The 138,382-nt window shown below is 39.7% G+C and overlaps 14 protein-coding genes and 1 pseudogene across 22 annotated transcripts; 3 read left to right on the forward strand and 12 right to left on the reverse strand.

Annotated features, from left to right (window-relative positions):
• Positions 1 to 7,889: 7,889 nt before the first annotated feature.
• Positions 7,890 to 10,247, reverse strand: LOC120718876 (cytosolic sulfotransferase 3-like). The gene is made up of 7 exons (XM_040007602.1): positions 10,109 to 10,247; positions 9,647 to 9,786; positions 9,253 to 9,381; positions 9,045 to 9,171; positions 8,857 to 8,954; positions 8,426 to 8,600; positions 7,890 to 8,306 (listed from the first exon to the last, which is right to left on the reverse strand). Exons 1-7 carry the CDS (start codon positions 10,245 to 10,247, stop codon positions 8,194 to 8,196), a joined length of 921 nt encoding a protein of 306 aa, XP_039863536.1. The 3' UTR covers positions 7,890 to 8,193.
• A 9,108-nt stretch (positions 10,248 to 19,355) lies between these two features.
• LOC120719054 (cytosolic sulfotransferase 3-like) lies at positions 19,356 to 26,698 on the reverse strand. Its single transcript, XM_040007924.1, has 7 exons — positions 26,422 to 26,698; positions 22,154 to 22,282; positions 21,579 to 21,679; positions 21,375 to 21,501; positions 21,189 to 21,286; positions 20,113 to 20,287; positions 19,356 to 20,012 (listed from the first exon to the last, which is right to left on the reverse strand). The coding sequence occupies exons 1-7, from the start codon at positions 26,558 to 26,560 to the stop codon at positions 19,900 to 19,902; spliced, it is 882 nt and encodes a 293-aa protein (XP_039863858.1). The 5' UTR covers positions 26,561 to 26,698; the 3' UTR covers positions 19,356 to 19,899.
• Positions 26,699 to 27,789: 1,091 nt separating this feature from the next.
• LOC120719291 (cytosolic sulfotransferase 1-like) lies at positions 27,790 to 29,201 on the reverse strand. Its single transcript, XM_040008395.1, has 3 exons — positions 29,018 to 29,201; positions 28,587 to 28,761; positions 27,790 to 28,467 (listed from the first exon to the last, which is right to left on the reverse strand). Exons 1-3 carry the CDS (start codon positions 29,165 to 29,167, stop codon positions 28,355 to 28,357), a joined length of 438 nt encoding a protein of 145 aa, XP_039864329.1. The 5' UTR covers positions 29,168 to 29,201; the 3' UTR covers positions 27,790 to 28,354.
• A 10,800-nt stretch (positions 29,202 to 40,001) lies between these two features.
• LOC120719287 lies at positions 40,002 to 46,932 on the reverse strand (annotated as a pseudogene).
• Positions 46,933 to 48,242: 1,310 nt separating this feature from the next.
• Positions 48,243 to 49,392, reverse strand: LOC120719290 (cytosolic sulfotransferase 1-like). The gene is made up of 3 exons (XM_040008394.1): positions 49,209 to 49,392; positions 48,778 to 48,952; positions 48,243 to 48,658 (listed from the first exon to the last, which is right to left on the reverse strand). The coding sequence occupies exons 1-3, from the start codon at positions 49,356 to 49,358 to the stop codon at positions 48,546 to 48,548; spliced, it is 438 nt and encodes a 145-aa protein (XP_039864328.1). The 5' UTR covers positions 49,359 to 49,392; the 3' UTR covers positions 48,243 to 48,545.
• Positions 49,393 to 59,701: 10,309 nt separating this feature from the next.
• On the reverse strand, positions 59,702 to 67,101 carry LOC120719286 (cytosolic sulfotransferase 3-like). The gene is made up of 7 exons (XM_040008388.1): positions 66,768 to 67,101; positions 62,499 to 62,627; positions 61,923 to 62,023; positions 61,719 to 61,845; positions 61,533 to 61,630; positions 60,459 to 60,633; positions 59,702 to 60,358 (listed from the first exon to the last, which is right to left on the reverse strand). The coding sequence occupies exons 1-7, from the start codon at positions 66,904 to 66,906 to the stop codon at positions 60,246 to 60,248; spliced, it is 882 nt and encodes a 293-aa protein (XP_039864322.1). The 5' UTR covers positions 66,907 to 67,101; the 3' UTR covers positions 59,702 to 60,245.
• A 1,036-nt stretch (positions 67,102 to 68,137) lies between these two features.
• Positions 68,138 to 72,162, reverse strand: LOC120719285 (cytosolic sulfotransferase 3-like). The gene is made up of 7 exons (XM_040008387.1): positions 71,293 to 72,162; positions 70,814 to 70,942; positions 69,762 to 69,862; positions 69,554 to 69,680; positions 69,366 to 69,463; positions 68,935 to 69,109; positions 68,138 to 68,815 (listed from the first exon to the last, which is right to left on the reverse strand). Exons 1-7 carry the CDS (start codon positions 71,429 to 71,431, stop codon positions 68,703 to 68,705), a joined length of 882 nt encoding a protein of 293 aa, XP_039864321.1. The 5' UTR covers positions 71,432 to 72,162; the 3' UTR covers positions 68,138 to 68,702.
• A 1,028-nt stretch (positions 72,163 to 73,190) lies between these two features.
• LOC120719288 (cytosolic sulfotransferase 3-like) lies at positions 73,191 to 76,911 on the reverse strand. Of its 3 annotated transcripts, XM_040008391.1 has the most exons (8): positions 76,779 to 76,911; positions 76,219 to 76,425; positions 75,993 to 76,121; positions 74,260 to 74,360; positions 73,967 to 74,093; positions 73,786 to 73,883; positions 73,514 to 73,688; positions 73,191 to 73,439 (listed from the first exon to the last, which is right to left on the reverse strand). In XM_040008391.1, exons 2-8 carry the CDS (start codon positions 76,307 to 76,309, stop codon positions 73,327 to 73,329), a joined length of 834 nt encoding a protein of 277 aa, XP_039864325.1. In that variant the 5' UTR covers positions 76,310 to 76,425; positions 76,779 to 76,911; the 3' UTR covers positions 73,191 to 73,326. The 3 variants fall into 3 exon arrangements, with proteins under 3 accessions (XP_039864325.1, XP_039864326.1, XP_039864324.1); XM_040008392.1 differs by lacking the exon at positions 74,260 to 74,360 and having other exon boundaries at positions 76,219 to 76,357; positions 76,779 to 76,910; XM_040008390.1 differs by lacking the exon at positions 76,779 to 76,911 and having other exon boundaries at positions 76,219 to 76,675.
• A 4,575-nt stretch (positions 76,912 to 81,486) lies between these two features.
• On the reverse strand, positions 81,487 to 84,416 carry LOC120719284 (cytosolic sulfotransferase 3-like). Its single transcript, XM_040008386.1, has 8 exons — positions 83,513 to 84,416; positions 82,949 to 83,087; positions 82,723 to 82,851; positions 82,528 to 82,628; positions 82,235 to 82,361; positions 82,054 to 82,151; positions 81,782 to 81,956; positions 81,487 to 81,710 (listed from the first exon to the last, which is right to left on the reverse strand). The coding sequence occupies exons 1-8, from the start codon at positions 83,603 to 83,605 to the stop codon at positions 81,598 to 81,600; spliced, it is 975 nt and encodes a 324-aa protein (XP_039864320.1). The 5' UTR covers positions 83,606 to 84,416; the 3' UTR covers positions 81,487 to 81,597.
• A 118-nt stretch (positions 84,417 to 84,534) lies between these two features.
• Positions 84,535 to 85,795, reverse strand: LOC120719293 (cytosolic sulfotransferase 3-like). Its single transcript, XM_040008396.1, has 3 exons — positions 85,252 to 85,795; positions 85,043 to 85,150; positions 84,535 to 84,962 (listed from the first exon to the last, which is right to left on the reverse strand). Exons 1-3 carry the CDS (start codon positions 85,340 to 85,342, stop codon positions 84,871 to 84,873), a joined length of 291 nt encoding a protein of 96 aa, XP_039864330.1. The 5' UTR covers positions 85,343 to 85,795; the 3' UTR covers positions 84,535 to 84,870.
• Positions 85,796 to 87,769: 1,974 nt separating this feature from the next.
• LOC120719282 (cytosolic sulfotransferase 3-like) lies at positions 87,770 to 91,256 on the reverse strand. Of its 3 annotated transcripts, none has more exons than XM_040008384.1 (9): positions 91,125 to 91,246; positions 90,622 to 90,768; positions 90,170 to 90,308; positions 89,943 to 90,071; positions 89,668 to 89,768; positions 89,366 to 89,492; positions 89,193 to 89,290; positions 88,279 to 88,453; positions 87,770 to 88,201 (listed from the first exon to the last, which is right to left on the reverse strand). In XM_040008384.1, the coding sequence occupies exons 3-9, from the start codon at positions 90,258 to 90,260 to the stop codon at positions 88,089 to 88,091; spliced, it is 834 nt and encodes a 277-aa protein (XP_039864318.1). In that variant the 5' UTR covers positions 90,261 to 90,308; positions 90,622 to 90,768; positions 91,125 to 91,246; the 3' UTR covers positions 87,770 to 88,088. The 3 variants fall into 3 exon arrangements, with proteins under 3 accessions (XP_039864318.1, XP_039864319.1, XP_039864317.1); XM_040008385.1 differs by having other exon boundaries at positions 90,622 to 90,722; positions 91,125 to 91,239; XM_040008383.1 differs by lacking the exon at positions 90,622 to 90,768 and having other exon boundaries at positions 91,125 to 91,256.
• Positions 91,257 to 93,366: 2,110 nt separating this feature from the next.
• On the forward strand, positions 93,367 to 105,302 carry wdr46 (WD repeat domain 46). 2 transcript variants are annotated; one of them, XM_040008382.1, is made up of 14 exons: positions 93,367 to 93,507; positions 93,763 to 93,939; positions 94,375 to 94,452; positions 94,542 to 94,654; positions 94,759 to 94,846; positions 95,312 to 95,373; positions 96,040 to 96,144; positions 96,233 to 96,383; positions 97,842 to 98,077; positions 99,472 to 99,625; positions 103,844 to 103,991; positions 104,226 to 104,416; positions 104,560 to 104,673; positions 104,777 to 105,302. In XM_040008382.1, exons 1-14 carry the CDS (start codon positions 93,451 to 93,453, stop codon positions 104,894 to 104,896), a joined length of 1,794 nt encoding a protein of 597 aa, XP_039864316.1. In that variant the 5' UTR covers positions 93,367 to 93,450; the 3' UTR covers positions 104,897 to 105,302. The 2 variants fall into 2 exon arrangements, with proteins under 2 accessions (XP_039864316.1, XP_039864315.1); XM_040008381.1 differs by having other exon boundaries at positions 93,376 to 93,507; positions 94,372 to 94,452.
• A 1,409-nt stretch (positions 105,303 to 106,711) lies between these two features.
• Positions 106,712 to 107,827, reverse strand: b3galt4 (UDP-Gal:betaGlcNAc beta 1,3-galactosyltransferase, polypeptide 4). Its single transcript, XM_040007603.1, has one exon. It carries the CDS (start codon positions 107,825 to 107,827, stop codon positions 106,712 to 106,714), a length of 1,116 nt encoding a protein of 371 aa, XP_039863537.1.
• Positions 107,828 to 117,875: 10,048 nt separating this feature from the next.
• On the forward strand, positions 117,876 to 128,845 carry nr2c2 (nuclear receptor subfamily 2, group C, member 2). 4 transcript variants are annotated; one of them, XM_040008378.1, is made up of 15 exons: positions 117,878 to 118,060; positions 121,301 to 121,385; positions 121,631 to 121,723; positions 121,873 to 122,073; positions 122,163 to 122,268; positions 122,403 to 122,582; positions 123,009 to 123,210; positions 123,318 to 123,408; positions 123,584 to 123,729; positions 124,500 to 124,677; positions 125,177 to 125,298; positions 125,380 to 125,519; positions 125,985 to 126,122; positions 126,221 to 126,326; positions 128,273 to 128,845. In XM_040008378.1, exons 2-15 carry the CDS (start codon positions 121,326 to 121,328, stop codon positions 128,445 to 128,447), a joined length of 1,938 nt encoding a protein of 645 aa, XP_039864312.1. In that variant the 5' UTR covers positions 117,878 to 118,060; positions 121,301 to 121,325; the 3' UTR covers positions 128,448 to 128,845. The 4 variants fall into 4 exon arrangements, 3 of the variants coding, with proteins under 3 accessions (XP_039864314.1, XP_039864312.1, XP_039864313.1); XM_040008379.1 differs by having other exon boundaries at positions 117,879 to 118,060; positions 123,054 to 123,210; XR_005692644.1 differs by lacking the exon at positions 128,273 to 128,845 and having other exon boundaries at positions 117,876 to 118,060; positions 125,380 to 125,550; positions 126,221 to 126,299.
• Positions 128,846 to 133,715: 4,870 nt separating this feature from the next.
• mrps25 (mitochondrial ribosomal protein S25) lies at positions 133,716 to 138,289 on the forward strand. Its single transcript, XM_040008393.1, has 4 exons — positions 133,716 to 133,944; positions 136,055 to 136,161; positions 136,257 to 136,344; positions 137,880 to 138,289. The coding sequence occupies exons 1-4, from the start codon at positions 133,811 to 133,813 to the stop codon at positions 138,067 to 138,069; spliced, it is 519 nt and encodes a 172-aa protein (XP_039864327.1). The 5' UTR covers positions 133,716 to 133,810; the 3' UTR covers positions 138,070 to 138,289.
• Positions 138,290 to 138,382: the final 93 nt, after the last annotated feature.

A 138,382-nucleotide genomic window follows, 5' to 3' on the forward strand; every position in this document is an offset into this window, starting at 1 on the left:
CTGTCTTCCAACATCTGATCAACGATGTCTTGCGGGACATGCTGGGCCGGTGGGTGTTTGCCTATCTGGATGACATCTTGGTCTACTCCCGCACCGAAGTGGACCATATTCGCCATGTGCGGGCCGTGCTGAGCAGGCTGCTCGAGTACCGGCTGTTCTGCAAACTGGAAAAGTGTGCCTTCCATCAGCGGTCCACCACCTCCCTGGGCTTCACCATCTCCTCCAATGGCCTGACCATGGACCCGCAAAAGGTCCAAGCCGTGACCCAGTGGCCTCAGCCCTCCAGCCTTAAGCAGCTACAGAGCTTCCTGGGCTTTGCCAATTTCTATCGGCGCTTTATCCGCAATTTCAGCACCATTGTCGCCCCACTGACATCCCTCACCAAACCAGCTAACCTGCCCAAGCCCTTCTGCCTCCCCCCTGGTGCGAAACAGGCATTCCGAGACCTCATCCGCCGGTTTGCTACGGCTCCCGTCCTGCTCCACCCTGATCCTGCCGGAGATTTTGTGGTGGAGGTGGATGCCTCCGATGTTGGCGCTGGCGCCGTCCTCTCTCAACACGGCCCGGATGGGAAACTTCACCCGTGCTGCTATTTCTCGAGGAAATTCTCTGACACGCAGGGACGGTACGGTGTCGGCGACCGGGAACTCCTGGCCATCAAGTGGGCCTTGGAAGAGTGGCGGCATTGGCTCCTGGGAGCGAAAGAACCGTTTCTGATCTGGACTGATCACCAGAACCTGATCCATATTCGTTCTGCCAAGCAGCTCAACCCAAGGCAGGCCCGTTGGGCCTTATTCTTCGAACCTTACAACTTCCACCTTGCCTACCGCCCTGGCTCCAAGAACACCAAGGCAGACGCTCTCTCCAGGCAGTTCGCCCAGGACGGCCTCACGTCAGACCCTGGACCTATCCTACCGTCTCGTTGTTTCGCTGCCCCCCTTCGGTGGCCCTTGGAGGACTCTATCTGGGATGCCCTGACCGCCGAACCGCCTCCGCCTGACACCCCGGCTGGGAGGCTCTATGTACCATCCCGGTGCTGTCAGGAGGCCTTGCTCTGGGCTCACTCCTCCCCGCTCTCTGGTCACCCAGGGCCCGACAGGACCCTCCAGCTCCTCCGTCGTGCCTTCTGGTGGCCCTCCATGACCCGGGACGTCCGTGACTTCGTTTCCGCCTGCGACACCTGTGCTCGGGCCAAGTCCTCCACTCAGCCGCCCGCTGGCGACCTTCGCCCTCTCCCTGTGCCGAGACGTCCCTGGTCCCATGTCGGTCTTGACTTTGTTACCGGCCTCCCATCTGTGGACGGTCTTGACACCATCCTCACCTTTGTGGACCGGTTTTCTAAGGCGGTGCACCTGGTCGCCCTGGCCGGCCTCCCCTCCGCCAAACGGACGGCCGAGCTCCTCCTGGACCATGTCGTCCGGCTTCACGGATTCCCCAAGGACATAGTCTCCGATCGGGGGCCCCAGTTCACCGCCAGGTTCTGGAAAGCCTTTTGCCGCCTGATAGGAGCATCTCCCAGCCTCTCGTCCGGTTATCACCCTTAGACCAATGGGCAGGTTGAACGGACCAATCAACAGTTGGGGCGCTTCTTGCGGTGCTTCGTCTCCGCCCAACCGTCGCTTTGGCCTCGTTACCTGGTGTGGGCTGAGTTGTCTCATAACCTTCACGTCTCTTCCGCCACCGGTCTCTCACCCTTTGAGGTCTGTCATGGTTTTCATCCTCCTATCTTCAGCCATCAGGAAGCGGGGGTCGATGTGCCTGCTGCTGAACGGATGGTCCGCCGCTGTCGTCAGGCCTGGATCAAGGCGCGGGCTGCCATTACCCGGGCCAACGCTCTGTACACCCGGCAGCATCGTCGCCGCCACCGCCCGGGTCACCCCTTCCAGCCGGGGGACCGTGTCTGGCTCTCCACAAGGCACCTGTGGCTGCACGGTGAGTCCAAAAAGCTCACTCCCCGGGTTCGTCGGCCCGTACGAAGTCACTGCCCGGCTCAACCCCGTGGCTTACCGTCTCCGGCTTCCACCCGCCATGAAGGTCCATCCGGTTTTCCACGTCTCGCAGCTTAAGCGGCGCGTCGCTTCCTCGCTGGCGCCCCCCTCCCAGGCCCCGCCCCCGCCCAGGATCGTCGATGGGGGTCCTGTCTACACTGTCCGACGGATCTTGGACTCCCGTCCCCGGGGCCGGGGGGTCCAGTATTTGGTGGACTGGGCTGGCTACGGCCCTGATGAGCGCTCCTGGGTGCCGTCCCGCTTCATCTTGGATCCTTCCCTCATCTCGGATTTCCGTCGCCGCCGTCCTGGCCCGTCAGGTGCCGGTCCTCGGGGGGGGGGGGTCCTGTCAACCGGTGATCAGCTGTGATCAGCTGATCACGGGGCCGGGGTTAAAAGAGAGATGCCACCCACCTGTTCGCCGCTCAGACATCATTCTCTTCGTGTCAGGAGCTCCGAAACCCTGCCGACGTCAGTCTCCGCCTGATTCAGCAACCGTGAGTGTTTTTCCCTTCGATCCTTTTTCTCTTCCCAGCTCCGCTCGCTCTCTGTCTGTAACGACAGTTCCGAAGCCACGCTTCGTGCACCGATCGTTACTAGAATAACTGCGTGTCTGCTCCAAACCCACCGCTAGCCGTAGCCGCGCTTGGGTCTAGTCAGCACGCTACACAGGCACGCCGAGCTACTGTGCGTAGCTCGCCCCGCCGTGACACTTGTGTTTGAATCCTGCAGCTTATCACACATTTGATTTCCATGTGTGACAACTGCAAGTGTCCAGAGTGAGGACAGACTGAGGGACCCACTGCTGCACATCATCTGTGAGGCCTTGCACCCCTGATGATCCACCAGGACAAACTCAGCAGTGTGTGAGGAAGAGGAGGAGGAAGAGCCAGCAGCAGCTGACAAATGGAGAGAATAGACAGACTGTTCCCTGTTTGTGAAGGACTGCTAGAAAAGTTTAAAATAACTAATTGTCTGTCCTGAATCAGTCTTATTAGGTGATGTTAAAATAATTTTATAATTCCAGTGTTTTCAGTGTGGGAGTAAGTACTCAGGGCCTTCAAGTTACACACTATGAAAGGCAGTAACAAGTTTAATATTCAGAAACCTAAAGTATGTACCCGTAGCAGAATGGACCTAAAAATAAATGTTTGTTTCAGTTCTATGAAGCTTTGAGTATTTTGGATTAGTAGTACTGCTGTGTTTGTTGCATCATATTGCTGTAATTGTTTATATGCTTTATATATGCTGAGGTAAGTTGATCTATAGTGTTACATCATATTCTATAAGGATGTTATGTGTTTGTATACTTTCTGCCCAGTTTGACCCATTTAGCAGAAGTCAGCCTGTTTAAGGCTCTGATATCTATTCTGTATGACTTAAAGCAGTTATGACATGGTCTGATTTTCTCACTCAATAAAGGAATATTTAATATATCAGTCTACTCTTCATTTTATCAGAAACAGTTATCACAGCTCGTACATTTTCTTTTTATACTTATATGTAAACATTGAGCCAAATTTAGTAATGCCAACATACTGAAAGAATAATATTTCTCTTATATATGATACATCTATATATACACTGTCAAAGATACTTGTCTTTGAGTGAAGAATTAAGGTGATAGGAAATATAAATAACTGCAACTTGAATCTTTATTGACGCTCATTGAATGACACAGAGTTCAAGCTCACTGCTGTAATAACTAATAATGATTAATATAATAACTGTAATATTGGCCATATTATATTTACATTACCAAAGTAAGATGACTGTAGTCTCATGAACAACATGAGCTAATTGTTATTTACTAGCTAATCTTAAAATGACTGTTCAGTACAGAAATAAGGCCCAGCAATCATGTTTTTACAGTCCCGTGGTCTCAGCCTCAGATACTTATCAAATCACACAGCGCTCATGTAAAAACAAATAAAATATTTTCGCCTTCATTCGTGAAAAACAATGCTGTATGAAACTTTTCCAGCGGATAGTATCATGGTTGCTAGGCAACCTGGGCAGCGCGACGGAGGCTAGACCGTCCCATTTCACAAGCCTACAAAAAAAAAAAAAATTTCACAAGCCTACAAGCCCCGCAGTTCCGGCCTTAGCGGTCTTTGAGTATGCGGGCCTTGTGGACCGTTAAGGCTGCGTACTTTAAGGCTGCTGTTTAGATAGTTGGTTTAGGAATGACATTGTTTTAGTCAACCAATTATTTGATTCAAATGGTACGCTTTTCTCCTACGAAGAATTTTGTTTACATTTCAATTTAGCTATAAATCGTCATGATTATACCAAAGTATTTGGCTCAATACCATCAGGGGTTTGTATGCTGTTTAAGAATCAACCTAATATCACTTCATTCCCAGTGTTGGGTAAGTTACTTTAAAATAGTAACTTAGTTACATTACTAGTTACTTCTCTCAAAAGTAACTCAGTTACTTCAAGTTACTCGTTACTTTCAAAGTAACTAGTTACTAGGGAAAGTAACTTTGGTTTTACTCAGAATTCTCTTGTTAATGTGTTGCTTCCATAACTTTGCCAGTCTTCTAGCTTGCTTACTTGCCACAAGTGCACTGTGCCACCTACCAATAGAAAGGAAAAGATGATGTGCATATTTCCACGAGAGAAATCCCACGCCTGGACCGTCATTGACTGCTGCCATGATTCTAGCCTACGTCACAGCGTCATGTGCGCCTTTTACATCCAACACAAAAACTGCAGTCGTGGTGCTTTCGATTGTACTCAGAACTCGGAAATTCTGCCTTCTGAATAGGAAGATGTAGGTAACACCAGACTGCAGATGAGCTGCATACAGGGCTGGACTGGGAGAGAAAATTGGCCCGGGCATTTTGACTAGAGACTGGCCCACCATTATAGGAAAAATCATAAAGCCTTTGAATGAAAATAAACACTGTTGTGACAGTGATGTACACTGTTCTGATGGTATATATGCATCAATCTATCAATCGTTTGTTGTAAGATTCAGATAATTATTTTTTAAAAGCTAGACATTTTAAATGAGAATAAGAAAGAAAAGTATTTCTTTGTGCCCCCCTTTCCCTGTTAATGCCCTACCTGCCCCCTGGCAAAACTTTGCTAGACCCGCCCCTGCACAGTTACCAGCTGTCAGCTACCTAAAAAAAGGATCCTGGGGTTATTTGTCTCTCAGAAACAGTTCATAACTTCCCTTCAACTCATTCATGTTAACTAAAAGGTAAACCTGTTTCTCCATCACAGCTCTGATGATTCAGTAAGGACATCTCCTGGTTTCATCTTCATGTTTCCCTCTCACCAGATAACCAAACCATATCATGACCAGCAGCTTTTTTGCAGCTGTGGCCCCAGCAAACATCAGCTGATACTAGAAATTAATATTAAATAAATTCTAACAACAGCTGATCAAGCTTAAACGTGCTGCTGTTGTTTAGCGCGACATCCGCTGGTTTCCTCTTTCTGGCGCAAAGTGGGCGATAAACAAACAAGAGAGCCAATCAGCTGATCATTGATCAGTTTTCATGATTGAAGTAGAAACAGGAGAGGGAGGGGGGAGAATGAAAGAAGAAGAGGCAGCTGTGCAGCAAAGACACAGAATAACTCCAGCTTTGTGCCTTTTTCATTGTAGCTGAAGTCCGGGACAAACTGTTCCTTTTCACCTCAATAAGAAACGTGTAATATTTTCTCTGAATACCAGACGGGACGGTTGGCAACTCTAATAACTTATGAACAAAATAAAGTTCAACATCATTAACTTCATAGCACCCACCCAGCTGTAAAGAAACTCCGTCATGCTAGCTAGTAGCAGAACGGAAAAAGTCAGAATAACGAAAATAAACTCCACCTAAACTTGGTTTATATCTGACCCAGAGAGACTGCAGGTCATAACTTCTTACCTGAAGTTCAGTTCACACTTGGACCAGCGGCCGCCTCGTGTCTCTTTTCCTTCTGCGTCCCCTTTCCATCCTCCACCTGCTGGCCTCCACCACTTGCTAATGTTACTGAATCTGTGGAACCTCCGCGATAGCCGCCACACGAAGTAACGAGTAACGACCCTATCTAAATCCCAGTAACGACTAACGCGTTCCTGATTTTGGCATAATAACTAGTTACCGTGCTCGTTACCACAATAATAACGTAGTTACTGTAACGCGTTACTTAATAACGCGTTAGTCCCAACACTGTTCATTCCACAGGCCGTTGGCATCTCCCATACAAACTTTTGTTGGCAAGATTTGCTTTTCTAAGCAATCTAAAAACAACAATAAATCGATTAGAGCTTTATTTCAGAGTACCATAACCACGCTACCGTATGTCATTTTTTTCTGGAACCGGCTGTCAGATGGTATTATGTGGAACGAAGTTTGGAAACTCCCTAATCAGTTTTTAATTACCAACAAAATTAAAGATATTTCTTATAAATTAATACACAGAATTTATCCTTCTAAAGATTATCTTCAAACCAAATTCAAATTAGACATTGATACAAGCTGTAGCTTTTGTAAAACTTCCAAGGAATCTACTATACATCTTTTTTGGTTTTGTAACCTTGTACAAGATTTTTGGCAGAGTTTATGTGTTTTTATTTCAGAAAATATATTTAAAGGATTTGTACTGTTTTGGAAATATGTTTTGTTTGGTCTGCACAAAAACCAAAAACAATTCAACTTTGATAACAGATATATGATTAACTTGTTACTTTTAATGGCTAAATTTCATATTCACAAGTCCAAATGTTTAGGAAGACATCCCTCTTTTTATGTATTCTCCTTTGAACTTGTACAGTATCTTAACTCAATTAAGAACTCAACTAACCCAAAAGCTATAAAAACTATTGGTGTTTGTGAAAAAATCAAGATCTTTCAATCACTTTATTCTTTGGCTTGATCAGTTACTTTCCCCCTAGCATATTTATATTGTTGTTTCTGAATACTGTTCTTGTATTTGTTTATCTATGCATACAATTCTTTTGTAAGTACAATACCATTATTGTAGTACTGTTTAATTCCATTTTGTATTGTACTGATGTTTAAATAAAGGTTTGGAAAAACAAAACAAAACAAAAAAACTTTAAGGCTGCTGTAAGCCAATCACATGACCACTTCAAGATGACAAAGCAACAAGGTGATATATACCAGTTTTTTAATTGTGTTGATAGGCCACGTAAAACCAGAGTCATATACACCTTGTAACACCTTGTGGTTCATCACATGAACTGTCATTTTATTATAATTTGTATACTGGTTCTGACATTTTCCTTCCCCAAAAGGAAGGATACCCATTGGTCTATTTCTCTTTAAATTCCTGTTGACATTAAAAAGTATTCTTCAAATCTAAAAATGGATTTCATAAAAAAAAAGTATTACACTCTCAATCAAACCTTATTGCAAAAATATTTTTAATTACAAATAAAAAAAGATTATAAATCTTTTAGAAACTGCAATTTCAATGGATTCAATAATCTAAATACAAATATAGCTTTCTTTCTAAAATTTAAAATGAAGTTTCTACTAAATATTCTTCAGTGATAAAACCACTGTGTCCAGTTGAATTGAATCAATGTTTGAGGCTAAAGAAAGAGTTATTAGATGTTGAAATACTCCCTAAAGCTGAGGGAAAGTAAAAGTCTTTTCAATGTATATGCAAAACTGACCCCTTTCATGAGTATTAGTGCCCTAACGAATTTTTACATCATTCCCTGAACACCTAGACTTTTGTTTGTTGTTTGCCTTTTTAATTTCTCCTATTTGAGTTTAGTTGGATCTTGTAAGAATAAAACTAAGAATCGCCTTTAAACAGAAAGTGGTTTTAAAAAGGTGTGCTGATATGAGGATAATGGGTTAACTTTACAGCATACCACAAAGTTGCCATTATTTAACAAAGTTTAAAACATGTTACTGAGCAGAATGAAGGTGCAGAAAAGCCAAAAGTATAATATCCACATACGATAACACACGGTGTCAGACAAATCATACCTGACCATATTTTTTTTTAAAGAATGGAAGCTATCATATATAAGTTGGTACTGTTTCTGGAAATTGTTCTGTCGAATTTATCATTTCTGCAGGACAGCTCAGGGTTGTGAACTCTGCCACAGGTCTCTATCACCTACCTGAAATTTAGTTTGTTTAAATTTCATATCAAATTTGGCTTATTTCTTAACTCTTTAATCACATATCAGTGCAGAGTTCCATCACACCCAGCTGGGGCTCTAAATTTCACAACGAAACTTTAGATCAGGATTCTTCATTTTCTGCTTGTTGTCTTCATCAAACTGTTCATTCTGGGCCACAGTGAAGTGGTTCTTCCAGTCACCAACTTTTCCTGAAGAAACAGAGAAAATAATTCAGGTTATTTGATCAACCTATTCATAAATGCAGTACTTAGTTTTCAGAACAAACACAGAGGGGAACAAAACAACTTTTAGGTTTAGACATTTATACCTTTTCTCATGAAAGGAGATATAGTCTGGTTCATTGAATCGAAGGTGGAGTAGTTGGTCATTTTATTTTGTTTCATATTGTCAAAAGTCACGCTGGCTTTGACTCTTTCCTTCTCTTCAGGTGATGGAGACAAACTAAGGAAGGAACACAGTCGGTCTATTTCTCGTCCACAGTCCTGTGTGAAGTGTTATTTTATATTTCATTTATATGTTCTTCAAAGAAAATGATACAAAGGCAAAGAATTTGAAGTTAAAATAACAACTGCATAATGTTTCTTTTGGTAAAGACTGGAACACCAGACGAAGGCTAAGTATTTCCTAAAAGCTATTTAATCTTTCAGCAAGGGCAACGTGTTTATTAACAAAATCAAGACACTTTTTAATGTAATGAGCTTTGTTGTAAATGGCATACTTTAGCACAGCTCATGATACCTCAATCAAATCTTCATAGAACATGTAGTGAAAATTTGAATAAGTCTGCTTCTTCTCCCACCAGCCGTTCACATGGTCATACCACGATCCAAAAACCACTACAAACACACAACAAAACATAACAGAGTGTTGGAAATAAAATGAAAACATGGTCTCTTTTTTCTACAGTAAAACTAAACTGAACTCACTCTTCCCCTCCATGAAGTTCTGCAGGAAGGTGCTCCATTTCCCCGGTTCTGGCATACCACTGTCCATGCGTTCAAAATGGAAGTAGGACACTGCATTGTCCTTTGCATTGCGGGCCACGTAGACTACCTGCAGAACCAGACAACAACAAGTTCTAATCTGTTTCATAAATCCCATGTCTCTATGGTTACAGGTATATATGCATTTTACCCTGCAGCGCTGCTCCCAGAAGGACTTTGGTACAAACTGGACTGGTAGATGAGTTTTAATGAGACGAGGAGTGGTGGGAAGTTTGTCTGCCAAGTCTGTACCTGCAAGGTAAGAATGATTGGTTTGCCACTAATAAGTTGGACTTTTCTAGATGTCAGAGGTCAACATGGCTAAAAGGCCAACATTTTAAGGCACTTTTGAGTGAGTTTGCAAACAATTTTGAGTGTCTAATAACCAAATAGATTTGAAAAATAACCAAATCTAAATATCAAGCAAAAAAAATTTTATATCACTCTGTTTAGACAACAGTGAATGTGAAACACACTGAGTAAGGTTGCATTTTAGCAGCTGCTGTTTCAACATATGACACACAAAAAATTTCTGCAATCAGAACTGATCTGAGACCTTTGGGCATAGGGGGTTCGCATATCTCCAGGAAGGGTACTCTGTCATGAAGAGGAATGGAAGTCTGACGGTCTGGACCCATGTGCGCAAAACACAGAAGATCTAGGATGTAGGAGACCCATGTGGTTCCTGAGGTTGAAGCAGATAAAACCATGCTGTTCAGTGGGAAATATAGCAATACATGAAATTATTTATTAAAAAAAATACTATAGTAACTAGCTCCACACAACCCTTGTACATGCCCTTAAGCTTTATTTATATAGTGCCTTTCAGCACAAAATTTAGCTCAAAGGTTTTTTAAAGCCAATAAAACACACAGAGATAAAGAGAGTCTAAAATAATTTCCAAGGCTTTGATTTGAGTTTAAATCAGTTTACTTTCACATGTCTTCACTTTCTTATGTTCACCCAGGCTGGCACAATTCTGTCTACTAAGGTTAAATTAACCTTACCTGCTTTAGGGTAAGTAGCAATAAGAATATCATCTGGTCTTGCTTTGAAGTTCTGTATGTTGTCCCAGTTTTCTGTAAAGTCTGTGATCATGCCAACTCCATGGAAGTCAAACAGTTCTGGTCGAGGTCGCACCTCCATCTCTTGACTTTTTTTTTTATTAGAATAACTGCCTGAGTTTTTATTCCACACTTTAGAGTATCTTTCTCCCATATGATGTAATTTTTTTGTCTGCTTTACTGTTTTATTCTCTGCTCCTCCTTGACATCACAAATGAGTAACCTTCAGTAATTACACCCTCAGTCCACTTTGCTTCTGAAGGTTGTGTTACTGATTAATGATTAGTCAGTGTAACCAATATGTCCACTCACCAAGAAATAATTAAAAAAAAATACTGATAACAACAGATAACATTTTATTTAGGGTCTGATGGCAGTTTACCATCGGTGTCCAATACCTTAAAGTAGAGCTTCCCAAGGTGTGGGGCCCGCCCCCTGGGCGTGGTATGAAAAGGGAAAAAAAAAAAGATTGCTTGTACACTGCTAGCATAGCATGAAAGGTTTTTGACGGGGCTCCCACACTAACGCAAAGCAGGAGATGAAGCATCACTGAATATGTTTCCAAGCAAACTTCATTCTAAGCCAAAGACTAGAAAATATGGTGAAGCATGTCTTCCCTTTGGCTTCACCTGCACAAGTGCCAAGGTAGGTCTTATTAAAGAGTTGAAGTTAATTAATGCAGAATTGGTTTTCCCTGCATCGGGAGCACACGCTGGGCTCTCATATCAGTATCCATGACACACAACGTAATGTTCGATAATGTGTCATGCGCAAAAGCAGGGGGCAGGGCTAGCTGGGGGTAGGGCTAGCAGTAGTTAGTCCTACCTAGTTTTTGCCCCATGATCGGAAGGTCAGGGGTTCAAATCCACTGAACGGCTACCCTGAGGTACCCCTGAGCAAGGTACCGGCCCGACGCGCTGCATTGGTGGCTGCCCACTGCTTCACTGGGTGAATGGGTTAAATGCAGAGGAGTAATTTCCTTACGGGGGACTAACACATACACATAAAAGCATCAGCTCTAAGAGCCGATTAGAAGCGTCAACTCCCATTGAGCGAGAGCCGGCTCCTCACTTAATTTCCTTTCGCTGCTCAGCTCTCACACAGTGGCTCAGCTCCAGTCCCTATATATTGTGGCCAATCACATGGGAGGATATATAGGCTAATATAAAAAACAGAGAGGGTGAGAGACGCGACAGTCAAGTGGAGCGTGCGTCTGTCCTCTCAGTAAGTGAGTGAGACAGTAGACAGCGGTGCGGAGGACTATGCAAGTGCATCCCAAAAACACATAAATATGCCTGACACCCGTAAACGAAGCAGCATCTGGCTGCAGTTTAAAGACTTTTTTGTCTCGGTCTTGGTCTCATCACAACTTGGTCTTGGTATTGTCTTGTTCTTGGTTTAGGCGGTCTTGACTACAAGTCTAATAAGTGCAGTGTTGGGCAAGTTACTTTGAAAAAGTAATTAATTATAGTTACTAGTTCCTTCTTCAAAAAAGTAACCAAGTTAGTAACTGAGTTACAATATTCTAAAAGTAATTAATTACTTGAAAAGTAACTATTGCGTTACTTTAAAAAAAAACATTTAACCCTCTGGGGTCCAGGGTATAATTGGCCATTTTTAACTACTTTTGATTTTCCCTCTACATTTCACCTTTAAAAACTATTTACTTTGCCTTGTTTGGTATCATTCTTTTCAGCACAACCTCATGTGTCTGAATTTACAGTCATGTTTTCATTTTGACATACTGTATTAACACAATTAATCTAAAATCAGACAAAAAACATAAAATCAGAGTAGAAAAAGTTATATATTTTTTACTGTAACAACCACAAACATGTTTAATGAATCATATTTCATAACTTTAAATGCAAATATAAATGGTAAATATAAAATCCTATGCACAAGTTTTGCAAACAACAAAGTTATTTGCATCCATTTACCTTTTACCTTGATTTTTTAAATAACCATTTCAAACTATTTACAGAACAATCAGCTGTTCTGCATTCAGTAAGATGCCACACAAATTATTTGTGCCACTCCAAAAAAATAATTTCTGTCCACTATAAAGGAGAACATCACAGCCTGATATCTGCAGGTCTGACAGCAGCAGGTGTATCACTCCTTTTTCTATTTGGAGACAGCAGTCGCCTCATTGTTCTGACACACAACACAAAACTATCCACAACACTTTACACTAACTACACAAGACAACACATTAACTACACACTCCAAACACGCTAAACGTCATGTAACAAGTGTCACCTGGCAGTTTGTTGCTCTCTGCCAGGTGATTTGCTGAAGAGCTGTGAAAAGGTAGTGGGTGTGTGGGGTGAAGTCAGCGCTTTTCTGTGGAAAAAAACAGAGGCGATTAATTCACTCGGATGCGAGTGGGTATACTAAGTAAGAGCCTTTTGCCATTTTGTTTGGATTATTTGTTATTGTAGGTGCCCGTTTTTAATGTGTGTCGCTGGACTTTTTTAGTGTGACCACGAGTTTTAATAGAAGAATTGATCAAGCCCTAGATCGACTGCGCGCAGGGAAACTGATCAATATTGTAGGTATATTAAGTGTTTGTTTTAGCTTTGTGATTTTGAATGATTTCATAAAATTGATATTTTATTGGGTAATATTTTAATTGATAATGCGAGTTGCGTAAGGGCGGACTAACCTCCTTTTTTGTTTTTGTTTATTTGTTTGTGCCACTTCCCTTTATATCCCAGATCACAGGTCATGCATAGCGCTGCTTCCCAGCTGTGCTGAGACCCGAATTGTTTGCAGTGCGTGCCACAGGTAAATCGATTGCAGTGTCGCTAAACGGGGTGTGACGGTTTGCAGTGTTGTGTTAATTTTCGCACCATTTGTGTGGTAAGTCTCATGTGCAGCTGGGATATCAGTAGGATGTGTTGTAAGTCCTGTCTGGAAATAACTGGGAATTTGAGTGTCTAATTAATGCAATAAATAAATTATCAATTTATTTCTTTGCCCCGTTTACTCGAGTAAATGGGGCAAAGATCCCTTGTCCTCGGTTACAAGAAAAAACAAAAAACAAACAAACATGGGAAGTTTTAGAATTGACGGCGAGAGAGAGAGAGAGAGAGAAACAGCAGAAAAAGAAATGAAAGAGAGTCTCTCTCTCTCTCTCTCGCCGTCACTCCTAAAACTTCCCGTGTTTGTTTGTTTGTTTTTTGCTCATAAGCAGAGAGTACTTGCTAGCGCTGTCCTTAGACAGTAAACGTGACGAAACTATTGAGGAAAAAACGCCGTGTATATATTGTTTATCATGACTCTGGTTTTACGTGGCCTATCAACACAATTTATAAACTGGTATATGTCACCTTGTTGCTTTGTCTTTAAGTGGTCATGTGATTGGCTTACCACGACTACCTTATTCTTCCTCAGTCAAACAGCAGCACTCATGCGATTGTTTTGCCCCCTTAGCTCCAGGTGTTGTGCTAGAAAGTGATCGTGATTGCCATCCGCGGGAGCGCGCGCAGCTGCTTAAAGCTGTAGCGTCCACATTACTTCCGTGCAACTGATATAAGATGCGGTAAGCTGAACACAGCTTCAACCGTCTGTTTATTGAAAAATAGTAACGGACCGCATTTTCTTATTAGTAACTGTAACAGCGTTGTAACGATAGGAATAGTAATTAGTTAGATTACTCGTTACTGAAAAAAGTAACGCCGTTACTTGTAACGCCGTTATTCCCATCACTGACTAAATGTAAGTAAGTCGGGTGGCTAACCAACCGGACATAGTGGTGGTAGACAAACAGAAGAAGACAGACGTAGCAGTTCCCAATGACAGCAACCTCAGAAAGAAGGGACATGGGAAGCTCGAGAAATACCAAGAGCTCAGAGAAGAGGTTGAGAAAATGTGGAAGGTGAAGGTAGCAGTGGTCCCACAATTTTGAGAAGCTATTGGACATTGAGCGAGCACACCGTTTGGGTGACCACACCCCCAGGGAAGGAGACCATCCTCGGGTAACTATAGCGCGGATTCACCGCTTCCAAGTGAGAGAGAAGATACTACAGCTTGCTCAGCAACAGTCTCCCTTGAACTACAATGGCAAGGCGATTCACATCTTCCCTGACTTTCCGAAGGAGGTGGTGAAAAAGCATCAGGTCTTCCAGGACGTTCGTAAACGCCTAATGGATGCTGGAGCTCGGTGTAGTTTCTATTATCCAGCGCGTTTACGAGTAACGCATGGCTCCATGGTGAGACTAAGGATTTTTGGGAACTATAAAGGAAGACTGTAACTAATTTATTATTGCTGATATTTCATTTGGAACTCCTTGCATCGGGATGTATATGACTATTTCATTTTTCTGTCAACTATGTAGACATTGGGGGTATAATTATTTTTCTTTTTTTGTGGGGGGAGGCTGGAGAGCTCGTTACCTTGGACGATTTAGTTCATAATGGTCTTGCGGACCCTCTGTGAGTATTTGGGGTTTATTTTTTGTCTGGGAAAGTGGGATGGGGGGGGAAGAGGGTTATGTTTTTTGTCTTTTTGGCATCAGTGTTATACAACGGCAATTTATGTGTACAGTGCTATTTTTTTCAGGAGGGAATCCTAATCTATCATCGCTAAGCGGTGGCAATAGATTTGTGAGATGGAATGTGCGAGGACTTGGGCATGTGCACAAACGAGCTAATTTATTACCTAATCTCTCTGATACTCATGTAATTTTAGGAGGCAACTTGACAAACACTTGGACAGATCTACTCAAACCTCTCAGTTGTTTAATTCTTCAACTGTTCTGAATAATATGTTGAGTTTCATTAATCTAGTTGATGTTTGGAGACATCAAACCCTGTGTAACCCTAGAGATTATTCTTTTTTTTCACAAGTGCACAAATCGTACTCCAGAATAGATTACTTTTTACTTGATTCCAAATTGATTTCTAAAGTTATATGTTCAACTTATCACAACATCTTGATCTCAGATCATTCTCCAACCTCTTTAGTTCTGGAATTCTGTGTTATGAAACTGGCGTTTTCACCCGTCACTCCTGCCTGAGGCATCCTTCTGCCAATTTATGACAAGTAAATATCAGAATTCTTGGAAACTAATGATAAACAAGATGTTTCTGATTCAATTTTATGGGAAACATTTAAAGTGGTAATGCAAGGAGAAATTATGGAAAAGTATATATCATGGGTTGATATGATATATAGGCATCCCACTTCTTCCATTCTTACTAATCAAGATAAATCTGCACTTTTTTTTTTTTTTACATTGCAAGACATGACAAGGCTGCCCCCTTTGAGGCCTTTGCTCTTCGCAATTGTGTCATGACTGTGCAGGCAGGCTGGAATGGTGGACCCAAGAGTAGGACTCGCAGAGGCAAAAGTGAACTTAAACAACTCAGCTTTATTGCTGGACAGCAGGCAAAACAGAAAACTGGGAAAGTAACTAAACTAAACAGGCAGACAGAACAGACAGTGGGGAATGAGGGTAGTAGATGTTAACAACGCGACAGAGAACAAAGGAAACACAGGGCTTATATACACACGGCTAGGGCTGGGCCATATTATACCATTCACGGTAATACCGGTACAAAGCTAGGCAATGATAAGAAAATGATATATCGCGATAGAATATGGGTAAAACGCGCATGCGCAGTGCCGAAAAAGCACAGAGAATGCACAGTAACGGAGAATGAGAATGGGGAAAGTAGATTGTTGAGTGAAATGGATGAGCCAGAATTGGTTTGTAAAAATGGTGCAGCTTAACTGGTTTGGTGTTTGTCCGTCAGATACACAACAAAGCACTTTTTTTTGTAGAACATGCAAGCGGGCCGTCGTTTCTTTCATCTTTAATGAAATGATCAGCATTGCTGCTTTACCAGGTGTAACTATGAAGTTTAACATCCAGGCATCCATGAAAACAGAATTCACAGAGTTAGAAGTTAGCAGGAAGTTAGCGGAAGTTAGCTTGCTAGTTTCGTTAGTTACCTAAACATGATATAGCATGTTCTGACTGAGAGATTTCTGAAAAAAATTCAAACGTACAGCTCTGCTATCACTTCCAACATAAATGAAGACAGGAAACTACTAGGGGTGCAACGATACACAAAATTCACGGTTCGGTTCGGTTCGATACTTTGGTGTCACGGTTTGATATTGTTTCGATACCAATAAAATGTTCATGCATTTTTAATTTGTCATTTATTAAAATTATAAATATATATTTTAACTCAAAAGTACAGTTTTTAAATTTAACCCTAACCCTTGTGCGTGTTTTTTATTTTGACAGCGAATGCGCACCTGCGGACCACTTATGTGCAGCCCTGGTTATTTAGCTCGTCATATTGCAGCCACAGAAATTCTTTTGTCCATGAAACCATAAAGCTGCACTTTCTTTTTGCCTTATAGTCTGATTTGTCATAACTTCTCCGTTTTGTGGTAAGCTTTTCTTTGGCTGTCACTTCTTCACCCTGACCTGTCTTATTTGGCTCAGCAGAACTGAAATGCTTTTACACATGCACTCACATAAGCTCAGCGATTCTCTGCGCGATCAACCTCTCACATGTTTAAGCTTGCTGCGGGAGATTTCACTTGTCATGTTTGCATAGTAAGCTAACGATTAATAAGACGATGTCAGAGGAATTGGTGCACAAATTATCATCACTCACAGATCAGTGCTGTCGCTCTCTATACACAGTTCGCACGATTGCAAAGTGAAAGCAAAAGAACAAGCGCAAATTCAAACGCGACTTCAATATGTCACATATTGACAGTGGCTCACCGATGCCAATGACATAATTACCCAGCTACATTTCTGAAAGAATGCAAAAGCATTGACATATATTTTTCCTACAATAGCCCGACGGGCAGGGAAGAGATAGATTTTGGTAGCCCGACTGAAAAAATCGCTAGCTCCGGGACGTCGGGCTAGCGATATTGCAAGCCCTGTATCTGATTGAGGAATCACTCATCTTTGGAAAAGAGAGTTTATTACAGAGAAATGGCTCTTTCCAAAATAAAAGCTATACTATCCGCTTCTTCTGGGCTATATTCTCAGCAGCATAAGGAGAATCATGTGCTAACAGCTGTCTAAATGACTCGGCTAAAGTTGGTAGCATGCTTGCTTTTTTTTGTCTGCTTCCACTTGTCTTTGCACTAGGATGATGTCGGCGTAAATGTGCAGTCATATTCGTTGTGTTCCCACTAGTGCTTTCAGGTTAATCTCGTTGAAATGACCTTAACGCCACAACACGGCAAATCTCCGTTAACGAGCTACCGCCGATCGCTCCGTGCATGGGGCTAGATGGCCAACACGTTAACGAGCTAACTGCGCTAACACACTAGTTCACACCAATGTAATTGAGCATTGCATGGCACATCCAACATACTGTTTTACTTTAGTCCATGACTCGCTTACCTTCAGGGTCATACGTCACATGAAAACCAAAATAATTCCAAACGCCAGATCTGAATGAGGTTCAATTTGCCTGTTGCAAGGAGAGCTTAACTTCTGTCTCGCTAGCTTGCCCTGCGCTCTTCCTTCTGACTATGCTGTCTGTGTTGAGCGCTCAGTGGATCTGCGCTCGACAGTGCAGCCTAGGCGGAGTAGTCGAACACAGATTCACTGAGCGCTCAACACAGACAGCATCGTCAGAAGGAAAATTGATAAAATAAATTACAAATGTTGTATTGTTCGATACATATGCGTACCGAACCGAAAGCACTGTATCGAATGGTTCAATATCGATACGAATATCGTTGCACCCCTAGAAACTACACAGCAGTGACGTTTGTAGGGTTACTGAAGTTGGGCTAGCTGGTCGTTTGGCTCTCAGCGAAGGCGGTCACACTTTTTCTCCTCTCCTCCTTACCCTTATCGTCCCTGCTTAGCCTCTGTGTCCTTATCTTGTCTCGTGTGCATTACTTTCCCTGGAACAGTCTCTCACTGTCGTTCTCTAAAACCTAAAAGAGAATTATGGATTTGATCAACTGGTCTCTGAATGCTATTGACACCCTTTTCTCAACAAGAAGTCTGGGCTCGGGAGAGGACGCTGAAGATATCTACCTATTCGGAACCATGATAACAGAGTTCTTGCTGATCGGAGCTGGCTTGGCCCTGGTTTATCGGAGAAATAAGAGAGCGGAACCGGCTGTTCAAACCCCCCCAAGGCTGCCCGCTGGAATCGAAGCGATGGGATGAGGCGCGACCTCTCACAACGAATGCAGCATGGTTAACACCTTGGAGACGCTTACAGCTGCTGGGCAACCTGCTTGTGACAAATAAAGCTTTGATTGATTGATTGATTGATTGATATAATGATGTGCTACGTGATCGCTAGCTGTGTTAGCATAACATAAACAGTGAAGCTCGAGGATGAACGCTAACACTTTTCCACTTGATAAAAGTTAACGTGAAGGTTCCTGATGGTTAGAGACAAATGCAATCGCATGGCAGGATGCTGTAAACAGACCAAACTTCAGTCAGGAGAACAACTGAGATAATCCATGCACAATAGAAGGTTAGTCATTAATATACTGCAACAACATGGGAATAGAGCAGCTGTGATAGAATACAGCATTAAGCTGATACTGTGATACTGTGCAAAGGAGGTAACTCCTTGAATCTGATGAAACACCTAGTGACGCATAGCATTTTGTTAAAAGCCGAGAAATGCACTATATTTGATAGCTTGCTGCGAGACCTCACACCGTGCACATCTATTGCGGGTGTGGTGCCTGTTATCGGACGCGGAGTTAGCAACATCACCCAAGAACCCGAGGAGTAGAGTCCTGGCTCCTAGCCCTGCCAGTGTAGCAGAAATGATGATGGCAGCAGCCGCCTTCTCTGAGTGAGTGGCTTAATGTTGTTTGTGTGCAATTTACGTTGAGTACGCTAACCACGTTATTAGATTAATGCATGTAAGGTGAACTAGCAAACACCGTCGTAGTTACATGCGGCTGTCTATCTTGTTTGATGGCAGATACTCCCTTCACCCTGGCCAAAAAGGCTAAAATGACCAAAGAAAAAGTGGGAAACAGCTAAACATGAGAGGTTTTTTGGACAAAGTTTGTGTTTTTTCCATTGTTTAAGCACTGCTTCCAGCCAAGAGTGATACCATATATGCCCTATAGCTGCAGAAAAGGCTAACATTGTTATCTTTTCACAAAAAAACAGCTAAACATGAGAGGTTTTTGGACAAATTGTGTGTTCTCCATTCTTTAAGCACCAGTTCGAGCACCGTTTAAGCACCGGCACCGTTTCAAAAGTACCGGTTTGGTACTGGTATCGGATAAAACCTAAACGATACAGGGAAACTCTCCCTGAATTCTTATATCTATTTTTAAACTTGCCTATATTTTTGAATAAGCAATTTTTCAATTGATCGGCTCAGTAGTATTACCAAAATGTCTCTGTAAAGTCTTTGTGAATGAGAAAACAATCGTGATAGCTGGCCAGCAAAATAAAGAAAGTCTATAGCACTGAATGCGGACGTGTGTGAGTACTTCGGTCCAAATACTCGAGGTCCAGAGGAACAGCTGGCGTGAGTGTCACCAATGGGAATCATCATTGTAAGATCATCAAGATCATGTAAGATGGTGAAAGATGTACCCTTACGGTTTTATTTTTGTTTTGTCTTTTTTTCTTTAATGCTGAATTTTATCCATCAGGATGGATAAAATATGGATAAATGCCCTGCACTAATTGTTAGAAAATTATTAACATCATAATTTCAGATCCTTATCGCACCCAGTGGGGCCTCTAAATTTCAAAGCGAAACTTTAGATCAGGATTCTTCATCTTCTGTTTGTAGTCTTCATCAAACTTTTCATTTTGGGCCACAGTGAAGTGGTTCTTCCAGTCACCAACTTTTCCTGAAAAAGAAGAAAATTATGAGGATTTGATCAAACTCATGATAAATAGATCAGATAGTGTTAAAAAACAGAAAAAACCTTCAAATTCATACAGTCCCACCTTTTCTCATGAAAGGAGACATCTTGTGGTTCATAGTTTTGACAGTGGAGTAGTTGGTCATCTTGTTCTGTTTCATGCTGTCAAACGTCACACTGGCTCTGACTCTTTCCTTCTCTTCAACTGATGGAGACAAACCAAGGAAGGAACACAGTCGGTCTATTTCTTGTCCACAGTCCTGTTCACATTAAAAAGCTTCAGCATGAGCCTGAGGGGAGATATTTTCTTTTCTTGTTTTGTTTGTTTGGGGTTTTTTTTGAAAAGAGGCATTGCTATTTCGAACATCTTTATGTACTAATATTTCTGTAAGAGTTAATGGCAAATTTTGGGAAGCTTGTTTCTGTACACTTATTTTGCCAAGAACAAGATTGTGCAATGCATGAGATGTATTCTGTCATGACAAAAGATCTCATATCTGCTTCTACACTACACATAACATATTCACTATTAAAGAGTTTATTTTAGGCAGTGTACTATAGTTTAGTTGATTAAATGATAAATGAGTTCACCTTAGGTAATTGTTAGCACGCAAGCAGGAATGAGTTTATGAACCAAAAAGTATCCATATCAAACTTGTGCCCAGTACTGCCAGAAAATAAATTAGCTTCAGGTAATACAGAGGCACAGCAGGGGAAATTCACAAGATGGTCCTTAATTAACTGAATTAAACTGAAGTGGAAAATTGTTACTTTTTACTTCTACTCAAGTATACTTTTGAGGACAGTAATCTATTTTGTACTCCAATACAGTTATTTTTAAGCTACACTCACTAATAATTTTGTCAGTGTAATTGTGTTTATGTAAAATATAGCTCTACCCATTAATAATTGTAACTATAGCACATTACTGATGGCTTTTAATGTGTAAAAATATTATTGTAAAGAATATGCTACTTTTCATGTCATTATTGTGCGAAAAACAATAATAAACAAAGAAAGGATTAATTAATTTACATCAGGAGCTAGACCTGCAAGATGTTTTACCTAATTGCAGTTTCTATTATTTTGTTTCATACAGTGTATAGTTTTAGACAATAAAAAATTCTGATGAAAATTGCACATAAGCCCAAATCACCGCACCTCAATCAAACCTTCATAGAACATGTAATGAAGATTTGAATAAGTCTCCTTTTTCTCCCACCAGCTGTTCACGTGATCATACCACGACCCAAAAGTCCCTGGAGCCATAGAATATACAAAAGAATGGTTACACAGGAATTCAGATGATTTTTACCTTTCTTTACACCAAAACTACACTGAACTCACTCTTCCCCTCCATAAACTCCTGCAGATAGGCGCTCCAGTCTCCTGGTTCTGGCAGGGCACTGTTCATGCGTGAAAAGTGGAAATAAGACACTACATTGTCCTTTGCATTACGGGCCACATAGATTATCTGTAGAAAGATGACACTAAATTATAATCTGTGGGTTTCATGACTTACTCATTATTTTAGGTACAGATATGTATTACCCTGCAGCGCTGCTCCCAGAACGACTGTGGTACAAACTGGACCGGTAGATGTGTTTTAATGAGACGAGGAGTGGTGGGAAGTTTCTCTGCTTGTTCTGTACCTGAGTGATTAAAAGGATTAGTTTGTGTTCCTAAATTTTAAAGTTCAAGCTAAAGAGCTAAACTGCATAATCCAGTAATAATTCTCAATGTTTTACCAATATAATCTATGTAAAGAACATTGTTATAAAAAACAAAAACAATTTTTTTAAAATTAATCCCCATTAAACATTCAGAAGTACAGATTTCAAGACAGAAAAGTTACTTTTTTCAAGTCCGGTTAACACCTCAGATACCTTAAATGCAGTGAGTGTAATGACTTGTATATGCATTACACAAACTTTTAGTTGGAGTTTTTTTTTCATTCATTCAGACAAACAGGTCTTGTTTTATATTTCAAAGTGCAACAAAAGCAACTCTCTGAAGGTCCTAACGTTCAAGTACTCTAAATTGAGATATACATGTGTTTTGTGTTATTGTATGATATGGTAGATAACATTTGAGTGACCATAAATAGTGAACACATTATTTAACACCTGTGGGTAAACGAGGTTTGCAGATCTCCAGGAAGGGTACTCTATCATTAAGAGGGATGGATTTTTGACGGTCTGGACCCATGTGTCCAAAATATAGAAGATCGAGGATGTAAGACACCCATGTGGTCCCTAAGAGTGAAACAGATATATACTGTTCAGTGAATTATCAACCCAAGATAATATAAGCTCTATAATCACATTTACAATCAACACACTCAGTTAGCGTCATTTTAATTCCTTTTGAAGAGTTTTAAAAAATATAGCTAATATAACTTACGTCCATGCATGCACACATACAGTCCGCAAATTTGGGATATGTGAAGGCCGTTCCAGAAGATTAATGTTAGTCCTCTTTATCTATTCCAGTTTTGATGCGTGTTTGGGATCATTGTGCTACTGGAACACCGAAGAGGGTCCAAGTTTCAACTATCCAGCTGTTAATTTGAGGTCATATTGAAAAATTTAGAATTTTTTATTATTCCATCCACTTTGGGAAGCCTTCAGATTCAGTGTGAAGGTAGTAATTCTGCGGCAGGAGGTTCTTACTGGGTCAGACCCCTGTCAGCCCGTGGCAGTGCAAAATTCACTTCACAGTCAACAGTGACACTGGTGTTCCAGCAGTTCCTGAATATCCTCACCAATTTCATTCCATTTTATGACGACAATCTGGGTGTCATGGTTCGTGGCTCTGTGTCTGAGGAATGTTTGGGATGCCCCACTGGCCAAACCCTCTGGTCGGGCTGTCACCATCACACCTGCATCCCATTCCAGGTGATTACCAGGAGGACTATTTAACCCTGCACAGACAGCTGCTCCACGCCAGTCCTTTAATCACCCCTCAATAGTAACTTGGCTGCCTGCAAAGCTTTGTGTATGTTCAAGTATTGCATGAACTGTGTTAACTCTACCTCCATGTGCTCAGGTTACTGTCTGGCGTTTTGTGCCTGCGACCTGCCTGTCCTCCTGCCTGCTTGGATCTCAGAGTGTACCACCTGATCTCATCTCTGCCTCCTCGGTTTGACCTCCCACGGACACACTTCCCCTCCGAGTCCCATGGTCTGGCTCGGATCATAAGCCAAATTGCTCTACCCCTGCCTTGTTGTGTCTCTCCATTCCCCTGCACACTAGTAACTAGTGATGGCCAAATGAAGCTTTCTGAAGCATTGAAGCTTGTATTGAAAAACGGTTCATTACTCGAAGCTTTTCAACACAGTCCTCTCTGGTGACATCTGGTGGCCAAAAATATGAGGAGCAGCTTGAATCCACAAAATAAAACCAACTACTTCATTAAGATTGCTCACTCTACAGAGTGGAATTCTGTCTGATATTGGGCCGCCGTTGTGTTGCTTTGAACGTGTATTCTTTGGTGGTTAAAAAAATGTGGTTTATTTGTTTAATAAATAATTTTGACCAGTAAACTCTCCTTGTTTAAACATGCACCATGGTTTGGTCTTTCTTTGCTTGTGACTTCTTGATGTTGGTAAATACAATAATTGAAAAATACCACATTACATATAACATACATATAATAATGTACAACACATTATGGAGTAGGCTTCTGCTGTGAGGTCCTGCCTCCATAAATAATATTATATTAGGGAAATTTTCCAAGACATATTTTTGACCTGGGGGTAGAATTGATTGTGAACTGGAAAGGAAAAATGCTTATGAACTTGCAAATTAAAAACATGATGCATTTAAAGTAGCCCTTTTTCATTTTTATTTAAGAAGAGAATTTGTTCTAGTGTGCGATGGCCAAACCTGTTCCTTTTCGTGGAGATAATTTCTCCTGCCTTAAGGAAAATCCCTTCACATGGCACAGGGGAGGCTGGAGTGCAGTGAAACTGGTAGAGATGCAGTTATACATTCTACCTGGGCCCCACAAACTATCAGATAATGAGAATAAATAAATTCAATTGCTGCACATTTGGCAGACTAACATTTTCAGATTAATTAAACAATAAAATATATATTTTTACAACATTACATGTAAAGAATCAAGTGGAAGTTATTTAATGATATTTATATTATGGAAGCAGATTTTTGACATTTTACCTTTTTCCCGTTTTCAGATAAAATAAACATGCACAAACAAAAGCAAACAGCCAGAACACAAAGCTGGAAAACCCACCCGATTGACAAAAGTCAACTCAAAATTCTCCCACACAACAGAACCTCCTCTATTCCTCGCTGGCTCCAAATCTCTCAGTGGAATGATCAGTGGTTCGCTATCTGTCACCATCAAATTAAAACACTCCACAAATCCCGCGAATGATTCATTTCCTTATCCGGTCGTTAAGTGATGACGTGACGAATCCTACTTCCGGGCCTAAAGTAGTCTGCGTTTAATATGGCTTTTGTGTTGTTAACATGTTTAATGTTTTGTATTTTCTTCTATTTGATCTCAAACAGCTCCTAAAACAGTCAGTGATCACTGCTGACCTCCCTCGGCTTTTATTACCGCTAATCATTTATTTAAGCTCAGTTTTTAAAACCTTAGGATGTAACTACAGCCCAGCCCATGCAGCAGTATATGAATGACTAACCTATTGTGGATGGAAGATCTCAGTTGTTCTCCTGGCTGAAGTTTGGTCCTTTTACAGGATCCTGCCATGCGATTACATTTGTTCCTGACCACCGAGAACACTCACGTTAACTTTTATCGAGTTAGCTTGTTTATAATATGCTAACATAGCTGTGTCGCTAGCGGTCACATAGCGCATCATTATATACCAGCTAGCCAAACTTCAGTAACCCTACAAACGTCACTGCTGTTTAGTTTTCTGTCTTCATTTATGTTGGAAGTGATAACAGAGCTGTACGTTTTAATTTGTTTCCTAAACCCCGCAGTCAGGACATGCTATATTGTATTTAGATAGAAGCTAGCGAGCTAACTTCCTGCTAACTTCTAACTTCGTTAAATGTCATAAATTCCGCTTTCATGGATGCCTGGATGTTAAACTCAATTGTTACACCTGGTAGAGCAGAACGCTGATCATTTTATTAAAGATGAAAGACTTTAGACAGTTTTTCAACTCTCAGTAATGCCATAGTGATCGTTTGATATATGGACCTGCAGCGGAGTTTAGGCCCAGACACGGCTAGTGACGTCAGACTTAATGACCGGATAAACCATTGACTCATCAGACACCGAAGCAGTTAGGTTCTAAATGATGATTATCACGTGACTCTGGCCAAACGAATCAAGCTTCGACACAGTGCTTCTGAAGCAGTGTGTTGATTTTTTTGAAACACGCACCGGAGCTTCAGCTTCAAGCGGGCCATCACTACTAGTAACCTTTTCCCCTTTCCGTTGCAGCCTTCTACGGTCCTGATCACGGCTTCCCTGTGCTGTGATCCCAGTTTTCTTCAGTTCTGCAATTAGCCTCTCACCTCCCTTGGTTATTCTGGGTCACCTTTTGTTGAATAATAAAACTTGTACTTGCTCGTACTGAAGTGTATTGAGTTTATTTTTGGGCCCCACTTGTGTGTGTGAAAATTAGGTTCATGACACTGGGTCCTCTTCCAGACCCTGGCAAAGTGGTAACACAGACAAATAACTTGTACTTACATACAATTGTTTTAACTGATTATCTTGGATTCTGTGGTTATCTAAAATTGCTCCAATACACTTTCCCAACTTCTGTAAATTTGCTGTTCTCCTTCTTAGATCTTCACTGATTTTCTTGGACTTTCCCATAGTTCTGAAGTTTGGTAAATCCAATGAGTGTTGTCAAACAAATCCTTTTTTTATGCTGCAAAGAGAAGCTACCGGTTGCAGTTAATCATGATCAGTAACAAGAAGTTAATAGTCCTTGGCCTTGTCAATTTGAAAGATATCTTAGAACATTCAGCACGACTTAGTAAACGCTTTAAGTGAGTGTATGTATATATTTGAGCCTGTGTTTCTACTTTTTATCAAAGCAAATGGATTAGAGAAATTCCAATCAATTCAAGGTTGTGACTTAATTCTTGCTTTTTAAATAATTAAAGCTGTATGTTGTATAATCATTTTAACCTGGAAAAAGAGTATTTAAAAAAGTGTTTTAAGCCCCTAATTACCATGAAATTCAATCCCATGATTCATATATGTAAACTTCTGACCAAAGCTATGTCTATAGGTGTACATCTGCAAAGGTGATGATGATTGTTAATGTTACCAAGTGGGAGCATATACTTGGCCAAAGAACCTTGAGAAATATCATATTCACTAGCTTTCAATCTCTGCTGTGCACTAATGCATATAAAAATCTGTCTACCAAAGTTACCTGATTTAGGGTAAGTAGCAATAAGAATATCATCTGGTCTTGCTTTGAAGTTCTGTAGATTATCCCAGTTGTCAGTAAACTGATGGACCATGCAGACTCCGTGGAAGTCAAACATTTCTGGCCGAGGTAGGACCTCCATCTATTTCAATTAATAGCTTTTTTTTCTAAATAGCTTCCCGAGTTTTCTTTCTGTATTCTCATGTATCATCCGTCCTATTTCTGACTGCTTTATCACCTGATCATCTCTGCTACTCCTTCCGTGATTGTACTCCACAAATCAGTAACCTTCACTATTTCTAGCCACACCACACTTTGTGCACTTGCTTTCAGGGTTCTGGTTTTTCCTGTTCATCTCTGGATTCTGCCTCAACAAGTTTTCTTTTGTTTGTTTCTCTTCCTTGTTTTATATAAATGTTTAGATCAGGTATGATGCCATACAATTCTGCAAGCTTCATGTAGTTCAACTCATTGTTTATGCGTTGTTGTCTTGTTACTCCATATGCTATGTGAGTTTTCTCTGTGTTTCTGGCTTCCATCTCTGCTAGTTTTCTAGTATTTAAGTTCTTAGTTTCTAGTTTAGGTCTATTCTTTGTGAGTTTATTTTTTGAGTGTCTGCACAGCGCAATAAAGCTGCCTCTTTATCCTTCTGTGTCTGTGAGTCCTCATCCTGCCTGCTACAGCACTAAACACGACAGAAGTAATACCTGTTGAAAATAACAGTTAATATTTCATCATTAGATTTAATCCAATTAATCACTGAATGTTGACTTTTAATACAGAACATATGATTTTTTTTTGTCAGGAGCCAAAAAAATAAACAAAAAGAAAAACACTGTAGAAGTTTTGCACTGTGCATTTTCTCATTTAAGGAGAAACCTTGTGGTTCATCACACGAACTGTCATTTTGTTTTAATTTTTATACTGATTCTGACATTTTCCTTCCCCAAAAGGAAGAAACACCATTGGTCTATTTCTCTTTAAAAGTCCTGTTGATATTAAAAAGTTTCAGCATCACTCTTGTTGTGATTATGCAGATAAATGGTTATTAGAAATGCATTATTCTTCAAATCAAAAAATGGATTTCATAAAAAATTATTGAACTCTCAATCAAACCTTATTGCAAAAATATTTTAATTACAAATAAAAAAATGTATAAGTCTTGTGGAAACTGCAATTTCAACGGATTCAATAACATAAGTCGAAAGTTAGTTTTCTTTCTCAAATTTAAAATGAAGTTTCTACTAAATATTCTTCAGTGATAAAACAACTGTGTCCAGATGAATTGAATCAATGTTTGAGGCTAAAGAAAGAGTTATTAGATGTTGAAATAAAGCTGAGGGAAAGTAAAGGTCCTTCCAATATATATGTAAAACTGACCCCTTTCATGAGTATTAGTGCCCTAATGGATTTTTACATCATTCCCTGAACACCTAGACTTTTGTTTGTTGTTTGCCTTTTTAATTTCTCCTATTTGAGTTTAGTTGGATCTTGTAAGAATAAAGCTAAGAATCGCCTTTAAACAGAAAGTGGTTTTAAAAAGGTGTGCTGATATGAGGATAATGGGTTAACTTTACAGCATACCACAAAGTTGCCATTATTTAACAAAGTTTAAAACATGTTACTGAGCAGAATGAAGGTGCAGAAAAGCCAAAAGTATAATATCCATATACGATAACACACGGTGTCAGACAAATCATACCTGACCATCATTTTTTAAAGAATGGAAGCTATCATATATAAGTTGGTACTGTTTCTGGAAATTGTTCTGTCGAATTTATCAGTTCTGCAGGACAGCTCAGGGTTGTGAACTCTGCCACAGGTCTCTATCACCTACCTGAAATTTAGTTTGTTTAAATTTCATATCAAATTTGGCTTATTTCTTAACTCTTTAATCACATATCAGTGCAGAGTTCCATCACACCCAGCTGGGGCTCTAAATTTCATAACGAAACTTTAGATCAGGATTCTTCATTTTCTGCTTGTAGTCTTCATCAAACTGTTCATTCTGGGCCACAGTGAAGTGGTTCTTCCAGTCACCAACTTTTCCTGAAGAAACAGAGAAAATAATTCAGGTTATTTGATCAACCTATTCATAAATGCAGTACTTAGTTTTCAGAACAAACACAGAGGGGAACAAAACAACTTTTAGGTTTAGACATTTATACCTTTTCTCATGAAAGGAGATATAGTCTGGTTCATTGAATTGAAGGTGGAGTAGTTGGTCATTTTATTTTGTTTCATATTGTCAAAAGTCACGCTGGCTTTGACTCTTTCCTTCTCTTCAGGTGATGGAGACAAACTAAGGAAGGAACACAGTCGGTCTATTTCTCGTCCACAGTCCTGTGTGAAGTGTTATTTTATATTTCATTTATATGTTCTTCAAAGAAAATGATACAAAGGCAAAGAATTTGAAGTTAAAATAACAACTGCATAATGTTTATTTTGGTAAAGACTGGAACACCAGACGAAGGCTAAGTATTTCCTAAAAGCTATTTAATCTTTCAGCAAGGGCAACGTGTTTATTAACAAAATCAAGACACTTTTTAATGTAATGAGCTTTGTTGTAAATGGCATACTTTAGCACAGCTCATGATACCTCAATCAAATCTTCATAGAACATGTAGTGAAAATTTGAATAAGTCTGCTTCTTCTCCCACCAGCCGTTCACATGGTCATACCACGATCCAAAAACCACTACAAACACACAACAAAACATAACAGAGTGTTGGAAATAAAATGAAAACATGGTCTCTTTTTTCTACAGTAAAACTAAACTGAACTCACTCTTACCCTCCATGAAGTTCTGCAGGAAGGTGCTCCATTTCCCCGGTTCTGGCATACCACTGTCCATGCGTTCAAAATGGAAGTAGGACACTGCATTGTCCTTTGCATTGCGGGCCACGTAGACTACCTGCAGAACCAGACAACAACAAGTTCTAATCTGTTTCATAAATCCCATGTCTCTATGGTTACAGGTATATATGCATTTTACCCTGCAGCGCTGCTCCCAGAAGGACTTTGGTACAAACTGGACTGGTAGATGAGTTTTAATGAGACGAGGAGTGGTGGGAAGTTTGTCTGCCAAGTCTGTACCTGCAAGGTAAGAATGATTGGTTTGCCACTAATAAGTTGGACTTTTCTAGATGTCAGAGGTCAACATGGCTAAAAGGCCAACATTTTAAGGCACTTTTGAGTGAGTTTGCAAACAATTTTGAGTGTCTAATAACCAAATAGATTTGAAAAATAACCAAATCTAAATATCAAGCAAAAAAAAATTTATATCACTCTGTTTAGACAACAGTGAATGTGAAACACACTGAGTAAGGTTGCATTTTAGCAGCTGCTGTTTCAACATATGACACACAAAAAATTTCTGCAATCAGAACTGATCTGAGACCTTTGGGCATAGGGGGTTCGCATATCTCCAGGAAGGGTACTCTGTCATGAAGAGGAATGGAAGTCTGACGGTCTGGACCCATGTGCGCAAAACACAGAAGATCTAGGATGTAGGAGACCCATGTGGTTCCTGAGGTTGAAGCAGATAAAACCATGCTGTTCAGTGGGAAATATAGCAATACATGAAATTATTTATTAAAAAAAATACTATAGTAACTAGCTCCACACAACCCTTGTACATGCCCTTAAGCTTTATTTATATAGTGCCTTTCAGCACAAAATTTAGCTCAAAGGTTTTTTAAAGCCAATAAAACACACAGAGATAAAGAGAGTCTAAAATAATTTCCAAGGCTTTGATTTGAGTTTAAATCAGTTTACTTTCACATGTCTTCACTTTCTTATGTTCACCCAGGCTGGCACAATTCTGTCTACTAAGGTTAAATTAACCTTACCTGCTTTAGTGTAAGTAGCAATAAGAATATCATCCGGTCTTGCTTTGAAGTTCTGTATGTTGTCCCAGTTTTCTGTAAAGTCTGTGATCATGCCAACTCCATGGAAGTCAAACAGTTCTGGTCGAGGTCGCACCTCCATCTCTTGACTTTTTTTTTTATTAGAATAACTGCCTGAGTTTTTATTCCACACTTTAGAGTATCTTTCTCCCATATGATGTAATTTTTTTGTCTGCTTTACTGTTTTATTCTCTGCTCCTCCTTGACATCACAAATGAGTAACCTTCAGTAATTACACCCTCAGTCCACTTTGCTTCTGAAGGTTGTGTTACTGATTAATGATTAGTCAGTGTAACCAATATGTCCACTCACCAAGAAATAATTAAAAAAAAATACTGATAACAACAGATAACATTTTATTTAGGGTCTGATGGCAGTTTACCATCGGTGTCCAATACCTTAAAGTAGAGCTTCCCAAGGTGTGGGGCCCGCCCCCTGGGCGTGGTATGAAAAGGGAAAAAAAAAAAAAGATTGCTTGTACACTGCTAGCATAGCATGAAAGGTTTTTGACGGGGCTCCCACACTAACGCAAAGCAGGAGATGAAGCATCACTGAATATGTTTCCAAGCAAACTTCATTCTAAGCCAAAGACTAGAAAATATGGTGAAGCATGTCTTCCCTTTGGCTTCACCTGCACAAGTGCCAAGGTAGGTCTTATTAAAGAGTTGAAGTTAATTAATGCAGAATTGGTTTTCCCTGCATCGGGAGCACACGCTGGGGCTCTCATATCAGTATCCATGACACACAACGTAATGTTCGATAATGTGTCATGCGCAAAAGCAGGGGGCAGGGCTAGCTGGGGGTAGGGCTAGCAGTAGTTAGTTCTACCTAGTTTTTGCCCCATGATCGGAAGGTCAGGGGTTCAAATCCACTGAACGGCTACCCTGAGGTACCCCTGAGCAAGGTACCGGCCCGACGCGCTGCATTGGTGGCTGCCCACTGCTTCACTGGGTGAATGGGTTAAATGCAGAGGAGTAATTTTCTTACGGGGGACTAACACATACACATAAAAGCATCAGCTCTAAGAGCCGATTAGAAGCGTCAACTCCCATTGAGCGAGAGCCGGCTCCTCACTTAATTTCCTTTCGCTGCTCAGCTCTCACACAGTGGCTCAGCTCCAGTCCCTATATATTGTGGCCAATCACATGGGAGGATATATAGGCTAATATAAAAAACAGAGAGGGTGAGAGACGCGACAGTCAAGTGGAGCGTGCGTCTGTCCTCTCAGTAAGTGAGTGAGACAGTAGACAGCGGTGCGGAGGACTATGCAAGTGCATCCCAAAAACACATAAATATGCCTGACACCCGTAAACGAAGCAGCATCTGGCTGCAGTTTAAAGACTTTTTTGTCTCGGTCTTGGTCTCATCACAACTTGGTCTTGGTATTGTCTTGTTCTTGGTTTAGGCGGTCTTGACTACAAGTCTAATAAGTGCAGTGTTGGGCAAGTTACTTTGAAAAAGTAATTAATTATAGTTACTAGTTCCTTCTTCAAAAAAGTAACCAAGTTAGTAACTGAGTTACAATATTCTAAAAGTAATTAATTACTTGAAAAGTAACTATTGCGTTACTTTAAAAAAAAACATTTAACCCTCTGGGGTCCAGGGTATAATTGGCCATTTTTAACTACTTTTGATTTTCCCTCTACATTTCACCTTTAAAAACTATTTACTTTGCCTTGTTTGGTATCATTCTTTTCAGCACAACCTCATGTGTCTGAATTTACAGTCATGTTTTCATTTTGACATACTGTATTAACACAATTAATCTAAAATCAGACAAAAAACATAAAATCAGAGTAGAAAAAGTTATATATTTTTTACTGTAACAACCACAAACATGTTTAATGAATCATATTTCATAACTTTAAATGCAAATATAAATGGTAAATATAAAATCCTATGCACAAGTTTTGCAAACAACAAAGTTATTTGCATCCATTTACCTTTTACCTTGATTTTTTAAATAACCATTTCAAACTATTTACAGAACAATCAGCTGTTCTGCATTCAGTAAGATGCCACACAAATTATTTGTGCCACTCCAAAAAAATAATTTCTGTCCACTATAAAGGAGAACATCACAGCCTGATATCTGCAGGTCTGACAGCAGCAGGTGTATCACTCCTTTTTCTATTTGGAGACAGCAGTCGCCTCATTGTTCTGACACACAACACAAAACTATCCACAACACTTTACACTAACTACACAAGACAACACATTAACTACACACTCCAAACACGCTAAACGTCATGTAACAAGTGTCACCTGGCAGTTTGTTGCTCTCTGCCAGGTGATTTGCTGAAGAGCTGTGAAAAGGTAGTGGGTGTGTGGGGTGAAGTCAGCGCTTTTCTGTGGAAAAAAACAGAGGCGATTAATTCACTCGGATGCGAGTGGGTATACTAAGTAAGAGCCTTTTGCCATTTTGTTTGGATTATTTGTTATTGTAGGTGCCCGTTTTTAATGTGTGTCGCTGGACTTTTTTAGTGTGACCACGAGTTTTAATAGAAGAATTGATCAAGCCCTAGATCGACTGCGCGCAGGGAAACTGATCAATATTGTAGGTATATTAAGTGTTTGTTTTAGCTTTGTGATTTTGAATGATTTCATAAAATTGATATTTTATTGGGTAATATTTTAATTGATAATGCGAGTTGCGTAAGGGCGGACTAACCTCCTTTTTGTTTTTGTTTATTTGTTTGTGCCACTTCCCTTTATATCCCAGATCACAGGTCATGCATAGCGCTGCTTCCCAGCTGTGCTGAGACCCGAATTGTTTGCAGTGCGTGCCACAGGTAAATCGATTGCAGTGTCGCTAAACGGGGTGTGACGGTTTGCAGTGTTGTGTTAATTTTCGCACCATTTGTGTGGTAAGTCTCATGTGCAGCTGGGATATCAGTAGGATGTGTTGTAAGTCCTGTCTGGAAATAACTGGGAATTTGAGTGTCTAATTAATGCAATAAATAAATTATCAATTTATTTCTTTGCCCCGTTTACTCGAGTAAATGGGGCAAAGATCCCTTGTCCTCGGTTACAAGAAAAACAAAAACAAACAAACATGGGAAGTTTTAGAATTGACGGCGAGAGAGAGAGAGAGAGAAACAGCAGAAAAAGAAATGAAAGAGAGTCTCTCTCTCTCTCTCTCGCCGTCACTCCTAAAACTTCCCGTGTTTGTTTGTTTGTTTTTTGCTCATAAGCAGAGAGTACTTGCTAGCGCTGTCCTTAGACAGTAAACGTGACGAAACTATTGAGGAAAAAACGCCGTGTATATATTGTTTATCATGACTCTGGTTTTACGTGGCCTATCAACACAATTTATAAACTGGTATATGTCACCTTGTTGCTTTGTCTTTAAGTGGTCATGTGATTGGCTTACCACGACTACCTTATTCTTCCTCAGTCAAACAGCAGCACTCATGCGATTGTTTTGCCCCCTTAGCTCCAGGTGTTGTGCTAGAAAGTGATCGTGATTGCCATCCGCGGGAGCGCGCGCAGCTGCTTAAAGCTGTAGCGTCCACATTACTTCCGTGCAACTGATATAAGATGCGGTAAGCTGAACACAGCTTCAACCGTCTGTTTATTGAAAAATAGTAACGGACCGCATTTTCTTATTAGTAACTGTAACAGCGTTGTAACGATAGGAATAGTAATTAGTTAGATTACTCGTTACTGAAAAAAGTAACGCCGTTACTTGTAACGCCGTTATTCCCATCACTGACTAAATGTAAGTAAGTCGGGTGGCTAACCAACCGGACATAGTGGTGGTAGACAAACAGAAGAAGACAGACGTAGCAGTTCCCAATGACAGCAACCTCAGAAAGAAGGGACATGGGAAGCTCGAGAAATACCAAGAGCTCAGAGAAGAGGTTGAGAAAATGTGGAAGGTGAAGGTAGCAGTGGTCCCACAATTTTGAGAAGCTATTGGACATTGAGCGAGCACACCGTTTGGGTGACCACACCCCCAGGGAAGGAGACCATCCTCGGGTAACTATAGCGCGGATTCACCGCTTCCAAGTGAGAGAGAAGATACTACAGCTTGCTCAGCAACAGTCTCCCTTGAACTACAATGGCAAGGCGATTCACATCTTCCCTGACTTTCCGAAGGAGGTGGTGAAAAAGCATCAGGTCTTCCAGGACGTTCGTAAACGCCTAATGGATGCTGGAGCTCGGTGTAGTTTCTATTATCCAGCGCGTTTACGAGTAACGCATGGCTCCATGGTGAGACTAAGGATTTTTGGGAACTATAAAGGAAGACTGTAACTAATTTATTATTGCTGATATTTCATTTGGAACTCCTTGCATCGGGATGTATATGACTATTTCATTTTTCTGTCAACTATGTAGACATTGGGGGTATAATTATTTTTCTTTTTTTGTGGGGGGAGGCTGGAGAGCTCGTTACCTTGGACGATTTAGTTCATAATGGTCTTGCGGACCCTCTGTGAGTATTTGGGGTTTATTTTTTGTCTGGAAAGTGGGATGGGGGGGGAAGAGGGTTATGTTTTTTGTCTTTTGGCATCAGTGTTATACAACGGCAATTTATGTGTACAGTGCTATTTTTTTCAGGAGGGAATCCTAATCTATCATCGCTAAGCGGTGGCAATAGATTTGTGAGATGGAATGTGCGAGGACTTGGGCATGTGCACAAACGAGCTAATTTATTACCTAATCTCTCTGATACTCATGTAATTTTAGGAGGCAACTTGACAAACACTTGGACAGATCTACTCAAACCTCTCAGTTGTTTAATTCTTCAACTGTTCTGAATAATATGTTGAGTTTCATTAATCTAGTTGATGTTTGGAGACATCAAACCCTGTGTAACCCTAGAGATTATTCTTTTTTTCACAAGTGCACAAATCGTACTCCAGAATAGATTACTTTTTACTTGATTCCAAATTGATTTCTAAAGTTATATGTTCAACTTATCACAACATCTTGATCTCAGATCATTCTCCAACCTCTTTAGTTCTGGAATTCTGTGTTATGAAACTGGCGTTTTCACCCGTCACTCCTGCCTGAGGCATCCTTCTGCCAATTTATGACAAGTAAATATCAGAATTCTTGGAAACTAATGATAAACAAGATGTTTCTGATTCAATTTTATGGGAAACATTTAAAGTGGTAATGCAAGGAGAAATTATGGAAAAGTATATATCATGGGTTGATATGATATATAGGCATCCCACTTCTTCCATTCTTACTAATCAAGATAAATCTGCACTTTTTTTTTTTTTTACATTGCAAGACATGACAAGGCTGCCCCCTTTGAGGCCTTTGCTCTTCGCAATTGTGTCATGACTGTGCAGGCAGGCTGGAATGGTGGACCCAAGAGTAGGACTCGCAGAGGCAAAAGTGAACTTAAACAACTCAGCTTTATTGCTGGACAGCAGGCAAAACAGAAAACTGGGAAAGTAACTAAACTAAACAGGCAGACAGAACAGACAGTGGGGAATGAGGGTAGTAGATGTTAACAACGCGACAGAGAACAAAGGAAACACAGGGCTTATATACACACGGCTAGGGCTGGGCCATATTATACCATTCACGGTAATACCGGTACAAAGCTAGGCAATGATAAGAAAATGATATATCGCGATAGAATATGGGTAAAACGCGCATGCGCAGTGCCGAAAAAGCACAGAGAATGCACAGTAACGGAGAATGAGAATGGGGAAAGTAGATTGTTGAGTGAAATGGATGAGCCAGAATTGGTTTGTAAAAATGGTGCAGCTTAACTGGTTTGGTGTTTGTCCGTCAGATACACAACAAAGCACTTTTTTTTGTAGAACATGCAAGCGGGCCGTCGTTTCTTTCATCTTTAATGAAATGATCAGCATTGCTGCTTTACCAGGTGTAACTATGAAGTTTAACATCCAGGCATCCATGAAAACAGAATTCACAGAGTTAGAAGTTAGCAGGAAGTTAGCGGAAGTTAGCTTGCTAGTTTCGTTAGTTACCTAAACATGATATAGCATGTTCTGACTGAGAGATTTCTGAAAAAAATTCAAACGTACAGCTCTGCTATCACTTCCAACATAAATGAAGACAGGAAACTACTAGGGGTGCAACGATACACAAAATTCACGGTTCGGTTCGGTTCGATACTTTGGTGTCACGGTTTGATATTGTTTCGATACCAATAAAATGTTCATGCATTTTTAATTTGTCATTTATTAAAATTATAAATATATATTTTAACTCAAAAGTACAGTTTTTAAATTTAACCCTAACCCTTGTGCGTGTTTTTTATTTTGACAGCGAATGCGCACCTGCGGACCACTTATGTGCAGCCCTGGTTATTTAGCTCGTCATATTGCAGCCACAGAAATTCTTTTGTCCATGAAACCATAAAGCTGCACTTTCTTTTGCCTTATAGTCTGATTTGTCATAACTTCTCCGTTTTGTGGTAAGCTTTTCTTTGGCTGTCACTTCTTCACCCTGACCTGTCTTATTTGGCTCAGCAGAACTGAAATGCTTTTACACATGCACTCACATAAGCTCAGCGATTCTCTGCTCGATCAACCTCTCACATGTTTAAGCTTGCTGCGGGAGATTTCACTTGTCATGTTTGCATAGTAAGCTAACGATTAATAAGACGATGTCAGAGGAATTGGTGCACAAATTATCATCACTCACAGATCAGTGCTGTCGCTCTCTATACACAGTTCGCACGATTGCAAAGTGAAAGCAAAAGAACAAGCGCAAATTCAAACGCGACTTCAATATGTCACATATTGACAGTGGCTCACCGATGCCAATGACATAATTACCCAGCTACATTTCTGAAAGAATGCAAAAGCATTGACATATATTTTTCCTAACAATAGCCCGAACGGGGCAGGGAAGAGATAGATTTTGGTAGCCCGACTGAAAAAATCGCTAGCTCCGGGACGTCGGGCTAGCGATATTGCAAGCCCTGTATCTGATTGAGGAATCACTCATCTTTGGAAAAGAGAGTTTATTACAGAGAAATGGCTCTTTCCAAATAAAAGCTATACTATCCGCTTCTCTTGGGCTATATTCTCAGCAGCATAAGGAGAATCATGTGCTAACAGCTGTCTAAATGAATCGGCTAAAGTTGGTAGCATGCTTGCTTTTTTTTTGTCTGCTTCCACTTGTCTTTGCACTAGGATGATGTCGGCGTAAATGTGGCAGTCATATTCGTTGTGTTTCCCACTAGTGCTTTCAGGTTAATCTCGTTGAAATGACCTTAACGCCACAACACGGCAAATCTCCGTTAACCGAGCTAACCGCCGATCGCCTCCGTGCATGGGGCTAGATGGCCAACAACGTTTAAAGACGTAGCTAACTGCGCTAACACACGAGTTCACACCAATGTAATTGAGCATTGCATGGCACATCCAACATACTGTTTTAACTTTAGGTCCATGACTCGCTTACCTTCAGGGTCATAACGTCACATGAAAACCAAAATAATTCCAAACGCCAGATCTGAATGAGGTTCAATTGCCTGTTGCAAGGGAGAGCTTAACTTCTGTCTCGCTAGCTTGCCCTGCGCTCTCCTTCTGACTATGCTGTCGTGTTTGAGCGCTCAGTGGATCTGCGCTCGACAGTGCAGCCTAGGCGGAGTAGTCGAACACAGATTCACTGAGCGCTCAACACAGACAGCATCGTCAGAAGGAAAATTGATAAAATAAATTACAAATGTTGTATTGTTCGATACATATGCGTACCGAACCGAAAGCACTGTATCGAATGGTTCAATATCGATACGAATATCGTTGCACCCCTAGAAACTACACAGCAGTGACGTTTGTAGGGTTACTGAAGTTGGGCTAGCTGGTCGTTTGGCTCTCAGCGAAGGCGGTCACACTTTTTCTCCTCTCCTCCTTACCCTTATCGTCCCTGCTTAGCCTCTGTGTCCTTATCTTGTCTCGTGTGCATTACTTTCCCTGGAACAGTCTCTCACTGTCGTTCTCTAAAACCTAAAAGAGAATTATGGATTTGATCAACTGGTCTCTGAATGCTATTGACACCCTTTTCTCAACAAGAAGTCTGGGCTCGGGAGAGGACGCTGAAGATATCTACCTATTCGGAACCATGATAACAGAGTTCTTGCTGATCGGAGCTGGCTTGGCCCTGGTTTATCGGAGAAATAAGAGAGCGGAACCGGCTGTTCAAACCCCCCCAAGGCTGCCCGCTGGAATCGAAGCGATGGGATGAGGCGCGACCTCTCACAACGAATGCAGCATGGTTAACACCTTGGAGACGCTTACAGCTGCTGGGCAACCTGCTTGTGACAAATAAAGCTTTGATTGATTGATTGATTGATTGATATAATGATGTGCTACGTGATCGCTAGCTGTGTTAGCATAACATAAACAGTGAAGCTCGAGGATGAACGCTAACACTTTTCCACTTGATAAAAGTTAACGTGAAGGTTCCTGATGGTTAGAGACAAATGCAATCGCATGGCAGGATGCTGTAAACAGACCAAACTTCAGTCAGGAGAACAACTGAGATAATCCATGCACATAGAAGGTTAGTCATTAATATACTGCAACAACATGGGAATAGAGCAGCTGTGATAGAATACAGCATTAAGCTGATACTGTGATACTGTGCAAAGGAGGTAACTCCTTGAATCTGATGAAACACCTAGTGACGCATAGCATTTTGTTAAAAGCCGAGAAATGCACTATATTTGATAGCTTGCTGCGAGACCTCACACCGTGCACATCTATTGCGGGTGTGGTGCCTGTTATCGGACGCGGAGTTAGCAACATCACCCAAGAACCCGAGGAGTAGAGTCCTGGCTCCTAGCCCTGCCAGTGTAGCAGAAATGATGATGGCAGCAGCCGCCTTCTCTGAGTGAGTGGCTTAATGTTGTTTGTGTGCAATTTACGTTGAGTACGCTAACCACGTTATTAGATTAATGCATGTAAGGTGAACTAGCAAACACCGTCGTAGTTACATGCGGCTGTCTATCTTGTTTGATGGCAGATACTCCCTTCACCCTGGCCAAAAAGGCTAAAATGACCAAAGAAAAAGTGGGAAACAGCTAAACATGAGAGGTTTTTGGACAAGGTTTGTGTTTTTTCCATTGTTTAAGCACTGCTTCCAGCCAAGAGTGATACCATATATGCCCTATAGCTGCAGAAAAGGCTAACATTGTTATCTTTTCACAAAAAAACAGCTAAACATGAGAGGTTTTTGGACAAATTGTGTGTTCTCCATTCTTTAAGCACCAGTTCGAGCACCGTTTAAGCACCGGCACCGTTTCAAAAGTACCGGTTTGGTACTGGTATCGGATAAAACCTAAACGATACAGGGAAACTCTCCCTGAATTCTTATATCTATTTTTAAACTTGCCTATATTTTTGAATAAGCAATTTTTCAATTGATCGGCTCAGTAGTATTACCAAAATGTCTCTGTAAAGTCTTTGTGAATGAGAAAACAATCGTGATAGCTGGCCAGCAAAATAAAGAAAGTCTATAGCACTGAATGCGGACGTGTGTGAGTACTTCGGTCCAAATACTCGAGGTCCAGAGGAACAGCTGGCGTGAGTGTCACCAATGGGAATCAGTGTAAGATCATCAAGATCATGTAAGATGGTGAAAGATGTACCCTTACGGTTTTATTTTTGTTTTGTCTTTTTTTCTTTAAGCTGAATTTTATATCCATCAGGATGGATAATATGGATAAATGCCCTGCACTAATTGTTAGAAAATTATTAACATCATAATTTCAGATCCTTATCGCACCCAGTGGGGCCTCTAAATTTCAAAGCGAAACTTTAGATCAGGATTCTTCATCTTCTGTTTGTAGTCTTCATCAAACTTTTCATTTTGGGCCACAGTGAAGTGGTTCTTCCAGTCACCAACTTTTCCTGAAAAAGAAGAAAATTATGAGGATTTGATCAAACTCATGATAAATAGATCAGATAGTGTTAAAAAACAGAAAAAACCTTCAAATTCATACAGTCCCACCTTTTCTCATGAAAGGAGACATCTTGTGGTTCATAGTTTTGACAGTGGAGTAGTTGGTCATCTTGTTCTGTTTCATGCTGTCAAACGTCACACTGGCTCTGACTCTTTCCTTCTCTTCAACTGATGGAGACAAACCAAGGAAGGAACACAGTCGGTCTATTTCTTGTCCACAGTCCTGTTCACATTAAAAAGCTTCAGCATGAGCCTGAGGGGAGATATTTTCTTTTCTTGTTTGTTTGTTTGGGGTTTTTTTTGAAAAGAGGCATTGCTATTTCGAACATCTTTATGTACTAATATTTCTGTAAGAGTTAATGGCAAATTTTGGGAAGCTTGTTTCTGTACACTTATTTTGCCAAGAACAAGATTGTGCAATGCATGAGATGTATTCTGTCATGACAAAAGATCTCATATCTGCTTCTACACTACACATAACATATTCACTATTAAAGAGTTTATTTTAGGCAGTGTACTATAGTTTAGTTGATTAAATGATAAATGAGTTCACCTTAGGTAATTGTTAGCACGCAAGCAGGAATGAGTTTATGAACCAAAAAGTATCCATATCAAACTTGTGCCCAGTACTGCCAGAAAATAAATTAGCTTCAGGTAACAGAGGCACAGCAGGGGAAATTCACAAGATGGTCCTTAATTAACTGAATTAAACTGAAGTGGAAAATTGTTACTTTTTACTTCTACTCAAGTATACTTTTTGAGGACAGTAATCTATTTTTGTACTCCAATACAGTTATTTTTAAGCTACACTCACTAATAATTTTGTCAGTGTAATTGTGTTTATGTAAATATAGCTCTACCCATTAATAATTGTACTATAGCACATTACTGATGGCTTTTAATGTGTAAAAATATTGTAAAGAGCTACTTTTCATGTCATTATTGTGCGAAAAACAATAATAAACAAAGAAAGGATTAATTAATTTACATCAGGAGCTAGACCTGCAAGATGTTTTACCTAATTGCAGTTTCTATTATTTTGTTTCATACAGTGTATAGTTTTAGACAATAAAAAATTCTGATGAAAATTGCACATAAGCCCAAATCACCGCACCTCAATCAAACCTTCATAGAACATGTAATGAAGATTTGAATAAGTCTCCTTTTTCTCTCCCACCAGCGTTCACGTGATCATACCACGACCCAAAAGTCCCTGGAGCCATAGAATATACAAAAGAATGGTTACACAGGAATTCAGATGATTTTTACCTTTCTTTACACCAAAACTACACTGAACTCACTCTTCCCCTCCATAAACTCCTGCAGATAGGCGCTCCAGTCTCCTGGTTCTGGCAGGGCACTGTTCATGCGTGAAAAGTGGAAATAAGACACTACATTGTCCTTTGCATTACGGGCCACATAGATTATCTGTAGAAAGATGACACTAAATTATAATCTGTGGGTTTCATGACTTACTCATTATTTTAGGTACAGATGTATTACCCTGCAGCGCTGCTCCCAGAACGACTGTGGTACAAACTGGACCGGTAGATGTGTTTTAATGAGACGAGGAGTGGTGGGAAGTTTCTCTGCTTGTTCTGTACCTGAGTGATTAAAAGGATTAGTTTGTGTTCCTAAATTTTAAAGTTCAAGCTAAAGAGCTAAACTGCATAATCCAGTAATAATTCTCAATGTTTTACCAATAATAACTATGTAAAGAACATTGTTATAAAAAACAAAAAACAATTTTTTTAAAATTAATCCCCATTAAACATTCAGAAGTACAGATTTCAAGACAGAAAAGTTACTTTTTTCAAGTCCGGTTAACACCTCAGATACCTTAAATGCAGTGAGTGTAATGACTTGTATATGCATTACACAAACTTTTAGTTGGAGTTTTTTTTTCATTCATTCAGACAAACAGGTCTTGTTTTATTCAAAGTGCAACAAAAGCAACTCTCTGAAGGTCCTAACGTTCAGTACTCTAAATTGAGATATACATGTGTTTTGTGTTATTGTATGATATGGTAGATAACATTTGAGTGACCATAAATAGTGAACACATTATTTAACACCTGTGGGTAAACGAGGTTTGCAGATCTCCAGGAAGGGTACTCTATCATTAAGAGGGATGGATTTTTGACGGTCTGGACCCATGTGTCCAAAATATAGAAGATCGAGGATGTAAGACACCCATGTGGTCCCTAAGAGTGAAACAGATAGATACTGTTCAGTGAATTATCAACCCAAGATAATATAAGCTCTATAATCACATTTACAATCAACACACTCAGTTAGCGTCATTTTAATTCCTTTTGAAGAGTTTTAAAAAATATAGCTAATATAACTTACGTCCATGCATGCACACATACAGTCCGCAAATTTGGGATATGTGAAGGCCGTTCCAGAAGATTAATGTTAGTCCTCTTTATCTATTCCAGTTTTGATGCGTGTTTGGGATCATTGTGCTACTGGAACACCGAAGAGGGTCCAAGTTTCAACTATCCAGCTGTTAATTTGAGGTCATATTGAAAAATTTAGAATTTTTTATTATTCCATCCACTTTGGGAAGCCTTCAGATTCAGTGTGAAGGTAGTAATTCTGCGGCAGGAGGTTCTTACTGGGTCAGACCCCTGTCAGCCCGTGGCAGTGCAAAATTCACTTCACAGTCAACAGTGACACTGGTGTTCCAGCAGTTCCTGAATATCCTCACCAATTTCATTCCATTTTATGACGACAATCTGGGTGTCATGGTTCGTGGCTCTGTGTCTGAGGAATGTTTGGGATGCCCCACTGGCCAAACCCTCTGGTCGGGCTGTCACCATCACACCTGCATCCCATTCCAGGTGATTACCAGGAGGACTATTTAACCCTGCACAGACAGCTGCTCCACGCCAGTCCTTTAATCACCCCTCAATAGTAACTTGGCTGCCTGCAAAGCTTTGTGTATGTTCAAGTATTGCATGAACTGTGTTAACTCTACCTCCATGTGCTCAGGTTACTGTCTGGCGTTTTGTGCCTGCGACCTGCCTGTCCTCCTGCCTGCTTGGATCTCAGAGTGTACCACCTGATCTCATCTCTGCCTCCTCGGTTTGACCTCCCACGGACACACTTCCCCTCCGAGTCCCATGGTCTGGCTCGGATCATAAGCCAAATTGCTCTACCCCTGCCTTGTTGTGTCTCTCCATTCCCCTGCACACTAGTAACTAGTGATGGCCAAATGAAGCTTTCTGAAGCATTGAAGCTTGTATTGAAAAACGGTTCATTACTCGAAGCTTTTCAACACAGTCCTCTCTGGTGACATCTGGTGGCCAAAAATATGAGGAGCAGCTTGAATCCACAAAATAAAACCAACTACTTCATTAAGATTGCTCACTCTACAGAGTGGAATTCTGTCTGATATTGGGCCGCCGTTGTGTTGCTTTGAACGTGTATCTTTGTGGTGGTTAAAAAAATGTGGTTTATTTGTTTAATAAATAATTTTGACCAGTAAACTCTCCTTGTTTAAACATGCACCATGGTTTGGTCTTTCTTTGCTTGTGACTTCTTGATGTTGGTAAATACAATAATTGAAAAATACCACATTACATATAACATACATATAATAATGTACAACACATTATGGAGTAGGCTTCTGCTGTGAGGTCCTGCCTCCATAAATAATATTATATTAGGGAAATTTTCCAAGACATATTTTTGACCTGGGGGTAGAATTGATTGTGAACTGGAAAGGAAAAATGCTTATGAACTTGCAAATTAAAAACATGATGCATTTAAAGTAGCCCTTTTTCATTTTTATTTAAGAAGAGAATTTGTTCTAGTGTGCGATGGCCAAACCTGTTCCTTTTCGTGGAGATAATTCTCCTGCCTTAAGGAAAATCCCTTCACATGGCACAGGGGAGGCTGGAGTGCAGTGAAACTGGTAGAGATGCAGTTATACATTCTACCTGGGCCCCACAAACTATCAGATAATGAGAATAAAAAATTCAATTGCTGCACATTTGGCAGACTAACATTTCAGATTAATTAAACAATAAAATATATATTTTTACAACATTACATGTAAAGAATCAAGTGGAAGTTATTTAATGATTTTATATTATGGAAGCAGATTTTTGACATTTTACCTTTTTCCCGTTTTCAGATAAAATAACATGCACAAACAAAAGCAAACAGCCAGAACACAAAGCTGGAAAACCCACCCGATTGACAAAAAGTCAACTCAAAATTCTCCCACACAACCGAACCTCCTCTATTCCTCGCTGGCTCCAAATCTCTCAGTGGAATGATCAGTGGTTCGCTCTTGTCACCATCCAAATTAAACACACTCCACAAATCCCGCGAATGATTCATTTCCTTATCCGGTCGTTAAGTGATGACGTGACGAATCCTACTTCCGGGCCTAAAGTAGGTCTGCGTTTAATATGGCTTTTGTGTTGTTAACATGTTTAAGTTTTTGTATTTCTTCTATTTGATCTCAAACAGCTCCTAAAACAGTCAGTGATCACTGCTGACCTCCCTCGGCTTTTATTACCGCTAATCATTTATTTAAGCTCAGTTTTTTAAAACCTTAGGATTTACACTACAGCCCAGCCCATGCAGCAGTATATGAATGACTAACCTATTGTGGATGGAAGATCTCAGTTGTTCTCCTGGCTGAAGTTTGGTCCTTTTACAGGATCCTGCCATGCGATTACAATTTGTTCCTGAACCACCGGAGACACACTCACGTTCACTTTTATCGAGTTCTGCTTGTTTTATAATATGCTAACATACTTGTGGCCGCTATCTGTCACCTAGCGCATTCATTATATACCAGCTAGGCCAAACTCAGTCAACCCTACAAACGTACCTGCTGTTTAGTTTTCTTGTCTTCCATTTATGTTGGACAGTGATAACAGAAGCTTGTACGTTTTAATTTGTTTTCCTAAACCCCGCAGTCAGGACATGCTATATTGTATTAGATAGAAGCTACGCGAGCTAACTTCCTGCTAACTTTCTTAACTTCGGTATTAAATGTCATACAATTCCGCTTTCCATTGGATTGGGCCCCTGGATGTTTAAATCAATGTTTACACCTTGGTTAGCGCCAGAACGCTGATTCATTTTCATTAAAGATGAAAGACTTTTAGACAGTTTTTCAACTCTCAGTAATGCCCCATAGTGATCGTTTGATATATGGACCTTGCAGCGGAGTTTAGGCCCAGACACGGCTAGTGACGTCAGACTTAATGACCGGATAAACCATTGACTCATCAGACACCGAAGCAGTTAGGTTCTAAATGATGATTATCACGTGACTCTGGCCAAACGAATCAAGCTTCGACACAGTGCTTCTGAAGCAGTGTGTTGATTTTTTTGAAACACGCACCGGAGCTTCAGCTTCAAGCGGGCCATCACTACTAGTAACCTTTTCCCCTTTCCGTTGCAGCCTTCTACGGTCCTGATCACGGCTTCCCTGTGCTGTGATCCCAGTTTTCTTCAGTTCTGCAATTAGCCTCTCACCTCCCTTGGTTATTCTGGGTCACCTTTTGTTGAATAATAAAACTTGTACTTGCTCGTACTGAAGTGTATTGAGTTTATTTTTTGGGCCCCACTTGTGTGTGTGAAAATTAGGTTCATGACACTGGGTCCTCTTCCAGACCCTGGCAAAGTGGTAACACAGACAAATAACTTGTACTTACATACAATTGTTTTAACTGATTATCTTGGATTCTGTGGTTATCTAAAATTGCTCCAATACACTTTCCCAACTTCTGTAAATTTGCTGTTCTCCTTCTTAGATCTTCACTGATTTTCTTGGACTTTCCCATAGTTCTGAAGTTTGGTAAATCCAATGAGTGTTGTCAAACAAATCCTTTTTTTATGCTGCAAAGAGAAGCTACCGGTTGCAGTTAATCATGATCAGTAACAAGAAGTTAATAGTCCTTGGCCTTGTCAATTTGAAAGATATCTTAGAACATTCAGCACGACTTAGTAAACGCTTTAAGTGAGTGTATGTATATATTTGAGCCTGTGTTTCTACTTTTTATCAAAGCAAATGGATTAGAGAAATTCCAATCAATTCAAGGTTGTGACTTAATTCTTGCTTTTTAAATAATTAAAGCTGTATGTTGTATAATCATTTTAACCTGGAAAAAGAGTATTTAAAAAAGTGTTTTAAGCCCCTAATTACCATGAAATTCAATCCCATGATTCATATATGTAAACTTCTGACCAAAGCTATGTCTATAGGTGTACATCTGCAAAGGTGATGATGATTGTTAATGTTACCAAGTGGGAGCATATACTTGGCCAAAGAACCTTGAGAAATATCATATTCACTAGCTTTCAATCTCTGCTGTGCACTAATGCATATAAAAATCTGTCTACCAAAGTTACCTGATTTAGGGTAAGTAGCAATAAGAATATCATCTGGTCTTGCTTTGAAGTTCTGTAGATTATCCCAGTTGTCAGTAAACTGATGGACCATGCAGACTCCGTGGAAGTCAAACATTTCTGGCCGAGGTAGGACCTCCATCTATTTCAATTAATAGCTTTTTTTTCTAAATAGCTTCCCGAGTTTTCTTTCTGTATTCTCATGTATCATCCGTCCTATTTCTGACTGCTTTATCACCTGATCATCTCTGCTACTCCTTCCGTGATTGTACTCCACAAATCAGTAACCTTCACTATTTCTAGCCACACCACACTTTGTGCACTTGCTTTTCAGGGTTCTGGTTTTTCCTGTTCATCTCTGGATTCTGCCTCAACAAGTTTTCTTTTGTTTGTTTCTCTTCCTTGTTTTATATAAATGTTTAGATCAGGTATGATGCCATACAATTCTGCAAGCTTCATGTAGTTCAACTCATTGTTTATGCGTTGTTGTCTTGTTACTCCATATGCTATGTGAGTTTCTCTGTGTTTCTGGCTTCCATCTCTGCTAGTTTTCTAGTATTTAAGTTCTTAGTTTCTAGTTTAGGTCTATTCTTTGTGAGTTTATTTTTTGAGTGTCTGCACAGCGCAATAAAGCTGCCTCTTTATCCTTCTGTGTCTGTGAGTCCTCATCCTGCCTGCTACAGCACTAAACACGACAGAAGTAATACCTGTTGAAAATAACAGTTAATATTTCATCATTAGATTTAATCCAATTAATCACTGAATGTTGACTTTTAATACAGAACATATGATTTTTTTTTTGTCAGGAGCCAAAAAAATAAACAAAAAGAAAAACACTGTAGAAGTTTTGCACTGTGCATTTTCTCATTTAAGGAGAAACCTTGTGGTTCATCACACGAACTGTCATTTTGTTTTAATTTTTATACTGATTCTGACATTTTCCTTCCCCAAAAGGAAGAAACACCATTGGTCTATTTCTCTTTAAAAGTCCTGTTGATATTAAAAAGTTTCAGCATCACTCTTGTTGTGATTATGCAGATAAATGGTTATTAGAAATGCATTATTCTTCAAATCAAAAAATGGATTTCATAAAAAATTATTGAACTCTCAATCAAACCTTATTGCAAAAATATTTTAATTACAAATAAAAAAATGTATAAGTCTTGTGGAAACTGCAATTTCAACGGATTCAATAAACTAAGTCGAAAGTTAGTTTTCTTTCTCAAATTTAAAATGAAGTTTCTACTAAATATTCTTCAGTGATAAACAACTGTGTCCAGATGAATTGAATCAATGTTTGAGGCTAAAGAAAGAGTTATTAGATGTTGAAATAAAGCTGAGGGAAAGTAAAGGTCCTTCCAATATATATGTAAAACTGACCCCTTTCATGAGTATTAGTGCCCTAATGGATTTTTACATCATTCCCTGAACACCTAGACTTTTGTTTGTTGTTTGCCTTTTTAATTTCTCCTATTTGAGTTTAGTTGGATCTTGTAAGAATAAAGCTAAGAATCGCCTTTTAAACAGAAAGTGGTTTTAAAAAGGTGTGCTGATATGAGGATAATGGGTTAACTTTACAGCATACCACAAAGTTGCCATTATTTAACAAAGTTTTAAAACATGTTACTGAGCAGAATGAAGGTGCAGAAAAGCCAAAAGTATAATATCCATATACGATAACACACGGTGTCAGACAAATCATACCTGACCATCATTTTTTAAAGAATGGAAGCTATCATATATAAGTTGGTACTGTTTCTGGAAATTGTTCTGTCGAATTTATCAGTTCTGCAGGACAGCTCAGGGTTGTGAACTCTGCCACAGGTCTCTATCACCTACCTGAAATTTAGTTTGTTTAAATTTCATATCAAATTTGGCTTATTTCTTAACTCTTTAATCACATATCAGTGCAGAGTTCCATCACACCCAGCTGGGGCTCTAAATTTCATAACGAAACTTTAGATCAGGATTCTTCATTTTCTGCTTGTAGTCTTCATCAAACTGTTCATTCTGGGCCACAGTGAAGTGGTTCTTCCAGTCACCAACTTTTCCTGAAGAAACAGAGAAAATAATTCAGGTTATTTGATCAACCTATTCATAAATGCAGTACTTAGTTTTCAGAACAAACACAGAGGGGAACAAAACAACTTTTAGGTTTAGACATTTATACCTTTTCTCATGAAAGGAGATATAGTCTGGTTCATTGAATTGAAGGTGGAGTAGTTGGTCATTTTATTTTGTTTCATATTGTCAAAAGTCACGCTGGCTTTGACTCTTTCCTTCTCTTCAGGTGATGGAGACAAACTAAGGAAGGAACACAGTCGGTCTATTTCTCGTCCACAGTCCTGTGTGAAGTGTTATTTTATATTTCATTTATATGTTCTTCAAAGAAAATGATACAAAGGCAAAGAATTTGAAGTTAAAATAACAACTGCATAATGTTTCTTTTGGTAAAGACTGGAACACCAGACGAAGGCTAAGTATTTCCTAAAAGCTATTTAATCTTTCAGCAAGGGCAACGTGTTTATTAACAAAATCAAGACACTTTTTAATGTAATGAGCTTTGTTGTAAATGGCATACTTTAGCACAGCTCATGATACCTCAATCAAATCTTCATAGAACATGTAGTGAAAATTTGAATAAGTCTGCTTCTTCTCCCACCAGCCGTTCACATGGTCATACCACGATCCAAAAACCACTACAAACACACAACAAAACATAACAGAGTGTTGGAAATAAAATGAAAACATGGTCTCTTTTTTCTACAGTAAAACTAAACTGAACTCACTCTTACCCTCCATGAAGTTCTGCAGGAAGGTGCTCCATTTCCCCGGTTCTGGCATACCACTGTCCATGCGTTCAAAATGGAAGTAGGACACTGCATTGTCCTTTGCATTGCGGGCCACGTAGACTACCTGCAGAACCAGACAACAACAAGTTCTAATCTGTTTCATAAATCCCATGTCTCTATGGTTACAGGTATATATGCATTTTACCCTGCAGCGCTGCTCCCAGAAGGACTTTGGTACAAACTGGACTGGTAGATGAGTTTTAATGAGACGAGGAGTGGTGGGAAGTTTGTCTGCCAAGTCTGTACCTGCAAGGTAAGAATGATTGGTTTGCCACTAATAAGTTGGACTTTTCTAGATGTCAGAGGTCAACATGGCTAAAAGGCCAACATTTTAAGGCACTTTTGAGTGAGTTTGCAAACAATTTTGAGTGTCTAATAACCAAATAGATTTGAAAAATAACCAAATCTAAATATCAAGCAAAAAAAAATTTATATCACTCTGTTTAGACAACAGTGAATGTGAAACACACTGAGTAAGGTTGCATTTTAGCAGCTGCTGTTTCAACATATGACACACAAAAAATTTCTGCAATCAGAACTGATCTGAGACCTTTGGGCATAGGGGGTTCGCATATCTCCAGGAAGGGTACTCTGTCATGAAGAGGAATGGAAGTCTGACGGTCTGGACCCATGTGCGCAAAACACAGAAGATCTAGGATGTAGGAGACCCATGTGGTTCCTGAGGTTGAAGCAGATAAAACCATGCTGTTCAGTGGGAAATATAGCAATACATGAAATTATTTATTAAAAAAAATACTATAGTAACTAGCTCCACACAACCCTTGTACATGCCCTTAAGCTTTATTTATATAGTGCCTTTCAGCACAAAATTTAGCTCAAAGGTTTTTTAAAGCCAATAAAACACACAGAGATAAAGAGAGTCTAAAATAATTTCCAAGGCTTTGATTTGAGTTTAAATCAGTTTACTTTCACATGTCTTCACTTTCTTATGTTCACCCAGGCTGGCACAATTCTGTCTACTAAGGTTAAATTAACCTTACCTGCTTTAGTGTAAGTAGCAATAAGAATATCATCCGGTCTTGCTTTGAAGTTCTGTATGTTGTCCCAGTTTTCTGTAAAGTCTGTGATCATGCCAACTCCATGGAAGTCAAACAGTTCTGGTCGAGGTCGCACCTCCATCTCTTGACTTTTTTTTTTATTAGAATAACTGCCTGAGTTTTTATTCCACACTTTAGAGTATCTTTCTCCCATATGATGTAATTTTTTTGTCTGCTTTACTGTTTTATTCTCTGCTCCTCCTTGACATCACAAATGAGTAACCTTCAGTAATTACACCCTCAGTCCACTTTGCTTCTGAAGGTTGTGTTACTGATTAATGATTAGTCAGTGTAACCAATATGTCCACTCACCAAGAAATAATTAAAAAAAAATACTGATAACAACAGATAACATTTTATTTAGGGTCTGATGGCAGTTTACCATCGGTGTCCAATACCTTAAAGTAGAGCTTCCCAAGGTGTGGGGCCCGCCCCCTGGGCGTGGTATGAAAAGGGAAAAAAAAAAAAAGATTGCTTGTACACTGCTAGCATAGCATGAAAGGTTTTTGACGGGGCTCCCACACTAACGCAAAGCAGGAGATGAAGCATCACTGAATATGTTTCCAAGCAAACTTCATTCTAAGCCAAAGACTAGAAAATATGGTGAAGCATGTCTTCCCTTTGGCTTCACCTGCACAAGTGCCAAGGTAGGTCTTATTAAAGAGTTGAAGTTAATTAATGCAGAATTGGTTTTCCCTGCATCGGGAGCACACGCTGGGCTCTCATATCAGTATCCATGACACACAACGTAATGTTCGATAATGTGTCATGCGCAAAAGCAGGGGGCAGGGCTAGCTGGGGGTAGGGCTAGCAGTAGTTAGTTCTACCTAGTTTTTGCCCCATGATCGGAAGGTCAGGGGTTCAAATCCACTGAACGGCTACCCTGAGGTACCCCTGAGCAAGGTACCGGCCCGACGCGCTGCATTGGTGGCTGCCCACTGCTTCACTGGGTGAATGGGTTAAATGCAGAGGAGTAATTTTCTTACGGGGGACTAACACATACACATAAAAGCATCAGCTCTAAGAGCCGATTAGAAGCGTCAACTCCCATTGAGCGAGAGCCGGCTCCTCACTTAATTTCCTTTCGCTGCTCAGCTCTCACACAGTGGCTCAGCTCCAGTCCCTATATATTGTGGCCAATCACATGGGAGGATATATAGGCTAATATAAAAAACAGAGAGGGTGAGAGACGCGACAGTCAAGTGGAGCGTGCGTCTGTCCTCTCAGTAAGTGAGTGAGACAGTAGACAGCGGTGCGGAGGACTATGCAAGTGCATCCCAAAAACACATAAATATGCCTGACACCCGTAAACGAAGCAGCATCTGGCTGCAGTTTAAAGACTTTTTTGTCTCGGTCTTGGTCTCATCACAACTTGGTCTTGGTATTGTCTTGTTCTTGGTTTAGGCGGTCTTGACTACAAGTCTAATAAGTGCAGTGTTGGGCAAGTTACTTTGAAAAAGTAATTAATTATAGTTACTAGTTCCTTCTTCAAAAAAGTAACCAAGTTAGTAACTGAGTTACAATATTCTAAAAGTAATTAATTACTTGAAAAGTAACTATTGCGTTACTTTAAAAAAAAACATTTAACCCTCTGGGGTCCAGGGTATAATTGGCCATTTTTAACTACTTTTGATTTTCCCTCTACATTTCACCTTTAAAAACTATTTACTTTGCCTTGTTTGGTATCATTCTTTTCAGCACAACCTCATGTGTCTGAATTTACAGTCATGTTTTCATTTTGACATACTGTATTAACACAATTAATCTAAAATCAGACAAAAAACATAAAATCAGAGTAGAAAAAGTTATATATTTTTTACTGTAACAACCACAAACATGTTTAATGAATCATATTTCATAACTTTAAATGCAAATATAAATGGTAAATATAAAATCCTATGCACAAGTTTTGCAAACAACAAAGTTATTTGCATCCATTTACCTTTTACCTTGATTTTTTAAATAACCATTTCAAACTATTTACAGAACAATCAGCTGTTCTGCATTCAGTAAGATGCCACACAAATTATTTGTGCCACTCCAAAAAAATAATTTCTGTCCACTATAAAGGAGAACATCACAGCCTGATATCTGCAGGTCTGACAGCAGCAGGTGTATCACTCCTTTTTCTATTTGGAGACAGCAGTCGCCTCATTGTTCTGACACACAACACAAAACTATCCACAACACTTTACACTAACTACACAAGACAACACATTAACTACACACTCCAAACACGCTAAACGTCATGTAACAAGTGTCACCTGGCAGTTTGTTGCTCTCTGCCAGGTGATTTGCTGAAGAGCTGTGAAAAGGTAGTGGGTGTGTGGGGTGAAGTCAGCGCTTTTCTGTGGAAAAAAACAGAGGCGATTAATTCACTCGGATGCGAGTGGGTATACTAAGTAAGAGCCTTTTGCCATTTTGTTTGGATTATTTGTTATTGTAGGTGCCCGTTTTTAATGTGTGTCGCTGGACTTTTTTAGTGTGACCACGAGTTTTAATAGAAGAATTGATCAAGCCCTAGATCGACTGCGCGCAGGGAAACTGATCAATATTGTAGGTATATTAAGTGTTTGTTTTAGCTTTGTGATTTTGAATGATTTCATAAAATTGATATTTTATTGGGTAATATTTTAATTGATAATGCGAGTTGCGTAAGGGCGGACTAACCTCCTTTTTTGTTTTTGTTTATTTGTTTGTGCCACTTCCCTTTATATCCCAGATCACAGGTCATGCATAGCGCTGCTTCCCAGCTGTGCTGAGACCCGAATTGTTTGCAGTGCGTGCCACAGGTAAATCGATTGCAGTGTCGCTAAACGGGGTGTGACGGTTTGCAGTGTTGTGTTAATTTTCGCACCATTTGTGTGGTAAGTCTCATGTGCAGCTGGGATATCAGTAGGATGTGTTGTAAGTCCTGTCTGGAAATAACTGGGAATTTGAGTGTCTAATTAATGCAATAAATAAATTATCAATTTATTTCTTTGCCCCGTTTACTCGAGTAAATGGGGCAAAGATCCCTTGTCCTCGGTTACAAGAAAAAACAAACAAACATGGGAAGTTTTAGAATTGACGGCGAGAGAGAGAGAGAGAGAAACAGCAGAAAAAGAAATGAAAGAGAGTCTCTCTCTCTCTCTCTCGCCGTCACTCCTAAAACTTCCCGTGTTTGTTTGTTTGTTTTTTGCTCATAAGCAGAGAGTACTTGCTAGCGCTGTCCTTAGACAGTAAACGTGACAAAACTATTGAGGAAAAAACGCCGTGTATATATTGTTTATCATGACTCTGGTTTTACGTGGCCTATCAACACAATTTATAAACTGGTATATGTCACCTTGTTGCTTTGTCTTTAAGTGGTCATGTGATTGGCTTACCACGACTACCTTATTCTTCCTCAGTCAAACAGCAGCACTCATGCGATTGTTTTGCCCCCTTAGCTCCAGGTGTTGTGCTAGAAAGTGATCGTGATTGCCATCCGCGGGAGCGCGCGCAGCTGCTTAAAGCTGTAGCGTCCACATTACTTCCGTGCAACTGATATAAGATGCGGTAAGCTGAACACAGCTTCAACCGTCTGTTTATTGAAAAATAGTAACGGACCGCATTTTCTTATTAGTAACTGTAACAGCGTTGTAACGATAGGAATAGTAATTAGTTAGATTACTCGTTACTGAAAAAAGTAACGCCGTTACTTGTAACGCCGTTATTCCCATCACTGACTAAATGTAAGTAAGTCGGGTGGCTAACCAACCGGACATAGTGGTGGTAGACAAACAGAAGAAGACAGACGTAGCAGTTCCCAATGACAGCAACCTCAGAAAGAAGGGACATGGGAAGCTCGAGAAATACCAAGAGCTCAGAGAAGAGGTTGAGAAAATGTGGAAGGTGAAGGTAGCAGTGGTCCCACAATTTTGAGAAGCTATTGGACATTGAGCGAGCACACCGTTTGGGTGACCACACCCCCAGGGAAGGAGACCATCCTCGGGTAACTATAGCGCGGATTCACCGCTTCCAAGTGAGAGAGAAGATACTACAGCTTGCTCAGCAACAGTCTCCCTTGAACTACAATGGCAAGGCGATTCACATCTTCCCTGACTTTCCGAAGGAGGTGGTGAAAAAGCATCAGGTCTTCCAGGACGTTCGTAAACGCCTAATGGATGCTGGAGCTCGGTGTAGTTTCTATTATCCAGCGCGTTTACGAGTAACGCATGGCTCCATGGTGAGACTAAGGATTTTTGGGAACTATAAAGGAAGACTGTAACTAATTTATTATTGCTGATATTTCATTTGGAACTCCTTGCATCGGGATGTATATGACTATTTCATTTTTCTGTCAACTATGTAGACATTGGGGGTATAATTATTTTTCTTTTTTTGTGGGGGGAGGCTGGAGAGCTCGTTACCTTGGACGATTTAGTTCATAATGGTCTTGCGGACCCTCTGTGAGTATTTGGGGTTTATTTTTTGTCTGGGAAAGTGGGATGGGGGGGGAAGAGGGTTATGTTTTTTGTCTTTTTGGCATCAGTGTTATACAACGGCAATTTATGTGTACAGTGCTATTTTTTTCAGGAGGGAATCCTAATCTATCATCGCTAAGCGGTGGCAATAGATTTGTGAGATGGAATGTGCGAGGACTTGGGCATGTGCACAAACGAGCTAATTTATTACCTAATCTCTCTGATACTCATGTAATTTTAGGAGGCAACTTGACAAACACTTGGACAGATCTACTCAAACCTCTCAGTTGTTTAATTCTTCAACTGTTCTGAATAATATGTTGAGTTTCATTAATCTAGTTGATGTTTGGAGACATCAAACCCTGTGTAACCCTAGAGATTATTCTTTTTTTTCACAAGTGCACAAATCGTACTCCAGAATAGATTACTTTTTACTTGATTCCAAATTGATTTCTAAAGTTATATGTTCAACTTATCACAACATCTTGATCTCAGATCATTCTCCAACCTCTTTAGTTCTGGAATTCTGTGTTATGAAACTGGCGTTTTCACCCGTCACTCCTGCCTGAGGCATCCTTCTGCCAATTTATGACAAGTAAATATCAGAATTCTTGGAAACTAATGATAAACAAGATGTTTCTGATTCAATTTTATGGGAAACATTTAAAGTGGTAATGCAAGGAGAAATTATGGAAAAGTATATATCATGGGTTGATATGATATATAGGCATCCCACTTCTTCCATTCTTACTAATCAAGATAAATCTGCACTTTTTTTTTTTTTTTACATTGCAAGACATGACAAGGCTGCCCCCTTTGAGGCCTTTGCTCTTCGCAATTGTGTCATGACTGTGCAGGCAGGCTGGAATGGTGGACCCAAGAGTAGGACTCGCAGAGGCAAAAGTGAACTTAAACAACTCAGCTTTATTGCTGGACAGCAGGCAAAACAGAAAACTGGGAAAGTAACTAAACTAAACAGGCAGACAGAACAGACAGTGGGGAATGAGGGTAGTAGATGTTAACAACGCGACAGAGAACAAAGGAAACACAGGGCTTATATACACACGGCTAGGGCTGGGCCATATTATACCATTCACGGTAATACCGGTACAAAGCTAGGCAATGATAAGAAAATGATATATCGCGATAGAATATGGGTAAAACGCGCATGCGCAGTGCCGAAAAAGCACAGAGAATGCACAGTAACGGAGAATGAGAATGGGGAAAGTAGATTGTTGAGTGAAATGGATGAGCCAGAATTGGTTTGTAAAAATGGTGCAGCTTAACTGGTTTGGTGTTTGTCCGTCAGATACACAACAAAGCACTTTTTTTTTGTAGAACATGCAAGCGGGCCGTCGTTTCTTTCATCTTTAATGAAATGATCAGCATTGCTGCTTTACCAGGTGTAACTATGAAGTTTAACATCCAGGCATCCATGAAAACAGAATTCACAGAGTTAGAAGTTAGCAGGAAGTTAGCGGAAGTTAGCTTGCTAGTTTCGTTAGTTACCTAAACATGATATAGCATGTTCTGACTGAGAGATTTCTGAAAAAAATTCAAACGTACAGCTCTGCTATCACTTCCAACATAAATGAAGACAGGAAACTACTAGGGGTGCAACGATACACAAAATTCACGGTTCGGTTCGGTTCGATACTTTGGTGTCACGGTTTGATATTGTTTCGATACCAATAAAATGTTCATGCATTTTTAATTTGTCATTTATTAAAATTATAAATATATATTTTAACTCAAAAGTACAGTTTTTAAATTTAACCCTAACCCTTGTGCGTGTTTTTTATTTTGACAACGAATGCGCACCTGCAGACCACTTATGTGCAGCCCTGGTTATTTAGCTCGTCATATTGCAGCCACAGAAATTCTTTTGTCCATGAAACCATAAAGCTGCACTTTCTTTTTGCCTTATAGTCTGATTTGTCATAACTTCTCCGTTTTGTGGTAAGCTTTTCTTTGGCTGTCACTTCTTCACCCTGACCTGTCTTATTTGGCTCAGCAGAACTGAAATGCTTTTACACATGCACTCACATAAGCTCAGCGATTCTCTGCGCGATCAACCTCTCACATGTTTAAGCTTGCTGCGGGAGATTTCACTTGTCATGTTTGCATAGTAAGCTAACGATTAATAAGACGATGTCAGAGGAATTGGTGCACAAATTATCATCACTCACAGATCAGTGCTGTCGCTCTCTATACACAGTTCGCACGATTGCAAAGTGAAAGCAAAAAAACAAGCGCAAATTCAAACGCGACTTCAATATGTCACATATTGACAGTGGCTCACCGATGCCAATGACATAATTACCCAGCTACATTTCTGAAAGAATGCAAAAGCATTGACATATATTTTTCCTACAATAGCCCGACGGGCAGGGAAGAGATAGATTTTGGTAGCCCGACTGAAAAAATCGCTAGCTCCGGGACGTCGGGCTAGCGATATTGCAAGCCCTGTATCTGATTGAGGAATCACTCATCTTTGGAAAAGAGAGTTTATTACAGAGAAATGGCTCTTTCCAAAATAAAAGCTATACTATCCGCTTCTTCTGGGCTATATTCTCAGCAGCATAAGGAGAATCATGTGCTAACAGCTGTCTAAATGACTCGGCTAAAGTTGGTAGCATGCTTGCTTTTTTTTGTCTGCTTCCACTTGTCTTTGCACTAGGATGATGTCGGCGTAAATGTGCAGTCATATTCGTTGTGTTCCCACTAGTGCTTTCAGGTTAATCTCGTTGAAATGACCTTAACGCCACAACACGGCAAATCTCCGTTAACGAGCTACCGCCGATCGCTCCGTGCATGGGGCTAGATGGCCAACACGTTAACGAGCTAACTGCGCTAACACACTAGTTCACACCAATGTAATTGAGCATTGCATGGCACATCCAACATACTGTTTTACTTTAGTCCATGACTCGCTTACCTTCAGGGTCATACGTCACATGAAAACCAAAATAATTCCAAACGCCAGATCTGAATGAGGTTCAATTTGCCTGTTGCAAGGAGAGCTTAACTTCTGTCTCGCTAGCTTGCCCTGCGCTCTTCCTTCTGACTATGCTGTCTGTGTTGAGCGCTCAGTGGATCTGCGCTCGACAGTGCAGCCTAGGCGGAGTAGTCGAACACAGATTCACTGAGCGCTCAACACAGACAGCATCGTCAGAAGGAAAATTGATAAAATAAATTACAAATGTTGTATTGTTCGATACATATGCGTACCGAACCGAAAGCACTGTATCGAATGGTTCAATATCGATACGAATATCGTTGCACCCCTAGAAACTACACAGCAGTGACGTTTGTAGGGTTACTGAAGTTGGGCTAGCTGGTCGTTTGGCTCTCAGCGAAGGCGGTCACACTTTTTCTCCTCTCCTCCTTACCCTTATCGTCCCTGCTTAGCCTCTGTGTCCTTATCTTGTCTCGTGTGCATTACTTTCCCTGGAACAGTCTCTCACTGTCGTTCTCTAAAACCTAAAAGAGAATTATGGATTTGATCAACTGGTCTCTGAATGCTATTGACACCCTTTTCTCAACAAGAAGTCTGGGCTCGGGAGAGGACGCTGAAGATATCTACCTATTCGGAACCATGATAACAGAGTTCTTGCTGATCGGAGCTGGCTTGGCCCTGGTTTATCGGAGAAATAAGAGAGCGGAACCGGCTGTTCAAACCCCCCCAAGGCTGCCCGCTGGAATCGAAGCGATGGGATGAGGCGCGACCTCTCACAACGAATGCAGCATGGTTAACACCTTGGAGACGCTTACAGCTGCTGGGCAACCTGCTTGTGACAAATAAAGCTTTGATTGATTGATTGATTGATTGATATAATGATGTGCTACGTGATCGCTAGCTGTGTTAGCATAACATAAACAGTGAAGCTCGAGGATGAACGCTAACACTTTTCCACTTGATAAAAGTTAACGTGAAGGTTCCTGATGGTTAGAGACAAATGCAATCGCATGGCAGGATGCTGTAAACAGACCAAACTTCAGTCAGGAGAACAACTGAGATAATCCATGCACAATAGAAGGTTAGTCATTAATATACTGCAACAACATGGGAATAGAGCAGCTGTGATAGAATACAGCATTAAGCTGATACTGTGATACTGTGCAAAGGAGGTAACTCCTTGAATCTGATGAAACACCTAGTGACGCATAGCATTTTGTTAAAAGCCGAGAAATGCACTATATTTGATAGCTTGCTGCGAGACCTCACACCGTGCACATCTATTGCGGGTGTGGTGCCTGTTATCGGACGCGGAGTTAGCAACATCACCCAAGAACCCGAGGAGTAGAGTCCTGGCTCCTAGCCCTGCCAGTGTAGCAGAAATGATGATGGCAGCAGCCGCCTTCTCTGAGTGAGTGGCTTAATGTTGTTTGTGTGCAATTTACGTTGAGTACGCTAACCACGTTATTAGATTAATGCATGTAAGGTGAACTAGCAAACACCGTCGTAGTTACATGCGGCTGTCTATCTTGTTTGATGGCAGATACTCCCTTCACCCTGGCCAAAAAGGCTAAAATGACCAAAGAAAAAGTGGGAAACAGCTAAACATGAGAGGTTTTTGGACAAGGTTTGTGTTTTTTCCATTGTTTAAGCACTGCTTCCAGCCAAGAGTGATACCATATATGCCCTATAGCTGCAGAAAAGGCTAACATTGTTATCTTTTCACAAAAAAACAGCTAAACATGAGAGGTTTTTGGACAAATTGTGTGTTCTCCATTCTTTAAGCACCAGTTCGAGCACCGTTTAAGCACCGGCACCGTTTCAAAAGTACCGGTTTGGTACTGGTATCGGATAAAACCTAAACGATACAGGGAAACTCTCCCTGAATTCTTATATCTATTTTTAAACTTGCCTATATTTTTGAATAAGCAATTTTTCAATTGATCGGCTCAGTAGTATTACCAAAATGTCTCTGTAAAGTCTTTGTGAATGAGAAAACAATCGTGATAGCTGGCCAGCAAAATAAAGAAAGTCTATAGCACTGAATGCGGACGTGTGTGAGTACTTCGGTCCAAATACTCGAGGTCCAGAGGAACAGCTGGCGTGAGTGTCACCAATGGGAATCATCATTGTAAGATCATCAAGATCATGTAAGATGGTGAAAGATGTACCCTTACGGTTTTATTTTTGTTTTGTCTTTTTTTCTTTAATGCTGAATTTTATCCATCAGGATGGATAAAATATGGATAAATGCCCTGCACTAATTGTTAGAAAATTATTAACATCATAATTTCAGATCCTTATCGCACCCAGTGGGGCCTCTAAATTTCAAAGCGAAACTTTAGATCAGGATTCTTCATCTTCTGTTTGTAGTCTTCATCAAACTTTTCATTTTGGGCCACAGTGAAGTGGTTCTTCCAGTCACCAACTTTTCCTGAAAAAGAAGAAAATTATGAGGATTTGATCAAACTCATGATAAATAGATCAGATAGTGTTAAAAAACAGAAAAAACCTTCAAATTCATACAGTCCCACCTTTTCTCATGAAAGGAGACATCTTGTGGTTCATAGTTTTGACAGTGGAGTAGTTGGTCATCTTGTTCTGTTTCATGCTGTCAAACGTCACACTGGCTCTGACTCTTTCCTTCTCTTCAACTGATGGAGACAAACCAAGGAAGGAACACAGTCGGTCTATTTCTTGTCCACAGTCCTGTTCACATTAAAAAGCTTCAGCATGAGCCTGAGGGGAGATATTTTCTTTTCTTGTTTTGTTTGTTTGGGGTTTTTTTTGAAAAGAGGCATTGCTATTTCGAACATCTTTATGTACTAATATTTCTGTAAGAGTTAATGGCAAATTTTGGGAAGCTTGTTTCTGTACACTTATTTTGCCAAGAACAAGATTGTGCAATGCATGAGATGTATTCTGTCATGACAAAAGATCTCATATCTGCTTCTACACTACACATAACATATTCACTATTAAAGAGTTTATTTTAGGCAGTGTACTATAGTTTATGATTAAATGATAAATGAGTTCACCTTAGGTAATTGTTAGCACGCAAGCAGGAATGAGTTTATGAACCAAAAAGTATCCATATCAAACTTGTGCCCAGTACTGCCAGAAAATAAATTAGCTTCAGGTAATACAGAGGCACAGCAGGGGAAATTCACAAGATGGTCCTTAATTAACTGAATTAAACTGAAGTGGAAAATTGTTACTTTTTACTTCTACTCAAGTATACTTTTGAGGACAGTAATCTATTTTGTACTCCAATACAGTTATTTTTAAGCTACACTCACTAATAATTTTGTCAGTGTAATTGTGTTTATGTAAAATATAGCTCTACCCATTAATAATTGTAACTATAGCACATTACTGATGGCTTTTAATGTGTAAAAATATTATTGTAAAGAATATGCTACTTTTCATGTCATTATTGTGCGAAAAACAATAATAAACAAAGAAAGGATTAATTAATTTACATCAGGAGCTAGACCTGCAAGATGTTTTACCTAATTGCAGTTTCTATTATTTTGTTTCATACAGTGTATAGTTTTAGACAATAAAAAATTCTGATGAAAATTGCACATAAGCCCAAATCACCGCACCTCAATCAAACCTTCATAGAACATGTAATGAAGATTTGAATAAGTCTCCTTTTTCTCCCACCAGCTGTTCACGTGATCATACCACGACCCAAAAGTCCCTGGAGCCATAGAATATACAAAAGAATGGTTACACAGGAATTCAGATGATTTTTACCTTTCTTTACACCAAAACTACACTGAACTCACTCTTCCCCTCCATAAACTCCTGCAGATAGGCGCTCCAGTCTCCTGGTTCTGGCAGGGCACTGTTCATGCGTGAAAAGTGGAAATAAGACACTACATTGTCCTTTGCATTACGGGCCACATAGATTATCTGTAGAAAGATGACACTAAATTATAATCTGTGGGTTTCATGACTTACTCATTATTTTAGGTACAGATATGTATTACCCTGCAGCGCTGCTCCCAGAACGACTGTGGTACAAACTGGACCGGTAGATGTGTTTTAATGAGACGAGGAGTGGTGGGAAGTTTCTCTGCTTGTTCTGTACCTGAGTGATTAAAAGGATTAGTTTGTGTTCCTAAATTTTAAAGTTCAAGCTAAAGAGCTAAACTGCATAATCCAGTAATAATTCTCAATGTTTTACCAATATAATCTATGTAAAGAACATTGTTATAACAAACAAAAACAATTTTTTTAAAATTAATCCCCATTAAACATTCAGAAGTACAGATTTCAAGACAGAAAAGTTACTTTTTTCAAGTCCGGTTAACACCTCAGATACCTTAAATGCAGTGAGTGTAATGACTTGTATATGCATTACACAAACTTTTAGTTGGAGTTTTTTTTTTCATTCATTCAGACAAACAGGTCTTGTTTTATATTTCAAAGTGCAACAAAAGCAACTCTCTGAAGGTCCTAACGTTCAAGTACTCTAAATTGAGATATACATGTGTTTTGTGTTATTGTATGATATGGTAGATAACATTTGAGTGACCATAAATAGTGAACACATTATTTAACACCTGTGGGTAAACGAGGTTTGCAGATCTCCAGGAAGGGTACTCTATCATTAAGAGGGATGGATTTTTGACGGTCTGGACCCATGTGTCCAAAATATAGAAGATCGAGGATGTAAGACACCCATGTGGTCCCTAAGAGTGAAACAGATATATACTGTTCAGTGAATTATCAACCCAAGATAATATAAGCTCTATAATCACATTTACAATCAACACACTCAGTTAGCGTCATTTTAATTCCTTTTGAAGAGTTTTAAAAAATATAGCTAATATAACTTACGTCCATGCATGCACACATACAGTCCGCAAATTTGGGATATGTGAAGGCCGTTCCAGAAGATTAATGTTAGTCCTCTTTATCTATTCCAGTTTTGATGCGTGTTTGGGATCATTGTGCTATTGGAACACCGAAGAGGGTCCAAGTTTCAACTATCCAGCTGTTAATTTGAGGTCATATTGAAAAATTTAGAATTTTTTATTATTCCATCCACTTTGGGAAGCCTTCAGATTCAGTGTGAAGGTAGTAATTCTGCGTCAGGAGGTTCTTACTGGGTCAGACCCCTGTCAGCCCGTGGCAGTGCAAAATTCACTTCACAGTCAACAGTGACACTGGTGTTCCAGCAGTTCCTGAATATCCTCACCAATTTCATTCCATTTTATGACGACAATCTGGGTGTCATGGTTCGTGGCTCTGTGTCTGAGGAATGTTTGGGATGCCCCACTGGCCAAACCCTCTGGTCGGGCTGTCACCATCACACCTGCATCCCATTCCAGGTGATTACCAGGAGGACTATTTAACCCTGCACAGACAGCTGCTCCACGCCAGTCCTTTAATCACCCCTCAATAGTAACTTGGCTGCCTGCAAAGCTTTGTGTATGTTCAAGTATTGCATGAACTGTGTTAACTCTACCTCCATGTGCTCAGGTTACTGTCTGGCGTTTTGTGCCTGCGACCTGCCTGTCCTCCTGCCTGCTTGGATCTCAGAGTGTACCACCTGATCTCATCTCTGCCTCCTCGGTTTGACCTCCCACGGACACACTTCCCCTCCGAGTCCCATGGTCTGGCTCGGATCATAAGCCAAATTGCTCTACCCCTGCCTTGTTGTGTCTCTCCATTCCCCTGCACACTAGTAACTAGTGATGGCCAAATGAAGCTTTCTGAAGCATTGAAGCTTGTATTGAAAAACGGTTCATTACTCGAAGCTTTTCAACACAGTCCTCTCTGGTGACATCTGGTGGCCAAAAATATGAGGAGCAGCTTGAATCCACAAAATAAAACCAACTACTTCATTAAGATTGCTCACTCTACAGAGTGGAATTCTGTCTGATATTGGGCCGCCGTTGTGTTGCTTTGAACGTGTATTCTTTGGTGGTTAAAAAAATGTGGTTTATTTGTTTAATAAATAATTTTGACCAGTAAACTCTCCTTGTTTAAACATGCACCATGGTTTGGTCTTTCTTTGCTTGTGACTTCTTGATGTTGGTAAATACAATAATTGAAAAATACCACATTACATATAACATACATATAATAATGTACAACACATTATGGAGTAGGCTTCTGCTGTGAGGTCCTGCCTCCATAAATAATATTATATTAGGGAAATTTTCCAAGACATATTTTTGACCTGGGGGTAGAATTGATTGTGAACTGGAAAGGAAAAATGCTTATGAACTTGCAAATTAAAAACATGATGCATTTAAAGTAGCCCTTTTTCATTTTTATTTAAGAAGAGAATTTGTTCTAGTGTGCGATGGCCAAACCTGTTCCTTTTCGTGGAGATAATTTCTCCTGCCTTAAGGAAAATCCCTTCACATGGCACAGGGGAGGCTGGAGTGCAGTGAAACTGGTAGAGATGCAGTTATACATTCTACCTGGGCCCCACAAACTATCAGATAATGAGAATAAATAAATTCAATTGCTGCACATTTGGCAGACTAACATTTTCAGATTAATTAAACAATAAAATATATATTTTTACAACATTACATGTAAAGAATCAAGTGGAAGTTATTTAATGATATTTATATTATGGAAGCAGATTTTTGACATTTTACCTTTTTCCCGTTTTCAGATAAAATAAACATGCACAAAACAAAAGCAAACAGCCAGAACACAAAGCTGGAAAACCCACCCGATTGACAAAAGTCAACTCAAAATTCTCCCACACAACAGAACCTCCTCTATTCCTCGCTGGCTCCAAATCTCTCAGTGGAATGATCAGTGGTTCGCTATCTGTCACCATCAAATTAAAACACTCCACAAATCCCACGAATGATTCATTTCCTTATCCGGTCGTTAAGTGATGACGTGACGAATCCTACTTCCGGGCCTAAAGTAGTCTGCGTTTAATATGGCTTTTGTGTTGTTAACATGTTTAATGTTTTGTATTTTCTTCTATTTGATCTCAAACAGCTCCTAAAACAGTCAGTGATCACTGCTGACCTCCCTCGGCTTTTATTACCGCTAATCATTTATTTAAGCTCAGTTTTTAAAACCTTAGGATGTAACTACAGCCCAGCCCATGCAGCAGTATATGAATGACTAACCTATTGTGGATGGAAGATCTCAGTTGTTCTCCTGGCTGAAGTTTGGTCCTTTTACAGGATCCTGCCATGCGATTACATTTGTTCCTGACCACCGAGAACACTCACGTTAACTTTTATCGAGTTAGCTTGTTTATAATATGCTAACATAGCTGTGTCGCTAGCGGTCACATAGCGCATCATTATATACCAGCTAGCCAAACTTCAGTAACCCTACAAACGTCACTGCTGTTTAGTTTTCTGTCTTCATTTATGTTGGAAGTGATAACAGAGCTGTACGTTTTAATTTGTTTCCTAAACCCCGCAGTCAGGACATGCTATATTGTATTTAGATAGAAGCTAGCGAGCTAACTTCCTGCTAACTTCTAACTTCGTTAAATGTCATAAATTCCGCTTTCATGGATGCCTGGATGTTAAACTCAATTGTTACACCTGGTAGAGCAGAACGCTGATCATTTTATTAAAGATGAAAGACTTTAGACAGTTTTTCAACTCTCAGTAATGCCATAGTGATCGTTTGATATATGGACCTGCAGCGGAGTTTAGGCCCAGACACGGCTAGTGACGTCAGACTTAATGACCGGATAAACCATTGACTCATCAGACACCGAAGCAGTTAGGTTCTAAATGATGATTATCACGTGACTCTGGCCAAACGAATCAAGCTTCGACACAGTGCTTCTGAAGCAGTGTGTTGATTTTTTTGAAACACGCACCGGAGCTTCAGCTTCAAGCGGGCCATCACTACTAGTAACCTTTTCCCCTTTCCGTTGCAGCCTTCTACGGTCCTGATCACGGCTTCCCTGTGCTGTGATCCCAGTTTTCTTCAGTTCTGCAATTAGCCTCTCACCTCCCTTGGTTATTCTGGGTCACCTTTTGTTGAATAATAAAACTTGTACTTGCTCGTACTGAAGTGTATTGAGTTTATTTTTGGGCCCCACTTGTGTGCGTGAAAATTAGGTTCATGACACTGGGTCCTCTTCCAGACCCTGGCAAAGTGGTAACACAGACAAATAACTTGTACTTACATACAATTGTTTTAACTGATTATCTTGGATTCTGTGGTTATCTAAAATTGCTCCAATACACTTTCCCAACTTCTGTAAATTTGCTGTTCTCCTTCTTAGATCTTCACTGATTTTCTTGGACTTTCCCATAGTTCTGAAGTTTGGTAAATCCAATGAGTGTTGTCAAACAAATCCTTTTTTTATGCTGCAAAGAGAAGCTACCGGTTGCAGTTAATCATGATCAGTAACAAGAAGTTAATAGTCCTTGGCCTTGTCAATTTGAAAGATATCTTAGAACATTCAGCACGACTTAGTAAACGCTTTAAGTGAGTGTATGTATATATTTGAGCCTGTGTTTCTACTTTTTATCAAAGCAAATGGATTAGAGAAATTCCAATCAATTCAAGGTCGTGACTTAATTCTTGCTTTTTAAATAATTAAAGCTGTATGTTGTATAATCATTTTAACCTGGAAAAAGAGTATTTAAAAAAGTGTTTTAAGCCCCTAATTACCATGAAATTCAATCCCATGATTCATATATGTAAACTTCTGACCAAAGCTATGTCTATAGGTGTACATCTGCAAAGGTGATGATGATTGTTAATGTTACCAAGTGGGAGCATATACTTGGCCAAAGAACCTTGAGAAATATCATATTCACTAGCTTTCAATCTCTGCTGTGCACTAATGCATATAAAAATCTGTCTACCAAAGTTACCTGATTTAGGGTAAGTAGCAATAAGAATATCATCTGGTCTTGCTTTGAAGTTCTGTAGATTATCCCAGTTGTCAGTAAACTGATGGACCATGCAGACTCCGTGGAAGTCAAACATTTCTGGCCGAGGTAGGACCTCCATCTATTTCAATTAATAGCTTTTTTTTCTAAATAGCTTCCCGAGTTTTCTTTCTGTATTCTCATGTATCATCCGTCCTATTTCTGACTGCTTTATCACCTGATCATCTCTGCTACTCCTTCCGTGATTGTACTCCACAAATCAGTAACCTTCACTATTTCTAGCCACACCACACTTTGTGCACTTGCTTTTCAGGGTTCTGGTTTTTCCTGTTCATCTCTGGATTCTGCCTCAACAAGTTTTCTTTTGTTTGTTTCTCTTCCTTGTTTTATATAAATGTTTAGATCAGGTATGATGCCATACAATTCTGCAAGCTTCATGTAGTTCAACTCATTGTTTATGCGTTGTTGTCTTGTTACTCCATATGCTATGTGAGTTTCTCTGTGTTTCTGGCTTCCATCTCTGCTAGTTTTCTAGTATTTAAGTTCTTAGTTTCTAGTTTAGGTCTATTCTTTGTGAGTTTATTTTTTGAGTGTCTGCACAGCGCAATAAAGCTGCCTCTTTATCCTTCTGTGTCTGTGAGTCCTCATCCTGCCTGCCTACAGCACTAAACACGACAGAAGTAATACCTGTTGAAAATAACAGTTAATATTTCATCATTAGATTTAATCCAATTAATCACTGAATGTTGACTTTTAATACAGAACATATGATTTTTTTTTTGTCAGGAGCCAAAAAAATAAACAAAAAGAAAAACACTGTAGAAGTTTTGCACTGTGCATTTTCTCATTTAAGGAGAAACCTTGTGGTTCATCACACGAACTGTCATTTTGTTTTAATTTTTATACTGATTCTGACATTTTCCTTCCCCAAAAGGAAGAAACACCATTGGTCTATTTCTCTTTAAAAGTCCTGTTGATATTAAAAAGTTTCAGCATCACTCTTGTTGTGATTATGCAGATAAATGGTTATTAGAAATGCATTATTCTTCAAATCAAAAAATGGATTTCATAAAAAATTATTGAACTCTCAATCAAACCTTATTGCAAAAATATTTTAATTACAAATAAAAAAATGTATAAGTCTTGTGGAAACTGCAATTTCAACGGATTCAATAAACTAAGTCGAAAGTTAGTTTTCTTTCTCAAATTTAAAATGAAGTTTCTACTAAATATTCTTCAGTGATAAAACAACTGTGTCCAGATGAATTGAATCAATGTTTGAGGCTAAAGAAAGAGTTATTAGATGTTGAAATAAAGCTGAGGGAAAGTAAAGGTCCTTCCAATATATATGTAAAACTGACCCCTTTCATGAGTATTAGTGCCCTAATGGATTTTTACATCATTCCCTGAACACCTAGACTTTTGTTTGTTGTTTGCCTTTTTAATTTCTCCTATTTGAGTTTAGTTGGATCTTGTAAGAATAAAGCTAAGAATCGCCTTTAAACAGAAAGTGGTTTTAAAAAGGTGTGCTGATATGAGGATAATGGGTTAACTTTACAGCATACCACAAAGTTGCCATTATTTAACAAAGTTTAAAACATGTTACTGAGCAGAATGAAGGTGCAGAAAAGCCAAAAGTATAATATCCATATACGATAACACACGGTGTCAGACAAATCATACCTGACCATCATTTTTTAAAGAATGGAAGCTATCATATATAAGTTGGTACTGTTTCTGGAAATTGTTCTGTCGAATTTATCAGTTCTGCAGGACAGCTCAGGGTTGTGAACTCTGCCACAGGTCTCTATCACCTACCTGAAATTTAGTTTGTTTAAATTTCATATCAAATTTGGCTTATTTCTTAACTCTTTAATCACATATCAGTGCAGAGTTCCATCACACCCAGCTGGGGCTCTAAATTTCATAACGAAACTTTAGATCAGGATTCTTCATTTTCTGCTTGTAGTCTTCATCAAACTGTTCATTCTGGGCCACAGTGAAGTGGTTCTTCCAGTCACCAACTTTTCCTGAAGAAACAGAGAAAATAATTCAGGTTATTTGATCAACCTATTCATAAATGCAGTACTTAGTTTTCAGAACAAACACAGAGGGGAACAAAACAACTTTTAGGTTTAGACATTTATACCTTTTCTCATGAAAGGAGATATAGTCTGGTTCATTGAATTGAAGGTGGAGTAGTTGGTCATTTTATTTTGTTTCATATTGTCAAAAGTCACGCTGGCTTTGACTCTTTCCTTCTCTTCAGGTGATGGAGACAAACTAAGGAAGGAACACAGTCGGTCTATTTCTCGTCCACAGTCCTGTGTGAAGTGTTATTTTATATTTCATTTATATGTTCTTCAAAGAAAATGATACAAAGGCAAAGAATTTGAAGTTAAAATAACAACTGCATAATGTTTATTTTGGTAAAGACTGGAACACCAGACGAAGGCTAAGTATTTCCTAAAAGCTATTTAATCTTTCAGCAAGGGCAACGTGTTTATTAACAAAATCAAGACACTTTTTAATGTAATGAGCTTTGTTGTAAATGGCATACTTTAGCACAGCTCATGATACCTCAATCAAATCTTCATAGAACATGTAGTGAAAATTTGAATAAGTCTGCTTCTTCTCCCACCAGCCGTTCACATGGTCATACCACGATCCAAAAACCACTACAAACACACAACAAAACATAACAGAGTGTTGGAAATAAAATGAAAACATGGTCTCTTTTTTCTACAGTAAAACTAAACTGAACTCACTCTTCCCCTCCATGAAGTTCTGCAGGAAGGTGCTCCATTTCCCCGGTTCTGGCATTGCACTGTTCATGCGTTCAAAATGGAAGTTGGACACTGCATTGTCCTTTGCATTGCGGGCCACGTAGACTACCTGCAGAACCAGACAACAACAAGTTCTAATCTGTTTCATAAATCCCATGTCTCTATGGTTACAGGTATATATGCATTTTACCCTGCAGCGCTGCTCCCAGAAGGACTTCGGTACAAACTGAACTGGTAGATGAGTTTTAATGAGACGAGGAGTGGTGGGAAGTTTGTCTGCCAAGTCTGTACCTGCAAGGTAAGAATGATTGGTTTGCCACTAATAATGTCACGGTTATGGGTCATTTTGATCCAGCATTTTGAGTTTCTTATGTTTTGGTTTATTTTTTGCATTATGGATTATTTTCTGATGCTCTTGTGCTTTATTGATTATTATTAGAATTCTATGTTTCTGTTTATTCGTGTTTAGGGATTAGCTCTTAGGGTTTGTGTCTCATGTTTAGTGTAGGTTCAGTTCTGTGTCTGGTCTGCGTCTCTGTGTAGTGGTTTCTTGTTTCCTGTTTTATTGTGAAGGTCTCTGTCTCATGTGAGTGTATTCAGATTTGCAATTACTTCCTGCTGTGTTCCCCACCTGTGTGTAATCTCCCTATGTTCTTCTGTGTGTATTTAAGTTGTGTCTTCTTATGTTGTAGTGGCTGGTCCGTCTGTTAACCTCCCGCATTTCAACTGTGAATCTACCGTGCTTCATCCATGTGTTCTCCCTGCTGTCTACCGTCATATGCCTCTGCTCATCCTCCTTCATATTTGCGTTTAGTAGTTTAGTTTTCCCAGTTCAGGTTATCTTTAGTTCTGTTGCCGTTTTCAACTTGTGTTTTGTCTTACAATAAACCTCCTTCGCACCTCCACGAGTGCCTGCAATTGGATCCTCCTTTATTTTTCTCCACATGGCTCATTCCACTCGCCGTGACAGATAAGCTGGACTTTGCTAGATGCCAGAGGTCAACATGGCTAAAAGTCCAACATTTTAGGGCAAATTTGAGATGTTTTACATTTACAGTGTTTGCACACTGACAAACCAAATCTAATTATCAAGCAAAAAGAAAAGTTGCACTTGATTAAGAATTAGATCACTCTGTTGAGACAACAGCAAATGAGAAACACACTGAGTGAGGTTGTATTTTAGCAGCTGCCGTTTCAATGTGTGACACACAAAAATTTATGCAATCAAAACTGATGTGAGACCTAATGGCAAAGGGGGTTTGCATATCTCCAGGAAGGGTACTCTGTCATGAAGAGGGATGGAAGTCTGACGGTCTGGACCCATGTGCGCAAAATACAGAAGATCTAGGATGTAAGAGACCCATGTGGTTCCTGAGGTTGAAGCAGATAAAACCATGCTGTTCAGTGGGAAATATAGCAATCCATGAAATGATTTATTTTTTAAAAAGAAAAAAATATATAGTAATTAGCTCTACACAAGCCTTCTGTCCTTAAGCTTTATTTATATAGTGTCTTTCAGCACAACATTCAGCTCAAAGGGTTTAACTTGATGAGATAAAAATAATTTTTAAAGCCAATAAAACACACAGAGATAAAGAGAATCTAAAATAACTTCCAAGGCTTTGATTTGAGTTTGAATCGGTTTACTTTCACATGTCTTCACTTTCTGATGTTTACCCAGGCTGGCACAATTCTGTCTACTAAGGTTAAATTAACCTTACCTGCTTTAGTGTAAGTAGCAATAAGAATATCATCCGGTCTTGCTTTGAAGTTCTGTATGTTGTCCCAGTTTTCTGTAAACTGATTGATCATGCCAACTCCATGGAAGTCAAACAGTTCTGGTCGAGGTCGCGCCTGCATCTCTTGACTTTTTGACTTTTTTTTTTTTTAAATTAAAATACCTGCCTGAGTTTTTATTCCACACTTTAAAGTGTCTTTCTCACATTTAATGTAATTTTTAGTCTGCTTTACTGTTTTATTCTCTGCTCATCCATTTCATAAATTGGTAACCTTCAGTGCCGTAATTATACCCTCAGTGCACTTTGCTTTTTAAGGTTGTGTTTTAAAAAAAATGTTTTAGATCACGCATTAACCCGCTCCTTCTTTCCGTCTTTATTTTTACAATATCTTACAGATTTGATATTAATAGGATTAAAAAGTTTCTTATCTAACTAGATGTCAATCATTTAGCATAAACTTGGTTAAAAAGGAACTCATATCAACAGTAACACATCAACAGCCCGTATGGTACTGATTAATGATTAGTCAAAGCACCGACTGCTTCTGAGAAAAAGCACAGGCACAGTTCCAGCAGTAAAAACTTTCACAACAGCAGAGGTGAAATATCAATATGAAGGCTATTATGTTTCATTTCCAGCTTTTGTCCCACCCGCTTTCAATCAAAAACACAAACACAATGACACTAAATCTTCTGTTAAATCGCAGTTTGGTTTGCCCTCTTTCTCTCCTGCTGTAGGTGCCACCCTTTGCACCTGACCCCACTCAGTAGTTAGGCACTGAAGTGGTAAAGCTTGGTAGGGAATAGCCACCATGGAAATGAGCCTTTTATGACAACAACTGCGCTGCGTGTTTATTACCTCACTCCTCGTTGAAAAGAGGAGCTGAGACATGCCAAGGGCAGAGCTGGCATGACTGTGAACTGTAATGTTTGATGTGTGTGTTTGGCTCTCCTGCGCGCAGTAATAAATAGCTTGACCACAGTTTTTTCCATGTTGCAGACTTTATTTGCAAAATTCCATGACATTAATGAGCAATAACTTAAATTACTAGGATGCAGCTTAATATCCAGCCTATTATCATACTCTGTGCAATATAGTCTCTTACCTGTACTCTGTAGGAAGAGTCACATTTTGTTATCACCTTACTTTTAATATACATTTTTTTGTAGTTGTAATATAGTACTTTGACCTGCTCAACCAACTGTCTACTCTCCAATGCCTACAATGGCTAAACTACAAGATCCAAGCACCAGGATTCACAAGTGGCTCAGGATCTCTTTCTTGGACAAAGATGAAAGGCATTAGTGTTGTATTTAAAGTGTACTTGTTTCATTTTGTTTTTTTCATGCTTTCCAATATATTATGATCTTTATTTCTAGTACACTTTATGTTGCATTTTTACATTTCCTGAGCATTATGGAACTGTGTGTTGCTTAATGTACAACTTTTAAGAGATTGAGGTTCAGACTGCATGAACATTCATAATCTGTCATGGTCTCCAAGTTTCTTGCACTATCCCACCTTTCTCTGTCTCTTTCCTAGCAGTGTTTATATGTTTGTGGGAGTTATTTTTATCTTCCCATCAGTAGTGGCTCTTCCTGATTCCCCACCTTCCTGCCGGCCGGTCAGTGAGTCACTGATCACATTCACCTGCGGCTCGTTAGATAATCAGGCGGTCTACTTAAGGCTGGAGCCACGATGACACTGTCATAGTTTGCTGTTCATGTTTGGCTTGGAATAACTTTCTTTTCGAGAACAAAGTTTGCAATCTTGAGCTCAAGTGCAGAAATAAATTGACAATCCAGCCCCTCACTGTGCTTTTGACTTCCATGCATTGATCTTCAGGTTTTACAATAAAAGCACAACGTGTACGCATAAAATTAAGGTATTTGGAGTGTTTATTATTCCACTGTATAATTCTGTCACATGTATGCCACAGTTTATTTAGATGAGATCTTTGTAATACACACTCCACAGCAGCTGCATACTATATCCAGTCTGTATGCCTGGCTCTGTTCAAATTTCAGTGCGGAACTGAAGTGTGGGATCTTTCATCTTCTTCTTGTAGTCTTCATCAAAAACTTCATTCTGAGCGACGGTGAAGTGGTTCTTCCAGTCGCCAACCTTCCCTGCAGAAAAAAATAATAATTCGGGTATTTTTCCTAATGTTACCAAATACATCACATTACTGTTAGGTGTGTACCTTTTCTCATGAAGGGAGAAATCTTGAAATCCATAACCGGGGCTGTAGAATAGTTGGCCATCTCATTCTTTTTCATGTTATCAAACTGGACTCCACCTGAGATCATTTTCTTCTCCTCAGCTGAACGAGACAAACCGAGGAAGCTGCAGAGTTTGTCTATTTCCCGTTCAGTGTCCTGGAAACACATCATGGAATTAATCGCAGCATTAAAACCGCCTGGATGAGAGCATGAGAACATGCAGAAGAAAGTGCCAATGAAGAAATCAGATTACCTCAATCATATCTTCATAGAACATGTAATGTATATTTGAGTAAGTCTGTTTCTTCTTCCACCAGCCATTCACATGGTCATACCAGGAGCCAAATACCACTAAGATCAAAGAACAACACTTAAGCAATGAGAGGAAAAGATCTACACCTCACACGAAGGATAACTGTATTATTTATGCATACTTTGTCCTTCCAAAAATCTGTGGAAGTAGTTATTCCATTCTCCAGCCTCTGGCTCAACCACATTCATGCGATCAAAGTGGAAATAAGACACCATGTTGTCCTTTGCATTGCGGGCTACATAAACAATCTGCAGAAGATGGGAAAAAGAAATCTTAAACCTTTACCAGAAGTAGACACTTTGGAGCTCCTTATTAGGCTTAAAGGTTCAAGTTACGCCTGACGTGCTGCCTTAGATTGCACTGTTATCAGTACTATTATCAGCTTCTTGAAAAACAGCACACAGGTTACTGTACCCTACAGTTTTGCTCCCAGAAGGATTTTGGCACAAACTGGACAGGAAAATGAGTCTTAATGAGTCGAGGGGTGGTGGGCAGCTTGTCTGCCAGGTCTTTCCCTGCATGGAGGAGTGAACATGGAGTATGGGAAACAGGTAACATGATAATATAACCATATACAGGGAGTGCAGAATTATTAGGCAAGTTGTATTTTTGAGGAATAATTTTCTTATTCAACAACAACCATGTTCTCAATGAACCCAAAAAACTCATTAATATCAAAGCTGAATGTTTTTGGAAGTAGTTTTTAGTTTTAGCTATTTTAGGGGGGATATCTGTGTGTGCAGGTGACTATTACTGTGCATAATTATTAGGCAACTTCACAAAAAACAAATATATACCCATTTCAATTATTTATTTTCACCAGTGAAACCAATATAACATCTCCACATTCACAAATATACGTTTCTGACACTCAAAAACAAAACAAAAACAAATCAGCGACCAATATAGCCACCTTTCTTTGCAAGGACACTCAAAAGCCTGCCATCCATGGATTCTGTCAGTGTTTTGATCTGTTCACCATCAACATCGCGTGCAGCAGCAACCACAGCCTCCCAGACACTGTTCAGAGAGGTATACTGTTTTCCCTCCTTGTAAATCTCACATTTGATGATGGACCACAGGTTCTCAATGGGGTTCAGATCAGGTGAACAAGGAGGCCATGTCATTAGTTTTTCTTCTTTTATACCCTTTCTTGCCAGCCACGCTGTGGAGTACTTGGATGCGTGTGATGGAGCATTGTCCTGCATGGAAATCATGTTTTTCTTGAAGGATGCAGACTTTTTCCTGTACCACTGCTTGAAGAAGGTGTCTTCCAGAAACTGGCAGTAGGACTGGGAGTTGAGCTTGACTCCATCCTCAACCCGAAAAGGCCCCACAAGCTCATCTTTGATGATACCAGCCCAAACCAGTACTCCACCTCCACCTTGCTGGCGTCTGAGTCGGACTGGAGCTCTCTGCCCTTTACCAATCCAGCCACGGGCCCATCCATCTGGCCCATCAAGACTCACTCGCATTTCATCAGTCCATAAAACCTTAGAAAAACCAGTCTTGAGATATTTCTTGGCCCAGTCTTGACGTTTCAGCTTGTGTGTCTTGTTCAGTGGTGGTCGTCTTTCAGCCTTTCTTACCTTGGCCATGTCTCTGAGTATTGCACACCTTGTGCTTTTGGGCACTCCAGTGATGTTGCAGCTCTGAAATATGGCCAAACTGGTGGCAAGTGGCATCTTGGCAGCTGCACGCTTGACTTTTCTCAGTTCATGGGCAGTTATTTTGCACCTTGGTTTTTCCACACGCTTCTTGCGACCCTGTTGACTATTTTGAATGAAACGCTTGATTGTTCGATGATCACGCTTCAGAAGCTTTGCAATTTTGAGACTGCTGCATCCCTCTGCAAGATATCTCACTATTTTTGACTTTTCTGAGCCTGTCAAGTCGTCCTTTTGACCCATTTTGCCAAAGGAAAGGAAGTTGCCTAATAATTATGCACACCTGATATAGGGTGTTGATGTCATTAGACCACACCTCTTCTCATTACAGAGATGCACATCACCTAATATGCTTAATTGGTAGTAGGCTTTCGAGCCTATACAGCTTGGAGTATGACAACATGCATGAAGAGGATGATGTGGACAAAATACTCATTTGCCTAATAATTCTGCACTCCCTGTATATGACTGATTGGTAACCTGAATCCAAAGATGGGATGGCAAACTCCAGAAAGGGTACTCTTTCATAGATGGGGATGGTTTTTTGCCTCTCTGGACACATCTGACCAAAATGCAGCAGGTCAAGGATCTGGGAGACCCATGTAGTTCCTAGAAAGAGAGAGAGGCAAATAACTTGATCCCAACACTGACCTCTATACACACATTTTGATGAGCCATAGTTTTTGTACACGTTTGTTGGACTGACCTGCTTTGGGATATGTTGCAATAAGTATATCATCTGGTCTGACCTGAAAGTTCTGAACATTCTCCCAGTTGTCTGTAAAATAGTGAGTCATTGAGACTCCATGGAAATCAAAGAGCTCTGGTCTGGAAAACAAAATTGCCTTTTGGGGAAAAAGAGAAAAGAAAAAACAAACATTAGAGTGTGTGAACAGCAACTGCAGGGATTTGACTGCGGAGAAGAAAAAGAGAAACTAGTGTTGGCAGTTGTGGGTAGTGAAGTCAGATTTGTTTCTACTTCTGAGTGACACAACAAATGATTAACAGCACAAAAGCACACAGTGTGCTCAGAGATCAAGTCTTTGGCTGAACTCAACAAAAACACTGGTGCCAAGTGACAAAGAGAAAGTCTTAAAGCTTCAAACATTGGAAAAACAAATAAAATATAGGTTGCTTCTACGTGCATTTAAAACTGCTTTCTTTTTAGCTCAGCCTCACATGCTTAACAAGAAACAAACTCCACAGCAGAAAAGCAACCTGTAGCTAAAAACATCAAACTGTTTTGTTTAGAGATACCATACATACCTTCTCATCACTAAGTGACATGTTCATTGCTGGTTTCTGCCTGGCTTTTGGTGTTGTAAGAAAAATTCTCCTCCTTTTCTGGTTGCATAACATACCATTGTTAGCTGCGCTCACTTCCACATGTAATCTGAAAGCCTCACCCCTCTGGTTTCAGATTTCCTGTTTTAGATCTTACCCTGGGTCAACACACCTGAATCAAATGATTAGTTTATTACCAGGCCTCTGGAGAACTTAAAGACATGTTGAGGAGGTAACAGCCATTTAAATCAGCTGTGATGGATCAAGGACACATCTAAAACATGCAGGACACCGGCCCTCGAGGCCTGGAGTTTGATACCTGTGCTCTAGACTGTAGTGATGGTGAGTTGAAGCCTCGTGATGAACTGAAGCTTTCCACCCAATTGGTCGACTCATGGTTCGAAGCATTGTGATGATTCATTTGCTCTACTGCACCATCAAGTAGACAATTCAAGTGAAGCAGGCTCTGTGATTATAATGATGTGTAAACCTCTAAACTGAATAAATAAATTGTTTCGTGGTTATTTATCCCGAATATTGTCTCAGTATGTGTGATACAAAAGAGAAAGTGGAAACTATCAGGACAGAGTTTTGGTATGATTGTGTAACTGTTAGCCTCAGAGAGTCAGTCAATAGTATAATTCAGATCATAGATCAGTACATTTGCATATTTTTATAACTATAAAAAGAAAGCTGACACTTTCGAGACTTTATCTAATGTGTAAGCATCACAGCAGATGCCTTTGTGTCAATGTAGCTGAGGCTAAAACAGAAAAACGATTTTATAAAAAATATTCAGCAGTAGATCAAAAACGAAAGAAAACCATTAATCAACAAATGAACATTACCTGATGCTGCTGAATTGAAGCAGCACAAATTACAGAGGTTTTATTAGAGACACACCTTAGCGTTTTGCAATTTTGTATAATGTTAAAAAGTTTAAATTTGTTTAGTAGCCTACTGAACGGCAGAAATTAGGTTTTCTTTTCGGAAGTATTTAAAGGGGAAAAAACAGCAACTGACAGCTCTGTAAACAACGGTAGTCGTATTTGTTTATTTGTTTATTTATAAGGAACCCCATTAGCTTCCACAACAGTGGTTGCTAGTCTTCCTGGGGCCCAAACCATCAAATACCACCAAATAAAATGTTACACAATGAGTTGGATGCAAAATGTCCACATAATTTGGCTCTTACATCCACAATAAGGTTTTACAATTCTGAAAATGTAAATATTAAAAATTATAAAAACAAAAACAAAAAAACACTCACGTATGCCTAACAAACAAGCGAATAATGCAGAAAACAGATTTTTAGACGGGAAACTGTTCTTGAATTATACTGTGTGTGTGTGTGTGTGTGTGTGTGTGTGTGTGTGTGTGTGTGTGAGAGAGAGAGAGAGAGAGAGAGAGAGAGTGTGAGAGAGAGAGAGTGTGAGAGAGAGAAAGCTGTGCATGAAGTGTGATTTTATCCTGGTGAAAGCAAAACAGCAAAAGTCAGAGGAAATTCATGACAATGTTTATGTGAAGCGTAATTTGGATCTCCTTTTACTGCTGGTTTAGTCAATATTGTTTGAAGAGAAATAAAACCTGCAGCTTCAGAATCAGCGCAAAAAATGCGTAAACATGAAGCACGGACCCGCCGACGGATCAGAATCAGTGAGCTGTCGGCTTTCAGCCCCGACCGTGTCCGTGCCGTCTGGTGAAAGCCGACATCTCACTGATTCTGATGCGTCAGCGGGTCCGCGCTTTGTGTTTACGTCTTTGTGCAGAATCGGTGTACCTGCTCTCATTTACTGTTTTAGCTGTTTGGTGGTTGTTGAAATGTAGTAATATTTATATTAAAAATCGATTCAGGATTTTAATGAATCGATATCACGTTATCCAAGCTAGAATTGATTTTAATCGATGATCAAAACCTGCTCCTAGTAACTGTGTAATCATGCTTATGTACATCTGGATAATGACACAAACTAGTGTTTGGTGCTTCACTTTTTAATAAACTAAAATCAGACAGTTGCTAATTGACCAAACAGAAATCAGATTATAGGATCTGTAGTGTTGTTTATTTATATTATGGTGCTTATCATTTGTGATATGTATTACTGTGTGCATACTTTATTAGGAGAGATGAAATAAAAAAAAAAAATCTCTTCCTTGCTGGTTCCATCGAAGAAGAAATGCTCAAGTAACTATGTAACACGTACGTAATCCAATTCCACAACACAATGTCATGGGAAATCAGCTGTGTTTTGCTGCCCATTTTATTTCGAATCTGGCGTGAACCGGTGAACCGGTCCCTGAATCAGTCACATGGTATGGACTGCCCGCGAGGCCTCGAACGTCACTGCATACGTAATCAAAGCAAGCCTCGATACGCACTTCACAAAACGCCCCCGAGACGCTTCGACGCACAGGACACTTCACTACTAGACTGGATAGAGATAAGTGTGCATTTATTTATTTATCTTTTTTTGTAATGAGTTGGAAGAAGTTTGACCACTGACCAAAGAGTTTTAAACACACAAGGATCATGGAAAGAGAATAAATGTATGAGAATCCCCATTTAAAAATAAACTCATTAAGAAAAGGTTCGTTTGACTTTAAAATGACAGCTTTAAATTTGAGCTGTCCTTTATTTGTCAAAAAAAAGTGTCGAAATAAAGGATGCATTTGAGGGCGTAGTGGCCCAGAAACAAGCAAGACAGCATAAAAGTTAGAAATTTAAGAGCAAAGACAAATTTAAAGGTTTAGCATCTCTGGATTTAGCATTGGTCCCTAGCCTACATCTCATTTCTCTGTTCTTCTTGTTCTAGCCTCACTGCAAGCATTACAAGCTTGCAATATATCTGCTTCATTTCTCATTGAATATCACGCAAACCACCTGACCATGAAACTGCTTGTTAGTCAGTTGTTGCTTGTTAGTCAAAATTTTGAGCTTCTGAAAATGAAGGTTGTGTATAGAAATGGAGGTAATTCTTACACAGTTTAGTTTGGGCAAGATTTCTTGAATTGAAGCTAAAAGCCTGAACTTCGAGCGCATATTTATGGTTTGATTTAATATCTGCTGCAGTGATGTACAGACGCAAAACTACAAAACTAACTGTAGCTTGTTCGTCTGGAAACTTCAGATAATTAATTACATTTTCTCAAATTTAAGAAAGTGCCTCAAGCTTTTGTTTTTGTTTTTTTCCTAATGGCCAGTAGGAACTGACTCGTCTAGTCATGGAAGGAAGTCCTTAAAGTGCATGGAAAAATAATTTCACTGCTCACATGATTCCACAGACGACTTACTAGCCATGGGTGGTATGCTAACATGTTCGATAGAGACTATGTCTGTAACATATAACCAGTACTGTCCAAAACTGAGGGAAAAAAATTCTATTGTTAATCTAATGGTGCAGCCTGTCCACAAAGACTACAAATTAGTTTGTTTAGCTTGAGGTGTACCCTGATGTAGGCTTCCCCTACATCCTAAATCCCAGTATAACCCCTGTTCCCCATGCTTTTGTTTCTGCTGAGTCAGACTTTGGTACTTGGTGTACGTTGCCTTGTTTTGACAGAACTATGTTTTCTGACCAAAATACAGCAGATCAGTAACGTAGATAACCGTTGTGTTTCCTATAAATATAGTGTACTAAAATTAATGTGTTGGTTCCAGGCATTGAAACATGTATCTTTTCAAAATGTATAATGCAAAGCAAATTTTGTCACTGATTCACATAGTAGTAGGACAGGCCTAAACAAATGGAACAAACTGAGTGATGCAACGAAAGGGGATCAAAAGGGGAGGGGAGAAGCAAGGGGCCTAGAAAATAGAAACAGCACACTGGAGGTAATGTTCAAGATGGAAATGGTCAGCAGCAGTACTAAGGTAGGTTGTGGCATTTAAACAATGTTCAGTGTACCAAGAAAATGTGTCCACACATTTTTTTTCCCCCCCATCCTCCAATTTTGGTGAGCACGTATATCCTCAGTTTCCTGTTCTTAGGTGATATTAGTGGCGCCCACTGTGGTCTTCAACTGCTTTAGCCAATCTGCTTTGAAATACTGTGTGTTCAGAGATGCTCTTCTGCTTATCTTGGCTATAACAAGTGGTTATTTTAGTGTTTTCCTGTTAGGTTCAATCAGTCTAATCATTCTTCTCTGAGCTCCCAACACATCAACATGTCATTTACACCCAGGTAAGTGCTGCTCATTGGCTATTTTCCTTTTTTGTCTCTATAGATATTTTGCTGGAAAATCCTTGTAGTCCCACTGAATTACTTAGACCAGCTTAGCAACCATGCCATTCTGATTTTCTTTTTAAACACAGAGTTGCTGCCATGTGATTGGCTGATTGGATCTGTGCGTTAACGAGCAGTTGAACAGATGTACCCTAATGAGTGAAGCGAGTGTGTAATAACTATAAATCATGCATTCATGTACAACTAAGAAGACTACGGACATTAATGAAACAATAATGAAACTGAAGACAACAGTGATGCAACATCAAAGTATGCCAACTGCAATCAAAACCAGAAAAATGAAGATTCAATTTTGGTCAGATTAAGATCTTGTTTTGTTAAACAGTACTGTTCAGCAGTATCTGTTTGATCTTTTTAAAAGGTCAAGACGGTATGGGCTGTTTTGGGCACATACATGTCTTAAATATTCACTGTCAGAGATGACATTCCTGTTAACTGATGATTCATAAGTTTGTGACTTGTAAATTTATTTATTTCAATAAACAGATCAGCACTTCTGGCTTATTTCATACTTCAATTTTTTTCAGACTATATCCAGTCTGTATGCCTGGCTCTGTTCAAATTTCAGTGCGGAACTGAAGTGTGGGATCTTTCATCTTCTTCTTGTAGTCTTCATCAAAAACTTCATTCTGAGCGACGGTGAAGTGGTTCTTCCAGTCGCCAACCTTCCCTGCAGAAAAAAATAATAATTCAGGTATTTTCCTAATGTTACCAAATGCATCACATTACTGTTCACTGTACCTTTTCTCATGAAGGGAGAAATCTTGAAATCCATAACCGGGGCTGTAGAATAGTTGGCCATCTCATTCTTTTTCATGTTATCAAACTGGACTCCACCTGAGATCATTTTCTTCTCCTCAGCTGAACGAGACAAACCGAGGAAGCTGCAGAGTTTGTCTATTTCCCGTTCAGTGTCCTGGAAACACATCATGGAATTAATCGCAGCATTAAAACCGCCTGGATGAGAGCATGAGAACATGCAGAAGAAAGTGCCAATGAAGAAATCAGATTACCTCAATCATATCTTCATAGAACATGTAATGTATATTTGAGTAAGTCTGTTTCTTCTTCCACCAGCCATTCACATGGTCATACCAGGAGCCAAATACCACTAAGATCAAAGAATAACACTTAAGCAATGAGAGGAAAAGATCTACACCTCACACGAAGGATAACTGTATTATTTATGCATACTTTGTCCTTCCAAAAATCTGTGGAAGTAGTTATTCCATTCTCCAGCCTCTGGCTCAACCACATTCATGCAATCAAAGTGGAAATAAGACACCATGTTGTCCTTTGCATTGCGGGCTACATAAACAATCTGCAGAAGATGGGAAAAAGAAATCTTAAACCTTTACCAGAAGTAGACACTTTGGAGCTCCTTATTAGGCTTAAAGATTCAAGTTACGCCTGACGTGCTGCCTTAGATTGCACTGTTATCAGTACTATTATCAGCTTCTTGAAAAACAGCACACAGGTTACTGTACCCTACAGTTTTGCTCCCAGAAGGATTTTGGCACAAACTGGACAGGAAAATGAGTCTTAATGAGTCGAGGGGTGGTGGGCAGCTTGTCTGCCAGGTCTTTCCCTGCATGGAGGGGTGAACATGGAGTAAGGAAAACTTTGATATGGGAAACAGGTAACATGATAATATAGCCATAGCAATATGACTGATTGGTAACCTAAATCCAAAGATGGGATGGCAAACTCCAGAAAGGGTACTCTTTCATAGATGGGAATGGTTTTTTGCCTCTCTGGACACGTCTGACCAAAATACAGCAGGTCAAGGATCTGGGAGACCCATGTAGTTCCTAGAAAGAGAGAGAGGCAAATAACTTGATCCCAACACTGACCTCTATACACACATTTTGATGAGCCATAGTTTTTGTACACGTTTGTTGGACTGACCTGCTTTGGGATATGTTGCAATAAGTATATCATCTGGTCTGACCTGAAAGTTCTGAACATTCTCCCAGTTGTCTGTAAAATAGTGAGTCATTGAGACTCCATGGAAATCAAAGAGCTCTGGTCTGGAAAACAAAATTGCCTTTTGGGGAAAAAGAGAAAAGAAAAAACAAACATTAGAGTGTGTGAACAGCAACTGCAGGGATTTGACTGCGGAGAAGAAAAAGAGAAACTAGTGTTGGCAGTTGTGGGTAGTGAAGTCAGATTTGTTTCTACTTCTGAGTGACACAACAAATGATTAACAGCACAAAAGCACACAGTGTGCTCAGAGATCAAGTCTTTGGCTGAACTCAACAAAAACACTGGTGCCAAGTGACAAAGAGAAAGTCTTAAAGCTTCAAACATTGGAAAAACAAATAAAATATAGGTTGCTTCTACGTGCATTTAAAACTGCTTTCATTTTTAATAGCTCAGCCTCACATGCTTAACAAGAAACAAACTCCACAACAGGAAAGCAACCTGTAGCTAAAAACATCAAACTGTTTTGTTTAGAGATACCATACATACCTTCTCATCACTAAGTGACATGTTCATTGCTGGTTTCTGCCTGGCTTTTGGTGTTGTAAGAAAAATTCTCCTCCTTTTCTGGTTGCATAACATACCATTGTTAGCTGGGCTCACTTCCACATGTAATCTGAAAGCCCGCCCCTCTGGTTTCAGATTTCCTGACCCTTTTGTGGCCACATTCGCTTAAGGATTTGAAGTGTTTCAAATGAATTCCGTGTTCTATTTGGTGTGAAATTTTAAGTAGGCAATATTTTTAAAAAGCACATCATATACTGTAGACTGGATAGAGAGAAGTGTGCATTTATTTATTTATCTTTTTTTGTGAGTTTTTTGCAATGAGTTGGAAGAAGTTTGACCACTAACCGAAGACTTTTAAACACACAAGGGTCATGGAAAGAGAATAAATGTATGAGAATCCCCATTTAAAAATGAAAACTCATTAAGAAAAGGTTCGTTTGACTTTAAAATGACAGCTTTAAATTTGAGCTGTCCTTTATTTGTCAAAAAAAAGTGTCAAAATAAAGGATGCCTTTGAGGGCGTAGTGGCCCAGAAACAAGCAAGACAGCATAAAAGTTAGAAATTTAAGAGCAAAGACAAATTTAAAGGTTAGCATCTCTGGATTTAGCATTGGTCCCTAGCCTACATCTCATTTCTCTGTTCTTCTTGTTCTAGCCTCACTGCAAGCATTACAAGCTTGCAATATATCTGCTTCATTTCTCATTGAATATCACGCAAACCACCTGACCATGAAACTGCTTGTTAGTCAGTTGTCTGAATAATTTTGAGCTTCTGAAAATGAAGGTTGTGTATAGAAATGGAGGTAATTCTTACACAGTTTAGTTTGGGCAAGATTTCTTGAATTGAATCTAAAAGCCTGAACTTCGAGCGCATATTTATGGTTTGATTTGATATCTGCTGCAGTGATGTACAGAGGCAAAACTACAAAACTAACTGTAGCTTGTTCGTCTGGAAACTTCAGAAAATTAATTACACCAAGAAAATGTGCCCACACATTTTTTTCCCCCACTCTCCAATTTTGGTGAGCACGTACAAATTATATCCTCAGTTTCCTGTTCTTAGGTGATATTAGTGGCGTCCACTGTGGTCTTCTACTGCTTTAACCCATCTGCTTTGAAATACTGTGTGTTCAGAGATGCTCTTCTGCTTATCTTGGCTATAACAAGTGGTTATTTTAGTGCTTTCCTGTTAGGTTCAATCAACAATGTCTTGTTTGTTGCCTTAGATTGCACTGTTATCAGTACTATTATCAGCTTCTTGAAAAACAGCACACAGGTTACTGTACCCTACAGTTTTGCTCCCAGAAGGACTTTGGCACAAACTGGACAGGAAAATGAGTCTAAATGAGTCTTAATGAGTCGAGGGGTGGTGGGCAGCTTGTCTGCCAGGTCTTTCCCTGCATGGAGGGGTGAACATGGAGTAAGGAAAACCCTGAAATGGGAAACAGGTAACATGATAATATAACCATAGCAATATGACTGATTGCCATGCCATCTTTGGATTCAGGTTACCAATCTCCAGAAAGGGTACTCTTTCATAGATGGGGATGGTTTTTTGCCTCTCTGGACACGTCTGACCAAAATACAGCAGGTCAAGGATCTGGGAGACCCATGTAGTTCCTAGAAAGAGAGAAAGGGGGCAAATAAACTTGATCCCAACACTGACCTCTATACACACATTCTGATGAGCTATAAAGTTTGTACACGTTTGTTGGACTGACCTGCTTTGGGATATGTTGCAATAAGTATATCATCTGGTCTGGCCTGAAAGTTCTGAACATTCTCCCAGTTGTCTGTAAAATAGTGAGTCATTGAGACTCCATGGAAATCAAAGAGCTCTGGTCTGGAAGACAAAATAGCTTTTTGGGGAAAAGAGAAAAAACTGAATGTGTGAACAGCAACTGCAGGGATTTGACTGCGGAGAAGAAAAAGAGTGTTGGCAGTTGTGGGTAGTGAAGTCAGGTAGTGCTTCAAGCTTATTTCTACAAGTCCTCTATAAAGAGAGTGATACAACAAATGATTAACAGCACAAAAGCCCTTGTGCTTAGAGATCAAGTCTTTGGTTGAACTCAACAAAAACACTAGTGCCAAGTGACAAAAAGACGGTCTTAAACTTTCACATTTTGTCAAATGAATTGATTATCGATTCCTCCTGCATGCATTCAAACTACTTTCTTTGTTTTTAGCTCAGAATTACATGCTTAACAAGTAAAAACTCCATGAAAGGAAATCAAATTGTAGCTAAAAAAGATACTAAAACGGTTTTGTTTAGAGATATCATACATACCTTTTTAGGGTTAAGGAACATGATCTGGGTTCTGCCTTGCTTCTTTGAATGCATTACTCCCTCACCAGCTGAGTGTTTTCTACCAAACGTCTGGTTGCGAAACACACCACTATCAGCGTATCCGAGCTTTGCGTTGCGTTGTGAAAGTCCAGTACTTCCCTCTTGTTCATACAAAACCAAATCAGAAAAATTTGGGACAGTATGGAAAAGTATAGAAATTAGTGATTTCTAAATTTACTTTGACTTGTGTGTCATTACAGACAATATGAACACAAAATGTTGTCATGTTTTGCCTGGTCAACTTCATTTCATTTGTAAATATACATCCTTTCCTGTCATTCAGACCTGCAGCACATTCCCAAAAAGGATCCAGTTGTGGGGCATCAAGTCATGGGCCTTCTTGTAGTCAATCCAGGCAGTGCACAGGTTGTTGAGCCAGGGTTTGTAGTCTCGGCTGCTCTGTCTACCAGTACCTGGTGTTTCACTCCACTGATATTGATACTCGTGCCAATTCCCTTCTGTGCCCGCTCATGTTTTGAGCCATATGCCTATTCATCTTAGCCGCTATGATGCCTGGACAGGAGCTTCCATGTTGTACTGAGCCAGGTTATTGGCTGGTAGTTAGATAGGACTGATCCATTCTGGGGATCCTTGGGCATCAGGACTTTCTGGCCTTTCTGACATCAGACACCATTCTGGGTGTCTCTTATTGACTAGCAGCTGGTTCATTTGTGCTGCTAGAAGTTCATTGAGTGCAGCTGGCTTCTTTAGCCGTGAACCATGTCCAGGCCTGGTGCTGTCCAGCCCTTCATACTTGAGACCCTTTCTTGGATGTCTAGCACTGTGATGGTTACTGGACCCTGCTCAGGGTAACAGCCTCCCCGGACCCTGTTTAGGGAGGTTGCTGTGGTCTGCCCTTAGATTCACGAGCCACTGAACATTGTTGTTATACATAGCATCCTTGTCCCATATGCTCTTCCAGTATTACTCCATCTCCAGACTTGGTGGTGCTGCTGTTCTCATATTGTTCCCCTGCCACTGAGAATACACCTTGGATGGTTCTGTGGAGAACAGCTGGTTTATTCTCCTGCCTTCTACATCTCTGGTATACCTTTTCAATCAGCTGGCCAAGGCTGTGTGAGTCAGACTTCACCAGCACCTTTCACCATGGGCCACTCTGGAAAAAGAATGAGTCCAGCCCTTCTCCAGGAGTTTGGTTCCAGGACCCTTATGTCGTGGTGAACCTAACTATATCTAGTTATCTAGGTTTCTTTCCTGCTAGCAAGACAGTTCACTTCCCACAAAACAAAGTCTGTGATGCTTTGGGGCTGTCAATATGCCTAGCCCTTGCCTTTGCCTGCTACCCAGATTACACTGACCCTGGCCCTGGTGCCTGTCATTGTGCATAGTAGGCCCACAGGATGGTGGATTCATATGATTTCTTGAAGCTGTGCCTGAACAAGCCTCATTAATCCAGATCCAGTCACCAGAGTCTAGCTGGCAAGCTTCCCTCCCCAATCTGGCTCCAAGAGGGGCCTTGATTTCCCATGGTGAGATTATACGGTGCAGGAATTTCCATTAGCATGTTTTGAATCGCTCTTAATCTGGTGCCTCCCTTGTGACCAATTTCTAATGGGAGACCCTATTAGACAATACTGCTCCCAGGGCCAGGAGGACGATCCCCTGTGATAAGGTACATTTGTATTTTATATTTAGTTTATAAATAGTATTGACTAATTAAAATATGATAAGTATAGTTGTATTCATTTTGTCTTGGGTAAACCACATTCTCAAAACCCCCCAACAGAGGAATTCATATTGATTTCAGCTACACAAACAATACATTGTTGCTAGTTTGGTATTTCTTGACAGAACAATGCAGATTTTTTACCTGGCTGTAAAATGTAACTAAACCTGAATAAAATCAAATAGAAAACCCTGCAAAACAAATGGACCAGTCATTACCTTTTTTTTTTTTTTTTTATCACACACAGAGAATAAAAAATGGGCTGTTAGCACTTAGTAAAAAACTTTAAAGTAAACTTTCGTATTACTTTATACATTTTAATCTACACACCAAAGTTTCAGTATTGCAGTACAGTGTTACTGGTAATGTCCAATATTTTTTTGTTTGTAGTGACATAAATATTCACTTTCAAACATGAAATGCCTTTTAATTTGTGATTAATAATATAAAGCACATTGATTTAGTTAAAGATTTAGATAAAGTCAATCAGTGACCCTTTTTACATTCTATATGCCTGGCTCTGTTCACATTTCAGTGCGGAACTGAAGTGTGGGATCTTTCATCTTCTTCTTGTAGTCTTCATCAAACACTTCATTCTGAGCGACGGTGAAGTGGTTCTTCCAGTCAGCAACCTTTCCTGCAGAGACACAGATAAAAATCAGTCAGGTATTTTTCCTAATATCACCTCATGCATCACAATATGGTTCAATGTACCTTTTCTCATGAAGGGAGAAATCTTGAAATCTAAAATGGAGAACGTGGAATAGTTGGTCATCTCATTCTTTTTCATGTTATCAAATTGGACTCCACCTGCAATAATTTTCTTATCCTCAGCTGAATTTGACAAACTGAGGAAGCTGCAGAGTTTGTCTATTTCCCGTTCAGTGTCCTGAAAAGATAGATAAGTGTTATTTGGAGTAGGGATGCATCTAAAGGCTGCAGGACAGTAGCTCTCGAGGACTGGAGCTGGAGACCCCTGATCTTAAGCATACCACATTATCTGTCAAACATAGTGGAGATGATGTTTTGGCATGTATAGCTGCCAGTGGAACAAAGTCACTGCTGTTTAATGATGATGTGTCTACTGATAGAAGTAGCAGGATGATTTTTGAAGTGCACGGGGCTATACTATCTGCTCAGATTTATCCAAATGCTGAAAAACTGATGAGACAGTGCGTCATAATATAAACAAATAACGACTCGAAGCAACCCAGAGATTTCTTAAGAGAAGGAAAGGGGATAGTCTTCAGTGGCAAAGTCAGTTACCTGCTCTCAATCCAATAGAGCATGCAGTTTAGTTACTGAAGACAGAGACCCACACATGCAGCACCTGAAGGTGGCTGCAGTAAAGGCCTCGAAGTACATCTCAAAGCAAGTCCATATAGGTATAACTATATTAGTGTGTCCAGTTATTTTTAAGTTAAAACAAACTGACTGCTTGATTTAACAGCCTTTCTGGTGGTACACAGAGGCAAAATTACAAAAGAAATGTGACATTGTCCAAATACTTATGGACCTAACTGTATCATCACAACATTACAGCCATCATTACAGCATTATAAGCTACTAAATGAGAGCTTCAAGCAAGTAGCGTAAAGAGAAAGGAACTCACAAAGGAATCAGATTACCTCAATCATATCTTCATAGAACATGTAGTGAATGTTTGAGTAAGTCTGTTTCTTCTTCCACCAGCCATTCACATGGTCATACCAGGAGCCAAACACCACTAGGGCCACAGAAACAGGAAAATAGCAATCACACAGTAAATGAAAATAACTTTAATATAGTATTTTATGCATACTTTTTCCTTCCATGAATCTGTGGATGTAGTTGCTCCAGTCGCCAGGCTCTGGGTGAGCAATATTCATGCGATCAAAATGGAAAAAAGACACCATGTTGTCCTTTGCATTGCGGGCTACATAGACAATCTACAAAATATTTTTAAAAAGGAAAAACGAACTCTAACTCAAATGAATCTCAAATTCTCTTGGTAGGCTTCAAGTTTAACTTAAGCCAAGTGGAAAACTGCACTATTATCGGTATTATTATCAGCTTCTTGATGATACACTGAGCTGATGCAAACAACAGACAGGAAAATGCAACCTTGCAGTTTTGTTCCCAGAAGGACTTTGGCACAAACTGGACAGGAAAATGAGTCTTAATGAGTCGAGGGGTGGTGGGCAGCTTGTCTGCCAGGTCTTTTCCTGCATGGAGGGATGAAGATGAAAAAAACACAAGTTTGACTGTGTAAAATGTTAATACCAACTAACCAACGGTAACAAAGCGATATGATTTTAGTCAAGTTTGAGGAAAAAGAGGCCAACAATCCATAATGGTTTGTAGGTGTTTGTGTAAAATTGGTACATTTGATTAAAAACCTGAAAACAAAGGTGGAACGGCAATCTCCAGAAAGGGTACTCTTTCATAGATGGGGATGGTTTTTTGCCTCTCTGGACACGTCTGACCAAAATACAGCAGGTCAAGGATCTGGGAGACCCATGTAGTTCCTAGAAAGAGAGAGAGGCAAATAAACTTGATCCCAACACTGACCTCTATACATACATTTTGATGAGCCATAGTTTTTGTACACGTTTGTTGGACTGACCTGCTTTGGGATATGTTGCAATAAGTATATCATCCGGTCTGGCCTGAAAGTTTTGAACGTTCTCCCAGTTGGTTGTGAAAATGGGAATCATTGAGACTCCATGGAAATCAAACAGTTGTTGTCGAGAAGGAAAAACTGCCTTTGGGAAAAAAGCAAAAACCAGATTTTTTAAAAAATCTGAATGTGTACTTAAATTCACTTTATTGTCCCAAAAAGGACACTTGTTGTGCATCATGATGATTAAAAACAACAATAAATCACTTATGATGCAGTTAATATGTACATAAATAAATAAAACACACACAGAGAGAGAATATAAAGCAGGGAAAATATTGTTTGCAAGTTATAAATTTCACTCATAGTATGAATGCAGATGGTACAAATTAAATTTTACATTGGTTACAATGGCTGACTGTTTCTACAGAGTGAGGACACTTTGTTTGTGTACTAACCAGTTAAATGTATAATAGAAATACCACTCAGCTGCTCTCAGGCTTGTTAAAGTTTCCCTGAAATATTATGAGGACCAGGGCTCTTGCTGTCTTTATCAAGGCTGAGAAATCAATGTAATGTAATGTAATCAGGTACTGCAGTGCCATCTGTGGGTAATGAAGTCAGATCATGCTTCAAGCTGTTTTATACAAGTCCTCTTTAAAGAGAGAGCGAGATCACAAATGGTTAACGGCACAAAAATACTTGGTGTGCTCAGAGAGGAAGTCTGGCTGCTGCTCAACAAAAACACTGGTGCTGATTGATAAAGTAACCCTCTGACTTGCAAAATAAAATGAACCCACATGGCTCATGCATGCATTTACACGACTTTAACTGATAAATCCATTGTCATTAGCTTAGCTCTACATGCTTAACAAGAGACAAACACCATAAAATTAGAGCAAACTCTAGCTGAAGCAACAACAACAACAAAAACAGTTTGGTTTAAAGATGTCAGGCATACCTTCTCTGGATCGAGAGACATGCTGATTGCCGGGTTTTGTCTGGTTTCTCTTACTGGGATTTTTCTCTGTCCAGATGAGTATTTTATATGCAACTTCTGATTACGTAACACGCTGCAGTGAGAGGGGCCCTCCCAGGGGAGAACTGAAATTCCAGCCCTTCCCTGACTTCCGGATCCTTTTGTTGGGAGCATTTCTTTTCCTATTCTAGGATCTAAATGAATCCTAGAATTGTGTCAATGAAAACATTACTCATGCATTCAAAGCACTTTATTTGGTATGACATTTTAAATGGACAGTATTGCAAATGCGCGATATACAATACATTGATTAGAAGTTTGGATGACGTTACAGTAATATTATCACATGACCACTGAACAAAAAGCAATGTCATGCAATGACAAAGCTTTTTATTTATGACTGTACAGAGGTTTAAGAGAGGGAACAAATGTGTTCCCCATTGAAAGGTAAGCTTTTAAAAGTCAGAAGGAAATCTTGATTTTCAAATCCAACATAGCTGTAGATAAAGAGAATAGGCTTTCTGGCTGGAGTTAATCTACTTTAAAGACACATCAAGGAGAGTAAAAACATTTCTGGGCTTGTGGCCTTTATCAGCATTATTGTTCCAGTTTAGCAGTTATGCTTAACTACTTTCGCAAGTATTAAAAAAATAGCAAAAATCTCCTGCATGCATGTGTTTTATGCTTACATTTTTAATATGGGGACAATAGTTAGAACATCAGTATCGTAGTTACTGTAGTGACAAACGATAAGTCATTTTTTGCAGGTCAGTTTAATGGAACTTATTATTAAAATCACAAACATCAAAATATAATCTTTGAAATGTAAACATAAAACCAGAATTGATGTTCACAGAAGGAACTGAAAAATTAATGAAAAGTTAAAAATTACAACTGCACATTGGGTTTGTTTGAACAAAAAGGAAGTTGCAGATTTTAGCTTGTAAAACACGTTCTAAGACCAAAGATCACACAAACACTATTCAGAGGGGTAAAGTACAAGCAAGATCAACTCTAAAGAAAAGAGTCAGAAGAATATGGTAGGAATGATTAATTAGCATGTTAAAGAGAGGGCCCTGCTATAGGCTGGCAGTAAGTTCATGGTGTACCCCACCTTTCAAATTATGTTAGGGGTGAAGGGCTCCACCACCCTGTGACTCTGAGGCATCGAGCTTCTTCTTAAACACACTTCTATGAGAAGACTTTAAGTGCAGGCTAAAAACGTATTAGTTTCTGTTGAGACTAAAGACTGGGGGGACAGAGTATTTCAGTCTGTGGCAAGGTTATTATAGCTCACTAAAACTAAACTAAAAATTAAAACTAGATGTGAAAAAGAAATTCAGTAAAATAAAAAAATCTAAATATATCATATTTTTAAAAACTAAACTTATAAAAAGTTAAAACAAACTGAAATTAATCTGTGAACTTTAAAAAAAATGTTCATTAGTTTTCAAAGAGTAAATATAGTATTAGTGTTTGTTATTTGGGGGGAATTTTTTTTTTTTTTATCAAAACTTGCCAGATGAGGCTTTGATGGAAACATTTATTGAGTCTTTTGATGTCTACAAGACTGTGAGCATTGCACGATCCAATAATAATGAATAGCAACTAAAAATAAGACTGAAACTAATAGAAACTAAACATTTTCAAAAAAAGTAAAGATTAAACTGAAACGAGCAAATTCTCTTGGGTATACTGCAACTAGACTGAATTAAAAGCCAAAAGTCAAAGCAAAATAAAAATAAACACTAATTAGATCATTACAAAAACTTGAATAACTCTGGTCTGTGGATAGTCTCCCACTCTGTGGACTCCTTTGAAAAGCAGTTTAAGACTTTTATTTTGTTATCACCATCTTTTATTATGTTTCTTTTTTAAATTGATTGTTTCTATTAATTGTTTTTTAATTTCATAGGATATTTTGTTGTGATTATCCCTAGTGTTTTTATTAATTCATTTATTTATGTATTTTGTTACTTAGGAACTTGATGAAGGGAAACTTTTATTCTCTTTTAACCCACTAGGTGGTACCATGAGACAACATTAAAAGGCTAAGATGAATACAAGACTGAAATAAAAGATTTGAAATATGCAGGGAAAGAAAAAAGTTGAATTTTTTTATTTATCTTAATCCTGTTACAAAGAGAGAATATCATTAAATGAACTATAAAGATTTCTTTTTTTATGCACATACTGAACCTATAAGACGATGCAGTAACCCTTTCAGACCGAACGGTGGCGTTCATCATGTACAGATACAGTTTATTGAAGCCGTTAATGCAGAAGAAGAAAAACGTACACAACAGAGATGGCGTCACCCGGCGAGGCATCGGTGGATGAGACACACGTGGGTAAAAAGAAGAAGGTAAATATAGATAAATAATTTCTAGAAGCATATCGTCGCAGTCGTTTGAAGCTATTGGTGACTGCAGCTGAGGAACGCAATTTTATAACTAATAAACAGTAAACGTAAGGTAGTTTTTTCTTGCTAGCGTCAAGCGGCTAATGTGAGTAGCCCCACACGGGGGCGAAGACCAGTGTAAAAGGTTTCTGGGCTTAAATAACGAAATACGTTATAGTCACTTCTTCTAACTTGCCACTGTTCGCTCCTATCTTACAGCTGCCTGCTCGGTACTGGCAGGAGCTCCAGGAGGAGGAACGGAAGGATGAAAACAAAGTTAAAAGCGACGGAGAACAGAGCAAAGAGGCTCTGCAGCAGGAGGAGGACAACACACAGAAGGCAAAGAAGCGAAAACAAGACCAAAGTCCAAGTGATGGAGAGAAAGTCAAGCCAGAGGTAAGAGTACACGAATTACTATTGACAGACAAAAATCACGCCATCATTTCTTGCTCTTGCTTAAACTGTTTTAGTGAGGTCCTGTGTTGCACTAGAATATGTTTAAGATTCAGTTTGGGGTACCCTTATTTGCACTAAACAGCCTATGCATCGCCTTTGTACTGCTATTACACTGCAAAATCTTCCAAATATCCCCCAAAAAGCAGATTATTATGTAAACAAAGGTAGCCAGGCATGCCTAATCTCCCATGATGATTCATGAGCATTGTACTGAATCTTTTAGCAGTAATATTTAAGTTTGAAGCACCACTTACGACCAGAAGAAGATAGCATTTAATGTTTATCATGATTCAGTCTGCTTTTACATTTTAGTATAGGTAATATGGGACTGTATATTATATATTGTTCTAACTAATGTTCATATTCTTTCAGAAGTCTGATCCATTCCCAGGCCCTGCTCCTATTCCAGAAGACAGATTGCAAAAATTCAAGAGGAAAGATAAACTTAAAAAGGTAAGCATCTGAGTGGCTCTTCTTTAAAATAGTATGCTCTTTTTTTCAGCGCTTGTCTTTCATCTGATTTCTCTTTCGTTTTGTAATAGCCTCACCGTAAGCAGCACAAGCTGAGAGATATCATAGCTCGCTCAGAAGACGCTTCAGAAATGGCCCAGAAACAAGCAGCACGGTTTGACCTTCTCCTCCCGGAGGAGGCAGGGTAATGTCCTTTAAATGATGCTCACCTCTTTGTGTTAGATCGTACTCTGTGACAGATATCATGTGATTTAAAAACACATGAGTGATGTTTGTCCCTGATCTCAGGTTTTTAGAAGGAGATGAAGATGAGGACACGTGTATGATCTCACAGGAGGATATTGCGGAGGCTGTGGACATAACATCTGGAGCAAAGGTACTGAGACCTTTTTATCAAATAAATGTTTCTTTGTTTGATAGGTTGTTTGTTTTAACAAATTGTACCTGAAGTGTGCACTGAAGTTGGTTAAGAAAATAATGGAAACTTATACCTGTCACCATCATACTTATGTAGTTCATCACCAACCATTTTTGCGGGGGAGAAGATGGATTTTAAAAAGGTTTTGTGTGAATGTATAAATAACTTATTAAACAGAAAAATTTGCACAGAAATTTTGAAGAAACACAGATTATGGGCTTTTGTTTGGTTTTGCTGACAAATTCACACACTGGTGATGGCAAGCTACATTATTATTACTATTACTATTTAACACATTTATTTTGCAAGCAAAGGTTTGCTGGTTCAGTTCCAACCGTAGACATAAATTTGCTATGGAGTTGTCACGGGAAGAGATTCTGCAGAGTGAGTGTTGTTCATTTCTTGCTATCTTCTCCTCCTCAGTATTTTAATCTGAAACTGTCTCAGTTTGGACCGTATCGATTGGATTACAGCAAGACTGGACGGTCAGTATCATGCAGCACATGCTTATCTGTGTGAAGTGTTTTGTCTCTCTCTTGTGGAGAGAGAGACTGATATTTAGTGATTTAAAAGGCCAATATATCAGCAGATGGTTTAACATTCAACAAATTGCTCCATCATGTAGTGGTGGGTTTTTTGTTTTTTTTTTTGTAAAACACTGATTTATGTCAAGTCCACCTAAGTTGTCAATGGGCTTGGCAGGACGACTCACCGTTTCTAGAGGAAATGCTAAGTATCCTTTATAACTTTTGTAATCTTCTAAGCAGATATGAAACGTACATATTTATTTCCAACTCTGTCTTCCTGACAAAAGTAGATTTTGACATTAGGCCTTCATTATTTCTAGCTTCTTTGCTAATTGGCACACTCACCAGTTAGTACAAGCAAAGGAAATAAACTTTTCCTTTCTTTAAGCTTTTCTGAGATTCTCTGTGCTTGGAAAAAAAAAACTGTTACTAAAGGCTGAGAGTGCAAATCAACAATGTTGGAAATTAAAACAAAGACATGGAAAGAAATTAAACCACAGCTGAGGTGAACCTGCAGAACTGAATGATCATTCCTGTTTTTACAATAAATAGATTTATTTAGATATAAATAGAGAGACTTCATAAGTTTAAGTTTTGCAAATATTTATGTTCTCTTCACTTCAGTCACCTGCTGCTCGGTGGGAGGAGAGGCCATGTTGCTTGTATAGACTGGGCGTCGAAACAGCTGATGTGTGAGATAAATGTGATGGAGTCTGTCAATGATGTGAAGTAAGTCATCCGCCTTCATGAAACACAAAGCAGAAATAAAACTTTGATTATCTTCTCCAGACTAAAACAAATTTCTGCCTTTGTTTAGGTGGCTTCATACCGAGGCTATGTATGCAGTGGCTCAGAAGAAGTGGCTTTATATCTACGACTCTAACGGAATAGAGCTTCACTGCATCCGAAAATTCAATGACGTCCTTCGGATGCAGTTCCTCCCCTATCACTTTTTGCTCGCCACAGCGGTGAGTTCACAGTAATCTTTTTTTCTTTCAATTTCTTGCATTTCCATTTCCACAATAATTAAAAAATTATGTAATACAGTGGTCCCTCGTTTATCGCGGGAGTTATGTTCTAAAAATAACCCACGATAGGTGAAATCCGCAAAGTAGCCAGCTTTATTCTTTTACAATTATTATTGATGTTTTAAGGCTGGAAAACCCCTCACTACGCACTTTATACACTTTTCTCAGACAGGCATGAACATTCTCACGCTTTTCTCTCTTGTTTAAACACTCTCAAAGTTCAAACCTTCGTAGAAAAATAAGTCCAGTGTTATAGAAGGAAACCAAAGATCAAACCCTGTTTTCAGGACCAGAACATGGGAATAGAGCAGCTGCGAGAGAATTCAACATTAATGAATCAATGGTATGGAAATAGAGGAAGCAAGAAGAATGAGTTGAGTAACGTTTGACTTATCTGACTGTTTTGTTTCGCTTAATGCGCCTTATAATCCGGTGTGCTTTATAATCTGAAAAATATGGTTCTACCTTCCTTTAGCATGTCTAGAAGTCCAACTTTTTGTGCGATGGTTAGCATCTTCCTCTGCCTTCTGGGTGCTACCGCAGGTGCCTTTGACGGTGCAAAACATTTCATCGACATTGTTGTTTGTTGGTGAGAAAAACTTACAAACATACAGTGCAGCACTTTAGCGTCACACTGCTAGCAATGGAAGATTCATGTAAATTTGAGAAGCTATTCTGTACTGTACAGGAGACACAGCACGAGATTGATTTACGATGGTCTGCAGCCAATCAGGATGCAGAACACAATGCGCTGTTAAAAAAAAAAAGCATGCAAAATTACACCCAAAAAAATCTGCGAAACAGAGAGGCCGCAAAAGGTGAACCACGTTATGGCGAGGGACCACTGTATTTTCTTTTTATTAAGCTTTAATTTTCTCAGGTCATAGTCTTGCTGTTATTAAAGTTACCTTTCTTGCTTTTGTCAGCTGATTAATTTTTTCTGGCTTCTGGCAGTCTGTGTAACTCTAGATAAAAATAAAAGCTTTTAAAAAGCTAAATCGTGGTAAGACGATAGCCAAGTTTCAGATTGAATTTTGGTAAATGCGTGCAGACTGTTTTCCTGCATACAAACAAATGTCATTTCCTAGTCGGGCTGGCCAGATTACGAAGGGAAACCAGTAATCTGCCAGTACAAAAAGCCCCCAAACCTTTTCTTATAAGAGTAAGCTGAGTAAGAGAGTAGGGCTGAAACATTGTTGCAATAATGACAACGTGTTGTACAATACAGAAGAGTAAAGATAACAGTTTTGAATGTGTTACTGTGACAGTTTAGATGTTACCATGATAAATATACACGAGTCAAAATTGTTTTGTTTAATATTTATTGTTGACAATAAATTTATAAGCAAAATTAGATGCCCTGACTATCTGTAAAAGGTTTTTTTCTGTCTTCTTTAGAGTGCTACCAGTTTCCTGCAGTATTTGGATGTGTCAGTGGGAAAGGAAGTGGCAGCTATCTGCACCAAGACTGGCCGACTTGACGTGATGTGTCAGAACCCTCATAATGCCATCATCCACCTAGGTCATGCCAATGGCACGGTCACCCTATGGTCACCAAACCAGAAAGAAGCCTTGGTGAAGATGCTCTGTCACCAAGGGGGCGTGCGCTCTGTCGCTGTGGATAAGACGGGCACGTAAGTCACATGAGAAGAGGAAATGTTTTGTAATGTCTGTAAAAGATACCTGGATGTTGTTTCACAATAGTCCTAGGCACTAAAAGTGACTTGCTAATACCAGGTTGAACCCCTTGTTGCCTCCAGAACAGCCTTAGCTTTTCATGACATTAATGCAACAAGATGTTGGAAACATTCCTCAGAGATTTTTGTCCGTATTGACATGATAGCATTACACAGTTGCTGCACATACACGATGTGAATCTTCCAATACCACGTTAGATAGAAATCTGGTGGTTGTCGAGTTTAATTTGAATACAGCGAACAAAATGTCATGTTCACGAAACCAGTTTGAGATGATTCATGCTTTGTGACATGGCCGAATCCTGTTGAAAGCAGCCATCAGAAGAGGGGATTTCATTGTTAGCAGCAATTCCTGGGTAGGATGTGACATTTAAATAATGCTCAGCTGGTACTAAGGTAGGATGGATCCATGCTGTCATGATGTTTTCGCCAAATTCTGGACTTGGAGTCTGAATATTGCAGAAAAAATCAAGACTCACTAGATCAGGCAGGGTTTTCCAATCTTCCACTGCCTGATTTTGGCGAGCACTTGTAAATTGTAGCCTCAGTTTCCTGTTCTTAGCGGCCAGCAGCGACACACAGCGAAGCCTGTCTGCTTCAGTGTTCGGCATGCTCTTCTGCTTACTTTCATTGTAACCAGTGGTTATTACAGTTGTTATTGGCTTTCTGTCAACTTGAAGCAGTCTGTCTGTTTTCTCTGGCATTTCCTCTGAGATCTGCCACTCACTGCGGCTTTTCTTTTTTTTTGAATCATTCTCTGTAAATCCTAGAGATGGATCTACTGAGATCTGCTGGGAAGATCTCAGTGGATGAGCATTTTCTGAAACAACCACGCCACATTCAAAGTCACATTAATCACATTAGGTGGCCACTGAGTATATATTTTACTTTATCTTATAAGAACTTAGTTTTTGTTGTTGTTGTTGTTGTTTTTGTGTACACTTAACAAATGAATCCAAGTTCGGATCTTTGAATCCGAAGTCAAGGGTTTGGTGGGATGATGTTGTTGATGTTCCTGACAAGTCCTCTAGCCTCATTTAGTCACATGCTAACAAAAACCTTCTCTTTGAGATGTAAAAGCTTCAGCAATCACAAGGGAGATGTTTATGCACATCTGGTATGTCTAAATTTTGTGTTAAATCAAAAAATCCTTGACTTAAAAACAGGAAAACCCATGCAAAATGTTTTTTGAATTACAGGGTACATTATTGCAGCGGTCAATGATTTTGCACTCAGTTTTTTGGTGAGCAGTTAATTGCATTTTTCTCTTGGTCCACCAGAAAGTAGTCTTTTCATTTAGTTTTTTTCCTCTTTTTTTTTTTTTTTGACAGATACATGGTGACATCTGGCATGGATAAGAAGCTGAAGGTGCATGACGTTAGGACCTTCAAGCCCCTAAAGTCATACTTCCTTCCTGCTGGAGCTGCCTGTTTGTCACTGAGCCAGAGGGGCCTGCTATCTGCAGCCACGGGGGATGTTGTTCAGGTTATCAGAGCCACACTTTGCACATTTATAATAAAAAAACATTACATCCTGCAAATGTGTCCATCAACACATGCATTTCTGTTTGAGCAGCAAAGAGACAGGGGTTTTCACAAACCGATGAAACCTGCTCCTATCTCATGCAGTACTCCAAAATCCCAACTGCACATCACTGAAGTAGATAACATGTGTCTGTTCAAGGCTGATCGGTTGATACGTTGGCTGGAATAGGGGAGGGGGGACCAATGGAGTTCACCAGTAATGGGAGAAGCACACAAAAAAATCTAATATAAATAAATATAGTGTGAAAAGTGGCTGCAGAGAGGACTGTTAATTATTTTTTACAATCAGTTTGGCTTCTGCTCTTGGTTTATTATCACTTTGTTCTTCTCTAGAGCTGACTGACAGTCCAACATGAGCAAGTTTAACAGACTGGTTATACATATTTTATACACTGCTTCAAATTCAAATTTTATTTGTCACACACACACAACCATACACAGTATGACATGGGGGTGAAATGCTTGTAGCTGTACAATGCCCGACCATTAAATGACAGAAAAAAAGTTTTACAATATTTACAGGTTACTACAAAATTTACAAATTAACTTAGGAATTTAAAGTAAAGAATGTGCAAATAGCAGAAGAGATTATAAAGATTATAAATTATAGGAATTATAGGAAATTTGTGGTGGTGCGTGTGGTGATGTGTGTGAGAGTCCAGTCTTATAGTGACGTGTGTGGGAGAGTCCAGTCCTACACCTGGTTCAGGGCCCGAATAGCCTGGGGGAAGAAGCTCCTCCTCATTCTCTCTGTTTTGGCCTTAAGGGAGCGGAAGCGCTTCCCAGACCTCAACAGTGAGAAGAGTCCATTGTTGGGATGGGAGAGGTCCATCATAATCTTCCTAGCTTTGGACTTGCACCGCTTGGTGTAGATGGACAGCAGGTCAGGGAGCTCTGATTGAATGATGCGTTCGGCTGAGCGCACCACTCTTTGCAGATCTCGTCTGTCCTGCTTGGTGCTGTTCCCAAACCAGGTGCAACTGTTTGCCGTCAGGACGCTCTCAATGGTGCAGGAGTAGAAGTTCTTGAGCACCTTCAGTGGCAGATGGAAGTCTCTAAGTCTTCTGAGGAAGAAGAGACGCTGACGGGCTTTCTTAACCAGGGAGTTGATGTGGCAGGACCATGACAGGTCCTGAGTGATGTGGACACCCAGGTATCGGAAACTGTCCACTCTCTCCACTGGCGTGCCACTGATGATGAGGGGTTTGTAATTCCTCGCCTGCTTTGTAGTGAAGTCCACGATCAGCTCCTTAGTCTTGCTGATGTTTAGGAGGTTATTCTCCTGGCACCAGGTCTCCAGGTTCCTAATCTCCTCCAGGTAGGCCGTCTCGATGTTGTCGGAGATCAGGCCCACAACAGCAGTGTCGTCAGCAAACTTGACAATGGAGGTGGTGTCTGATGTGGCTACACAGTCATAAGTGTACAGTAAGTACAGCAGGGGGCTTAAAACACAGCGGCACTCCAGTGCTGAGTGAGATGGAGGGGGAGACTTGTTTTCCCACCCTCACTGATTGGGGTCTGTCTGTGAGGAAGTTGAGGATCCACTGACACAGTGATGAGCTGAGTCCTAGATCCGTCAACTTGGTGAAAAGCTTAGAGGGAATTATGCTTCCATCGATGATCAACATTCCAGGCGGGCTGAGTCCTCAAGCATAAACAAAATAGTAATCTTTTACAAGGGGTGCTTTTATAGGGTGAACGGCTAACATAGAGAAACACAATGCTTACATTTTCACCAACGATATATTTAGTATCAACAGAGTACCCGGAAAGAAGTCACACAGACAAATGGAGAAGATGCAAATTCCACACTCTTTGACCCCATAAGGCAAAGGATTTTCTCATTTTTTTCAAAAAATAGAAGGTAAAGATTAAGAGATTTATTTTTATTGATTTATTATTATTATTAGCAGTGGTTTGCTGTGGGTAAACACTGATTGAAGGTTGAAGTTGGTGTTTCAGAAAATCAAATCTAATGTTGCGTTAGGGTACAGGAAGTGGCTGATATTAAAATAGTACATAAACTCGCATGTAAATGCTAGAAAAAAGGTGTTTGATGGCTATGAGAATAGGTTTTCCCAGGGTAACTGCAGAGGCAGTTCTGATGCACACTCAAGTCATTTTGTTTTATAAGTAGAACTGAAATATGACAAAACCTGCTCTGTTCAGAACATTAGAGCATCAAGGGTGACTCCTAGTAGGCTTTCAGGGGGTAAAGAGTCCTACCTATTAGCTTTTCTTTATTGTCCTTTATTTTACTTTCTTTATTTTCCATCATGCTGTTACATAATTAAAATCAAAATCCAATTTATGATCAAATAAAAGAACCATAGAAAAAGAATAAAATAACATAAATTATTGATGCATGTATCAATGTGATGGGATGTGAGCAGGGATTATACTTTCCACGTCTGCGAGTTCAATTGGGTGCCAGTATTTTAAGTTTCATCATCAAGTGATTAGTCTGGGTGCCTGTCTGTTTTGTGGAACTGCGCAGACTTGTCCACAGAGATTTGATAATTTACAATCCACCAACTACGCATCTTCCCACACGGTGGGCTTCCTTGAGCAGAGCCCCTGAATGTCTTCGCCGAGTTGGAGCTTGGCATGCTGTTGTTCGCTCTCTCGTTCCAACACAGCTGTAGGATGGAAGGGCAGAGCACGTCGTACACCCTTGTTGTCTTCCTCAGCGTCTAACGCAGAGATCTTTCTTAACTTTTGTGGTTATTGCTGTGGTTCTGGAATCTTCTCATGATGACTAGCAGGACCCCAAACAGCACGACCCTTGACCTCAACCGCTGCCTGGGCCATTAGCTGTCACCTGCCAACTGGTATTCCTCGCATCTTGCTCTATCGCACCTGAGCAGGCGCCTGTTGCCTAGGTGACCCCCTGATGTATTTACTAGCAGGTCATATATCAATTAAGAGTGTCCGTTACTGTTGTAAAAATAATAATAACACTTATATCACCTACAGTAATAGTTGTTGTCTTCATCATCATCATATAAATATGGATATTTATATGGAGATGAGTCATAATGATAAAGAGAAGGAAAAAATAAATAAAAGGTTGGGAAGGTGTATTGGAAGAAACTGCGAAAACGATTGTGTCTGCCCTGGGCCACTGGCAGTGGAGCAATACAAAAGAAACGCGACTCAACCGCAGGCAGTGCAATAGAGCTAGACCAGCTGGTCAGCAAGCTGTTCTGAACTGTGTATAATAATAATAATAATAATAATAATACTAGCGATTTCCCTCAGGTTTGATGGTTGCCATGGTTACCATGGTTGCCATGGTTGGCAGCACTTAGATGTTTGGACCAGTCATACAGCACTAATTCAACACCAGACCCCATCTGAGGAAGCCAAAACTGTGTACAACACACACCAAACGAGCTCCCAGACCTTGAGGACTTGTACCTCCAATTTTAACCTGACAACAGTTTTTGGAAGCACTTTATGATAATGTTATACTGTTAAGCATTAGTATGGTGTTAGCAAGTGCTTAATTTATCATTTATATAGCATTACTCCTCCTTAGTATGCCATTTTTAAATACAGATTTATCATTTGAACTATGATTTTGATTATTACTAGCAGTAATATATTAGTAGCAGTGATAGCTGTACTTGGTGTAAGAGTAACAGATGGATAAACATATGTATTAACGGAGCAGTAATGATATATAAATGATGAAGTGCTTGCTAATCCCTTACTAATACTTTACTAATGCTTAATAGTTTGACGTTATTATAAAGTGCTACCCAGTTAAAAGCATTGATCTAATAAGATCATATTTTTTCACATATCCCTGTAATCTAAACACTCAGGCTGCTCTAAATGCTCAATGTCAGAAAGGTCTTCTTCACTGAGCAGATATCATTAATATGGCACATGGCTCAAGTTCTATTTTAGTTAAACTTATTGCAGCCCTTTTCTTTAAACTGCTGCAGTCAGGTGACCCATTTACCAAAATGCAGAAACACCAAGCAAGCCGCACACCACATGCATGATATATGCTTTACCTTTTCAGTATGAATAAGAGGCTATTGAAAAGTTCCATATGGCTTTTAGGAGTTGAACATATCTTGGTGTCTTTACTTTAATAAACAGTAGATATGACGTATTAATGTTGTATGTGGAAATCCTTTATCTGCAGGTGTACAAGGACGTATGTAGCATGCCAGTGACTAAACCGTACATGGCTCATAGACTTCGAGGAACAGTGTGGGGGCTGCACTTCTGTCCCTTTGAGGATGTCCTCGGAGTTGGGCACGGAGATGGTTTCACCAGCATGCTCGTACCAGGTCACTCAATTTTGCATTACATCTGGGCATGTACCTTAACTACATTATGTAGGTTAAGGCCAAAGTGAAAATTTTAACAAAAATATGGGTGCACTAATTTGATGATTGATCCTAATGGGTTGTTACAATTGCTACATTCACTGAAGCAAATTTATTTTTTTATTTTTTTGTAAAACCTGGCATACATATTACTGTTGACTAAAACTGAATGCAACGCATCATTTACTATCATAGGTGCTGGTGAGCCTAACTTTGATGGTCTGGATGCAAATCCATACCGAAGTGCGAAGCAGAGGCAGGAATGGGAGGTTAAAGCACTGATGGAGAAGATTCAGCCAGATCTTATCAGCCTTGATCCCACTGAGCTGGCACAAGTTGACCAGGCCACCTGGGAACAAAGGCATCAAGACAGGGTTGAAGTTCTGGTCAGTGTCTTAAAGCAACTGTGCATTTACAATTATTTAAGATGTATATCTGTATATTTTGATATAAGATATAGTAGGCTAAATATTATTGCCACCCATCTGAAAGCATGTTTTATCTTTTTTTTTTTTTTTTTTTGTCTCAGGGATTTGATCCACTTGCTAAAGAAAAGTTTGTCCCCAAATATAAGAAAAAAGGTCGTAGTTCTGCAGGAGCCATTGAGAGGCGCAAGAAACAAGTGGCTCATGAGGAGCAGAGGGTAAGTAGTCCAAGTTAGGAAATGAAATTTAATCACATCTCACTGACTTTTATGCTGTATTTGCAGGCCATGGCTGATCTCTCTTGACTTGTTTACTCCCCAGGATGTAATCAGAAAAAGCGTGGAGGACAAAATGAAGATGGAAAAAGAAAGGAAGGAGCGAGAGCGGAAGAAGGCGGCGTTATCTACCCAGAAATCAGCTCTGGACAGATTCAAGAAATAGAAAAGAAACATGCTTTGTGCAGCTGAAAGCCCAGTGGCATTCTATGGGAGTGACCTTTGAACTTTGCATAAAGAACACGGTTTTTTTGGTTGTTTTTTTTTTGTTTTTGTTGCACACATAATTCCACTGCAGGGAGCAAAACACCAACTGCTGAAACTCTGGGAATAAGGGCTTGCATTGTGACGGGCAACTAATCAATTTTGAGTGGAGCAGCGGCGGAAGCTATATTTGATGTCTGCATCCTGTTTGCATGGGCAGATGTGCTAGCTGGGATTGATTTCACCCAGAAGTTTTAACCTTGTCAGATGGTGTTCTTTCCTCTGAACTTGCTGAGCATATGTCAACTGTGTTATAATTGGGTATAACTAAATTCTAAAAATAAACAACATAATGCCAAGCTTTTGAATTGAGACTATTATTTTGAAATCACGGAACTGTTATTACTGAATCCAAACCAAGCTGGAATATATTTACCATGATTACGTCTTTGGGTGGAGTAAAATTCCTTTTATCAAATTAGAACAGCAGAAATTTGATCATCTGAGGAACTTAAAGGTTTTGGTATTTTAAATATTTTATCATGTTTTAATTTGTATGTGCGTGTGGCTGTTTTTCTAGGATTCACATTTTACGTGGTTTTTTCTATCGATGCTTATCCTAATTTAAGTATTTCAAACTAACTAAATCATAGCAGCATGACAGACTGTCACAACTGTTTGCTACTTTGCTGTATATTTATAGAGGAGGAACAGTTTTATAGAAATGTTCAATCCTGCTCAAAACAAAACACAGACCTATTTTTCATTACTGAGTAGTTTATTGGTTGCTTTAATCTAATACATATTTTTCCTGAGTACAGTGGATCAGCGTTTCCCTTTAACACTGTGGGTGAGAATAACAGCCTGAGGTTTTATTGACAAATGGCAGCCTCATTGAAAATGTATGTGATCCAAGCCTGACACAGTTGACCATAAAACTCACAGCATTGCAAAGCTGCCAGTCAGTGTGTAATCTTGCCATAAGAAAGGAATCTTATAAGTAATAGTTGTCAGATGCATAAATATTCAGATGTGCATCATATTAGTTTTATTTTCAGTTGTTTAAGAAAATAATTATCATGCATTCGGTTTCAGCTATTTAATGTAATGTGAAGCCTTCATGAACCCCCCCAAAGATCCCTGTATCTAATTGAGGTAATCCCTTCGTATTGTGTGTGAATATTGTGCCCTTGTGGCTGAATAACATCATAAATCCCTCCTTTTTAAAAATAAATAAATACTCTAGTCATTATTGGTGATTCTAAAACTTCATTATTGCTGTGTAATAAGCCTGTGATTTTATATCGGTCCTATTTTTTTGTGAACATGCATTTAAACTATTACGGTATACTTGGCCTAGACTACAGGCCTGTGCAGGTGTTGAAAGTAGCAGCCTATAATCATTAGACTTAGTTATCTAAACAATGTTGTTTTAATGTGCAGTTGCTGCGTGCGTCCTTACTGTAAAGCATCAGCATGCTAAACTTTGCTCTACATCTACAGTTCGTGTCAGTGTAATAATGTGGGAGGCAGCAGACACCCCTATACTACAGCTGATCCTGACAGCCCCCTTTACTACCAGCGGATCTTCCCTTTTCAGCAAAATAAGATACATAAGTACATTGAGGTGTTTAAAAAAATAAAGCTTTCAAATTAAACAAAGTAGCATTTTCGTAGTGCACGTGTAGCTTCACAGCCTAAAGAGCACTTGTGCTGTTCACAGTATTGAAGCGAGGCACAGCCTCCAAATAAATCCGAGTTTGCTTTCCGTTAATCCTCACAATCCTTGCTCCAATCCCAGAGCTGTGCCCAGCATCGCCCGGACTTTGCAAATCCCCAAAGAAGCACGTACATTCAACCAGGAGCAGGGAGGTGGTGAATGCACATCAGCCCAATAGTGTAGCATGTCTCTGGGTGGGATGTGGTGGATGGACACCATGGCCTGATAGCAGCAGCGTCCGTACGGCATACTTGGTCCACCGGAGAAGAGAGGGCAGTGTGAGGGGAGCACTCCAGCTGCCCGGGCACACAAGCCTACAAACACATCCTCGGGCGGAAGAGGTGTGGATAAAGGTGATGCAGAGGCTGCCAGGGAAATTTTGAGCAATGCAGACCGGGACAATACATAGGCTGTGCCACTGCAATAGTCTGGAAAGACAGAAGGAGGGTAGGCTCCTGAGGGTAGGTAGTGCTTGCTGTCCGGGTCCCGGTCGGGAGCCACATGGAGATGCACCCTGCCAAGGTACAAGTCTCCTTGTTCATAGGGGTTACGGCTCTTATTCAGAAAGTGTAGGAGAGAGCTGGGATTGAACAGGACATCATCATCCACTTTGGCCATGAAGTGAGCCTGAGGGCAGAACCTCCGGGTCCAGCCCAGCATGGACAGAGTCTTCAGGGTGAGGTTGGAGTACGTGTCCAAAAAACGCCCCTGAACCAGGTCTCCCTTCTCCCGAGCCTCTTCTATCAGCAGCTTAGCCAGTCCGGGGTCAGACGCCACACCGACCATGAAGAGGGTCATAACCCGCAGACCTCTCACCTCCACCTCCCCTCCCCAAGTGTCCCTGATGGCTTGGCGAGCCCTCTGATTGGCAGGAGCCGAAGTAACCATCATGATGAGGTAAGGCTTGGCACGTTGGCACACAAGTGGGCTAGGCATGAGCAAAAATTCCTCTGGTCTGGTAGGAGGGACGCTTTGCGGTGGGATGATCCCGATGTGCGGCTCTACCACCGTGTTCATTCCCATGGAGGTGACCCATGATTCAATGAAGTCCACGAAAAGCAGAGCCGACAGGGCTGAGCACGCTATCACCGCGCATAGAAAAGGCAGAATCCCAGGCTTGCTACCCCTCTTTCCTGCCCGGGTCTTACATACCCATAATGCGCGTCCGATCATGACCAACCTCTGCTGAAGACCGCTGTGGCCGCCACAATCCCCCCTCTTAATCCTTGGCTGTCCCTCGACTTCACAGCTAGAGGTATCTCCTTGTCATTGCGTCTCTTTTTCTTTTGCTTTTTTTTAACCTTCCGGCGTCCCCCTTCGTTCCTCTTTCGGTCTCAGTTACAGTAGGAGCAGCAGTAGACTGTGTCAGTGGGAGGATGCGCCAGCTTTTAGTTTTGTGTTGATGCTGCAGCTTGATTGGATTTTGAGAAAGTAGGGTTTGCAGCTGCGCATATGAAACGGTCGATTCCCCCCGCTACCCTCTTTCTCTTGGCCCAGCTCTTATGAAGCGTTTTAGATGAGATAAAGGTCGAGCTATGCGCGATAAAGACCCGTTACTCCACCCATGCTTGTTTGTCAGACTTTCCGGGGCATAGCTGTTTCTGCTTCTTTGCTTTGAAGGTCGGCGGTTTTTAGGTCACAAAGCTACGTATTCCTTTACAGCCAGATGGCCGTACAGGCTCTGAAATGACATCCAAAGACTGTAATCATAGCTTCTGATCCTATTATTTAGAATCAGTCAAAGATGTGAGTCTTGACTGCAGTCTTTTTTCAATGAAGTGGCAAAACCCCAGCGTGCGATTTACAAACTAGAAAATCCAAAGTAGTGGAAAAATATTTGAAAATGCGCTATTTTCAGATATGTATGAATTTTCCTTTGAATCAGTGTGGAGCGGCGCTGCGCTTTTCTCTTCTGCAGTCGCTCCTGTCATACGGGATGGTGCAGGGTGACACCTGGTGGTGATGCTTGGTTACGTTTCCTTCCTGTCCTTATGTGAGAGTGTATGTGTAAGCAAATTGCCTATCCCACACGCTAAAACTGCGCTTGGGGAAAAACTGAAGCAATCAAGTGGTATTTTATTTAAAGTGTAGTTCTTTTCATTACAGTTAACCACCCAGAAACGTCCTAGGTCTTAAACACCTCTATCATAATTATCATTTATCATGAATAATAAGCTTAAAGTTATCATTTATGAAATGTTAAGTTTAAACTGTGCTGACTCTGGAGTGTATTGAATAGAGAATCACATGAATAAAAATAAACTCACTGGCACAACCGATACAAGAATTATAAACAAGCTAAAGGAAAGATAAGATGGTTAAAACAACTTAAACAGTAACAGGCTGTCCAATACCCTGCATGTATCACCGGGTAAATCCCAGGGAAATCACCACAATATGAACAGCTGGACATAGCCAATACAGATGTCTACTGGGAGCCATAATCTTCCATATAAGGAAGATACTTCCTGCATGTTTTGCTCAGGCTACATGTCTACAAGAAAGCAGTGTTGGGTTTTGGGGTTTTAAGGTAGCAAGCATGCTTAACTTCAGGTGGCAGCAGGGTGACCATAAATATTCACAAGGGCAAAAACTGAAAAAATCCAGAAAGGCAAAAGGGAAATATAAACCAAAAGACCAGAGGGGGTGGTATACAGGATGTTAATGACAAAGACTGAGAGGTGTGGGACCAGAAGTGAAAAACAGCAAGTGATAAAAACACAGGAAGTATCCGAAAGACAGGCATGCAGAGTAAAATGAAAACTTACAAAGAGCTAAGGGGAATACAGACCATGTCTGCTTTACCTCTGTGCAATAAGGGATTCATAAACCTTGTAACTGCAAAGAGATAAAGCTGATAAGTCATACCACCAGCTATAGGAAGCTATAGGAAAGAGTGGTTGAAGCTAGGTTAAGGAAAGAGATCACAATCACTGAGCGTCAGTGTGGTTTATGGCAGGAATAAAAGCTAAAATGTGATGTCTGTTTTGAAAGTGTTCATGGAGAAGTACAGCGAAGGCCTTTGTGGACCTGGAGAAAGCTTATGACAGTCTGCAAGATGGGAGAACTGTACTGTATAAGTCAGGAATGGCAGAGAAGTTTGTGTGGGTGGTGCACGGCATGCATGAAAGTAGTAATATAAAGGCACTTTTTTTTAGACATAGATGATTTAATTTAGCTAGTTTAGGAGCATTTCACTTTTCTTTTGCGCTCCGAAAGACACAGGGCCTAGAGTACCACAAAAAAACATGTATCCCTTTAGAAATAAACTTTTCTTGTGAACTTCTAAAAACCACATATTCTTAACTAGCCACAATAACACTGTATCGACCCACCAATGTTCCTTTAATGCAACAATCCCTATAATTATCTAGTAGCCACACACTGCAACAGTAAGACTTGATGATTAGGGGGTTACAGGTAGGGCCCCAACAGTTTCTCTGCTCCAAGACATCCACGGTCCTTTCACACGGTAAGCATGTCTGTTATACCCAGCGCATAAATGTCTGTATGTCAGCGCTGATTATTCAAACCACGTTTAAAATGTGACACATGTGTTGTCCAAAAACATTTCCTCTAAATTTGCAAAGTTACTGATTTAAAAATATATTTTTGAATTTTTAGTTGCATGTCAAACATATGATAGACTCTTGAGCATATTTATATAGCTAAATCCACAATGGTATAACCACGCTAAATAAAAGATGCCCAAGCACCAATGCACTCTAATGCAAGCCTCTGAACTGTATGTTGATAAGTACATGAAGCATACCTCCACCTCTATAGCTGAAAACAGTTTGTATCCGCACTCTGAGGGTCTGCTGAATTGTTTTTAATATGGCACTTTTTTGACAAACTGCAGATGATGAAATCCTATTTATTGGAGAAAGTGTCCTTAAGCTACTGTTGCTCATACTTACTGAGTTCCCTAGCTACTTCTTTACTATGTCAGTAAACTTTTTGAAAAGGAAGGAAGGTGTTGTAGATTTAAAGAAACATCTTAATTAAAGCAAAGGCAAAAAATTATAATGAATTTTATGTGACTGTTCATATTAGCTTGTGGGGATAGGTCAATTGGATAATCCAAATTGCCACTAGGTGTGAATGAATGTGAGTGCGAATGGTTGTCTGTCCCTGTGTGTTGGCCCTGCGACAGACTGGCGACCTGTCCAGGGTGTACCCCGCCTCTCGCCCTATGTCAGCTGGGATAGGCTCCAGCACCCCCCGCGACCCTGAAAAGGATAAGCGGAAGTGAATGGATGGATGGATGGATGGATGTTCATATTAAATCCAACAACAAGTGAAAATCCAAAACCGGCTCCAATCCTTTTTATTAATGATCTCCCTCTCTCTCTCTCTCTCTCTCTCTCTCTCTGTGTGTGTGTGTGTGTGTGTGTGTGTGTGTGTGTGTGTGCGTGCACTCACAGATGGAAGGTCACGGCAGGAGCTTTTCTCAAACGCATCTCCAATCATTTTTTTTTACAAGAAGTATAGTGCATACAATGGCATAAATGTATTCTTTGCGATACTTTATAAATATGAAACTCTAAAGATTTTGAGTTCATGCACATTGTGAAACAAGAATCTAAATATTTGTAATGTTGACTCATGACTACATGACTTTAATAGACTACTTAAAAACACTAAACTCTAATTTCAGCAGTTTATTTTAAGTTTACAGAATATAAAATCTGGTAAGACGATGAGTTTTACTTCTCACTGTTTGTGCTATGTGTATCTATTTATCATATATGTTGCTTTTCTCTGTAAACTGTAAAATGTTTCATTGTATTCATGAAATAAACCAGACTTTCACTGTCGGCATCTTTTAGTGTTTTTCTGCTTTTGTTCACTCTAAGTTAACAAAACCCACAGACATCCAGAGTTAACTCGCTAACAGCGTGGAGCAGTCTCAGTGTATTTAGCTGCTTTTTCCTTAAACACAATCAACTGAGAGAAATGGCTGTAGTCATCCACTTGGGTCATTGCGAATGTTGAAGGAGATTTGTTCCATAGACACTGTATACTAGTGTTTCCTACACTTAATCCAACACTACTATATTCTGTTTAAACCCAGATTCCTTTTATAGAATGCAGTGAAATTTGTTAAACCGTTGCTTAATGGGACAGAAGTACAAGTCACTCTTTTACTAACACATTGTAGATAAGTTTATTGCTGGACAACGCAGCTAACAGCCTCACACACTCTTTAGATTTTTGAAGCATTGTGTGTAACGGTTTTAGTCTATCAAACCTTACCCTTTTCTCCCCAGTATCACAACAGTATGACTCCCAAAGTACGGCTCAGTATACGAACAAGGACTCTAAAGTCAGAACAGAAGTCAGATGTCTATTCATATTAATGTACAGAATTCACCTGCTTGCTGCTACTACTGCACATTCACCCAGTGTATATACTATATGTCTGTATATATATATATAATGTTCTTCCTCTACCCCCCCCCCCCCCCCCCCCCCCCAATTTTTGCACATGTCGAGGAGCGTGTCAGGCTACATTTCACTGTGTGTTATACTTGTATAACTATGCATGTGACAAATAAGAACCTTGAACCTTGAACCTTGAAAGATACAGTTGGAAGATGAATGATTGCATTTTTTATGATGCGTAGTAAACTACACCCTCTTCTTCTTCTCTTTGTTGTTGTTCCGTGTGTGTGTGTGTGTGTGTGTATATGCCTTAGATCTCAAATAATACATTACCCATACTTAAAAAAACTTTAAAAAAAACATCTGAATTTCAACATCTGAGATTCTAAGTTTTCTTTTTTTTTTGAGATTCGTTTTTCTTTACCTCTCGGCTGTTGTGTTCCAAACAAACTATGTTTTCTTCATGACCAAATTGTGTGCTAACTACCTCACACCGCTGTGTCTGGGGTCCAAAAAAAAAGTTAAAACGATATACCTTGAGGCAGTTGTGCTGAGGAAAATACTGCGTGTGTGATGGGGTGTTTTTATATTTATATTTCTCCCACAATTCCACCCAGTGCTTCATGCAGAAGTTCTCTGATGACTCTGCAATAGTCGGCCTCATCACTGATGGGGACGACAAGGAGTACAGAGGTCTGACCCAAGACTTTGTGGACTGGTGCCAGCTGAACTACCTCCAGATCAACGCCAGTAAAACCAAGGAACTGGTGGTAGACTTCCGCAGGCACAAGCATTCTCCACTGCAACCACTGAACATCCAAGGTATGGACATTGAGGCTGTGGACAGCTACAGGTACCTTGGTGTTCATCTGAACAATAGACTGGACTGGACTCATAACTCAGACGCCCTCTACAGGAAAGGGCAGAGCAGGCTGTACCTGCTGCGGAGACTCAGGTCGTTTGGAGTGGAGGGCCCACTCCTGAAGACCTTCTATGACTCTGTTGTGGCTTCTGCTATCTTTTATGGCGTGGTCTGCTGGGGCGGCAGCATCTCTGCTGGGGACAGGAAGAGACTGAACAGGGTGATCCGAAGGGCCAGCTCTGTTCTAGGATGCCCTCTGGACCCAGTGGAGGTGGTGAGTGACAGGAGAACGGCGGCTAAGCTGTCATCCCTGTTGGACAACATCTCCCACCCCATGCAGCAGACTGTGACAGCACTGAGCAGCTCCTTCAGTGGGAGACTGCGGCACCCACGGTGTGGGACGGAGAGATTTCGCAGGTCTTTCCTCCCCACTGCTGTCAGACTCCATAATAAAGACTTTAACTGATCAAGCACACACATCCATACATATGCAATAATACTAAGTGCAATAATCCTTTCTGTCATCGTTGTATTTTTTACTCAGTTGTATATAGTATTTGTATTTGTATTCTATTTTTATCTTATTGTATATTTATTTTATTTTATTCTACTGTATATAGTATTTTATTCTATTCTGTACAGTTGTGTACTGTATTTATTCTTATTGTATTCTAATTTTTGCCTCATAACTTTTGCACTGTCCACTTCCTGCTGTGACAAAACAAATTTCCCACGTGTGGGACTAATAAAGGTTATCTTATCTTATCTTATCTTATATAGGTGGATTTGGTTTCAGTTGGCCTCTGAGATGCAGATATAAAGAGCAGGTTGTAAAGAAAAAGGTGGAAAAACTATGGAGGTTCGGTTAGTCAGTAGGAGGTGTAATTGCCGGATAAAGGAGCAGTTTGTAAAGAAAAAAGGTGGAAACTATGGAACTACAGTTGGGATGTGTGTGCTGGGATGCTCTTGATAAGGAAGCCGCTTTTATTGTTTTATGACTTGTTTTGCTGACTGTTGGGGCCCTACCTGTAATCCCCTCTGTCTAATCATCAAGTCTTACTGTTGCAGTGTGTGGCTACTAGATAATTATAGGGATTGTTGCATTAAAGGAACATTGGGGGGTCGATACAGTGTTATTGTGGCAAAAAAAGTGCCTTCATATTACTACTCATGAAATAGTGGTGGGGTGTGTGGTAGGGGTGAGAGATGGGTTTAAGACGATGGGATTACGTCTGGTATCGGCTTTGAGCCCCGATGAGATCCCAATACCTGGGATGAACCATCCAAACTTACACACAGTGCACAAGAGAGGTGAAGAAGAGCATGCAGACAGGGTGGAGTGGGTGGAGACAAGTGTCAGGGGTCATTTGTAACAGACAAATAGCAGCAACACAGGAGGCAGAGCTAAAGATGCAAAGATGTTCATTGGTAGTGACCAGGAAGGAAATAAGTATTAAGAAATGAACAGCTTATGGGCTATTTCGGAATTTGTGTTCAGGAAACAAATATTGGCAAAGTGTGCTTCTTTTTTCTATTAGCACTTAACACACTGAACACCTTGATTAATTGCATGAGGCTGACCTTTATTCTAAAATGCAGTTAAATACAAATTGTAGCCCCATCCTTGCCTCCATGCGTAAAAAGATAACTAAATTATATTTACAATGAACACTTACTAACATGCATGCAGTATAGAGTTCATCTGAGATAGACAGAATGAGATAACTGCAGAAGACTAATGGGACAGAATATACAAATCTGTTGTGGTGGGCGTGGTTTTTGGCGCAGCGGCAGGGGAGGCCAACACAGTAATCGCCATCAGTAATCACACCTCACCTGCATAAAAGGAATGAACTGGGTCCTGAGGTTGTTCTTGGTGTGTGTGGCTGACAGCCGAAAAGCTGCAGCCGAGTGTAAAAACGAGTATGTGGTCGGGTCTGCCGTGTATCTTCTACATGTGTCATTTCTCAGAAAACACTGATATATAGGCCTATACACTCAATGCCCATTCAGTTAGGTACCTCTGTTCATACCTAATCAGCCAATCACGTGATGCCAACTTAACACACTTAGGCAGGTAAACATGGCAGCACAGTCAGGCTGGCCTGGTGACATTCAAACCAAGCATCAGAATATGGAAGAAAGCTGATTTAAGGGACTCGCACCAAGAAGGTTCTGAGTTTGGCTGGGGCCTTTCTGTGTGGAGTTTATATGTTCTCTCCGTATCTGCGTGGGTTCTCATGGAGTACTCTGGTTTCTGGCAGTCTGTACACGGTGTACCCTGCTTCTCGCCCTACGCCAGCTGAGATGAGGTTCCAGCCCTTCTGCGACCCTGAATTGGATAAGTGTGAGAGAATGGATGGATGATGACTGTGGCATGGCTGCTGATTCCAGACATGCTGAAGCCTGAGTATTTCATAGACTGCTGATCAGTTTACAGCCATTTCCAGAGTTTAAAGAGAATGAATGTAGCCAACAGGAACTCACATAACTACCCGTTACAAGGCCTCCACAGTCACCAGATCAGAGCACCTTTGGGATATGGTGGAATTACACATTCACATCATGGACATGTAGGTTAAAAATCTGTTTGATGCCTTTATTTGAATATGGACCAATATCACTGAGTAATGTTTTCAGCACCTTGTTGAATCTATGCCATGAAGAATTGAGGCACCTCTAAAGGCAAAATTGGGTCCAAGGTACAAGGAAGGTGTAATAAAGTATCTTGTGAGGGTATAGCCCACATATTGCATGTATAACAGAGGTCATTAAAGATATGAATAAGTCTCTTAAATTTGTTAAATGCCAGTTAAAAAAAGAAGTGCGGTGTAACAAAACATGATGGTTTGATACTCTTTATTCACTGTGGGCTGTGTTTAAAGTGGTGTGGAAAAAATTTAAAAAACTTTAATGTGAAGAAATCTTGCCCAATGCCCATAACTTTACATAACTGGGTATGGCATATTTATGAGAACCATGTTTTGTTTTTTGTTTTTACCATCATTATTGTTAGAAAAGCAAAGTTGCTTCAAAAGTGAGAATAAAAAAGGAAAATAGAAAGATTATGATAAAAAAAAATGTCTCAAATAATAATACAAATTCAGAGGCTTGGTGTAGATTTGAAAAGGAAATGAAAAGCATTTATTTCAGTGGGCAAGACATATGTTTCACATTTTTTGGTGTGTGGCTTCACCTTTTATCATATTTGCACTTTACTTTATTTTTAGCCTTTTCATCTAAAGTGTTATGTAATATGGGCCTTTGTGCTGTTAGTATCTTGGGTATGAAACATGTGCAAACACATGTAATTAGCATTTATAAGCCCAAAACAGAGTTTGTACAGTTTTAATTCTACAATTATACTTTAACACAGTCTGTCTCTTGGGCTTTCTCATAATTTAATTAAGTAATCTTCAAAAATAGTTCTCCAGGGCTCTTGAAGAACATTTAAAAGTTTTGGATTGTGGCTGCTTTTTGTTCTGTTCTCTGTCAAGATTGTCTCACACTACATCAGTGTTGAGGTCTGGCTCTGGGGAGGCCAGTCACTGACTGATAGTGCTCCATTGTGTGTTTTTCCATACAGGTTAATGCACTGGCAGTGTGTTTGGGATTATTGTCATGCTTAAAAATGAAGCTGTTTCTTGTCAGGTGCCTTCCAGATCGTATTGTACGGCTGATGAAAATATGATCGTGCATTTCGATGTTCATAATTCCATCAAGATTGATAAGATCCCCAACACCACTGGCTAAAATACAGCCCCAAGACATTGCAGAGCCTACGCTATTTTTTAAGGATGTACCGTAGACACTCACTGTTGTACCTCTCTCCTGACTTCCTCTGTACATATTGACAACAATTTGAACTATAAATTTCACATTTGGATTCATCACTCCACAAGACCTGTTGGCTACACAAGAACTGGAATGAAAATCATTCCAGTTCTTGTGTAGTTTAGCATATGTTTTCTCCCTGTTTCCCTTTCTTGAGAATGCCTCTTGACAGCCACCCTGAGACCACTGAGACCATTCCTGGTGAGGATTCGGTGAACAGTAGATTGAAAAGCTGAAGGTTCAGATGGATCTCCAAAGGCAGGATTCTCCCCCCCCCCCCCCCCCCCATTTCTTAAGTACATGACTTTCAGATACTGTAGATAGTGCCACTTGAAAGTTTCCTTGAAACATTTTATGGACACACCGCACAATATGCTGACATATGCCAGGTGACTAATAGCTCTTTGGGAATCACGTTGTTAGTGCAAAAATACAATTTTATGTCTATCAGACTGTTTTTGGCATTTTTGTAGATTCAAACTAAAGAAATGGAAACAGTTTATGTGCTCTGTGACAGGCTGCTAGTAACAAAGTGCCTAAAGATATTATTTTTAAATTGATTCTTTGCCAAGTTGTCTGTTATGTGTAGACATAACATTGGCTTCCTTGAGTTAGGTGTCTTTTTATGCTTCAGCGATTTGTAGTTTGTGTGTTAAGTGGCTTAACAAACAAAACCAGAAAGCCAGCATAACGATTGCTCAAGATCACTTAATAAAATTGCCAGAAAGTCTCGCTTCTTGGAAGCAAAATATAAAGAAATTAGAGCTGGATCAAGATTATAACTGGATAACATTATCTGACATTTTCTATATCTGTCTATATCTGATGACATTATGTATATGTCACGTACTTCTGATAGTATCATATAAGATAAAAAAAACAAAACACTTTATTTTTATATTTTTTAATATTTATACTATTTGTAATCATTTATGCAATCACTTATTAAAGCCTTGAGTTTATTATTGCAGCTCTTTATGTGAAGAGCAGAAACGCACTATAGGAGAAACAGTGCGTCTATCCTCTTAAATACATCTGTTGTTAAACATTTTTTTTACTATGTAAATGTTTCAAACGTACCTTAACAACAAAGTCCAGACAGTCAGACATAATGACGTCAGTCCTGTCTGGCTCGCGCTAAGGGTGGGGGGGTGTTGGAGTCGCGCGGGTACGCGAGAGAGGAAGGAGGAAAAAAAACTCAACCATCATCAACTCGCTGGCGGAGCGGGGTCACGAACTATGACCTTTAACAGAAGAAAACCAAAACAAATATTTTATAAAATAGCAGAGCGCACTAAATCTGTGACCGCCAGTTCCCGGAGGTAAGTCTGAGTCCTGGACTGAAAACAGTAGAAAGCTGTGAGACATACAGGACCATAAAAGAGCGTAGCTAATTTCCCGACTAGCTAGCAAGCTAGCCGATGCGGAGCTCCCTTCCTGGCCGTCTCCGGCAGCTCGGAGTGCGGACATGGACCGTGAAACATCGGTCTCAGTCTGTTTAGGCTGACATATTTTGGTGACAGCTAAATTAATTGTTAAATACGATGACACAGCTGTCGACTTGAACCAATCCCTGCGTGCTAGGATGACAGCCACAGTGGGGCACACAGCTGCAGTCGGCTCTCACTGCAGCCTACTTGCGTTCACTTGCAGTGAGCTAGCTGAAGGGGCTAAAGCTGTAGCTGCAGCAGATGAACTCGACCCTTTTACCTTTGCCATCCCGGGGACGGGAGTGGATTGAAAGTACTACGATCATACATTTTATTCATCACAGCTGCCATTTTTTTATACTCGCCACCAGAATTTCAACATTCATCTGTTCGGTGTCTGAAAACAAAATTGCTCGAACATATTTATCATAAGGATTCGTCTTCGATGTTACTGGCTGATTGCCAGATTCTCCATTTTGTTATGTGTTGTGATACGAGAAAAGAGGTAATGATGGACGTACTGTTAGACCAATCAGTAAACAATATGAAGCTACATAAGATTCCTGTATGGTTACTGCAGCCACATAAATCATTTCCCCCCAAAGGCTGTCAGATTGTATTCTTATAAACAGTACAAGACCATATAAACAGAGAAGGACGGAAATCTTGCAAATGCCAGTAGATTAGAAAGAATTAAACTAATGAAAGGTGGATTTAGACACTTCCCCCAAGAATAAAGATGCTGCAAGGTGGTGATCACAGCTTTAAAAAAATCATTCTAATTTCTAGATCTTCTAGTGCAGCTTGACTTTTTCTTTCTTTCTTTTTTTTTTTAACATACTAGCAGTTATGTTACACTGATAGCGAATCTAGGGTTGTTCAAAGTGGTGCAAACAGCCACAAAAAGCATACGCCAGAAAAATGTCATCATAGCCCTCAGTCACTTTATGAACAGTGTGTGTTTCAACATTTTGTGAGATTCAATTCATCTTGTATTTACTGTTACCTTCTGGCAGAAGTTTAAAGGATTTAAAAATTAATTTGTGCTCTGTTCAGTTAATGCTCGGAATATTAGTCTGTAGTGTGGAGTCATTGGGTTAGTGCAACATTAACAATTAATGTTGATGTGATGCTAAATTGTGACTTATTGTGCTTTGTATGTTTGTGGTGGTCACAATAGCTATGCTGGGAACTGGGACTTGAAGTCCAGAACAAATTTCCTCTTCAGTGACAATAAAATATAAAGTAAAGCAAATTAGAAGTTTTAAAAATATTAAAAGCAGTGGGAGTTAGTCTCGACACCTTCATATTTACTATGTTTTTTAAGTCTTGACAGGATTTCATATTTGTCCATTTGGAGGACAGATGTACAAAGTAAGAAATGATTGGTGCCTCTGTCGATGTCAGTGTGGTATTAGTATCTCCAAAAAGTGTTTCACCCACTGAAATTACTCTGGCACTGGACTGATGCAACTCAAGATTCATAGGTAGAAATTATTACATTAACCAATATAGGTGCAGCAGTATAGGAGGATTGACCATATCTGTGATAACATATAATATCTAACACTAACGCAGTGATGGTTCCAAACCCTCTTCAGTTAGCTTCACTTTGAGTGTGATTTTGGTTTTCAAAGGAAACAAAATAGACATTTAACAAAGGTAAAGGTGAGTTTAACTGATAGCTTAAATATTTTATCTGGAATTTTACATAAATCTTATTAAGGATGGGGGAAAAAAATTATATAGAGTAGTATTGTGTTATTTTGCAATGCAATCTTATATCAATACAGGGAGACTAAATATGAACATAGTATTAAACAAATTAAAATACACTGTTAATACTATGAGCTATAGGGCTCATCTCATGCACCACCATCCCAAGATAACATTACCTGAGCAAACATTTATTTGACTAAAAAAACCATCCAACACCGGACAGACTAACCTTGAAAAAGGTACTTCCTAGTTCAGAGCAAGCCAAAGGCTCAGTCACACAAGTAAAAATACGACAAGACTATCCTTGCAACTACAAAAAAACAATTAAAAATGTATATACATATATAATTATTTCCACATTCTGCAACCGATTGCAACTTGTGACTAAATGGTTGTCCAGACGTTTAGGGTTATTGCACGTTTACAAGCACTTTTAATCGCACGTTGCTTGGATGTCTTGCCTGATCAGAGATAACCTTTCTGCAAACAGTAATAGTCTGGATTTGGGCTGACTGTAATCACTCTGAAAAAGATTCTTGAAGGTTTGCAAGTAATTGCTGTCTAATTTTAAATGCAAACAGAATGCAAGCATGTTGCCATCAATCTGAATGGGTCTGTCATTGTGCACAACTCAAAGGGACTTGACTCATCTGGCTGCCAGCTGATTGTATTCTGGTTATTTATGTAGGCTGCAGGCTCCATGTAATGGCAACATTTATGCAGGTTTTAGGGACAGTGTTGGTATGCTTGACAATCTCATTTTGAAGCAAAAAAATAACTGAAGTGAGATAACTTTATCTTATTGGATAAAACAAATGCAGACAAAGTTTAACTTGAGGACATAATTTGCAATTTTAAAAATGTCTCAATATACATTGTTGCAATACTCTCCATATGTTAAAAATCGTAATAAATTCTTCTTGTGATTGAAGTGAAATGTTTTGTTGAAGTTACCTAAAAAATAAGAATATTACTTTTAATAACTGTGTGATGATACGGCAGTCTATAGCTTAATATATAGGTAACAGGGCAGTAAACAGAAACTGTTTTGTCAATTTTATTTTAGTTTGAAGACTGATTGCATTTGTTATTATATAGTATAAAAAGAGAGAAGCTTATCTTTTGTTTAATTTTTAATGATTTTAAAAGTTGGGTTGCAAAGGCATTGCTGCAGCACAGATTTAGTATTTCAAAGTGGCGTAATATTTTAATGTTTATACCACCCATTCATAAGAACACATGAGTGAGACACTGGTGTGCTTCAGTAGCCAAATCGCACCATACAAAATCACCCAATGTCTTGCTGCATCTTCTGTGACCAATATGTGAGTCAGTAATGTCAGCCTGCTCTTCTGGGGTAGTTGGTATTTTTATTAGTTATTTAATTCTTTTCTTTGACATCCTTCCAAACAGACCTCACTAATGACTTTACTTCATCATGACGTCCAACCTGAATCTGCTTTCCCAGCAGAAAGTGGATTCTGAGCATGAGGCAGAGGTGAGTGGTCTGAAGTTGTTGCTTCATCCAACCAATATGAATTTTTTTTCTTTTTTGATGGTTTTACTCACTTTGGTCATGTGGTTACCTTTAAGATATAATTCACCATTTGCTGTCTTCTTTCACTTACAATAAAAGTGTATAACATTTTGTAGCAAAACATTTCAACGCTGCATATTCAAATGAAATGTATTTGTGTTGCAGACTTATTAATTAAGATTATTTTTATACATTTAACCAATTAGGTGTCATCCTCTCCATCAGACTCAGTGATGAGTGAGTCTCCGCAGCGCTTTCAGGTCATCTCGACTGAGCCCTCTACACCACAGCGAATTCAGGTAACATCTTAAACTTGAATGTGTTACAACCTGTTGACATTGTCCCCTTTCGCAGGGGCGCTGAACATGTTGGCGTTAAAATATTTTTCTTGGATCTTCCACACTTTCCCTGTTGTTCTGTCTTCCTCTTTCATCTCTTATCCCCCCAGATTGTAACCGACCAGCAGACCGGTCAGAAGATCCAGATAGTGACAGCAATGAACCCATCCAGTGCCCCCAAGCAACAGTTCATTCTGACTACAGCTGACAGCTCAGGGGCAGGAAAGGTCATCCTGGCCTCACCAGACAGTCACAACGCCAAACAGCTCATCTTCACTGCTGCAGACAGCCTCATGCCAGGAAGAATACAGGTACATTTCCCTCTTAATACTGCCACATAGGGCATATGTGACAACACTACTGCCAATAACTTGTTCTTATTTGAATGCTTTTTTTCTAGATTGTTACAGATCCAGTGTCAATGGAACGGTTGTTAGGACAGTCAGGAGATTTGAGCCGACCACAGCCGGTGGAGTACTGTGTGGTGTGCGGAGACAAGGCTTCAGGTACTTCAGCCGCTTAACATGAGTATACTTCAGATCTTTTCCATATACTTTGGTATCCAGCTGTGTGTTCAGCTTCATATTGTCAGTAGACTCAACCACGGGTACAAAATAAGAACTTTTTTGTCTGTGTCCAGGACGTCACTATGGTGCCGTCAGTTGCGAAGGATGTAAGGGCTTTTTTAAGCGGAGTGTGAGGAAGAATCTGACTTACAGCTGCCGCAGTAAGCAGGACTGCGTCATCAACAAACACCACCGCAATCGCTGCCAATTCTGTCGGTTGAGAAAATGCCTTAAGATGGGGATGAAGACTGAGTGTGAGTGTGCATCCAATTCCAGGACACAGTGCAAAATATACACCCAGAAACAAGTCAAGTATTGTCCCTGAGAAAGTAGTTTCAGTTTCCTTGAGAAATAAGTGAGATATGGCCCGAAAAAGTCTTCTATCTTTTTCCTGACCTGACATGTATAAAATACAGACTGGTGTGACACTGGATACTGCAGGAGGTTGTTTAGGAAACATTGTCCCTACAGCTACTCAACAAGGGTTATTTTTAGTAAAAATATAGGTTCAGCTCTTTCTTTACCATCAATTTGTCAGGAAGTCCAACTGAGAACTATTCTGATCAGTTAAACCAGAAGTACCTCATATCTGCAGTATTCTGAGAGACACTAAATATCATTAGCATTGTTCTCAGTGCATGCTTGTAGAAACGCACAATGTTCTTTGCTTTTACTTGTAGGCATGAGGAAAATATTAACACGTTCTGACTCCTGTAAATATTCAGCTGTCCAGAGTGAGAGGAAACCCATCGACATTGTGCCCAGAGAGAGGCATGCCAACTGCGCGGCCTCCACCCAAAAGATCTACATTCGTAAGGACCTAAACAGTCCACTCATCGCCACACCTACGTTTATCTCCGATACAGAGACAGATGGATCCAGGTCAGACCTGCAGACAAACATTGGGTCTGAGCTGTTAAATTTGCACCATCTTTAAGTTTCCAACGATTTTGTAAAGTTGTTTTGATGGTTCTTTGTACCACATGTAGGTCCAGCTTGCTGGACCAGGGGATGCTGGTTAACATCCAGCAGCCAGTGATCCAGAGTGATGGAACTTTGGTGCTGGCAACTGATTCAAAGGTACATCTAATCATTAAAGAGACTGTGTAACAGTAAACAAAACATCTGCCTTTTGTAAGTTGTGTAAAGAGGTTGGAGCATAAAATCTGTGCTAGGCTGTAATGTATGTACAGTGGATGCTGGTTATGTTGCCTATATGATGGGATATAATCTGCATTGTGTCACTTGTCTTTAGATGGATTGTGGGCAGGGAGACTTGGGGACGCTAGCCAACGTTGTGACATCACTGGCCAACCTAAGTGACTCACTAAAAGAAAACCTAAACAATGGTGATACCTCAGACAGCCAACATGAAGAGCAGTCTGCCAGCGAGATAACACGGTCAGTCAGCAACACCCAGAGAGGAGTCTTGCCTTTGCTTGTTCAGATTTGGGTTCAGGTGGCTTATCGTTAGTGTTCTCTTCAAATTTACTTTGTTTGTCTCTGCAGAAGTAAACCAGTTCTCTATTTGCATTTGTTTAATACCGCATTGGTAATTTTGTGAGTTATGCGTTGTGGGTTCTAATATCTGCATTATTTTTTAACACTGATAAAACCTGTGTTGTAGACTGTAGATAAGATCTCATTGATTACTTTGCATTGTTTTTGTTCTTATTTGAATGAACATAGTAACTGGATCAAAGGAGCTTGCAAAGAAAAGCGTCTGGACTTCTTTAAGTTGCTTGAAGACGTTTCACCTCTCATCCAAGAAGCTTCTTCATTTCTAAGGTCAAATGGCGGAGAGTCCCAGATTTAAACCCAGTGGGAGTATCCCCCCAAGAGGGACCTTAGAACCTTAGAACTGAAGAAGCTTCTCGGATGAGAGGTGAAACGTCTTCAAGCAACTTAGAGAAGTCCAGACGCTTTTCTTTGCAAGCTCCTTTGACTACGATGACCTGGATGACTGAGAACCTTCACAGACATAGTAACTGGATAATTGTGTGTATAAGAAAACAGTGTTAAAAACAGCATTTAGGTAATAAAAGTGGTGCTAAGGAGTTAACGCATGTATGTGTGCAATAAGAACACATTTATACTTTTGTGACTTATATGTTTCTTGTTAATGAAATTAATGAAAGGTCATTTTATGTGTGCTTGTGTGTTGCACACAGTGCCTTTGACACCCTGGCCAAAGTCTTCAACCCACCTGAAGTTGGGGTCGAAGACAATCTGGCTGATAAGTCACAATGTGTCAGTGGAACAACGATCCAGCTGATTGGTCAAGACCAGGAGACCCCTATTATAGAGGTGGAAGGACCACTGCTCACAGACAGCCATGTCAGCTTTAAGGTGAGTAAAGTTCACATGTAATGGGAACAACAATATGCACAATTTTTGGAGATGATTGACTGCTGAGGGATACCGATTGGCATCCACAGAAGGGTGGGTGGTACTCAGAGGTTATTCACCAGAATACAAGACCATTCATCTGTCTATGCAGTTTTAAATTACCAAAGTATGGATGCGTGGTCAATAATAAACAGCAAAACCCTGTTAAGTGGTTTGTTATCACCTGCAGTTGAAACACTTATTTTAAGTTTCTTTTTAGTTGGTGTTTATTTGATTTTTGTCCTTGCAAAGATACTGGCAGGAAACACGAGGAACAGTGAAAAATATGACATGTAACAAGCAGATCCCCTGCTGGACATTTTGTGCAATGTGCATTAACTTGAGCGACTCATTTAACACTTGCTTTGTGTTTCCTTTGTGTTACCATTCTCCTGTCAGCAGTAAGGTTTTTGTACTTGATGTCCTTTTCAGCTGTGTTGTGTTTGTATCTTTCCTCTAGCTGACCATGCCCAGCCCCATGCCCGAGTATCTGAATGTACACTACATCTGTGAATCTGCATCTAGACTTCTCTTCCTCTCCATGCACTGGGCACGCTCAATCCCAGCCTTCTCAGCTCTCGGGTGAGAGAGTTTTCACACAAGCTGTTGTCTTTGCAAACACTACCAGATGATTGTTAATCAATATTTTCCCTCTCTTCTCAGTCAGGAGGCAAACACAAGTTTGGTGCGAGCCTGTTGGAACGAGCTGTTCACTCTGGGTCTTGCTCAGTGCGCTCATGTGATGAACCTGTCGACCATCCTTGCCGCCATCATCAACCACCTTCAAAGCAGCATCCAGGATGGTATGGACCACAGACCTCGCCATCTTTCACAGTAGGACACACACGCATATAAACAGGAGTAAAGAAATGTGATTTTTCTTTTTTTTCCTTTCTTTTTTGTTATTAACAAACATAGGCCTTAAGCATAGAAGACAACTTTATTACTTACATGTGATGAAATCAGAACAGGCTCATATTGTTGCTGTTTTTATTTAGATTGTAACAAAACTTTGAAATGTAATTGCATAAATAAAAATCCCCCCTGCTAGGACCATTTTGGCTTAATGAAGCCAACTACATTGCAAACAAGTGACGACACTTGCCACTAACACTGACTAAGAATTGCGTCGTTTTTCAGTGACGACATGCTTTTTGTTGTTTCTCTAAGTAACTTTTCTCGGACCATTAAGATGGAAAAGAATTAAAGAAAATAAGAGATGTAAACCATGAATATTTATACAAAATGGAAACTTTCTTCTGTCTCAGACAAACTGTCAGGGGAAAGGGTGAAACAGGTGATGGAGCATATCTGGAAGTTCCAGGAGTTCTGTAACAGTATGACAAGGCTGGAGACCGACAGCTATGAATACGCCTACCTGAAGGCTATAGTGTTGTTCAGCCCAGGTGAGTCTGATTTTCTGTGTCAGAAATAATAATGGACAGTCTAGCTGTTATCAGTCAAATGATTTTGGAGAACAACTGTTGTGTGTTTGACTCATCAGATCACCCAGGTGTGGACAGCAGTGGGCAGATTGAGAAGTTCCAGGAGAAAGCTCTGATGGAGCTACAGGACTATGTGCAGAAAACATATCCAGATGACACCTACAGGTACATTCATACCTCCTGTCCTACTCTCATCCACATTCAAAGCAAAGTGACAAAAAATGTTATAGAAAGTGATACCCTAACTTAATACCCAGCACTAAGATGGAAAAATAACTGATACTATGCCACTCTTATTTTATTGGCGTAAGTTAATTGTGAGTTTGGTTGAGTCTTTTTTGGTTTTTACAACTTCTCTCCAGCATATACCTGTTTCATTCTGTGGGACACGTCACTGTCTGCCAGGCTTTAAGCTTTTATTTTCACTGTGGCTTTCTGAGGCTGTGAATTCACCAACCTGTTATCTGCACTATTCTCGAGTAGGCACAGTAAAACATCTCAGACTCTGCAGAAGGGAGCTGTATTAAGACTGTTAAACATCCAAGCTGACTGCATCTGACGTTTACATTCTTTTCTCTGCAGAGTAAAAACAGGTCATGTCTATAGGGTGCAGGTCTGCAGTGCATGTCTGAAAAAAGCTTTCGGCTGATGTTGTCTGCTGTTCAGTTGTCATTTAATCTGACTGTTAACATTTTATTTGATGTCCAGTGCTGGTAAATTTTTGTATCCCAAATTTGTATCCTAGTTACAACCATCAGCCACCAGATGGAGCATCATTGTACAAAAATGCCATATCAAAAGGATGAGATTGTGGATACAAGCAGCAGAAATGAGCTTTCTTTGAAAGGTGGCTGACCTCTCCTTAAAGAAAGGGTTGTTCTCAGCTAGCTGAGGTTGGTTGCTTCTTGGATGAGGTGTTCTGAGGATGTTCTAACAGGAGGACAGGGATATTCTCTTGGCATTACCCAGAAAGAGCTGGAGGAGGTAGCTGGGGAGAGAGTCTGGACTTCTCTGCCTCTCTTTCCCCAAGATTTTTATGATAGCTGTGTGAAGCACCACACCTTTAGACAGTGTTTACTATAATAATCAGAGTTTGAATCTAAATAAGTCGTACCCAGGCTGTATGATGTAGTGAATTTTGAGCGACAAGCCAATGATTTGATTAGCAGCATATCATGGTGAGCAGAGGAATATGGGTTGTTGGTTTCATTCAGCTGTACAGGATACAAGTGCCTATATCGTGAATTGGTATGTGAGGAATGCTCTTACCATCTTATTGCAGATAACAAAGTGAAAACAGCGATAGTAGTTGTGTTAGGGTGGGGTGGGCAAAAGAGGACCATCGGTGTACCACTATCCACCCTTCATAATGTACAATGTGGATTCCAAAGACAAAAAAGTCTGTAACACCCAGGGAGAAACGAGCACACACCCCAGGAGTTTATTTGTCATTTCCAGCTTGAAGAGATGTTTTTTAATTTGTTTTTTAATGATCATTATTAATGAACATGCGAGTGGATATGAGCAGAACAGCTAAAACAGTATTAAGTTAATACATGCTGGGTCTTTACTGTTTTTACCTCAGAGCTGTACTTCTCTACTTTTCACTGTGCCTTTGCCACACACAGTGGAGTCTTTTACCAACAAATGAGGTTTGCTGGAAGGTGTTGGTTTGGCTCACCAGGCTGAGCCACTCCACACACACACACACACACACACACACACACACACACACACACACACACACACACACACACACACACACACACCTTAATTTGAAAGTGTGTAGACGTCCAGACATGCACTTTCAATTATATATGTAATTGCAACATTATATTATAGCAAGGCAGATTCATTGTATCATGACTCTTATAATAATGATCACATTGATTTAATGCATCACTGGGGAAATAATCTAAAAATTGGCCTTGATTGGTTCACTTTGACCAAGGTCGATCGCTGATGTCATCGTCCATTGGCACAAACCTGAACTCCTGTGTCCTTTTCTTTTCTGTGGATGTCTGGCAGAAGGCCTTCATTCCATTTCAGGTAAAACCGTGTTTGCATGCAGTGATGTGTTGTGTAAATTACATCTTTATTCCATTCCTCAGGCTGACACGTATTCTGACTCGTCTGCCTGCGCTGCGCCTCATGAACTCAAGCATCACAGAGGAGCTCTTCTTCACCGGCTTAATAGGAAATGTTTCTATTGACAGCATAATTCCTTACATCCTCAAGATGGAGACGGCTGAGTATAACAGCCAGGACTCTGACTCTACAGAATGACACACCATCACTCCAAGCACCCTAACTCTCAGAGTTTGAAGTATTTAGTGAGTCTCCTCTTCAGGTACACACTTTCTCTTGTAAGGATTGTATTTTTGAACTGCAGTACTAAATCCTGCAGCAAGCTCTTGCTTTCAATGATGCATAGTGCAAAGTCATTCAGGTAGATTGAGATGGAATGGCACTGGACAGCCTGGATGGCTGAGGATGTTTCCTGAAGCTGATGCAGTCAGTCCTGTTGAACTAAGTAACAGAATCTTCTGCATCTACAGCTGTGCTCTTTAATGTCTTTATAGCACTTGACCTAACCCTTTCAAATTGCGTTACATTTGTCTAGGTTTGCATAACTTACAGAAAGTCCAGAATCTAAAAGTAACATTAAAAGAAATCCTGCATGTGAAAAAGATCTTTAAAAACCTCTTTAGAGTGGAGGACATCTGATTACTTTAAAGCTGGGAAGTTTTTTTTGAACATCAGCGCAGTAAAATTGGCATGTTTCTGATACAGGCCATTAAAAAGAATTGAGTTTTCAATATGTATGGAAAAGAGCTTTTCTTGTTAATTTGGACACAACTGAAATTAAAATGGAGTTGTTCAATTAGTTAAATCCGAATTATAGTTAGAGAAACTCAGTCAGGTATATAAAGGTACAAACTCTCAGTTATGTTCTCCATTAGTAAGTATTCATAGCATGTCATAGTATTAATCAAGCTCATAGCGCATAATCAGCTCAGTGCACCACCTCTCTTTTAGTTTTGCTTTTACAATAACAAAAGTTTCATAAGTCAAGTTAGCCATTTAAATTGAGGAGCGTATGTTGTTTATTATACTGAACGATAGGGCTGCCACGATTAGTCGACTAGTCACGATTACGTCGACTATTAAAATCGTCGACGACTGATTTAATAGTCGACGCGTCGTTTGAAGCTTTGTAAGATCCCAAAAGACGCAGGGATAAGTAGTAGGATTTAAGAGTGTAATAACAGACTGAAACAGAAGATGGCAGCACTGCATGTACAAGGATGCCAGCTGCTGTTAAACCCCGAAGAAGAAGAAGCAGTGTCCCAGGCTGTCTCCCAATTCAGGGTCTGCAGCCTTAAAGTACGGACTTCAAGGCCAATTACGTCACAGCGGCGCGCCGAAGGCTGTCCCAATTCAAAGGCTGCTCGAAATGCGGCCCTGAAATGCGTCCTTCATTTCCCTGAATTTTAAGGCTGTGGCAGTGTAGACTTCGTGGCCCAACATATCCCAGAATGCATAGCGCGGCGATGGGTGTGGATAAATTTGCAGAAAAAAACGGCGGATGAGGGGCGGCCGAAGAGTACACTTTAAGTACTGAATATTATGTCACTTATTTAAGTGCAAATGTTTAATAACAAAGAACATTAAACATTACTGTTGGCCACATGTCGGCAAAGTTATGTGACATTAGTGACGTTTGTACTAACTTGGTTTTAAAGCCTTTACTTTAAAATATACGCCGTTTAATAGCTGAGCTTAATCTTACAGAGAATGATCAAAGCTCATGTAGAAACAAACAAACAAATGAACAAAAGATTTTCTCCTTCATTTCTGTCAAACAAAGCTATGACACGTTTCCAGTGGTTAGTATCATGGTTGCTAGGCAACCTGGGCAGCGCAACGGAGGCTTTTTTTTTTTTTTTTAACTTTATTGACAAACAACAGTATCAGCGCAACGGAGGCTAGACCGTCCCATTACACAAGCCTCGCACTTCCGGCCTTAGCGGTCTTTGAGTACGCGGCCCTTGAGGATCGTTGAGGCTGCGTACTTTAAGGCTGCAGACCCTAAATTGGGAGACAACCCCAGAGTTCATAGCGCAGCCCTGCTCAGTTTTCAACAATGGCGGCAGCTAGTTAATTTTAATATTACTCTTATTATTCTTTCTGGGTCACAAAATAAACGTTTAAGATATTTTCAGGCGAGAATGTAGCTGTGTAAACCTCAAATATCTGCTCAGTTTATCAAGACATACTTTCAAAAGCGCTCCGACGTTTTCGGAGATGTCTGTTACCCACCAGCTCAATAGCTAACGGGTTCAAGGCTCACTAGAGCCGGTGAGAACACCGGACTCCCGGCAAATCGTTTTCAAACCCACCGCCGTCTTTCGCTACTCAGGTTAAACATGATATCTGAGTCACTTAGATAACTTAAAAATGTCATTGTTTGGCTTTTTTTTAGTATTTTATTTGTTCCTGAGTAAATCGGTTAGGCTGAGATTAAAGTTATAGTTTTTACACAGCTGAATAAACGTCAAGCAGACAACTGATTATCAGAAGTGTGAGATGCTCAAGAATATACTCCAGTGTCCTGTTATATTTTAGATAGCAAGGAGCAGACGGCTGAGTTTATTAAACTTCACCGAAACAATCTGCAAATTTCATTAAAATTTAATAAATTTTAATCTTGTCTTTATTTTTAGTTAGCACATACCTTAAACACTTAAAGCTGTAAGCTAATGATAGTTATATTAAGAGCAGATGCATGCTGGTGCAATAAGCTGTACGTTTTATGTCCAAAGGATGCATGATCTGATTAGTCGACTAATCGCAAAAATAATCGGTGACTAGTCGACTATCAAAATAATCATTTGTGGCAGCCCTACTGAACGACAGAAACCTCTCAGAGGTTTTTTATGTGCTTGTGTTTCTATGTGGTACAATTATTTTTAGGTTATTATGAGTATGTTCCTCATATAATCCGTGCAATCACCTCATCAATTTTCCCTTTTATGACAATCAATTACATATTGTTTCCTTCTGTCCTGTCAGTGTCATAACCATTCTTCTCTATCTTCATTTTTTTTACAGTATTTATCATCAGCTAAATATTTCTTTTAAGGAATTAGATTACCTTAAATGTTTGGGTTTAAAAATCCGACTTATGTGTAGCTATGCTACTGTTTTTTATTTTTGCATTTGTATTCTCGTGCACATCAATCAGCTTTTGTGGTGTTTCATTGCACTCATGCTGACTAAAACTTTGTGTTTTGTATGTTTTCCAAAAACTTTAACTTGTTGTAAACAAATTTGCTCGTTGCATACTAAGTGTACTTAAAGTACTTTTGGGCAGGTTTCCCTGATTTAAAAGAAAAAAATGGAGAAAAAAAAAAGATTTTCTGGGAAGCCAATCCCGAGTGCATTGATGTCTTGAAGACTACGTAGGAGATATGCATTGGCTTACCTTCTTATATTATGGTTCTGAATAGGCATCCACAGCACCATGAATGATAATGGGTGTATAAATAGGTCAGCTATGATTATGTCTCTGTGAAGTACATGTCAGATGTAATATTTGGGTTTAAAACCCATATGGACTGTTCGTAAAGGCACTGGTGAGAAAAGACCTTCGTACATGTAATTTCATTAAAATGAGTGCATGTTGTTTTGAAGCAGGGTTTTTTTAATCTTGTCGCTGTCTGCCCTAAAAAGGAGCATTGTTATAATTTTTCTAGAGCATTGCAATGCATGCAAACGTTGCTTAAGCGCATTTTATTAAATGCTGTATGGAAAGTGTGGATTTAAATGTTGTGGCTTTAAAATATTTACCATGAGCAGCTCCCACATTACAGGATATTAGAGTTTTTCCAGAGTATCTTATGGTTAAGATTTTATACTGTGTAAAAGTACTGTTTTTTTCCTTATGTAAAATGTCTGTGTTCAAACATTGAGATTGAGAAAATCAGAAAATCATTCATGTTTTGCTCGAGTTGGTCACAACCCTACCTTTCTACCTCACGCTGATAAAGATATAAAAGAAATGTGTTAATGACTGAGTCCCGCATCAGAATTCCAGTCTCTGAGGCCAGCTTCTCTGAAGCTACGCATTTTAAACAAAATAAACAGTTATTCATGAAATAAAACACGACTGAAGTTATTTGTGATGAAGATGGATGATAGAACTGGAAAAGTTGAAGTCTGTATGAACATATCAGTTTTTTTTCTGTTCCATTGAATAGAAGTTAGGCTTTAGTAACAATATAGGCAGGAACCATAGCATTCTCCTTATTACTTTCATCACTTTTAAATACAGATGTTTCCCCATAAAAATAAAGCCATCAAATAACGAGTGAAAAAAGCATTAATAATGCAGAAACCTGCTTAATGGGTCTGCTTGAATATTTTATTCTACAGTTTACTGAACAACAGCAAACTAAACCCCAAAAAGACACAAAAAACAGAAATTCTGTTTCCAAAAAAAGAGAAAAGCTATAAAGTATTTATCTGAATTGAAGATTATCTCTTTATTATCTTTTAAACTGTATATATTTCTCCCGTGTGCATTTACTCTTAGTTTTTAACAACTGCACAGAGACACCTTTTTCATAGCTTCAATGATTATTGCAAAACTTTATACACAAAATATTTAAGCTGCATTCACAGAACCACGCAGTGTTGTCAAATCAACACACAATCAGGCGAAATTACTCCACTAAGCTCACTGCTTCAAAAAAAAAAAGAAAAAAAAGAAATTAAAGACAAGTCTTTCCAAAGTCATTCTACAAAAGATGGAAAAAATATGAAGTTAAAATAGAGATGAACTAATTTTCATGTTCAAGAAACCAGTTTGAGATGATCTGAGCGTTGCAACGTGGTGTGTTGCTGGAAGCAGCACTCAGGAGATGGATACACTGTTGACATAAAGTAATGGACATGGTCATCAACAACACACAGGTAGGTTGTGGTGTATAAACACTGAGTTGGTACTATAATGTGCTCAAAGTGTGACAAAAATATCCCTCACACCATTACACTAGAATTAACCTGAACAGCTAATACAAGGCAGGATGGATGGTTTCATGCTGCTTATGCCATATTATAACGCTACCACCCAAATATCACAGCTGAAATTAAGATTTATAAAACCAGACAAGTTTTTTTTTCTAACCATCTATTGCCTAGTTTTTTAAGCTGTAGCCTCAGTTTCCTGTTCTTAGCTGACATTAACTGGCCCTTACGGGTTTCATCATACCAGAAGCAATGAGTGTGAATAATTTAAAGTTATTGTGTTGACTTTTGTTGTAACTTCTGCTTCCAGTAGTTAGTCTTACAACAAATGAACTGTTGTGTAGACTGTGTTTTAGTGTGTTTAAAGGTTATAAGGCAAAATATAAGTTTTGGCCAAAAGAGTGATTGGTTTAAAAAGTTAATATTTTAGCAATTCGGGAAAATAATAATGTAGCTTAGGCGTTCTTGCAAAAACTACAATTACCATCACTCTTTGGTCGCTTGGCTAGCGACCTTTCTACGTCATCAAAACGCGTCTCTGTTAGTGTGCTTTTTTTGGCTACAGGCACGCGCAGTTTGCTGTTAAATGGTAATTTGTAAATATAAAAAAGGTTAAGATGCCTATGAAAGGAAGGTTTCCGATTAGGAGGACCCTGGAATATCTCCAGAAGGGCGACATCATCTTCAAAAACAGAGTGAAGATTATGACAGTGAATTATAACACACACGGCGAGCTCAGCGACGGAGCAAGGTCAGAGCATCGACGAGGAAATAGACGAGCAGAAAAGCAGCTTATTTTATACACTTAGCCACGCTGTTGTTGAGATCTCACGTGTCTCATGTTTTATTAACCTGAGCCCATAAACACGTGGATCAGGGGAGAGGGGGTAAAATGCTGTGTGGATTACCTGGTCATCCTTTATAACTACTCTGACAGTATGCTCATATGCATCACTGTGAAAAGTACCGTGTTTTTTCAAGTCATGTTTATCACTTTGAATTGTTGTAAATGTCAGAAAAATGGTGAAAGATACAAATCCTTTTTTTTACATTAACCCTTGGATGCACAACCTACCAATGGGGTCAAAAATGACTCAAAATAGAAACAATGCATTTTGCTATAAACTTGGTTGTTATTCTTCAAAATCTTTAAAACAAAGAGTTGTAATATTTTCATATTTGAGATATTCCTCATAAAACATGTTTGTGCCATGAGGCCCTTTGCATTTTTATTTATTTTTTCATTAATTTTAAGAAATTGCAGTTTTGTATCACTTGTATCACTTTTCTATGCTTGCTCGGCATATACTGCAGAAGCTGGGTCTTCCCTCTGAAAGGCACAAGTTGTTCATCCACTGTAACACAATCACTGAGGATGAATTTCTGCCTGCAGTTGACCAGGAACAGGCCCCATATGTAGCTGAAAGCAGCCATGTGGTTTGTTTTCAGTCGGTAGGTTCTGGTCCTCTTGTCATCAAAGTGCAAGAAACGGTGAATATCTTCAAATCTTTGAATTGACATAGTGGCCTTGTACAATGGGTTATGCAGAGGACTCCCAAAAAACACACCGACTGGTACATCCCAGTTCTTCTCACTTCGTTCTTCTTACTTCTCACTAAGGCGAGGAGCTTATGTTTGATTACATTTTTCCACTCTTTTCCCCTGTCTGTGGCTACTCTTCGTGCCTCCATGTTTGTGCATGTCAGCACCTCTTCCATTATATTATCAGACATGAACATCTTCCATGCATCTATTGGGGAGACAGTACTAAACCCAGGTTCAAGCCCTGGCCGACTAATTCAGAATATTGTGGCTAGAGCAGTAAGAGGGGCTCATTGTGTTAGACTCAATATCCATTTCCTCTTCAGAGGACTCATCAGAGAACTCCTCTGTGTCTGACTGGCCTTGTTCAGTGGGGGGGACAGTAGTCTGGGTCCTCTATATCTGAGATGTCAGATTCTGAGTCAATGCCTCCGATGGGCTCTTCATCCCATCCATCCTGGATCATTTGTAGGGCCACAGGGATCCTAGCTGGCCTCATAGCAGCGATGTTACTTTAGATATTTTAAAAAAAAACATCAGAAAGGACAATATTTGAAATGCACCGAAAACTATAAACAGGGCTGCACATAAGTGGTCCACAGGTGTGCAATCGTTGTCAAAATAAAAGACGCAATTCAATTCAGTCACAACAACAGTTGCCTCAAGGGCTGGTGTCATGTAGGTTTTAGATCTCACCCTGGGTCAGCACACCTGAATCAAATGATTTGTTCATTACCAGGCCTCTGGAGAACTTCAAGACATGTTGAGGAGGTAATTAAGTCACTTAAATCAGCTGTGTTGGATCAAGGACACATCTAAAACCCGCAGTACACTGGCTCTTGAGGTCTGGAGTTAGACACCCCTGCTTTAGGACAACTCCATAATAACGAATTACGATAGTTGAGCTTAGAATGCATGAACTACTTTTTCAGCATTACTTTGAGAGAGGACGTTTTTAACTTTAGAGATATTGTTTAAATGCAAGACAGCAGTCTTACATATTTGTTTAATATGTGCACTGAAGGAAATATCCAGGTCACAGAATAAATCCAAGATTCTTCAAAGTTTCCTAAAAGAAAACACAAGTTTTGGATAATTTTACTTTAATCTTTTATCACAATAGTTTTCAGTTGATTTTGCATTAATTCAACTTTGTGTTAAAGTTTACTTCTCAGAAGTTTACTATATACAGAAGGTTTTCCAGAAACACTTAAAAAAACAAAAAAACAGCATGATTGACTTTTTTTTAATGCAGAAAGCTATAACAACTGTAATGATCTAAATGAAGCTAAATTGTCTTCTCTCTCTGTGTTTTGCAGAAAGTTTGTGTTCTTCAATATTCCTCAGATTCAGTACAAAAACCCATGGGTCCAAATTATGATGTTCAAAAACATGACGCCGTCATCCTTCCTGAAGTTCTACCTGGGTGTGTAGCTTTACGTGTTGTTGTGTAGTGTTGATACGAAATACTGGAGAAATTAAACTGGGCTTAGATTGATCTTCTTTTGTGTTTTTGTCCAGACGACGGGGAACAAGTAATGGTGGATGTGGAGGGGAAGGACCACAAACAGATTGCTCAACATGTTAAGAAGATTTTGGGCAAATCAGAGTAAGATATACAAGGATTTTTTTAAAAGTGTGAATCGTCTTTTATGAAACAGAAACAAATAGTTTGAAAAAATACCTTGCAAAACTTTTCTTAACTCAGTGGCAAACCACTGAGGAGGATTTCTAAGAAGTTATGAACCACGTTGCTTAGATGATCTGTCTGAATTAACACTGTGATGTCTGCCTATTAAAACTAAAGTCCAGAAGACGGACTACAAAATGAGCATCTTACTTCATCCTGTGTTCCTATCGTGTTGTTTCATACAGCTAATACGAGAACCAACAGTAAAAAATATGATTACATACTAAAGTTGGAATTTTAAAGAAAAACATAAACCTGGATATAAACATGAATTCATAATGAATGATGGATGTGATGCTAATAGAACTGTGGTGCACCTTAAATGCACTTTGATCATGTAGACTTTCTTTTATATGTAAATTCTTTTTACCTCAATCAGAAGCAGATCTTATTACAGCAGCATAATGTTCATAATTCACTTGTGGGTTTAACATTACCTTTCATTAAAGGTTCAAAACATATCATCAGGTTACAACATGAAATAGAATCACTGTTCATTAGCATTTAATGGTGACCTGCCACTTCCTTCCGATCCAGTGTATCCTCTCCTAAAGGAGGTAATAAAGGAAGCACTTAAGCACTTTTCCTTTGTATTTAGAAAAGTCAACCAGATCTTATTATGGCTGCCATGCAGATAATTCCAGGTTATTTGCCTCAGTTAGTAACCTTTTTAAGATAAATAGGCTATTCGAGCACACCTCTGGATGTCTGCATACGCTCACATCAGAATATATTTAGGTTTGCTTACTTTTGAGCTATTTTATAGTGTTTCAGAATTAACTTTAATTATATACAATTGATATTTTTCCCTGTAGGCTTACAACAAATCAATACTCTGTAAAGAAAAATGTATTTATTTTTCCTTCCTAATGTCTATAAGAGGACAACCTCTCTGACTGCGAGGGATCTGTTTGTACCTCCAAAATGAATCAGGCACATCTTGTGGTCTGTAATTATCCTTGGTGTGTGTAGATTTCTTTGAATGGATTAGACATTGTTCATAAATGCACATACCTGCATATTTAGGGTCCCACAGTTCACACTGCATGTTAGGATTAAAAAAAGAGTGAAAATGAGATCTGAATTCTGCAGAAATCTGTGATAAAACTGGTGAGTCAAAGAGTTGTCCACAGAGAGCCCACAGACCATCTGCGGAGTCCTGATGGTGGCAGTTCAGATGCTTCCCATCTAATCTGACAAAGATTGAAAGGATTTAACAAGAAAAATCAAGTAAACTGCCCAAATCCAGGTGTGCACAAGAAACCCCAAAGCTGTCACTGCTGCCAAAGGAACTTCTAAAGAGTAGAAATGAGATTTCAGCAAGATGGACTCCTCAATTTTTAGTTTTACCATTTACTACTGTGCAGTGTCAAATGTCCTCTGTGTAAAAACTCTTCTCCAGCAAAGACCAGGCGATCTGTTCATATATTTATTTTACTCAACTCTCTCCACAGAGAGGTGCTACAAGCTGAAGCTCTGGCTAAGATGCAAGCCTCCAACCCCGCCAACTTTGGGCCAAAGAAGTACTGTCTGAGGGAGTGCATCTGTGAAGTGGAGGGCCAGGTGCCATGTCCTGGCACCACGCCGCTGCCTAAAGAGATGACGGGCAAATACAAGGCCCAGATGGCAGCGTCACAGGAGTAGAGTCTGAGAAGGACAGTGGACTTTTGTAGATTTACAGAACAATATTACGGGATTATGTGGCTTCATTTGGTGTTTATATAACTATATGAAAGGACTGGCACTCAACTGTGAAGCAGGAGGAACCAATCATCTGTCACAGAGAGACCTGTTGAAGACTTCGCATGGATGTATATGGGCTGACTGATGTGAGCATTTAAATAAAACCCATTTTTCTCATGTAGCTTTACTAACCAGCCGATTTTGTTCACACTATGTAAGTATTCACAATCAATGCTCACATGAAAAGTGGAAAAACAAAACCAAAATGCAATCA

This window comes from Simochromis diagramma, unplaced genomic scaffold, assembly GCF_900408965.1.
Source record: "Simochromis diagramma unplaced genomic scaffold, fSimDia1.1 OVJJ01000545.1, whole genome shotgun sequence".
Classification (NCBI taxonomy): domain Eukaryota; kingdom Metazoa; phylum Chordata; class Actinopteri; order Cichliformes; family Cichlidae; genus Simochromis; species Simochromis diagramma.

Excerpts from the sequence above, each read along its gene's own strand:
- LOC120718876 (XM_040007602.1), bottom strand. The coding sequence starts at position 10,247 with ATGGAGGTGCGACCTCGACCAGAACTGTTTGACTTCCATGGAGTTGGC. Across the intron at positions 8,955-9,044 it reads GAACTTCATGGAGGGGAAGA|TGGTTTTTGGATCGTGGTAT; the intron begins GTGAGTTCAGTT and ends GTGTGTTTGTAG. Across the intron at positions 8,307-8,425 it reads ATCTCCTTTCATGAGAAAAG|GAAAAGTTGGTGACTGGAAG; the intron begins GTATAAATGTCT and ends CTGTTTCTTCAG.
- LOC120719054 (XM_040007924.1), bottom strand. The coding sequence starts at position 26,560 with ATGGAGGTCCTACCTCGGCCAGAAATGTTTGACTTCCACGGAGTCTGC. Across the intron at positions 21,680-22,153 it reads CAAACCTCGTTTACCCACAG|GTACAGAACAAGCAGAGAAA; the intron begins GTGTTAAATAAT and ends TTAATCACTCAG. Across the intron at positions 20,288-21,188 it reads TCTATGAAGGTTTGATTGAG|GACTGTGGACAAGAAATAGA; the intron begins GTGCGGTGATTT and ends TAATGTGAACAG.
- LOC120719291 (XM_040008395.1), bottom strand. The coding sequence starts at position 29,167 with ATGTTTTCATTTTATTTCCAACACTCTGTTATGTTTTGTTGTGTGTTT. Across the intron at positions 28,762-29,017 it reads TCTATGAAGATTTGATTGAG|GACTGTGGACGAGAAATAGA; the intron begins GTATCATGAGCT and ends CACTTCACACAG. Across the intron at positions 28,468-28,586 it reads ATCTCCTTTCATGAGAAAAG|GAAAAGTTGGTGACTGGAAG; the intron begins GTATAAATGTCT and ends CTGTTTCTTCAG.
- LOC120719290 (XM_040008394.1), bottom strand. The coding sequence starts at position 49,358 with ATGTTTTCATTTTATTTCCAACACTCTGTTATGTTTTGTTGTGTGTTT. Across the intron at positions 48,953-49,208 it reads TCTATGAAGATTTGATTGAG|GACTGTGGACGAGAAATAGA; the intron begins GTATCATGAGCT and ends CACTTCACACAG. Across the intron at positions 48,659-48,777 it reads ATCTCCTTTCATGAGAAAAG|GAAAAGTTGGTGACTGGAAG; the intron begins GTATAAATGTCT and ends CTGTTTCTTCAG.
- LOC120719286 (XM_040008388.1), bottom strand. The coding sequence starts at position 66,906 with ATGGAGGTCCTACCTCGGCCAGAAATGTTTGACTTCCACGGAGTCTGC. Across the intron at positions 61,846-61,922 it reads TCTGGGAGCAGCGCTGCAGG|ATAATCTATGTGGCCCGTAA; the intron begins GTAATACATATC and ends ATCTTTCTACAG. Across the intron at positions 60,359-60,458 it reads GTCTCCTTTCATGAGAAAAG|GAAAAGTTGGTGACTGGAAG; the intron begins GTGGGACTGTAT and ends CTTCTTTTTCAG.
- LOC120719285 (XM_040008387.1), bottom strand. The coding sequence starts at position 71,431 with ATGCAGGCGCGACCTCGACCAGAACTGTTTGACTTCCATGGAGTTGGC. Across the intron at positions 69,863-70,813 it reads CAAACCCCCTTTGCCATTAG|GTACAGACTTGGCAGACAAA; the intron begins GTCTCACATCAG and ends CTTACCTTGCAG. Across the intron at positions 69,464-69,553 it reads GAACTTCATGGAGGGGAAGA|TGGTTTTTGGATCGTGGTAT; the intron begins GTGAGTTCAGTT and ends GTGTGTTTGTAG.
- LOC120719288 (XM_040008391.1), bottom strand. The coding sequence starts at position 76,309 with ATGACTCACTATTTTACAGACAACTGGGAGAATGTTCAGAACTTTCAG. Across the intron at positions 73,884-73,966 it reads CAGATTTTTGGAAGGACAAA|TGGTATTTGGCTCCTGGTAT; the intron begins GTATGCATAAAT and ends CTTTGATCTTAG. Across the intron at positions 73,440-73,513 it reads TTCTCCCTTCATGAGAAAAG|GGAAGGTTGGCGACTGGAAG; the intron begins GTACACACCTAA and ends TTTTTTCTGCAG.
- LOC120719284 (XM_040008386.1), bottom strand. The coding sequence starts at position 83,605 with ATGTTATGCAACCAGAAAAGGAGGAGAATTTTTCTTACAACACCAAAA. Across the intron at positions 83,088-83,512 it reads TGTCACTTAGTGATGAGAAG|GCAATTTTGTTTTCCAGACC; the intron begins GTATGTATGGTA and ends TTTCCCCAAAAG. Across the intron at positions 82,852-82,948 it reads TGCAACATATCCCAAAGCAG|GAACTACATGGGTCTCCCAG; the intron begins GTCAGTCCAACA and ends CTCTCTTTCTAG.
- LOC120719293 (XM_040008396.1), bottom strand. The coding sequence starts at position 85,342 with ATGACTCACTATTTTACAGACAACTGGGAGAATGTTCAGAACTTTCAG. Across the intron at positions 85,151-85,251 it reads TGCAACATATCCCAAAGCAG|GAACTACATGGGTCTCCCAG; the intron begins GTCAGTCCAACA and ends CTCTCTTTCTAG. Across the intron at positions 84,963-85,042 it reads AGTACCCTTTCTGGAGATTG|GGTTTTCCTTACTCCATGTT; the intron begins GTAACCTGAATC and ends TTCCCATTTCAG.
- LOC120719282 (XM_040008383.1), bottom strand. The coding sequence starts at position 91,145 with ATGTCTCTCGATCCAGAGAAG. Across the intron at positions 90,309-91,124 it reads TGTCTCTCGATCCAGAGAAG|GCAGTTTTTCCTTCTCGACA; the intron begins GTATGCCTGACA and ends TTTTTCCCAAAG. Across the intron at positions 88,202-88,278 it reads TTCTCCCTTCATGAGAAAAG|GAAAGGTTGCTGACTGGAAG; the intron begins GTACATTGAACC and ends GTGTCTCTGCAG.
- wdr46 (XM_040008381.1), top strand. The coding sequence starts at position 93,451 with ATGGCGTCACCCGGCGAGGCATCGGTGGATGAGACACACGTGGGTAAA. Across the intron at positions 98,078-99,471 it reads GCTGTGGATAAGACGGGCAC|ATACATGGTGACATCTGGCA; the intron begins GTAAGTCACATG and ends TTTTTTTGACAG. Across the intron at positions 104,417-104,559 it reads AAGACAGGGTTGAAGTTCTG|GGATTTGATCCACTTGCTAA; the intron begins GTCAGTGTCTTA and ends TTTTTGTCTCAG.
- b3galt4 (XM_040007603.1), bottom strand. The coding sequence starts at position 107,827 with ATGATCGGACGCGCATTATGGGTATGTAAGACCCGGGCAGGAAAGAGG.
- nr2c2 (XM_040008378.1), top strand. The coding sequence starts at position 121,326 with ATGACGTCCAACCTGAATCTGCTTTCCCAGCAGAAAGTGGATTCTGAG. Across the intron at positions 122,583-123,008 it reads GATGGGGATGAAGACTGAGT|GCATGAGGAAAATATTAACA; the intron begins GTGAGTGTGCAT and ends TTTTACTTGTAG. Across the intron at positions 126,327-128,272 it reads TATCCAGATGACACCTACAG|GCTGACACGTATTCTGACTC; the intron begins GTACATTCATAC and ends TCCATTCCTCAG.
- mrps25 (XM_040008393.1), top strand. The coding sequence starts at position 133,811 with ATGCCTATGAAAGGAAGGTTTCCGATTAGGAGGACCCTGGAATATCTC. Across the intron at positions 133,945-136,054 it reads GAGCTCAGCGACGGAGCAAG|AAAGTTTGTGTTCTTCAATA; the intron begins GTCAGAGCATCG and ends TGTGTTTTGCAG. Across the intron at positions 136,345-137,879 it reads AAGATTTTGGGCAAATCAGA|AGAGGTGCTACAAGCTGAAG; the intron begins GTAAGATATACA and ends CTCTCTCCACAG.